The sequence below is a fragment of the Bufo gargarizans genome, chromosome 5, assembly GCF_014858855.1.
Source record: "Bufo gargarizans isolate SCDJY-AF-19 chromosome 5, ASM1485885v1, whole genome shotgun sequence".
Classification (NCBI taxonomy): Eukaryota; Metazoa; Chordata; class Amphibia; order Anura; family Bufonidae; genus Bufo; species Bufo gargarizans.
Genome location: NC_058084.1, coordinates 131,147,494 through 131,291,672, shown reverse-complemented (window position 1 = coordinate 131,291,672; position 144,179 = coordinate 131,147,494). Strand labels below are relative to the sequence as shown.

The 144,179-nt window shown below is 44.5% G+C and overlaps 1 protein-coding gene across 1 annotated transcript; it reads right to left on the bottom strand.

Annotated features, from left to right (window-relative positions):
- Positions 1-52,818: 52,818 nt before the first annotated feature.
- On the bottom strand, positions 52,819-107,786 carry KCTD1 (potassium channel tetramerization domain containing 1). The gene is given in 6 exon segments (XM_044293403.1): positions 52,819-53,241; positions 54,155-54,460; positions 55,913-56,057; positions 76,682-76,860; positions 105,945-106,616; positions 106,618-107,786. Coding segments are annotated over 6 exon segments (2,523 nt in total). The 5' UTR covers positions 107,680-107,786; the 3' UTR covers positions 52,819-53,082.
- Between the last annotated feature and the right edge of the window lie 36,393 nt (positions 107,787-144,179).

Sequence of the window (144,179 nt, the reverse complement as noted above, 5' to 3'; positions counted from 1 at the left end):
GAATTCCTAGACTTAAAAATCTCCAATAAAGACGGTAAACTACAATGCACAACCTTTGTTAAACCCACAGCATGCAATAGTTATATTTTATTTAACAGCTGTCATCTCCCTAATTGGTTAATTAACATCCCACAAGGACAATTGAGAAGAGCTAAACGTAATTGCACACAGGATGAGGAATTTAAAAAAGAAGCTAAAATTATGACTGATCAATTTTTGGATAAAAAATATCCCATAGAAATTTTAGATGCTGCTCTTAATAAAGTAAAAGAGATGGATAGGCAGAAATTTTTTGAAGAAAAAAAAGCTGTAAAAATTGAAACTACCGATTCTAGTTTACGTCTGATTTTACCTTTCAATGGAGAGTTTGGGAAGGTCCGATCGATCATCCATAAACATTGGCACCTTTTAAAAAAAGATAAAGTATTAAATACTATAATACCATCCAAACCGAAAATTGTATTTACTAAAGCGCCCAATTTAAATATCAAAATAGCCCCTACTATTCAGAAAAAGATTCCATGTATTACCACGGTCCAATCTTGGGCAAATATACAGGGATTTTTCCGTTGCGGAAGATGCAATAATTGTAAAATTACTTCGTTCCCTAAAAAAACAAATGTAGTCATATCAAATACAAACAATTATAGCCATAAAATTGATGAATTCCCCACCTGCAGCACGGAAAATGTGATATACGTAATCGAATGCCCGTGTGGGCTTCAATATGTAGGAAGGACTAAAAGGACACTCAAAAAGCGTATTGCAGAACACATTAGTAATATAAAAAAGGGATTTGAAACTCACTCATTATCATCCCATTTTAAAACAGTACACAATCAAGACCCTTCAGGATTGAAATTTACAGCCATCGATAGGGTACAAAAGGATTGGAGAGGGGGAAACCATTTAGAAAAAATGTCACGGTTGGAAACAAAACGAATTTATGAATTCAACACGTTACAACCGTTAGGATTGAACGCAGACTTTGAACTATTTGGTTTCCTATAGGGTGGATGCCATCTGTCGATGACTAACTGGACTATATTATATATTGGTCCAGTTTCTCCTCTACACTTGGCATTTACCCTACTGCTTTACCCCCACTGTTCTACCACCATTGAGAGAAAGGAAAGAACAAAACAATTCACTTTCGATATGTCTGGAACGTGTTAATGGCTTTGATGCTCTTTAAATCTATGATTACGCTTTTTTAGTATTCCTTTAATGTTTGAAAATAATCGGATGTGAACCACCCTTGTAAAACCTGTTGAAGAATTTGGGGATTCATTTTTAGAAAAACCGCATCATTAACGCATGTTCAAGACCTCTGCGATTCTGGTGCGTTTTTTGTTTTATAATATATGAATGTCCTCATGTACTACTATGTCAATGTTGAATTAGTGCCCATTTAAAGTTTTTTGATAAATCTTGAATGTTTTTTGATAAATCTTGAATGTTTTAAGTATTTTATCTTTTAAATTCGTTATAGAAGGTACCAAGTGAACTATTTCAATGAAATATTTGGAAAAATCGAAATTTTGAAGAAAACGCACCGGAACCGCACTGAAACCGCATGCGGCACCGGTGCATTTTTTCTACTGGTCGATTCCTGACTATATGGAGATTAACTGTATATAAGCATTTCTTATTCTATCGTTTGGAAGTGTGATATTTAATGACATATTTACATTTTAAGCTGGAAAGAATTATCATTTGGATCCCAATCCTGGAAAAAGTAATATTCCAGACCAGTCCTTCATACATGCTGTAACCACTATAAAAATGGGATAATAGAAGGGGGATGTTAACCACTGAGGAAGGGGTCAATACTATAAATCCCCGAAACGCGTCTGGTACAAGTTCCCCCTTAAAGGAAACAAGGCTTGTATAACTCCGGAGATTTGGACACTGCTTTGTGAAAAAGATTTTCTTCAAAACTTACTAACTGCGACATCAGAGACGCCAGAAACACGTGGACCAAACAAATCCAAGTGGCGCCAAGTTTTGAATCCAAGCAGTAACCCTTGAGACCGGGACTATATCAACCAAACGTGCCGAGTCGAGGGCTCACTGTCCAGCAAACCTCCGGGTAAGATTATACTGAATTTTAGCGATCGCTTGTTGAAACATTACAGCGGGACGCCGCTGTACGCATCAGTAGCTTCTTAACATCATTCGCAACAAGCGAACAGCTACATCATCTTGAACTTTTGTTACCTTATGCACACAACGTTGCAGATTCATTGAAGTGCAGGTGACTATTTCCTATTAGGAGAACTTTGCACTCAGTCATAGACTGAAGTATATGAAGAGACTGATATATCTGGAAACTTTGATATCCAAACAAATTACAAATATCAATTGACTTGTCATATGCATAAACTACTACCAGAGTGGAAAACAATGGATTAATTTATTCATTAATTTATTCATTTTTGGGATCAACTTATGTTGTTATTTAATACAATTTTAATAGGACTGTAATTTCACTTGCTACTTGTACTATTTTTATTGAATATCAATTTTATTGCTCATCTATTGTTATATTAACCCTACTGCAATTTTAATTATATATTATTACAATAAAGATCCCTTTACTTAAGAGAGTGCCCCACTTTTACTTTATATTTATTCCACTTTTTCAGACTGGGTGCTGTCTGTTAGTGGGAGCACCTCTGGTGGTTTCCCCCCTCATTCTAGTGCGACATTACTTTATTTTATTATAGAATGTGAAATATGCTTGACCACTGAGGAAGGAGCAAGTTTGAGCTCCGAAACATGTTTGGGTGAACAAGCATATGAAGATTCTAATTATACTGCTGGAGCGCTCCAAGAGGAATCGAATCTAAAGAACTCACAAAATTTGACCTAATATTTACAAAGCGGAACCCCGACAGCTGGATAAAGAGGTTAAGAGGCGATCCAAACACTGAAGGGGCGTAACTGGTATTAAACAGAGACGCCGCCATAACACGTGGCACGCCGACTTTCCGAATAAGCTGCGATCGGAGGATCCGAAATATAAAGGTCAGCCTGTTTTCATAGTAGAAGCGGGACGCCGCACCAGAGAACAGCCGAACTGTGAGTAAACTAAACATCTAATGTGCACAACAGAAGATTCCCTATTTCTATATTTCTATATTAAAAAGCGGGACTGCATCTGAATGTCTGTGCTGCATAAGGAAAAAGATACCTAGCGATTTATTGTAGTCAAGTGAATAGTGGAGTTCTCAAAATTGTTGCAAGTAAGAACATTGTTGCTACATTGTTGCTACACCGTATAGCTATTTAATCTCCAAACAGACAGTAGAATACACTACATGGGGATTGATACATGGAACTATTGCCACTAATCCAATTTTAGAAGATGTTTCTGCTTTTTATCTATTCATCTGTATATTATTAATTGCTGTTATTATCGCTGCTATCCTCCAACTGCTACTGATATTGTTGTTGATTATCAATTGTCATTTGACCGCCGTCATATTGCTATTGCTGCTAAAATTATTTGTATTTAAATATTTTTATGGTTTTATGTCTATATATGTTAAATATTCAATAAAATTGTCTTCCATGTACCCATAAATAGAGTGCCTGCTCATCAATATCCTATTTCTTAAATTATTTACAATTGACGAGGGTGAGTCAAATTGAGCAAGAGCACCTGCTTCCAGAAAACCAGTGGAGAGCCGCCTTTTCTGCTATACATTTGCAACCTGTGCCAAAAGAAACTGAGTCGTGGGAAATCCAACACCCACCTAGGTACAACTGCTTTGCGAAGGCACATGATCGTACATCACAAATGCCTATGGGATCAACACATGATGACGAGTAGAAGCAGCACACAAGCTCAAAGCCACCATCCTCCTCTTGGTCCAGCATCTTCAGCCACGTCAACCACTGCTGTCCTCCTTGCCCCCTCTCAACCACCCGCCACTCCGCCTCTCACCTTAAGCAGTTCCATCTCATCTGCCCACAGTCAGGTGTCTGTAAAGGGAATGTTTGAGCGTAAGAAGCCAATGTCACAGAGTCACTCCCTTGCCCGGCGTCTGACAGCTGGCTTGACGGAACTCTTAGCCCGCCAGCTTTTACCATACCAGCTGGTGGAGTCTCAGGCCTTCAAAAAATTTGTCGCTATTGGGACACCACAGTGGAAGGTACCCGGATGAATTTTTTTTTCTAATAAGGCAATCCCAAACCTCTACTCAGTGATTGAAAAGGAAGTCATGGCATCTCTGACATACAGTGTTGGGGCAAGGGTCCATCTGACCAGTGATACCTGGTCTGCAAAGCACGGTCAGGGCAGGTATATCACCTACACTGCGCATTGGGTCAACCTGCTGACGGCTGCCAAGCATGGAATGCGTGGCTCTGCAGCGGAGTTGGTGACACCGCCACGACTTGCAGGCAGGCCTACTGCCACCTCCTCTACTCCTCATACTCCATCCTCTTCCATAACCTCCTCGGCTGAGTCCTCTTCTGCTGCGGCGTCTGGCTGCACATCAACTGAATCCCCCCAGCGGCTATTCCACATCCCGGATACGACAGTGTCACGCTGTCTTGGGGTTGACTTGCCTGAAAGCAGAGAGCCACACCGGACCAGCACTCCTGTCCGCCCTGAACGCACAGGTGGATCAGTGGCTGACCCCGCACCAACTGGAGATCGGCAAGTGGTGTGTGACAATGGAAGCAATTTGTTGGCGGCATTGAATTTGGGCAAGTTGTCACATGTGCCGTGCATGGCACATGTGCTGAATCTCATCGTACAACGCTTTGTGTCTAAGTACCCAGGCTTACAGGACGTCCTCAAGCAGGCCAGGGAGGTGTGTGGCCATTTCAGGCGTTCCTACACGGCCATGGCGCACTTTTCAGACATTCAGCGCCGAAACAACATGCCAGTGAGGCGCTTGATTTGCAACAGCCCGACACGTTGGAATTCAACACTCCTAATGTTTGACCGCCTGCTCCAACAAGAAAAAGCCGTCAAAGAGTATTTGTATGACCGGGGTGCTAGGACAGCCTCTGCGGAGCTGGGAATTTTTTTGCCACGTTACTGGACGCTCATGCGCAATGCCTGTAGGCTCATGCATCCTTTTGAGGAGGTGACAAACCTAGTCAGTCGCACCGAAGGCACCATCAGCGACCTCATCCCATTTGTTTTCTTCCTGGAGCGTGCCCTGCAAAGAGTGCTGGATCAGGCTGTGGATGAGCGTGAAGAGGAAGAGGAAGAGGAAGAGTTGTGGTCACCATCACCACCAGAAACAGCCTTGTCATCATCGCTTGCCGGACCTGCGGCAACGCTGCAAGAGGAGTATGAGGAAGAGGAATCAGAGGAGGAATATGGCTTTGAGGAGGAAGAAGACCATCCACAGCAGGCATCCCAGGGTGCTCGTTGTTGTCACCTATCTGGGACCCGTGGTGTTGTATGTGGCTGGGGGGAAGAACAGACCATCAATGACATCAGTGAGGAGGAGGAACGGGAAATGAGTAGCTCGGCATCCAACCTTGTGCAAATGGGGTCTTTCATGCTGTCATGTCTGTTGAGGGACCCTCGTATAAAAAGGATGAAGGAGAACGACCTGTACTGGGTGGCCACGCTACTAGACCCCCGGTATAAGCAGAAAGTGGCAGAAATGTTACCAAACTACCGGAAGTCAAAAAGGATGCAGCAGTTCAAAACCAAACTAAAAAATATGCTTTACACAGCTTATAAGGGGGATGTCACAGCACAACGGGAATCTAACTGGGGAAGAGGTGAAAGTAATCCTCCTCCTACCATGACCACGGCGGCAAGGACAGGACGCTTTACAGATGTGTTGTTGAGGACATGCAGAGCTTTTTCAGTCCTACACATCGCAACAGCCCTTCGGGATCCAGCCTTAGAGAACGACTCGACCGACAGGTGGCAGACTACCTCGCCTTAACTGCAGAAATCGACACTCTGAGGAGCGATGAACCCCTTGACTACTGGGTGTGCAGGCTTGACCTGTGGCCTGAGCTATCCCAGTTTGCGATAGAACTTCTGGCCTGCCCTGCTTCAAGTGTCCTGTCAGAAAGGACCTTCAGTGCAGCAGGAGGCATTGTCACTGACAAAAGAAGTCGCCTCGGTCAAAAAAGTGTTGATTACCTCACCTTCATTAAGATGAATGAGGCATGGACCCCGAAGGGACTGACAGTAGGGGATACCTTTAACAAAAAAAAAGCCCGGACATGCCTTGGCCTCAAAATGGTCCCCACGCTGCTGTATTTAATGTCTGCATACCGGATGACTTTTGTGAATTCTCCGCCACTAACTAGGGTTCAAGCCGCAATGTTTTAGTCACCTTTCTGCCTTGAAAACATCAATTTTTCCGGCCGCTGCTACAGCGGCTGCAACAATAACATTATTTTTCAGGCATGTGTACCTGCCTAATTTTTCTGGCCTCTGGTGCTGCACTGTGGCTGCAAAAACAAAACAAAAAAAAAAAAGGCACATACAAGTGTCAATTCCCCTTTTGTGATCGTTACCTTGTTGTGGTGAAGGGGCTTGCGTATCACAATGAAGCGATCACCTCTATGAGTGTGTTGGCAATGTTGCCACACCCCAGATGATAAGGCCGTTGCTTCATTATGATCAGACCAAAAGCGATCGGCTGGATGCTTTTTAATAGAAAAAAATTTAAATTTGTATGGGTGGGTTTTTAATACATAAAATAAAAAAATCATAATAAAGTCTCTTAATAGCTCATTAGAAATAATGCAGACAATTTAAAAAAATCCCCATCAATTCCAAGTACAAGTTCTGAGTACAAAGCTCAGAACTAAATTATTCCAGGATGTCGTAATGGTTCGTTAATTCGACAATGGTCAATCAATTCGACACACGTCGCCGGATAGGGGACGTAACAGGGATTAAACTGATAGGAATAGTACTAGTTAAGACACCACTCATATAGGGTGTCACAGCACATTGCTCCGTGCACGCGCAGTGCCCCAACTTGGGAGTAAGAGGACCGACCAAGCTGCTTTTTCCATCTCCAGGTTCCTAAAATCAATTCAGTTTGGTGTATCAGAGTTTGGTCTGTCACTGTGAAGGCAGTCGAAGGTACCCGGCCTAATTTTTTTTTCACAAAAGGCAATCCCACCCTGATATGGGACGTAACAGGGATTAAACTGATGAGAATAGTACTACAGAAAATAGCACTCATATCGGGTGTGACAATAAAATGGCACGGCGCAGACGCAGTGACCGTAGCGTGGATTCAAACAAAGGGGAGGGAGCCAGCGTTTTTTTAACCATCTCCCCGTTCGAAAAATTAATTTAATAAATGGACCCCAGATTGGGGATGTCACGTAACAGGGATTAAACTGATGAGAATAGTACTATAGAAAATACCACTCATATCGGGTGTGACAAAAAAAAAATGGCACGGCGCAGACACAGTGACCGTGGCGTGGATTCAAACAAAGGGGAGGGAGCCAGCGTTTTTTTACCATCTCCTCGTTCGAAAAATCCATTTAATAAATGGACCCCAGATTGGGGACGTAACAGGGATTAAACTGATGAGAAGAGAGAACTATAGAAAATAGCACTCATATCAACGGGACATGGCTAGCTTGGTATCCAACCTTGTACAAATGGGGCGTTTGCGGTTGGGCAAATAGACTGTTTGCGGTTGTTTGCGGTGCATTAAAAGGGGAGTTTGGTCTGTCAATGTCTGTGAAGCGGGCGTAACCCTTACACTACCTGATCGATACAACATCATACCTGATCGTATACACACACTGGATGTTTTAAACCACGTTGTTAAAAAAAAAAATTTTGATTGTTAGGTGATTTATGCCCTTTATGGATTAAAATCCAACTCTGCGTCAACTATGTCATTTTCCATGGGAGTTTTGCCATGGATCCCCCTCCGGCATGCCACAGTCCAAGTGTTAGTCCCCTTGAAACAACTTTTCCATCACTATTGTGGCCAGAAAGAGTCCCTGTGGGTTTTAAAATTCGCCTGCCTATAGAAGTCAAAGGTGGTTCGCCCGGTTTGCCCATTCGCAAACATTTGTAGAAATTCGCGTTCGCCGTTCGCGAACGGAAAATTTTGAGTTCGCGACATCTCTACTCTTCTTGTGAACATCCTCAATAGTAGGAATTAGAGTCCCTGTGATGCGTTGGGTGGTTTTCACCACCAGCTGCGGTGCCTTGCGGTCAGCAAAAGAGCAATTCCCATACTGGACTGTAACACAATTGGTCAGAATGCTCTCTATCGCATGATAGAAGTTACCCAGTATGTCAGCAGACAGGTAGTTTTTCTTCAATGTCCTAAAAAAAAAAGAGGCGCCGATGTGCCTTCTTGACCAGGCTAGAGATGTTGGTTGACCAGGACAGATTCTCAGAGATGTAGGTCCCCAGGAACTTAAAGGGATTCTGTCACCAGGTTTCACCCCTTTAAGATAAAAATATGCTTATGTTCAGGGTGCCTTCACGATTCCTAATGTGGTCTTATAAATGTAATCTGTAGGCTCATTTTGCTAAAAAAAACGCTATTACTAACCTGTCAGTCCAAAAAATAAGGTGCCCAAGGGGATGTAAATGGATCCAAGCTGCCGGCCACACCCGCCGTTCGTGCCCAGCGCCGCCTTTCCTGACCTCAGCGCCACCTCATAATCTTCTGTGATGCCTCCCGCTCTCCCTCCCTCCTTCTGCTGTAACATCGCTGTGACGCCTCCATCCTCCTCCTGCTGTAACATCGCTGTGACGCCTCCCCCTCCTCCTGCTGTAACATCGCTGTGACGCCTCCCCCTCCTACTGCTGTAACATCGCTGTGACGCCTCCCCCCCTCCTCCTGCTGTAACATCGCTGTGACGCCTCCCCCCCTCCTCCTGCTGTAACATCGCTGTGACGCCTCCCGCTCTCCCTCCCTCCTCCTCCTGCTGTAACATCGCAATGTTACAGCAGGAGGAGGAGGGTGGAGGGAGGGAGAGCGGGAGGCGTCACAGCGATGTTACAGCAGGAGGAGGAGGAGGGAGGGAGGGAGAGCGGGAGGCGTCACAGCGATGTTACAGCAGGAGGAGGAGGGAGGGAGGGAGAGCAGGAGGCGTCACAGCGATGTTACAGCAGGAGGAGGGGGGAGGCGTCACAGCGATGTTACAGCAGGAGGAGGCGTCACAGTGATGTTACAGCAGGAGGAGGGGGGAGGCGTCACAGCGATGTTACAGCAGAAGGAGGGAGGGAGGCGTCACAGAAGATTATGAGGCGGCGCTGAGGTCGGGAAAGGCGGCGCTGGGCACGAACGGCGGCTGGTGCGGCCGGCAGCTTGGATCCATTTGCATCCCCTTGGGCACCTTACTTTTTTTGACTGACAGGTTAGTAATAGCGTTTTTTTTTTAGCAAAATGAGCCTACAGATTACATTTATAAGACCACATTAGGAATCGTGAAGGCACCCTGAACATAAGCATATTTTTATCTTAAAGGGGTGAAACCTGGTGACAGAATCCCTTTAAAGCTGGAAACCCGTTCAACAGCCATGCTATTTATGTGGGTGGGGTCATGGGTGTCTCTCTTCTCCTAACAAAAAAGCCAGTGGAGATAATATATCCAAATTCATATCACTTTATTATATAAAATATAGAGAGAAAGGGCAAGATGGAAAAAGTATACAGAGAAGCAAAGGGCATATATACCACTGGACTATCATGTATCCCCACAAGGCTGGTTAGCACTTATCGGGTACCAGGTCCGTGCTGTAACACACAACCATCCAATATGCACCAAAAAGGGTGTAAAATATAATGTACTGTATACACACCCCAATGGGGAATTACACAATATAATGCAATTACCTCAAAATAAATTCATGGATGTTAGTGCAATCCACAGCCAACGTTCATGGCAACCATTAGCAACATAAAAATATAGAGTGCCTGGTACCAAAATATCCACAGCCTATTCTACACACAGAACGCAATAATATGTCTGTATAGCCTGATCAAAAACATAGGCCTAATATAAAAGCTGTATATGGCAGTGTCTATAATGGTGTCTCAATAGACACTTAAAGGGGTTGTCCAGGTTCAGAGCTGAACCTGGACATACCTCCATTTTCACCCCGGCAGCCCCCCTGACATGAGCATCGGAGCAGTTCATGCTCCGATGCTCTCCTTTGCCCTGCGCTAAATTGCGCAGGGCAAAGGCATTTTTAGGAGTTCCGGTGACGTACCGGGGCTCTCCATGGGGCTGACAGGAAGCCCGGTGACGTCACCGGCACTGATGGGCGGTATTTAACTGTGCCCTAGCCAGTAAAACGGCTAGGGCAGAGCTAAAGCCCGTCCCTCAGAGCCGGTGACGTCACCGAACACACTGCCGGGCGGAAGTTACCGCCCGGCAGTGTGTTATTGAAAACAAAAGAGCTCGTGCCCTGCGCGATCTAGCGCAGGGCACTGGAGCGCATCGGAGCATGAGATGCTCCGATGCTAGGCTCAAGGGGGCTGCCGGGGTGAAAATAAGGGTATGTCCGGGTTCAGCTCTGAACCCGGACAACCCCTTTAAGTCCTGGGACGTACCTGAAGACATGACCAAGCCCAGATGGATGTATAGCCCTAAGCGCAAGGGTCATAGGTGTCTCTCTTCTCCATCCTGAAGCCCACAATGAGATCTTTTGTTTTGCTGGTATTCAGGAGCAGGTTATTGTCAGCGCACCACACAGCTAGATGCTTTACCTCTTCCTTATAGTCAGACTCATCGTTGTCAGTGTTGAGACCAATCACCGTGGTGTCATCTGCAAACTTGATTATGGAATTGGATCCATACCTAGGCCTGCAGTCATAGGTGAAAAGGGAATAGAGGAATGGGCTCAGCACAAAACCCTGTGGAGTGCCAGTGTTGAGTGTAATGGTGGAGGAACAATTATTTCCTGACCTAACATGCTGGGGTCTGTTGGTCAGAAAGTCTATGATCCAGTTACGGATAGGGTTGCTGATTCCAAGAGCAACAAGTTTCGTGATCAACTTGGAGGGAATGACTGTATTGAATGCTGAGCTGAAATCAACAAACAGCATTCTTGCATAAGTACTCTTGTTGTCCAGGTGTGAGAGTACACAGTGAAGCGCTGTAGATACAGCATCCTCTGTATTCCTATTACTTCGATAGACAAATTGGTGAGGATCCAATGTGGGGGGCAAGCATAACTTTAGGTGTGCGAGGACCAGTCGCTCAAAGCAGTTCATAACTATAGGCGTGAGTGCTACAGGGCGATAGTCGTTCAGGCACATTGGTGATGAGTGTTTCGGTACTGGCACAATAGAGGTGGTCTTGAAGCATGCTGGTACTACTGCCTGGGCAAGCAACAGGTTAAAGATGTAAGTGAAGACCCCTGCAAGCTGCTCAGCACATGCTTGAAGCACACGTCCAGGAATGCCATCAGGGCCAGCAGCATTGTGAGCGTTAATACTGCTCAGTGTGTTATGGACGTCTATGATGGTGAGAGTGAAAGTATGGCAGTCATCAGAGGGTAGGGTTTTGGCTAACTTTTCCTTATTGTCTTTATGAAAACTAGCGTAGAAGTCATTTAGCTCACTGAGGGAGGACACAGTCATTGCTGTCTGTGTGGAATTGCTGAGCTTATAGTCAGAGTTGGCCTGAATGCCCAGCCACATGCATCGTGGGTCAGAGTTGACAAAGTGTTCCTCCACTTTCAGCTTGTAGTTGTGCTTGGCCTTCTTGAGGCCCCTCTTCAGGTCTGCCCTGGACGTACTATAGGCCTGAACGTCACCTGATCTAAAGGCAATGTTACGTGCCTTTAGTAGAAGCCGCACTACCTTGTTCATCCATGGTCTCTTATTTGGATACATTGTGATCTGCTTTTCTGTGGTAACATTTTCAATTGTGGTGTTGATGTATTCCAGTACTGAATATGTGTAAGAGTCAATATTAGGGCTCATGCACACAAACTTATTTTCTTTCTGTTTCTGTTCCGTTTTTTGGGGCGGACCATATGTGGAACCATTCACTTCAAAAACAACAGAAGGTACTCCATGTGCATTCCGTTTCCGTATTTCCATTCTGCAAAAAAGTATTGCATTTCTTATTATTGTCCGCAAATGACAGTCCGAGGCCCCATTCAAGTCAATGGGTCCGCAAAAAATATTGAATGCACATGGAACACATCCGTATGTCATCTGTATTTCATCGATCCATACTGTAGAAATGCTATGCCCAGTCCGTATTGCTCATGTGTTTGGTGATTAATAAGTTACCGTTTCCGATCCGCAAAAAACGGATCACATACGGAAACCATACAGATATGTTTTGTGGAATAACGGAACGGAAGAGGACTTAAATCAGAGAAAAAAAAACCTCAGATAACAGATCAATAGATCTGTGAAAAACGGACCGCAAAACAACAACGGTCGTGTGCATGAGCCCTAAGTGTGAGAACCACAGGTGGCCTGAGAAGCAAACATGCTCCAGTCCGTGTCTTTAAACCTGTCCTGGTGTACAGAATCTACCGCCGCTGGCCACACCTTGCTTGACTTCACTAATGGTTTCACACGGTTGATAAGCGGCAAGTACTTGGGGTGAGAAACAAAGAAAGGTGATCAGACTGTCCCAAGTGGGGGAGGGTCATTGCCTCGTAGGCTCCAACAATGTTTGTATAGACATGGTCCAAGGTCCTATCCCCTCTAGTATGGCAGGAGACATGTTGATGAAATTTAGGTAGCACTGACCTTAAGTTGGAGTGGTTAAAGTCACCCGCTACAATAAATGCAACCTCAGGGTTTGCAGATTGTTGTTTGCTGATGACCGCATGAAGTTCATTCATAGCAAGCTTGGCATTAGCATCCGGTGGGATATATGCAGCTGTTATTATAGTGGAGGTGAACTCCCTCGGCAGATAGAACGGTCTACAGTTAACCATGAGATACTCTAGGTCAGCTGAGCAGTGTTTCCCACGCCTTGTTAACATAAATGCACAGTCGTCCGCCTCTTGTCTTACCAGAATCATCTGCTATTTTGTCCGCCAAGATAGTATGGCGTCCGACCAGCTCGACAGCACTGTCAGATATTTTACTGTGTAGCCATGTTTCCGTGAGCATCATGACATTACAATCCATAAGTATCCTGTTGTCAGTGATCCCTAGTCGTAACTCATGCAAAATGCTGGGTAAAGAAAGCCGATACAGTGTTAGCCTTAGCTTAGCGGTTAGCCCGCTGCGCTTCCCCTGCCTTTGTTTTCAGTCCCTGCGCCGTCTTTGAGCACTTTCGTTTGGCCGAGTAGCCTGCAAAGCGGCGGGTGTTCTTCTTATTTCAGGGATGAGTCGAAGGTTGCTGATAAAACAGTCGGAGTTGTGTAATCCTATATCCAAAAGCTCTTGTCGGGTGTAAGATGTAAAAGTGAAGCTGCTCTGAACGAACAGACCCGAAATGAGCAGGAATAACACTAAGGTATCACTGAATAATTATCCTACTTAAAACTTAACTTTTAGTCATTATTTGTTAAAAATAAGTCCCACAGAAATAATACGTATATTATAGATAGCTGCATAGGTCAGATACAATGGACTTAGGTACAATGAGACACAGGGTAGATGTACAATTTCAAGTACTCGGATTTGGACCAAAAGTCCCACTCACGATTTGATGATTTTTTCGTTGTATGGAGATGAATCGTATGACAACAGAATAGACGTAGTAGGAAGGTCCACAGAGATCTTGATAAAAAAGTGTTGGGATGGACAATTCTTCTGGTGCAGGACAGAAAAAGGCAGATACTGGGGAGATAATATCCCTACCAGGCTATTGAAATTCTGCCTAAAAGCGGAGAGGTCTCCCGCCTAAATGCGGGAGAATCACCTCCAGAGGAGGCGACCCCACTTATCGACGGCTGTCCCTGTTGTCCTATCCCTCAAAAAATAGCTCCCAGTGTCTGTACAGCCAGGAATAACACTAACTTGCAAAATCTAAAAAGACGCTGGGCCTCACATGGTGCACGCGCCACCATCTTATTCTTATAGTCAATGGACTTTGGCAGAATGTTCCTCTGCTGGATGATTTTAACTCTAGTGTGAAACTAACCGAAGAGAAGTCACTGACCAAACACTGACTGAGAGGGGATAGAAGGAGGGGGAGTAGACACGGCTGCAGCATTGGAGTAGCAATTCCAGACTTAAGTGTTACATTTCAAGAGACACCAAATTTAATAAACAACGTGCAACATTTGATAAATTTGGCACAAAGTACTCCAATGCAGACTCAAGCAAAATTAACTTTAAATATTAATCAATTTTTACATTTTCTTTTTTCCTTCCTGCCTTCCCAAAGCCTTAACTTTTTGTTAAATCAAATATAGTCATATGAGGGATTGTTTTTTTGCGGGACAAGTCGTACTTTCTAATGGCAGCACATTTACTATCCTCCAATGCTCTCCCTTGAATCGTACAGGGCAAGGGCTTTTTCTGGAGTTCCGGTGATGTACCGGGCTCCCCATGGGTAAGCTAGGCGAAGGCTTCCGCCTAGCAGTGAGCCCGGTGATGTCTTTGGCACTAATGGGCTGGCTTTAGCGCTGCCCTAGCCTATAAATCGGCTAGGGCAGCGCTAAAGCCCACCCATCACTGTCTGTGAAATCACCGAGAACACTGCTGGGCGGAGGCTTCTGTGTAAAATGTGAAAAATGTAAACAAAAAAGCCCTTGCCCTGTGCGATACAGCATAGGGCAAGGGAGAGTATCTGAGCATGAAATGCTCATATCGCAGGGCCTTCCTGGGTGAAAACGGGGATATGTCCAGGTTCAGCTTTGAACCCGGACAACCCCTTTAATGTGGTTTTCATAGATTTTTCCTCTTCACAATGTAGAAACCATCAAAAAGCAGACTACCTGCTGTTCAATAATCATATTACATAACCTTATGTGACCTTGAATACTAGGATCTTTTATGGTTCCTGTGAAGACCAAATGCTTTTTTATTATGGGTGCTGCCACACTATGGGAGGATTTGTATCATTCCCTAATACTTTTCTGGCCTTAAAAAGTCACAAATCTAGTACTTGCAACTTTGTGAACGTTAATTGTAACATATTTTGTCGCAAGTGGTGTTCCTATGCTACTCTCGCCACTTTCCTAAGAGTGGCGAGGAAAGGGAGTGGGAGGGATCAGCGGGCCTGGCATATCTGTCTTCAGGAATGAGGACAGGAATCAGCTCCGAGCTGCCGTAGATTTCAGTTTAAGTGCACGGCTTGCCGGAGGAGGCACCTAAGTTATGATGAGGCCTGCACCTTGCCATAAATTAGGCGCATCCTTCGGTGTAAAACACCTGTCTATGATAAATCTCCCCTTGTTTCTTTTTCTTGGCCTGTAAAAAAGCAGCATGAAATGCAGGTTTTTTCAACAAGCATTTTTGGAGGAAGCGTTTTTTAATCACACATCTCTTTTTATTGTGTTCTTTTCAAACTCTTCTTGTACAGAGAAGCTATTGGGAAAACACCTGAAAAATGTCACACCCAGAACATACTGTGATTTGAAAAAAATAATGTAAAAATAAAACTCCACACAAACAGTGTCTGCAGAGGGTTTTATATTTTATTATTCACCTGGTGGCAGCGTTTTGCACTGCAAACATCACTACATAATGGGCTGCTAAAATAAGATATAGTGTAAAACCGCCCTATCACTTGTTGCAGCTTAGGCTTCCAGTATTAATTAGTAACTTTATGTCCGTACATACAGTAAATGTGACCATCACTGCAAAAAATCTGGGCGATAGAAGGGGTTGACCAACTTCTAATCTCATTTGTCAAAATGCCATATGCAGTCATGCATGCTCCATACAAGCATACATCTGTATACTGTTCCCCAGCGGCAGTTAAGTAATCCGATGAGGAGATGGTGAAAGTGATGGAAATAATTGAGAGATTTGGATATTATTCGGGACTCAAAATAAATTGGGAAAAATCTCACTTAACCTCTTAAGGACATAGGGCGTACAGGTACGCCCTTGTGCCCTGGTACTTAAGGACACAGGGCGTACATGTACGCCCTGTGCATTTTCGATCACCGCCGCACGGCGGGCGGTGATCGGAACCCCGTGCCTGCTCAAATCATTGAGCAGGCACTTGGAGCAAATGCGCCGGGGGGTCCGGTGACCCCCCCATGTATGCGATCGCAGAAAACCGCAGGTCAATTCAGACCTGCGGTTTTCTGCGTTTCCGGGTTATTCGGGTCTTTGAAGTCCCGATAACCCGGAACAGGATGGTGATGGTGGTGTGATTTCACCCCACCAATCACCATCCAGCGATCCTGAGTGGTGATGGTGACATCACCACTCAGGATCGCTTTCTGATTGGTCTGTGGGCGGTCCGGCGGCAGATTCAAAAGAGGCAGGCGCTCCTCTCCTCCTCCTTTTGTGTTCCGGAGCCGGAGGAGAGAGGAGCTGCCTGCACGTGTCTGCCACCGCTGCCTGCACCCCGATCTGTGCCCCCCAGGACCCGATCTGTGCCCCCCAGGACCCGATCTGTGCCCCCCAGGACCCCATCAGGTACATAGGGACAGCTAGGGAAAGTTTGGTTTAGGCAGGGAAAAAAAAGGGAAAGTTAGTTTTTGAACTTTGATTGCATCACCCTAAGTTAGGGTGTCTGGGGTCCACAGCACAGCTGTGTGACCCTAGACCCCCCAGGGGTGCTGCCACTTGCCCCCCCCCCCCACCTTTTTTGGGGTGCATTTTTTTTTTTTTCGTGTACGCTGACTGTGGCCGGCACTTAGTGTCCGGCCACTGTTAGCGCATCGCACACCCCACCGCTGATCAACTTCGGACGGTTGATCAGCGGTTTTGAATTTTTTTCCCCACATTTTTTGCCCTTTTTTTTAGTTAGTTTATTTTATTTTTTTTCTGTTAGTTTTAGGGTGAGTTCGTGAACACCCGTGCCCCCACACACACGCACACAAAATAAAGAGTTACACACACGCACATATACACGCAGACACACACTCCCCTATGGCCCGCCGGACGTTCTCGGCCGAGGAGGCATACGCCCAGATTGCCTCTGACTCCGAGAGTCCCAGTGAGGATGAGGATGACCCCACATTCCTGTTGTCATCCGCATCCTCCTCATCATCTAGCGATGATGATGAGCCCCCAAGGCGGCGGAGACGCCGCCAGGCGGAGCAAGGGGACCGCCATGTTAGGGACCCTGTGGCCCACACTAGTACGAGCAGCTCTGGGGCTCGTACTGGTTTCCCGGCCCACCAGTTAAATCCACCGGAGCCCCCTGCCGGTGAACTTGTCTGGTGTAGCCCAGAGCGATACGAGCCTGTGATTCCTGATTTTGTAGGCCAATCAGGAATCCAGATTTCCACAGTGGGCTACACTGAATATGACTTTTTTTGTCATTTTTTCAGTGACCCACTGGTAAATCTGATGGTGGAGCAGACGAATCTGTACGCCCAACAGTTCGTCGCTCAACACCCGGGCTCCTTTTTGGCCAGGCCCGGTGGCTGGACGCCGGTCAGTGCAGCCGAAATGAGGACATTTTGGGGCCTCGTGCTGCATATGGGCCTGGTCAAAAAACCCAGTGTCAGGCTGTACTGGAGTGGGGACGTCCTATACCAGGCCCCACTTTACAGTACAGCCATGACACGCTCCCGGTTTGAGGCCATCAGGAAATGTCTGCATTATTCCGATAATGCAGCATGTCCCCCCCGAGGTGATCCTGCCCATGACCGTCTGTACAAGATACGGCCGGTCATCGATCACTTTGGGGCCAAATTCATGGAGGCCTATGTACCTGGAAGAGAGGTCGCGGTTGATGAGTCTCTCATTGCGTTCAAGGGGAGACTCATTTTCCGCCAGTATGTGCCCTCCAAGCGGGCGAGGTATGGCGTGAAGCTATACAAAATTTGTGAGAGTACCTCAGGGTACACTTACAAATTTCGTGTGTACGAGGGGCGAGATTCCCGGATTCAACCCCCAGAATGTCCCCCCACTCTGGGTGTTACCGGGAAACTTGTGTGGGACCTTATGTACCCACTGCTGGATAAGGGTTACCACCTTTACGTGGATAACTTTTATACCAGTATCCCCTTGTTCCAGTCCCTTGCCGCCAGATCCACGTCCGCTTGTGGGACCGTGCGGAAAAATCAACGCGGCCTCCCTGCCCACCCCCTCCAGGTACCTATCCCCAGGGGTGAGACCCGTGCCCTTACCACTGGAAACCTGTTGCTGGTCAGGTATAAGGACAAGAGGGATGTCCTTATGCTGTCCACAATTCATGGTAACGGCATCACCCCTGTCCCTGTGCGAGGTACCGCGGCAACGGTCCTCAAGCCCGATTGTATCGTCGCTTACAATCGGTATATGGGAGGAGTTGATCTCTCTGATCAAGTCCTCAAGCCATATAACGCCATGCGCAAAACCCGGGCATGGTACAAAAAAGTTGCGGTCTACTTGGTGCAGGTTGCCATGTACAACTCTTTTGTACTATCCCGAAGCGCTGGCAGCACAGGGACATTCCTCCAGTTCTATGAGGCAGTCCTCAAGGCCCTGATCTTTTCGGACCGGGAAAGAGCAGGCCGGAGTACCTCGGGAACTGTAGGTGCCCGGATCGTCCCTGGCCAACACTTTCCAGGTGTGGTCCCCCATACTGGAAAGAAGGGACGAACCCAAAAAAAGTGCAGAGTGTGTCGCAGGAGGGGGATACGGAAGGACACAACTACTCAGTGCGACACTTGCCCCGATCATCCGGGCCTCTGCATTGACGGTTGCTTCAGGGAGTATCACACTTCCATGGAGTACTAAATTTATATCCCAATTTAGCACTGACATCGGATAAAAAAAACTGGTTCTCAGACTTGAGACACCCAAAAAAAACTAAAATAATTTATTAAAAGTAGACATATTAGGTATCGCCGCGTTGGTAATAATCTCCTCTATAAAACTACCCCATGACCTAACCCCCCAGATTAACACGGTCAAGGAAAAAAAAAAAAAAAAGGTGCAAAAAAAGTTTTTTTTTGTCACCTTACATAATAAAAAGTTTAATAGCAAGCGATCAAAAAGTCATATAGCCCCCCAAAAAGTGCCAATAAAGCCGTCCACTCATCCCACAAAAAATGAGCCCCCACATGAGATAATTGGATAATTTTTTTTTTTACAAAAATGACCCTTAGACTTTAGAGATACCCCCAAAAAAATTTGAATCAAAAAAGATAATATAGTCTAAAACCAAAATAATTGTAAAAAAAGTTGACTTATCAGGTATTGCCGCGTCCGTAAGAATCTCCTCTATAAAAATACCCCATGACCCAACCCCCCAGATTAACACGGTCAAAAAAAAAAAAAAATAGGTGCAAAAAAATAATTTTTTTGTCACCTTACATAACAAAAAGTTTAATAGCAAGCGATAAAAAAGTCATATAGCCCCCAAAATAGTGCCAATAAAACCGTCCGCTCATCCCGCAAAAAATGAGTCCCCACATGAGATAATTGGATAAAAAAAAAAAAAAAAATGACCCTTAGACTTTAGAGATACCCAAAAAAAGATTTGTATCAAAAAAGATAATATAGTCAAAAACCTAAATAATTGTAAAAAAAAAGTAGACTTATTAGGTATTGCCGCGTCCGTAAAAATCTCCTCTATAAAAATATCCCATTACCTAACCCCCCAGATTAACACAGTAAAAAAAAAAAAAAAAAAAACAGTGCCAAAACCGCTATTTTTGGCACTTTTCCATTTCAATCAGTTTTTTCCGGTAATAAAACAAGGGTTAACAACCAAACAAAACTTAATATTTATTACCCTGATACTGCAGTTCACAGAAACACCACATTTGTGGTCGTAAACTGCTGTATCAGTAAAAGGGAGGCCGCAAAAGGAAAGGACCGACATGGTTTCTGGAAGGCCGATTTTGATGGCCTTTTTTATTGACACCATGTCCCTTTTGAAGCCCCCCTGATGTACCCTAGAGTAAAAACTCCCCAAAACTGACCCCATCTAAGAAACTACACCCCTCAAGGTATTCAAAACTGATTATACAAACTTCATTAACCCTTTAGGTGTTCCTCAACAGTTAATGGCAAATGGAGATGAAATTTCAGAATTTCAATTTTTGGTAACCTTGCGTCACAAAAATGTAATATAGAGCAACCAAAAATCATATTTACCCTAAAAATAGTCCCCAAAAAAATGCCACCTTATCCCGTAGTTTCCAAAATGGGGTCACTTTTAGGGAGTTTCTACTCTAGGGGTGCATCAGGGGGCTTCAAATGGGACATGGTGTAAATAAACCAGTCCATAAAAATCAGCCCTCCAAAAACCAAACGGCGCACCTTTCCCTCTACGCCCCGCTGTGTGGCCGTACAGTAGTTTACGGCCACATATTGGGTGTTTCTGTAAACGGCAGAGTCAGGGCAATAAAGATACAGTCTTGTTTGGCTGTTAACCCTTGATTTGTTAGTGGAAAAAATGGGTTAAAATGGAAAATTAGACAAAAAAATGAAATTTGCTAATTTCATCCCCATTTGCCAATAACTCTTGCGCAACACCTAAAGGGTTAACGACGTATGTAAAATCAGTTTTGAATACCTTGAGGGGTGTAGTTTCTTAGATGGGGTCACTTTTAGGGAGTTTCTACTCTAGGGGTGCATCAGGGGTCTTCAAATGGGACATGGTGTAAATAAACCAGTCCATAAAAATCAGCCCGCCAAAAACCAAACGGCGCACCTTTCCCTCTACGCCCCGCTGTGTGGCCGTACAGTAGTTTACGGCCACATATTGGGTGTTTCTGTAAACGGCAGAGTCAGGGCAATAAAGATACAGTCTTGTTTGGCTGTTAACCCTTGATTTGTTAGTGGAAAAAATGGGTTAAAATGGAAAATTAGACAAAAAAATGAAATTTGCAAATTTCATCCCAATTTGCCAATAACTCTTGCGCAACACCTAAAGGGTTAACGACGAATGTAAAATCAGTTTTGAATACCTTGAGGGGTGTAGTTTCTTAGATGGGGTCACTTTTAGGGAGTTTCTACTCTAGGGGTGCATCAGGGGTCTTCAAATGGGACATGGTGTAAATAAACCAGTCCATAAAAATCAGCCCGCCAAAAACCAAACGGCGCACCTTTCCCTCTACGCCCCGCTGTGTGGCCGTACAGTAGTTTACGGCCACATATTGGGTGTTTCTGTAAACGGCAGAGTCAGGGCAATAAAGATACAGTCTTGTTTGGCTGTTAACCCTTGATTTGTTAGTGGAAAAAATGGGTTAAAATGGAAAATTAGACAAAAAAATGAAATTTGCAAATTTCATCCCCATTTGCCAATAACTCTTGCGCAACACCTAAAGGGTTAACGACGAATGTAAAATCAGTTTTGAATACCTTGAGGGGTGTAGTTTCTTAGATGGGGTCACTTTTAGGGAGTTTCTACTCTAGGGGTGCATCAGGGGTCTTCAAATGGGACATGGTGTAAATAAACCAGTCCATAAAAATCAGCCCTCCAAAAACCAAACGGCGCACCTTTCCCTCTACGCCCCGCTGTGTGGCCGTACAGTAGTTTACGGCCACATATTGGGTGTTTCTATAAACGGCAGAGTCAGGGCAATAAAGATACAGTCTTGTTTGGCTGTTAACCCTTGATTTGTTAGTGGAAAAAATGGGTTAAAATGGAAAATTAGACAAAAAAAAGAAATTCTCAAATTTCATCCCCATTTGCCAATAACTCTTGTGCAACACCTAAAGGGTTAACGACGTATGTAAAATCAGTTTTGAATACCTTGAGGGGTGTAGTTTCTTAGATGGGGTCATTTTTGGGTGGTTTCTATTATGTAAGCCTCGCAAAGTGACTTCAGACCTGAACTGGTCCCTAAAAATGTCGTTTTTGTAAATTGCTGAAAAATTTCAAGATTTGCTTCTAAACTTCTAAGCCTTATAACATCCCCAAAAAATAAAATATCATTCCCAAAACAATTCAAACATAAAGTAGACATATGGGGAATGTAAAGTCATCACAATTTTTGGGGGTATTACTATGTATTACAGAAGTAGAGAAACTGAAACTTTGAAATTTGCTAATTTTTCCAAAAATTTGTTAAATTAGGTATTTTTTGGTGCAAAAAAAAATATTTTTTTGACTTAATTTCACCAGTGTCATGAAGTACAATATGTGACGAAAAAACAATCTCAGAACGGCCTGGATAAGTCAAAGCGTTTTAAAATTATCAGCACTTAAAGTGACACTGGTCAGATTTGCAAAAAATGGCCTGGTCCTAAGGTGTAAAAAGGCTGTGTCCTTAAGGGGTTAATGTTGTTAGGGGATGAGGTAAGGGATAGGAGTTTTGAAGTTCACCAGGTGGATAGAGATGGTAGCTTTAGGTACTTGGGAGTAAACTGCAAGAAATCTGATGGAATATGTAAGGTTGTCCATCCCCTCTAAGATGAGTTAAAAAATATATATATATATTTGGAAAAGATTACCATTGTCTGATGGGGCGAATTAATTTAATAAAGATGGTATTTTTTCCAAGGATTCTTTATGTATTGCAATGTGCTCCAGTACGGCTACCAGTTAAGGTTTTCATGATTATGAATAGATTAATGAGGGAATTTGTTTGGAAAGAGGGGAATCCAAAGATAAGGTTAGAGATTTTGCAGTTACCATGTAAAGAGAGTGCAATGGCACTTCCAAATTGGTATATATATTTTTTAGTTGAACAGTTTGGTTTTATGAGTGGGGGGAATATTTCATCTATGAGTTGGCACTTGGGTTGGAAGGATAATCAACTTAAGATGAAGGAGGTATTGGAATCGGGAATATTGGGGAGTATAAATAATGACAATTATATTTTTAAGTTAACGGATCATGTTTGCAGAGAGATTAAAAAATGATGGATATTAAAGGATACACAGACTTTACACCTATATGGAATAATATTAATTTCCCAGAAATACATAAAATGAAAGATTATGTAAATTGGGAAAATAAAGCTATTTGTTTGGTGTCTCAAGTATTTGAGGGGGATTTATTAAAAGATTTTGAAACATTTAAAAAATAATTTTTCAGATATTTACAGTTGAGAGAAGCAATTAATTAATCATCAGTAGATTCTTTTTTATTTACGATGTTTGATAAAACTGACTGATTACTTTTATTCTACAGGTTAGTAGGAACCCTGCGATACCTTATATGTATAGATTTTCTTGCGTTTTGATGGTGATAAAAAAATAAATCAGAAAGTGGGAAAAAAAATCTGTTTTATTTTTTTGTCGCCATATTTTGACCCCTATAACTTTTTTGTAATTATGATCCCGCGCTACATAGTCAGTTTTGTCAGGGGTTGTCTGAGAGATTGAAAGATGCCCTCGCTTTTCATGAGTATCCTGACACGTTGGAGAATGCTATGTCTTTAGCAGTACGGTTAGATAGACGCATTAGAGAGAGGTGTAAGGTTCCTTCCGCGCGAGGGATGCCTTCTGGGAGTGGTTTCGTCTCACTGGTTCCCCAGGGTAATATGACATGTAATTCTGGGGTAGAGGAGAAACCCATGCAGCTAGGTCAGGTGTCTTTCCGTTCTGGTAATAGGAACTTTAGGAGGTTGCATAAGCTATGTTATTACTGTGGAGAGAGTGGTCATTTTGTTTATGCTTGTCCTTTTGTTAAACCGCAAGTTGATGATAAAGAACCACACACAAAAAAAAAAAAAAAAAAAAAAAACATCCCTGGCTCTTGGTAGTGTGAATGGGGTGTCGGAGCAAGCAGGTATGCAATCTCTCTGCAATACTTGTTTTCTCCATCCAGCTATGGTGGCGCTAGACTAGATTTAATTTTGAAGTATTCATTGACTGTGGTGCTGGGGTAAACCTTATTGATTTTCTTTTTCTTCAAAATCTGGGCTTAAGTACTTGCACTTTAGAAAGATAGATTCCGCTGTTCGCAATTAATTCTTCCCCTCTTTCTCAAAGGAGTCTCACTCATATTGCTCATGGTATTCAGTTAAGGGTGGGTGATTCACATGTTGAGATAATTTCTTGTTTTGTCATGAAGGACTTGCCCGCTCCTATGAATTTTGTTCGGAGTAAATTTTGTTCGGACAATTGTCTTAGTGCATCTATCTCAGGGGTGTCTACTACGGTTCTACCTCAGTATCTCTCAGATTTTGCGGATGTCTTTTCGGAGGGTGGGGCTCAGGAGTTGCCTCCTCATCGTGAATATGATTGTCCGGTTAATCTCCTCCCAGGAATGTTTTGCGTCTGCTCCCATTCTGATGCAGCCCGATGTGTCTCAGCCATTCGTGGTGGAGGTGGATGCATCAGAGGTGGGGGTTGGAGCAGTGTTGTCCCAGGGTTTATCTTCTGGCAAATGGCGTCAGTGTGCTTCTTTTTCCAAGAAGCTCTCGGTCGCCGAGAGGAATTATGATGTAGGAGATAGGGAATTGCTGGCCATCAAATTGGCCTTTGAGGAATCACTGGTTGGAGGGGGCGTCTCATCCCGTTACGGTATATACTGATCATAAGAATTTGGCTTACCTGCTATCCGCAAAGCGTCTGAATCCTAGACAGGCTAGATGGTCACTGTTCTTTACTAGGTTCAATTTTGTGGTTACTTTTCACCCGGGGGTTAAAAACGTCAAGGCAGATGCATTGTCTCGTAGTTTTCCTGGGGGAAGTGATTCGGAGGATCCTGCTCCGATTTTGGCTGTCGGGGTGGTGGTCTCCGCTCTGTACCCCGAGTTGGAGGTGTTGGGAGCCCAGGAGGGGGCTCCTGATTCTTGTCCCCCCAGGGAGGTTGTTTTTTCCTGCTGGACTGCGATACAAGGTATTCAAGGAACATCACTATACTGTCCTGGCTGGACATCCTGGTGGCAAGTCCACCTTTGATCTAATTTCTCGGAGGTTCTGGTGGCCCGGTAAGAGTGTTGAGGATTATGTAGCAGCTTGTGAGACCTGTGCATGGTCAAAGATTGGTCACACTCAACCTTCTGGTTCACTTCTTCCTTTGTCTATTCCATCTCGTCCTTGGACGCACTTGTCTATGGATTTAATAAATGATCTGCCGAGTTCCTCCGGGAAAATTGTGATCTTGGTGGTTGTGGACCGTTTTAGTAAAATGGCTCACTTTGTATCGTTAGCTAGTCTGCCCAATGCTAAGACTCTTGCTCAGGTTTTTGTTGATAACCTCGTGAAATTACATGGTATTCCCTCGGATGTGGTTTCTGATAGAGGCACACAGTTTGCTTCCAGGTTTTGGAGGGCGTTCTGCTCTCGTCTTGGTGTTCAACTTTCGTTCTCTTCGGCTTTTTATCCGCAGTCAAATGGGCAGGCAGAGCGTACTAACCAAAATCTGGAGACCTACTTGAGGTGTTTTGTGGCTGAGAACCAGGAGGACTGGTCCTCATTGTTATCTCTAGCAGAGTTTGCTTTAAATAACCGTAGGCAGGAGTCCACGGGTAAGTTGCCATTTTTTGGTGCATACGGTATTCATCCTCAGTTTGGTACCTTTTCTGGGACTGGTTCCTCTGGGATGCCAGAGGAGGAGAGATTTTCTTCTGCCTTGTCTTCTATCTGGCCGATGATCTAAGTTAATTTGGAGAAGATGGGTGAGAGGTATAAGCGAATGGCTGACAGGAGACGTGTGACTGGTCTGGACCTGTGTGTGGGTGATCTGGTGTGGTTATCTACTAAAAATATTAAACTGAGTGTACCATCTTGGAAACTGGGTCCAAGATTTATGGGACCTTACAAAATATCTGCGGTTGTAAATCCAGTGGCGTTTCGTCTTGATCTTCCGCAGATCCGGAGGATCCATAATGTGTTCCACAGGTCTTTACTGAAGAAATATGTGGAGGTCACCCGTAGAAGGGGGGGGGGGGGGGTACTGTCATGCCCTGCTCAGGTTATGTGCGGAGGTCTGCCAGGTTAGCAGCACGTGTGTAGTTTTTTGTTTGTTTTGAGTTGAGCTGTAACCGCCTCCCTTCACGTGCACCATTTATGATCCAGTCTTAGCCCCTGTAATAAACCAGTCTTTCTGTTCTAGCCTGTCTAGACTTACACCATCTTTAGGGTACAGTCACACAGTCTGGTTTCCTGATGCAGTTTTGGAAGGCAAAATTAGAAGTGAATTGAAGTCGTATCTGCCCTTTATACTTTTACTCCTTTCGAATACATATTCAGAAATCAATGTGATACAATAATTTAGTTGAAAGAAGTAGTTCAATCAAGACAACCTATTTGCAGCAGACAGAGCAGAGAGCTGCCGCTCCGGGGCACTCAACACAACCATATTACAGTGGATATAAAAAGTCTATATAACAAGTGGTCATAAGACCAAAAGAATCCCTGTAGGGGTCTCTAACTGATATTAAAAATATATCTTTATTAATTATTAGTAAAAATAGTGAAACACAAATTCTAATAAGGGACATATGACTACATTCCTCTAAGTCCCTGCATTGAGGATATTCCTGTACCAAATACCCTGACAGGAATACAGATTAGCATACACTTCATGTAACTACCGAACAGTGGTTGCTAACTCTAGCAACAGCAGGCAGTTTACTACAGGAGACAAATACATATAAACTTTTTTAAATTTATTCCCTTATTAGAATTTGTGTTTCACTATTTTTACTAATAATTAATAAAGATATATTTTTAATATCGGTTAGAGACCCCTACAGGGATTCTTTTGGTCTTATGACCGCTTGTTATATTGATTACTACATCCCGAGGGTCCCTAAATAGGGCGTTTGGTTGTTTCATTATAAAAAGTCTACACACCCCTGTTAAAATGTCAAGTTTCTGTGATGTAAAAAAAATGACACAAAGATAAACCATTTCAGAATTTTTTCCACCTTTAACCCCTTAAGGACACATGACGTACCGGTACGGCATGTTTCCCGAGTCCTTAAGGACACATGACGTACCGGTACGTCATGGCTTTAAATAGCGATGCCGGCGCCGCGGGGGTTAATCGGAACGGGATGCCGGCTGAAATCATTCAGCCGGCATCCTGTAACAATGCCGGGGGGGGTCATTTGACCCCCCCGCATCGACGATCGCAGAAAACCGCAGGTCAATTCAGACCTGCGGTTTTCTGCGTTTCCGGTCCATTCGGGTGTCCTGTGACCCGATGAACCGGAAAAAGACTGCGATCGGTGGCGTAATTTTACACCACCAATCGCAGTCCGAGGATTTGCAGAGGCGGAGCTGGCCCTGGTGCTGAACGCCGCTGTCCAGGGTGCTGATTGGTGCAGGGGAGAGAGGCGCGAGATTCAAACTTCCTGCGCTCCTCTCTCCCCTCCTCTTCCTGTCCAGCACCCTGACCGTGCAGCATCGTCCAGCACCAGCTCCTGTGTCCCCCTAATCGGCATCCATCACCCTCCTGCACCCATCGCCACCCAGGTAGGTTAGGGTCAGTGAGGGAGAGGCACCTTTAGGCAGGGATAGAAGGGAAAAGTTAGAAAAAAAAAAAAAAAAAGCACATTTATTCCAAACTTTTTTGTTTTAGCTACCAGACCCCAGACCCCCCCCTGCCACTTGCCCCCCCCGCATCCCCCCCACCCCCACCAGCCCCTTCCCCCACCCCACGTTCCTTTTGTCATCCGCATCCTCCTCATCATCATCGGATGACGATGAGCCACCAAGGCAGCGGAGACGCCGCCAGGCGGAGCCAGGGGCCACACATGCTAGGGATCCTGTGGCCCACCCTAGTACGAGCCGCCCTGGGGTTCGTACTGGTTTCCCGGCCCACCAAATAAGTTCACCGGAGCCCCCTGCCGATGAACTTAGCTGGTGTCCCCCAGTGGACTTTGAGCCTGAGATTCCGGATTTCGCTGGCAATCCTGGAATCCAGATTCCCACAGTGGGGTTTACTGAAATAGACTTTTTTAGTTTTTTTTTCAGTAACCCACTGGTGAATCTGATGGTGGAGCAGACGAATCTGTACGCCCAACAGTTCGTCGCTCAAAACCCGGGCTCATTTTTGGCTAGACCCGGTGGCTGGACGCCGGTCAGTGCAGCCGAGATGAGGACATTTTGGGGCCTCGTGCTGCATATGGGTCTAGTGCAAAAACCCAGTGTCAGGCTGTACTGGAGTGGGGACGTCCTATACCAGACCCCACTGTACAGTACGGCCATGACACGCTCCCGGTTTGAGGCCATCCGGAAATGTCTGCATTATTCCGATAATGCAGCATGTCCCCCCCGAAGTGATCCTGCCTATGACCGGCTGTACAAGATACGGCCGGTCATCGATCACTTTGGGGCCACATTTCAGCAGGCCTACGTACCTGGAAGGGAGGTCGCGGTTGATGAGTCTCTCGTTGCGTTCAAGGGGAGACTCAGTTTCCGCCAATACATTCCCACAAAGCGGGCGAGGTATGGCGTGAAGCTATACAAAATTTGTGAGAGTACCTCAGGGTACACTTACAAATTTCGTGTGTACGAGGGGCGAGATTCCCGGATTCAACCACCAGAATGTCCCCCCACTCTGGGTGTTACCGGGAAACTCGTGTGGGACCTTATGTACCCACTGCTGGATAAGGGTTACCACTTGTACGTGGACAACTTTTATACCAGCATTCCCTTGTTCAGGTCCCTTGCCGCCAGATCCACGTTCGCTTGTGGGACCGTGCGGAAAAATCAACGCGGCCTCCCTGCCCACCCCCTCCAGGTACCTATCCCCAGGGGTGAGACCCGTGCCCTTACCAGTGGAAGCCTGTTGCTGGTCAGGTATAAGGACAAGAGGGATGTCCTTATGCTGTCCACAATCCACTGGTAACAGCACCACCCCAGTCTCTGTGCGAGGTACCACGGCAACGGTCCTCAAGCCCGATTGTATCGTCGACTACAATCGGTATATGGGAGGAGTTGATCTCTCTGATCAAGTCCTCAAGCCATATAATGCCATGCGCAAAACCCGGGCATGGTACAAAAAAGTTGCGGTCTACATGGTGCAGGTTGCCATGTACAACTCTTTTGTACTATCCCGAAGCGCTGGCAGCACAGGGACATTCCTCCAATTCTATGAGGCAGTCCTCAAAGACCTGATCTTTTCGGATCGGGAAAGAGCAGGCCGGAGTACCTCGGGAACTGGAGGCGCCCGGATCGTCCCTGGCCAACACTTTCCAGGTGTGGTCCCCCATACTGGAAAGAAGGGACGAACCCAAAAAAGATGCAGAGTGTGTCACAAGAGGGGGATACGGAAGGACACCACTACTCAGTGTGACACTTGCCCCGATCATCCGGGCCTCTGCGTTATCGATTGCTTCAGGGAGTATCACACTTCCATGGAGTACTAAATTTTTATAATCTCCAACAGTCCCCTAGAGAACATAAAACACTATGTCTCTCAGACTTTGGAGACACAGAAACAATTTTTTTTCCCCAAAAAAATATTAGTTTTAGTGCAGGCATCCTCAAACTGCGGCCCTCCAGATGTTGTAAAACTATAACTCCCAGCATGCCCAGACAACCTACAGCCATCAGCAGGGCATGGTGGGAATTGTAGTTTTACAACATCTGGAGGGCCGCAGTTTTAGGATGCCTGCTTAGTGTCTCCAAAGTCTGAGAGCCATACATATTGGGCATCGTCGCGTGCGTAAAAGTCGTCGCTATAAAAATAACATTTGACCAAACCCCTCGGATGAACGGTGTTAAAAATATAAAATAAAAACGGTGCCAAAACACCCATTTTTGGGCAAAATTTCCATTTGAATCCTTTTTTTCCAGTAATAAAGCAAGGGTTAACAGCCAAAAAAAACTCAATATTTATGGCCCTGATTCTGTAGTTTGCAGAAACACCCCATATGTGGTCGTAAATGGCTATATAGCCGCACGGCAGGGCATAGAACGAAGGGAACTCCATATGGTTTCTGGAAGGCAGATTTTGATGGACAGTTTTTTTTTTTGACACCATGTCCCATTAGAAGCCCCCCCTGATGTAGCCTAGACTAGAAACTCCAAAAAAGTGACCCCATCTAAGAAACTACACCCCTCAAGGTATTCAAAAGTTACTTTATAAACTTTGTTAACCCTTTAGGTGTTCCACAAAACTAAATAGCAAATGTAGAAAAATTTTAGAATTTTATTTTTTTGTTACCTTGCCTCAAAAAAATGTAATATAGAGCAACCAAAAATCATATTTACCCCTAAAATAGTACCAAAACAACAACCACCTTATCCCATAGTTTCCTAGATGGGGTCACTTTTATGGAGTTTCTACTCTAGGGGTGCATCAGGGGGCTTGAAAGGGTACATGGTGTAAATAAACCAGTCCAGCAAAATCTGCCTTCCAAAAACCGTATGGCGTTCCCCTTCTTCTATGTCCTGCCGTTTAGCCAAATAGTAGTTTACGACCACATTTGGGGTGTTTCTGCAAACTACAGAATCAGGGCAACCCATTTTGAGTTTTGTTTGGCTGTTAACCCATATTTTTCAGTAATAAAGTAAGGGTTAAAATGGAAAATTTTCCAAAAAATAGAAATTTCTAAATTGTTTCTCCATCTGCCATTAACTCTTGTGGAACACCTAAAGGGTTAACAAAGTTTGTAAACCCAGTTTTGAATACCTTGAGGGGTGTACTTTCTTAGAAGGAGTCAATTTTTTGAAATTTTTATTCTAGGGGTACAACAGGGGGCTTCAAATGGGACATGGTATAAACAAAACCAGTCCTGCCAAATCTGCCTTCCAAAACCCATATGGTGTTCCCCTCCTTCTATGTCCTCCCGTTCGGCCAAACAGTAGTTTACGACCACATATGGGGTGTTTTTGCAAACTACAGAATTAGGGCAACCCATTTTGAGTTTTGTTTGGCAGTTAACCCTTGTTTTACTCCTGGAAAAAATGTATTATATTGGAAAATTTTCCAAAAAATAGAAATTTCTAAATTGTTTCTCCATCTGCCAATAACTCTTGTGGAACACCTAAAGGGCTAACAAAGTTTGTAAACCCAGTTTTGAATACCTTGAGGGGTGTACTTTCTTAGATGGAGTCACTTTTTTGAAATTTCTATTCTAGGGGTGCAACAGGGGGCTTCAAATGGGACATGGTATAAACAAAACCAGTCCTGCAAAATCTGCCTTCCAAAACCCATATGGCGTTCCCCTCTTTCTACGTGCTCCCGTTTGGCCAAACAGTAGTTTACGACCACATATGGGGTGTTTTTGCAAACTACAGAATCAGGGCAACCCATATTGAGTTTTGTTTGGCTGTTAACCCTTACTTTATTGCTGGAAAAAATGGGTTAAAATGGAAAATTTTCCAAAAAATAGAAATTTCTAAATTGTTTCTCCATCTGCCATTAACTCTTGTGGAACACCTAAAGGGTTAACAAAGTTTGTAAACCCAGTTTTGAATACCTTGAGGGGTGTACTTTCTTAGATGGAGTCACTTTTTTGAAATTTTTATTCTAGGGGTACAACAGGGGGCTTCAAATGGGACATGGTATAAACAAAACCAGTCCTGCCAAATCTGCCTTCCAAAACCCATATGGTGTTCCCCTCCTTCTATGTCCTCCCGTTCGGCCAAACAGTAGTTTACGACCACATATGGGGTGTTTTTGCAAACTACAGAATCAGGGCAACCCATTTTGAGTTTTGTTTGGCAGTTAACCCTTGTTTTACTCCTGGAAAAAATTTATTATATTGGAAAATTTTCCAAAAAATAGAAATTTCTAAATTGTTTCTCCATCTGCCAATAACTCTTGTGGAACACCTAAAGGGTTAACAAAGTTTGTAAACCCAGTTTTGAATACCTTGAGGGGTGTACCTTCTTAGATGGAGTCACTTTTTTGAAATTTCTATTCTAGGGGTGCAACAGGGGGCTTCAAATGGGACATGGTATAAACAAAACCAGTCCTGCAAAATCTGCCTTCCAAAACCCATATGGCGTTCCCCTCTTTCTACGTGCTCCCGTTTGGCCAAACAGTAGTTTACGACCACATATGGGGTGTTTCTGCAAACTACAGAATCAGGGCAACCCATTTTGAGTTTTGTTTGGCAGTTAACCCTTGTTTTTTTCCTGGAAAAAATTGATTATATTGGAAAATTTTCCAAAAAATCTAAATTCTAAAAATGTATGTCCATTTGCCATGAAGTGTTGTGGAAGACCTAAAGGGTTAACAAAGTTTGTAAAAACAGTTTTGAGTACCTTGAGGGGTGTAGTTTCTAGAATGGGGTCATTTTTGGGTGGTTTCTATTATGTAAGCCTCACAAAGTGACTTCAAACCTGAACTGGTCCATAAAAAGTGGGATTTTGAAGATTTCTGAAAATTTCAAAATTTGCTTCGAAACTTCTAAGCCTTGTAACATCCCCAAAAAATAAAATATCATTCCCAAAATGCTACAAACATGAAGTAGACATATGGGGAATGTAAAGTCATCACAATTTTTGGGGGTATTACTATGTATTACAGAAGTAGAGAAACTGAAACTTTGAAATTTGCTAATTTTTCAATTTTTTTGGTAAATATGGTATTTTTTTATGCAAAAAAATAAACTTTTTGGACCCAATTTTAGCAGTGTCATGAAGTACAATATGCGACGAAAAAACAATCTCAGAACGGCCTGGGTAAGTCAAAGCGTTTTAAAGTTATCAGCACTTAAAGTGACAGTGGTCAGATTTGCAAAAAATGGCCTGGTCCTTAAGGTGAAATAGGGCTGTGTCCTTAAGGGGTTAATGTGACTTTTAAACTGTACAACTCAATTGAAAAGCAAACTGAAAAATTTTAGGTAGAGGGAAGAAAAAATATAAAAATAAAATAATATGGTTGCATAAGTGTGCACACCCTAAACTAATACTTTGTTGAAGCACCTTTTGATTTTATTACAGCACTCAGTCTTTTTGGGTATGAGTCTATCAGCATGGCACATTTTGACTTGGCAAGATTTGCCCACTCTTATTTGCAAAAACACTCCAAATCTGTCAGATTGTGAGGGCATCTCCTGTGTTCAGCCCTCTTCAGATCACCCAACAGATTTTCATTCGGATTCAGGTATGGGCTCTGGCTGGGCCATTCCAAAACTTTAATCCTCTTCTGGTGAAGCCATTCCTTTGTTGAATTGGATGTATGCTTTGGGTCGTTGTCATGTTAAAAGATAAAGTTCCTCTTCATGTTCAGCTTTCTAGAAGAAATCTGAAGGTTTTGTGCAAATATTGACTGGTATTTGGAACTGTTCATTATTCCCTCTAGCTTAACTAAGGCCCCAGTTCCAGCTGAAGAAAAACAGCCCCAAAGCATGATGCTGCCACCACCATGCTGTCTTGCCACTCTACCCCATAGCCCAGACATATGAAGAATACGGGAGAATGTTGTCACATGTACCACACAGCCAGTACTTGCCAGATATTCCTGCAGCTCCTTTAGGCTCCATTTACACGTCCGCAAAATGGATCCGCATCCGTGCCGCAATTTTGCGGAACGGGTGCAGACCCATTCATTTTCAATGGGGCCGGAATGTGCTGTCCACATCCACATTTGCGGATCCACACTTCCGCATCAGTGTTTCCGTAAAAAAATAGAACATGTCCTATTCTTGTCCGCAATTGCGGACAAAAACAGGCATATTCTATTAGTGCTGGCAATGTGCGGTCCGCAAAATACGGAATGCACATTGCTGCTTTCTGTGTTTTGCGGATCCGTGGCTCCGTGTATCCGCAAAACAGGTTGCGGACGTGTGAATGGAGCCTAAATGTTGCTGTAGGCCTCTTGGTAGCCTCCCAGACCAGTTTTCTTCTCGTCTTTTTATCAATTTTAGAGGGACGTCCAGTTCTTGGTAATCTCACTGTTGTGCCATATTTTCTCCACTTGATGATGACTGTGTTCCATGGTATATCTAATGCCTTGGAAATTATTTTGTACCCTTCTCCTGACTGATACCTTTTTACAATGAGATCCCTCTGATGCTTTGGAAGCTCTCTGTGGACCATGGCTTTGTCTGTGGGATGCGACTAAGAAAATTTCTGGAAAGACCAACTAGAGCAGCTGAACTTTATTTGGAGTTAATCAGAGGCACTTTAAATGATGGCAGGTGTATGCTGACTCCTATTTAACATGACTTTTAGGCTACATTCACAAGTCAGTATTTTTCTATATCCCGATTTTCGGTCCGTTTTTTGCGGATCCGTTGTTCCTGAAAATGTTTCCGTATGTCATTCGTATGTCATCCGTTTTTTGCGGATCCATTGACTTTGTATTGTACCAAGATCCGAATTTTGCGGAAAAGAATAGGACATGTTTTATATTTAAACGGACATGCGGAACGGAACAACGGAAACGGACAGCACACATTGTGCTGTCCGATTTTTTCCAGGACCCATTGAAAATGAATGGGTCCAGATCTGGTCCAGATCTGTTCAGCAAAAAACGGAACAGATCAGGAAAGAAAAAACGGACGTGTGAATGGACCCTAAACGTGATTGCTTAATTCTGAACACCGCTACATCCCCAGTTATGCAACCACATTATTTTTGTTTTCTTCCCTCCACCTAAAAGATTTCAGTTTGTTTTTCAATTGAGTTGTACAGTCTATAGGTCACATTAAAGGTGGAAAAAGTTCTGAAATTATTTATCTTTGTCTCTTTTTTTTACATCACAGAAACCTGACATTTTAACAGGGGTGTGTAGACTTTATATATCCACTGTATATTACATAGTCACCCATTGATATGACTGTGCCATGTGTAACAATATTTCGACACCATGGCTTACCGTGAATTTACTACTGTGTTTGTGCCTAAAATCTTTAAAAAAAAAAAAATGTACTCAAAGTAAGGGCTCATGCACACCGTGTGCTGTCTGTTCTGCAATTTGTGGTACCCAATGCATGGACACCATCCATGTGGCTGGCGTAGACGAATGCAAACCCATTCAACTTGAATGGGTCCGTGATCCGTCCGCAATAAATAGAACTATGTTCTATTTTTTCTTGCGGTGCAGAGGCATGGCCAAAAAAAGCGGAAGCAGTCCTCTGTTCCACACCGCACCTTCTGGATTGTGGACTGCTTCAAGTGAATGGGTCTGCATTTGTAATGCGGTGCGCAAACGGCCGGTGCCGTGTATTGTGGACCCGCTGTTTGTGAGCCTCTAACCGGCTAACAAAGGTTGTGTGCATGAGCCCTTAGCAAATAGCTGGTATAGAGGTAGACAAAAATGTCTGTCCTTTCACCACATTTATCATCTAGCCTGAGCAACTGTGATAAATGTGGTGCAGGCCTAGACAGCCAGTCTAAGTCCAGGCTTAGTAAATCTGGGCCAGGGTCTGTCTTCCCCAACAATATTAGCTGAAAACTGGTGGGTTCAGTAGACAGACCAGAAATGATCAGCTTATTTTCAGCAGAAATGTCTTTTGACCTTGTAACCCCTTATGGACGTATTATATATGCCCTTGTCCATAGTGTCTTTGTCTCATCATAGAGAACTATGGAGCTTAAATCTTCATTTTTTCCCCCCTACTCATAAAATGTCATACAGCACTCTTAACCCCTTCAGGACCCTGCCATTTTTCACCTTAAGGACCAGGCCATTTTTTGCAAATCTGACATGTGTCACTTTATGTGGTGGTAACGTTAGAACGCTTTTACTTATCCAAGCCATTCAGAGATTGTTTTATCATCACATATTGTACTTCATGCCAGCGGTAAATTTGAGTCAAAATTTTCATTTATAAAAAAATACCTAATATGTATACTTTTTTTACACAATAACAGCATTTTTTAAACAAAAAAATTATGTTTTAGGGCCTTCAAATTCTGAGAGCCATAGTTTATTTTATTTTTTTGGCGATTGTCTTATGTAGGGGCAAACTTTTTCCGGCATGAGAAGACCGTTTGATTGATACTATTTTAGGGTGCAACACTATTCACCTGATGAAGGGGAAGTGGTCCCCAAAACGCATAGTGAGTTTGCAATAAATACTTCTGAAGATTCATTCACATCTGGATGTTCCTTTCTTCAATTTTAGGGTGCAATTGAACTTTTTGATCACTTGGTATTACACTTTTTGTGATATAAAGTGACAAAAAAAATTCTTTTTTGACACTTTTTTTTTTTTTTTTTAACGGTGTTCATCTGAGGTGTTAGATCATGTGATATTTTTACAGAGCAGGTCGTTACGGACATGGCAATACCTAAAATGCATACTTTTTTTTAAAAGTTTTACACAATATTTTTTAAACAAAAAAATTATGTTTTAGTGTCTCCATAGTCTGAGAGCCATAGTTTATTTTTTTATTTTTGGGCGATTGTCTTAGATAGGAGCTCATTTTTTGCGAATGAGATGACGGTTAGATTGGTACTTTTTTTTGGGGGGGGGGGGGGGCATACACCTTTTTTGATCGCTTGGTATTACATCACTAAAAGTGTAAGTTTTTTTTTTTTTTGCTGGTGTTCAGGTCATGTGCTATTTTTATAGAGCCAGTTGATATTTTTTTCTCCCAGGCTGTGAGCTGTGCGCTGCGATTGGCCAGCGCTGCAGCCTAGGAGAAGGAGACGCCCACAGGACAAGGGAAGACCCGCCTACTATAACTTAAGAAGCAAAGGTACCGGAGCCTATAACGGGAGAACGGAGCGGCGCCCGGGGATAATAGTAAGTGCAGTGAGATCCCCGGGCGCCGCTCTATATGGCAGCATACTCAGTTCACATCGTTTATACAAGTGAAAGGTCCTCTTTAAGTCACGTCTGCCAGTGCCGTACATGTATGGTGCGGGTCCATATGGGGTTAAAAGGGTTATCCAGGAAAATATATTTACAGTAGTGAAGCCTACTCAGAGATCAGGTGTAATGATTTCATCTGCACCTGGTTTTGGCTCACAATAACTGATAGAAATAACTGAAGTGTTAACGCCGCCTAATAGGGACCAAGAAAAGGGCAGGATGCATACGGCCATTATCCATATTTTGTGCATCTGCGGAGCACAAAAAAGTAATCAGCCATGTGCATGAGGCCTTATATGTGAGTTAAAAGAGGTTTTGTTTTAGTCATTTAGGGGGTCATTTATCAAACTGGTGTAAAGTAGAACTGGCTTAGTTGCCCATAGCATCTAATCAGATTCCTCCCTTTTTTCACAGCTACTTTGGAAAATGAAAGGTGGAATCTGATTGGTTGCTATGCTACTTTACACCAGTTTGATAAATCTCCCCATAATTCGTATTCTATATTAAAAGAATGATTCTGGAGCATTTATTTGTGTGACTGTTGTGCCATTCCTCTATTATTCCTTCTAGAACTGCATTAATCATTTTACAACTGGGTGTTTGGGGGTGTTCCTGCACAGTCTAAAGGGCCCTTTACACTACAGATTAGTTATAATCTGCCAGTGTAAAGGTGCTGCCCATTACCAAATGAACAAGTGAAACACTCCTAAATCATTGATTGCCGGCAAACAATGAGTCTGCATGGGGATGAGAGATGGCATTAGTGATCGCTCTTCAAAAGTAAGGTATAAAGTGGAGGAGATCGCAGCATGTAAATGCAGCAGTTTCCTCCTCTGATGAGCAAGCTATTGTCAGGAAGGACATTCTTCTTCCCGACAATAGCTTGCTACATCCGGCCATGTAACAGGGCCTCAATATCCATTCAGTACTGCCAGTGTCAGACTGTGCAGGGACATGCCCCAACTGGTAAAATTTTAGAAGGAATAACAGAGGAGTGGCACCACATTTAGTTATAAGAAAACACACTCCAGAATTGTTACTAAAGTCATTACTAAAGCAGACATGTCAGGAGAGGAGACAGGCCCTCTTTAAAAGGACCCAGTCCCCGTAACTACCGTATTTTTTGCTTTATATGATGCACTTTTTTCCCCACACAAAAGGTGGGCAAAGGGAAGTGCGTCTTAAAAAGTGAATACTAATGAGCTCTTCCATTATGGGTCTGATATGAGGTCTGATGAAGATTGGGGGTCTGATATGAGATATGAACATTTAGGGTCTGATGAAGTTTAGGGTCTGATCAAGGGGCTAGGATACAGGTTGGGGGTCTGATCTGAGGTCTGATACAGTTTAGGGTCTGATTGAGGGGGCCTGATCTGAGGTCTAATAAAGATTGAAGGTTTCATTGGTCTGATGAAATATATAATTTTTCAGATTTTCCTCCTTAAACCTAGGTGCGTCTTATCATCAGGTGCATTTTAAAAAGCAAAAATATATACGTAATTACATGTTGCCGCTGCTCTCATCGTACACTTTCCATCCGTAATTGTTGCATTTAGCTCCTCATAGCGGTTTGGAAGAAATCACCTTTATAAAAAGGTACCTGACATGCTTGGGCCATGCGCGAGATTTCGAATGAGTCAGCGATGTTGTGGCCAAGCTAGAGGAATGTCAATCGGAGCTGGCTGGCCAGGCTGACGGCAGCGGCTGCACAGAGCCGCGCCAGTGACTCCAGATCACGGAGTTTGGGCATGTCAAATACATTTTATAAAGGTGACTTCTTCCCAAACGGCTATGCGGAGATAAAAACAACAATTATTGATGGGAACTGTAGGACCAGAGCAGTGGCAGCATATAATGTTACATAGCCCAGATCTGATGACAGGTTCCCTTTAAAGTCAGTGCTGCCTTTAATACGTTGAATATATGTTCTCCCTAACTACTTTCACACTAGCGTTCGTCGGTCCGCTCGTGAGCTCCGTTTGAAGGAGCTCACGAGCGGACCCGAACGCCTCCGTCCAGCCCTGATGCAGTCTGAATGGAGCGGATCCGCTCAGACTGCATCAGTCTGGCGGATCCGTTCAGACTTACAATGTAAGTCAATGGGAACGGATCCGCTTGAAGATGACACCATATGGCTCAATCTTCAAGCGGATCCGTCCCCCATTGACTTTACATTGAAAGTCTGAACGGATCCGCTCAGGCATCTTGCGCACTTAGAAAATTTTCTAAGGTTACTTTCACACTAGCGTTGTTTTAATCCGGCGTTCAATTCCGACACTGGAACTGCCCGCCGGATCCGGAAAAACGTGTGAAAACGGATTACATTTGAATCCTGATCAGGCTTTCGATCACAATGGAAAAATGCATTGGAAAAAACGGATCCGCCATTTATGGACTTTGACTTTTTTTTCACATTTTTCGGGTTTAACATGCAAAAGCCAGATCCGTTTTGACTGAACACACAGGGCCGGATCCGGCGTTAATGCAAGTCAATGGGAAAAAAACCTGATCAGGCGTTCAGTCAAAGTGTTCAGGCTTTTTGGCCGGAGGTAAAAATACTGCATGCTACGTTTTTCTGAAAAGCCTGATCAGTCAAAAAGACTGAACTGAAGACATCCTGATGCATCCTGAAGGACTGACTCTCCATTCAGAATGCATTAGGATAAAACTGATCAGTTCTTTTCCGGATTTGAGCCCCTAGGACGGAACTCAGCGCCGGAAAAGAAAAACGCTAGTGTTAGTGTGAAAGTACCCTAAGTTATTAATGCAGACGGATCCGTACTGAACGGAGCCTCCGTCTGCATTAATATGATCGGATCCGTTCAGAACGGATCCGATCAAGCACAAGTGTGAAAGTAGCCTAACAATAAATGACAGTTCCAGAATTATTTTTTTTTAAACAGATTCACAATAAAAAATAAAAAGAAAGTACAAGAAAAACCTATACAAAAAAAAAAAATGTAACCATGCTCCACCCGTTGACAGACCGGTATGGAATTTATTTACTTAATATTCCCAAATTTATAACAGTAGAACAGTATTCCTTACTGTAGAAATATGCAAATCACAAGGTTCTGGTGCCGAGGTACCTGATGGATTTTCAGACTCCTTTTAGGTGTGAAGACACCATTTTACAGTTTATATATAGGTATAAATGTACAGTAAAAGAGGAGTCACTTTGCAAATAGATTATTTATACTGAGGGCGTGGCCTGAGCATGCAGCCGTGAAGACGCACATTTCAGAGCTCCCGGATCCCAGGCCCTTCTAAACGACATTAAGGACAGCAATTGGACTGTAACTGACCCGAACAGGATGGTCAGAAGGTCGGGTCGTCGTGGGTCCACTTATATTGCCTCAGAACCCCATATCGCGAGGTTCTTCTCCGCCACGCCAGCTCCTGTTCCGGAACCCTCAAAGATGGCGCCGGTGGAGGGTGCCGAGACGCTGCAGGCTCCTTCCGCTGATCGAGTGGGTGATGGTATCGTCCAGACGGGGGTGATCCCCTCAACGCCGCTCTCCTTTTCATCGGACTGGCCAGTGATATCGGCTGCCAACTCGGGTCCCTCATACTTGCCGGGCAAGAGGTCCTATGTCCAGGCGGCCTCATGGTCTAAGATGGCGGCGGAGGGTCCGCCAGGGATGGGGGCTACCCCCACTACGGCCGCTCGGGATGGCTCTCGGGACTCTCCTACGCAGGCCTCACTGCAGCAGGCCCCGGTGCCTCTTACTGGCGGCGATCCGCTCCTGCAACCCTCAGCGTCTGACACCGGGCCTATGAACTCCGGCGCAACCCTCAAGCTTACTCCGGTGAGTGAGAAGTGTGGTGACGCTACACCTACACCAGCCGCCGACGAACTGCAGGCACAGTCTCCGCTGCCTAGTTGCCCTGTACTCCCCGAACCCTCTTCCATGCAGCTAGGGGGACGCAATTCCATACGGGACTCTCATCCTCATGCACCTAATCAGGAGGCCCAAAATGGCGCGCAGGCCACAATGAGGGATGTACAGCCTTCACAGGCTCTATCTGTGGACCTCTCCTCTACTCCTGCTATTTTCCACCCTCCAGACGCCTCAGATTTTTCTGAAGCTTCATCATCTTCCTCCTCATCTCAAGGTAGAAGGGCAAAGCGGCCCAGACTGAAGGACATTTGGTCTCTCCTCAGTATGCTCCCCACTAAGTCGGATCTGGAGGTGATTTTACAGAGGGTAGAAGCCAAACATGACCAGGCTATAGCTGAAGTCAAAACTGACCTACTGGCTGTTTCTACTAAAGTGACCTCGCAGAATCAATACTCGGCCGAGCTGGATGTCCGCCTCACTGCCGTGGAATCGTCTGTCGCCTCCCAACAGGCGTTAAACAGGCACCTACTGTTGCAGTTAGATGACCAGGAGAACAGGGGTCGACGAAATAATATCAAGATCCGCGGGATCCCTGAGGATATCAAAGCTATGGATTTACAGAATGCGGTGACCGCTATCTTCAACTCTCTCTTAGACAGACCTGAGGAGTCTGAAATTGAGCTGGACAGAGTGCACAGGGTCCAGACGTTCAGAAAATTCTGCTCCACGTGATGTCCTATGCAGAGTTCACTTCTTCAGGGAAAAGGAGGAACTTATCCAGAGAGCTTGGAGACAGGGTCCAGTCTCCTTCTACGGCGCACAGATTCAAATCTTACCGGACGTGTCCAGAAGGACCCTGTTCATGAGGCGCACTTTGAAACCTCTTCTGCAAGTCGTCACCACCTCTGGAGCCACTTACCGATGGGGTCACCCGTTTCACCTGATAATTCGTAAAAATGGTGCCACTTTTGCTCTACATTCCCCAGACCAGGCGGGTGAGCTTAGCCAGTTCCTGGACAGTCCGCCTATCGCTCTACCGGACTGGCTTGATGTTCCGGTTTTCCTGACCCCAACAACTGGCCCCCTGCCACGCCTGAATAGTGGCTCCCAAAGAATCCGACCTCAGGTCCCGCACTCTCCAGGATAGGAGATTGTTCTTCTCGACGAGTTGTTCCTCTTGATTAGGGATGGTGCCATACCCTTCTTATAAGTTCTACTGTACTTGGAACTGTTCTAGATGGGGAGCAGACACAGAGGACAGTGTGTTTATCTTTTTCTCTCACTGTCTTCCTGTGTCTCCTTCCGATTCCTTTATATTGCTGTTCTTTGCACCAGAATGTTTAACAACAAATTCTGGGCCTGGGGGAAAGGGTAGCCTCATAGTCTGCTCTGCTTAACCCCTACTAGGTCCGTGAGTCTTGGCTCGCTCATTTCTTTTTGGGCTTTCCAAGAGTCGCATAGTGGATACCACTTTCCACTGTTTTGGTTCTTGTTAATTTTGTCTGAACTGGGCTAGCCAGTTCTGATTGCTCGCCTTCTTTTTCTGGCGTATTGGTACCTGTTGATCTAGTCTGTTAGTGTGGTTTGTCTGACCTTTTGTTTCCCGTCTCGTCTTTTTCTCCCCCCCCCCCCCCGATTGTTTTCTCCCTTATTTTTTGTTTTCCACAGATCTTGGTCATGTCTGAAATCACCTTCGCATCCATCAATGCCAATGGACTGAATACGCCTGAGAAACGTTCCTCCATTCTCCGGCTCTTATGGTGTAAAAAGGTGCAGATTGCCTTCATCCAGGAGACCCATTTTCGCAAAGACTCTATGCCGAAATTTAGTTCCCCCAGATACCCAGATGCCTACCACAGCTGCTACGACTTATCCAAATCTAGGGGTGTGAGTATCCTTATTGCCAGATCTACTCCCTGGGAATTCCTAGATTCGTGCTCGGATGATACCGGAAGGTTTCTGTTTGTCAAAGGTAAATTAGGTGGCCAGGTGTATACTTTGGCTAACATATACCTTCCTAACACAAAACAACTGAGAGCCCTGACTAGAATTCTATCTAAATTAGATGATTTTGCTGAAGGCACTCTATTGGTCGGAGGAGATCTGAATGTCGCACTGGATCCACTTGTGGATGTTTCTAAAGGTTCCTCTCACTTGGCCTACTCCTATATCCGCCGTATCAGGAGCCTTCTCCATACTCATCAGTTGATAGATGTTTGGCGTACAGTCAATCCGGAAACCAGGGATTATACGTTTTACTCGGCCCCTAGAGATGTGTATTCTAGATTGGATTACTTTCTAATTAGACACTCGGCTGTCCCACTAATAGCCTCCTCCTCAATTGACCCTATCACTTTCTCTGACCACGCCATGCTGCATGTCTCCTTGAAATCTCCTCTTCCTACGGCTAGATCATGGCAGTGGCGTCTTAATGAGTCGTTATTGCAGGATCTGGTAATCTCGCAAGACATTGACCTAGCTCTTTCCCGCTATTTTGAGGAAAACCAGGTTAATGATACCTCACCTTTGACGGTGTGGGCTGCCCATAAGTGTGTGATTAGAGGGGAGTTCATTAGACATGGAGCTCGGCGTAAGAAGGAAAGGGCACTAGAAATCTCAAATCCTGAAGGAAATTTCGGATTTGGAGCAGTTGCATAAACGCTCTCATGCGCAATCGGCTCGTTCAGCTCTTATACTAGCCAGATGTAAACTCAAGGATAAGTTAGACACCCGTACAAACTTTCTTTTATCCAAGGGTAGAAGACATTTCTTCGAGTATGGTAATAAATGTGGCAGGCTACTGGCCAGATCATTGAGGGAACAGAGAGCTAGGAATTACATTCCCCGTATTACTCCTCCGAGAGGTCACGCTCTGAGTAACCCCAATTCCATAACGGAGGCTTTTGCCCACTTTTATCGAGACCTTTATAATTTACCGCAGTCTACCCAAGCTGGTTTGTCATTGGATTCAGTCATGAGTACATACCTGTCAGCTTCAGGTTTACCTAAACTACCGAGTGAGGCCCTTGAGGGTCTGAATAGCCAAATTACTACTGAGGAGATAGGTGTAGCCCTAAAGTCAATGCAACCTAGTAAGGCACCGGGTCCTGACGGGCTTCCGGCCTCATACTATAAGAGATATCTCTCCCTTCTTCAAACGCCTCTTACTAACGCCCTGAACAATGTGAGCTCTGGTACTCCCCTCCCTAGGGATATGTTACACGCTCACATTACTGTGATCCACAAGGAAGGTAAGGACCCGACCGCCTGTGCTAGTTACCGTCCCATATCTCTGCTTAATGTTGACATTAAGCTGTTTGCAAAAATTTTGGCTACACGTTTATCCCCCTTCCTATCTGATCTCATACATACTGATCAAGTTGGATTTGTCCCTTCAAGGGAGGCGAGAGACAATACCACGAAAGTGCTGAACCTGATTCATTGTGCCAAGCTACAACGCTCCCCCCTGTGTCTTTTATCTACTGACGCCGAAAAGGCGTTTGACAGGGTGGGTTGGCCTTGGTTATTTGCAGTACTTAGCCACGTGGGTATCGAGGGTCCTCTGTTATCATGGATAAGCTCTCTCTACTCCTCCCCCTCAGCGTCCACGAAAGTGAATGGAGTGCTCTCGCCTCCCTTTGAAATTAGGAATGGCACCCGTCAAGGTTGCCCTTTATCACCCTTAATTTTCATCCTGACTTTAGAGCCCCTTCTGAGATCGATAAGGAAAAACCCTGACATCTCTGGTCTGGTAGTGGGGAATCAGGAGTTTAAGATAGCAGCTTACGCTGATGATTTGTTGTTTATGATTACAAATCCCAGGATTACCCTCCCCAACCTCATAACGGAATTTCAGAAGTTCCATAACTTGTCTAATTTGAAAATTAACTTACAAAAATCCGAGGCCCTTAATGTATCCATTCCAAATTCCCTTGAGGCAGATCTGGCGGGCTCCTTACCTTTCAGGTGGACGAAAGATGCCATCAAGTACCTGGGCACGATGATCCCCAAGGATCTGAAGGAAGTGTTCTCTAGGAATTATATTCCCCTATTGAGTCGGATTAGGGTGGACCTAAAGAGATGGTCCAAAGGCCTTTATACTTGGTTTGGTAGGTGCGCTATATTCAAAATGAATGTCCTCCCACGCCTGTTATACTTATTCCAAACCCTCCCTATCCATATACCAGCTAGTTTTTTCAGTTCTGCTCACCGTGACCTCTTCAAATTTATTTGGGCGGGAAGGCATCCAAGGATGTCTAGATCCTTGCTGCATGTCCCGAAGGAAAGGGGGGGTCTGGGCATACCGGACTTAAGGAAATATTATGCTGCCTCCATGTTTCAACGTGTGTTAGACTGGTGCCGACACGTCCCCTTTAAACAATGGATCTCTATTGAGCAACTCTCTTCCCGTACCCCGTTGGCTTTACTACCGTGGGTTGACAGGAAGACCCCGACTGAAATCTCCTCACACCCTATAATAGGCCCTACTCTACTCCAATTTGGTAAATACCGACGCATTCCAACAATATCGCCTACACCATCCCCATTGTTCCCAATTTTGGGACACCCGGACTTTCCGGCAAGTATTTCGGGAGGCCCTTTTGTGCAGTGGAGACGGAGTGGGAGGTGTCGGGCGCCTTTCTTTAGGAAAACGGGACGCTGGCTTACTCACGCCGAACTGCTGGAGCAGTCCGAGCCATGTTCTTTCGGTCCTTGGAGAGCTATGCAACTGCATCACTTCCTTTCCTCTATTCCCTCTTCTCCGGATTTTGATAGAGCCCTCACTCCCTTTGAAAAAATATGCATAGGTTTAGGTGTCTATCGCCATTCTCTCGCAGAGATATACAGGGCACTGGTACTACCGGACAAAGATTTCTGCCCTTCTTACGTACACAAGTGGACTCAGGATCTACAGCTGGATATCTCCTCTGACCAATGGCTTAGAATTTTCCAATTAGCTCATAAGTCTTCCATTGCAAGTAAGTATCAAGAGGCTAGTTACAAAAGCCTGTCACGGTGGTACTATGTTCCGACACGTCTCCAAAGGATGTTTCCGACAGCGTCCCCTCTGTGCTGGCGTTGTGAATCGTCTCAGGGTTCGCTTTTACATATTTTCTGGCAATGTGACAAAATCAGGCCCTTTTGGGACTCAATTCATAGGGCTTTATCGTCCATTTTCCCTTTCAATATTCCGAATTCGCCAGTTTTTTTTTCTTACTGCTCCATTCGGATTTGCCCGTGAGCTTACTCCGACGCTCCTGTTTGCGTCATATGGTCATTGCGGCTAGGTCTTGCGTCCCGATGAAGTGGAAATCCCCTGTTCCACCTTCCATTGAAATGTGGATTCAAAAAGTGGAGGAGATCCGGAGAATGGAGGAACTAACGGCTTCCCTGAGGTGCAACAATAAGACCTTGGTTACGACTTGGACCCCTTGGTTCACCTTCCAAGATTCAGCAGAGTATAGCTCGTTGCTTACCTGAGCTGTCCTTTAAGCTTGTTTTGTCTATGCAGTCTTCCTTGCTGGATGTGTTTCCCTCCCCCCCCTCCCCGTATGTGGTGTGTCTTTTCCTTTTTGTTAGTCTGAGTACTGTTTTCGTGTCTTGATAGGAATACTTCAAGACTAGCTACTCTTGGAGTGTAGTTTTTCTTAGGTCTGCCATGTCCTTTATTATTTTGTTTGGTCGCTATCATGGTTACCGTATGCAATGTATATTCAGACTATATTGTCAGGATATGTCAGGATATCTATGTGTAAGGCTACTTTCACACTAGCGTTCATGGGTCCGTTCGTGAGCTCCGTTTGAAGGGGCTCACGAGCGGACCCAGACGCCTCCGTCCAGCCCTGATGCAGTCTGAATGGAGCGGATCCGCTCAAACTGCATCAGTCTGGCGGCGTTCAGCCTCCGCACGGACAGGCGGACAGCTGAACGCTGCTTGCAGCGTTCAGCTGTCCGCCTGGCCGTGCGGAGGCGTGCGGATCCGTTCAGACTTACAATGTAAGTCAATGGGAACGGATCCGCTTGAAGATGAGCCCATATGGCTCAATCTTCAAGCGGATCCGTCCCCCATTGACTTTACATTGAAAGTCTGAACGGATCCGCTCAGGCTACTTGCGAACTTGGAAATTTTTCTAAGTTATTAATGCAGACGGATCCGTACTGAACGGAGCCTCCATCTGCATTAATATGATCGGATCCGTTCAGAACGGATCCGATCAAGTGCAAGTGTGAAAGTAGCCTTACTTATATTAGTATGTCGGACTGGTTTCGGCTATGCCTTTTTGTGATATGTGATTTAACATGTTGCAAGCTTTATTAGGCTACTTTCACACTAGCGTTCGGGCGGCTCCGTTCTGAACGGATCCGCTCATAATAATGCAGACGGAGGCTCCGTTCAGAACGGATCCGTCTGCATTATTTTTAGCATAGAACAGCTAAGTGTGAAAATAGCCTAGTACGGATCCGTCCAGACTTTCAATGTAAAGTCAATGGGGGACGGATCCGCTTGAAGATTGAGCCACATTGTGGCATCTTCAAACGGATCCGTCCCCATTGACTTACATTGAAAGTCTGGACGGATCCGCACGGCCAGGCGGACACCCGAACGCTGCAAGCAGCGTTCAGCTGTCCGCCTGTCCGTGCGGAGGCGAGCGGAGCGGAGGCTGAACGCCGCCAGACTGATGCAGTCTGAGCGGATCCGCCTCCATTCAGACTGCATCAGGGCTGGACGGCTGCGTTCGGGTCTGCTCGTGAGCTCCTTCAAACGGAGCTCACGAGCGGACCAGCGAACGCTAGTGTGAAAGCAGCCTAATACTCTTGAAACTTTTAAATAAAGAATAAAAAAAAAAAAAGAAAGATTATTTATACTGATCCTGAGTTACAATCTGTACCATAGCCAAGAGCTGCACTCACAATTCTGCTAGCTGTCAGTGGAAAGAGTTGACAGACATTGCTTACAACTTCGCTCCCATAATGCAGTAAAACAGTTTCTCCACAATTAGATTATTACACAGTGCGTGATATACAGATGACACAGGAAGCTTAGAGCGGACGCTGACTTGCAACTAAATATTGCGAGTGTTGTGAATGCAGTACATGGTATAACTGTACAAGATAAGTTAAAGGGGTTGTCTCACTTCAGAAAATAACATTCATTATGTAGAGGAAATTAATACAAGCCACTTACTAATGTATTGTGTCCTTGGCTGTCTTGATTCATTTTTCCATCACATTATGCACTACTCGTTTCTATTGTTACGACCACCCTGCAATCCATCAGTAGTGGTCGTGCTTGCACACTATAACAAAAAGCGCCGGACGGGACCGTGGGATTGCACATAGGCTAGTGCTTTTTCCTATAGTGTGCAAGCACGACCACTTCTGCTGGATTGCAGGGTGGTCGTAACCATGGAAAGGAGCAGTGTATATTGAATGAATGAAGCCAGCAGACGAGGCAATATGGACAATAAGAATACATTATTGAGCGCCTTGTATTAACTTGCTCTACATAATAAATGCCATTTGCTAAAGTGAGACAACCCTTTAAGTCTTAACAAAGATAATCCATTTTTTGTAATGTCATGTCAATGATTTAAAGGTTTAAAAATTTAAGTTAAGCAGAGTCCAGGATCGGGATTGTGTGTGTGTGTGTGTGTGTGTGTGTAAAATAATAAAATTAGGCACTCACCTTATAAAGGTCCCGCCAATCTAGCACTCCAGCTGACGTTCCCGCCATATGGAAAGTCATGACATACCTTTCTCACTCATGTGACCACTAAGGCCACTGATTGCATAAAACTTCACAGGTGCAGTTCACAGTTTTAGAATGTATTGGCTCAGATGAGTTGAACATATTGCTTCTCGAAGTCTCGCTACACTTGGCTCCTGCTCCGTACAGTATTGTAACGAAATTTTATGCAAATCGATTTCAGATGCTTCATCAGAAGTCGATTCGCTCATCTCTATTGATGACTGAGGATAGATCATCAATATGATAATTCCACAAAACCTCTTTAATGCTTAAAATGTATATAATTGCAGTTACAACCATTTTATAACACCAGGTTAGAAACAAAGCAAAATTGGAAATATTTATTTTAACAGAAACATTTTAAAATGGGGATAAACTCATTTTTCTTTGTCTAGACCAGGCTTCAGAAATCTGTGGCACTCCAGCTGTTGTGAAACTACAATTCCCAGCATGCTCCATTTCTCTAAGAGTTCATAGAAGAGCAGAGCAAGTATACATGATGGAAGTTGTAGTTTCACAGCAGCTGGAGAGAAAGAGGTTGTCTACCCCTGGTCTAGACAATGAAGAGGTCAAGTCAGAAGGTGCAAAATCAGAAAAGGGAACCAACATGCATCTCGCAAGGCGTTTGAAAATTGTCAATTTTAAGTTGGGCGCTCCTTACAACATCTATCTTTAGTTGACCTTTACTGTAACTGACCGTACTTACAGCTCACTAGTAAACCCTTGCTGCCTGAGCCAATAAGTCACTGACTCCTCACGATCTAAAATAAAAGCATGACCATACTGACGAGCTGGTGAACAACGTTAAAGAACCAGAAATAATCCAGGAACCACCGCCAACTAAACATCTAAACCTTGGAAGGAAGGAAGGAAGGAAGGGAAGAAAAGACAATCGATATTTAATCACCATGTTTACTAAAAATTATGTATTCCAAATATGATCCCATTAAAAATTTCAAAGGCATAACTTATAACCAAACTACAAATGGCAGTAGTGTAAAAACAGAGGTCTGTAAAAGAAGGAATAGTTTGACGTTATACACAACCATAGACTAGTATACAGCAGTCAATCTGTAAAATGGGTTTATACCTTTATCTCCTAAACCCCAACCCAAGTGTCATGCCCAAGCAAACTGAATACATGAATTAGAGATATGAAAACACTGGCTAAATAACTGGACAACTGTCCCCATGTAGAGTAAGATTGTGGTCAGAGCCTGTAGCAGCATGATCAACAGCTGGTCCATTCAGTACTTCTACACACACTGGCATCATATCTGCACGATGGTCTTCAGTTGTCCCTAAAATGCTGAAACATCCTTCAATACTCTAACGCCAGTTAGTATATGCACGTTGTCATATAAAAAAAAATAGATTTTTATATAATTCTGTGTCTAGGTAATTTCAAGACTTTAGTTCTCTAGCATTTCTTCATGTGAAGCTGCAATCTCTGAGCTTAGTGGGTGTTTCCTCTCAAGCACACTGTCCCTTCTCTCAGTGCTCTAGCCAGTGCGGCATTGTCTCACCCTCCTTCTCTTGCAGACATGGCTATACTTTGATTTATGTGAGAAAATTGGCCAAAGTGGAGATATATATGAATGCCGCCTTTCTGCTAGAAAAAAAAAAACGCTGCTTGGAGCTTCTTTTTTTCCGAGCAGAAAGCGGACAATCTTGCCAGACACCCCCATGGTTCCCATTATAGTGAATGGGAAACAGGCAGGCCACAGCTGACTCCAGTTATACCTGATATGGCAATTCCAGTACTCTGCTCCTGTGCCGAAACAGAGTACCAGAATGCTGAAGTGCAGACGTAGCCTAACCTGCTCCAACCATAGATTACTCTACACTGCTCAGGATTAATGTGGTCACAGCTGCGCCAACGTGGTGCACATCCTGCAGAAGAGCTGTATACACTAAACAGTGGAAGGTTTGTAATCAATGTTTCATAAGTTACTCCATCTATTATTTCACGTATTTTAACAAAGGAAAATGGTTGTCAAGGTGCAGCTAAACTTTCATTTCTTTATTGTGTTAAGAAAAATGGAGAACAGAACTTAAAAATGTTAAAGAATTAAGCCTCCCAAAAGGAAAGTGTTATCCTTTTCCCATCTTTTGGACCCTTACCTGCAAAAACTGAGTTTGAAACACAACCATGATATATGGGTTAGTGGACTAGCTATATTCTCCTGATCTAGATGGACTGTTGTTCCAAGCAGAACTCCATACTTAAGTCTGGTAGACCACAATTGATACTTACAGGGGTTCTCCAGCACTAAAGTGATGGCCAAATGTTAGGATAGGGTGTCAATATCAGATCGGTGAGGGTCTAACTCACAGCAATCAGCTGACTGAAAAGACCACGGCAATTTAGTGAATGTTGTGTTTCTTTCATTACCAGGCACAGTTCCATATTATTAGCAACGGCCATGCTTGGTACCAAACGTATGTAGAAGTTCCAATTGGTGAGGGTGCCAGACCACCCGTGATCTTAAATTAATGACCTATCATAAGGCGAGGACATCAATTTTGTATCATGGAGAACCCAGTTAATGTCAGTTGAGCCAGTTATTTCATTGTGTGACCATTCTCTAATGTTACCATTAACCTGTTGAATATACCAGTGAAGACCTTTACTTTATTTTCAGCCTGCTAGTTCTATGATTAATGGTCCGCATGTATGCTCAGTCCTTTTTAATTGGTTTATAAAATACTGTGTATTGTCTTAGACTGCACTGTGTAGAAGGTGCCATAACGACGTTACCATTTGGTATGCTAAGTCATGCAAAGAAATGTCCTCACTGTGTGTAGGCAACAGGTATACTCCCAAATGCTGCAATGCCCATACTTATATCTAGACAAACAGAGGTTAATGTGCACACTTGTTCAAACATCCCTGTGATCAGGTAATACTTGCTTAATAACTAGTCCCCAAAAAAAAAAAAAAAAGAAAAAAAAAGGGGGGGTCTATAGCCATCGCCAACATGCAAGTAGGTAATGCACTTTGGCTATGGTGAGGGTACCAATACAGTCGATGAAATTAGTACAAGTTTTTAAACAATGTTCCTCATAATGCCAACTTAGGTAGATGGAGTGTGGTCTACAGTAACCACCTTGTACCTACGTTAAAGTAGGAAGCAATGCAGCAGAAAACCAAGCAGCGGCCACAATTACCGTAATTCTTTTTAATGATTTAAAAATTGTTAATTTATTGTTGAATGAGAACAACCAAACTGCATAGTCATTATCAGTCAACAATTAATTAGCAAGGGATACATGGTGTTCAGCTGCATCGCTGTAAGCAGGACCCTACCCTAACTAATCCGGCTCCAACTTTCAGGCCTCTTTCACACGAACGATATCGATTGGCTCAGGATGCGTTCAGTGAAACTCGCACCATTTTGCAAGCAAGTTCAGTCAGTTTTTTCCCACGCGAGTGCAATGCGTTTTCATGCATTTTTTTCATGTGCGTGATAAAAAAAACTGAAGGTTTACAGACATCTCTTAGCAACCATCAGTGAAAAACGCATTACATCCGGATTTGCTTCCGGATGCAATGCGTTTTTCACTATAGCCCCATTCACTTCTATGGGGCCAGACCTGCGTGAAAAACAACGCCCATGTACACAGACCCATTGAAATGAATGAGTCAGAATTCAGTTCGGGTGCTATGCGTTCACGTCTCGCTCGAAAACTCGCTCGTGTAAAAGGGGCCTCACTCAGGGCATTTTACCAAACAGGACTTTTTTCTTTAGAAAGAATTCTTCAAACCCATCATAAAAAGATCAGATACAGATGACGCATGTGTCCTTAGTAAACTAAAAGGACTGGGCATAAACGAGATAGAAAATGACTTAAAGGGGTTGTCCCACGAAAAATATTCTACAGTTTTGAAACCAGCAGCTGGATCTGAATACTTTTGCAATTGGATGTAATTAAAAATTTTGTACAGCCACTGATGTTATTCAATAAAATGTATCTGTATGGTGCCACTTAATTTCTTAACCGGCTCATTAAGAAGGTCGCACATGCTCAGTTTTATCTTTCAACTGCCTCCTGACCTGTGATCGAGAGAGCATGGATACGCCTCTGAGCTGTGATAGGTGGAGCATGGGCACACCCCCTTAGCTGCCACAGAAAAGACACTCCCCCTGAGCTGTCAGCTTGATATAAATCTAGCAGAACAATGAACGGGGAGATCTCTGGACCCATGTGAGGTACACGGCTGGTTCTACAGATTGTCATGTACTGTATGATGTCTGATTTTAATTTTTAACATTATTTATGGGATAACCCCTTTAATGCATTAGGCTGATTTATATCACCGTGATGTACAGTCCAGGACAGTGGTGTTACCAGGAGTGATTTCTCCAAATTAAGTTGGAAATTAAAAGCAGTGACCTGAATGGTTGCTATGAGGAAACACCTCAATTTTTCAATAATTTTATAAATAATCTCCTAACTTTTATAAATAACCCAAATTTAACTGTATTGTGGGACGCCCCCTTTCCTTCATCGCTGAAGTGGCCATTTTGTGTCGTCAGCTCCTCCCATCTTTGAAGGATTATGCTCATTGGCTAAAACGCTATAATGAACAGAATACAAACTATGGACATAAATCATTTCATGGTATATTTTCATGTGTATAGTATATGGTCTGAGGTGGGAAGAACGTGTAGTATTACAGTACCCTTATGTATTTTTAGAGTTTATTATTTGAACATCCTGCAGTTGCCGTCCTGACGTGTATTCCTGATACCGCTGTGTAACAGCTCTTAATGTCTTTTGAGGTGACAGAAATGTCTTTAAATCAGTGGCGATTATGGGAACTGGGTCCCAACTGCAACCGAAATTGTCCAGTTTTGCATAAGAAAAGTGTTTGTTCAATCTAATGGCTCCTGCTTTATTCGAATGACAGAGGGGACGCGAGATGTCCGTTTCAGTTCTCGTCTCAGAACATATTCACTAAACTGAGAAGAGTCAACTCCACCTCCGCATGATCCCACAATTTCAAAGCCACGCTGCTGCAACCTCTCCAGCACCTAGAAGAAGAAAAGGCAATGCTTTACAGAATGAAAAGCCAATGGGTGCAACACTAGGCTACATCACAACCCCCCTCCCCCGACAGCCTGTTCTGCGAGGGGTATTCAGAGGCATCAGCAGGTTGGGTTACTGCTATTGGATGCGACGTCCGGAAGCTGCAGTTTAAGAGGCGTGATGCTTTGTGACATAATCAAGTTGATGTAGTACAGTATACTGAATTTCCATTCTGCACACTCAGAACAATACAGGGATGCCCTGGCGAGTGTTGTCATACTCCCTTCCACCTGTCTCCTACTGCCTGTTACCTATCAAATATATTGTATCAAAAACAAGGGGACAGGTGGAAGGCAGTAGGACTGCAGGATCAGACTACAGAGCTTTGTTTGTTGTCTGTTACCATGGAGATGCATAAGTCTGCATAGGAGCCATGGAAACAAACACAAAACTACAAGAAATTGCGATGCATTGAAACAATAAAAATGGTGGACATAGTGCTTACGTGTATACAGTAGTGCTGAGCTAAGTTTATCCTGGGTACAGTATGCTGGGTAGGACCAGGGTTGCCAACCAGAAACCAGAATTTTTATTTTTTCTGGACAACTTATCCCAAAATCACAGATAGTCAACATTTTTTTATGGACAAATTGGAAAACCATAATAAATGATAAAGGTTTTTAATTATCTAGTCAAATACCACCAGCCTAAAATATATATAGACATAAGAAAAAAGTTGCCTATTTTTGAGGACTGTCCAGACAGCAATCCCTGGCAGAACTGGTGCAGCATGTAAGGGTATAGTTCACATTCTCTTATTCAGAGCAGTAAACAGCATGCTGGTGATCTTATCTCACAATCCGACTCACAGACCATAAAAACAGACAAAAAGATCAAATACATTTTTCATTTTTTTACCTGAACGGAGTTAAGGTGACAGTATCCATTGAGTGGAAATCTAATAACGTGTGTGGAGTCGTGGTTCCAGCCCGCATTGACCGAATTACACATTACATCCCCAATTTCCGGAAAAACCTCTTCTATTAGAGACTTGTCTCCACTCAACGTAATCCTTTCACCGAGATCTGGGGCCACTCTGACGACTAAGCACTCACAGGGTCTGGAAAAACGCCCCGCTTCCCTGTCCTGCTTCCACCTCTCCAGTTCCAGAAGCATAGGCTGAAGCTGGAAGTACTTGGCCTCCTCATACAGCAGAGTGTAATCCTGGAGATGATCAATAAAAGCAAAAAATAAATAAAAATATTAGAATGCTCTGTCAAAAACAGACACCGGTCACAGGACATTATTACACAATATCGGCGTGGTGTTAAAGAATAGGTTTCCTCTCTAACCAGTGAGTCATCCCGACAACCACTAGATGGAAGGAGTGGAGACCCCTCGGCTTTAATCTAATTATTTCATGAATGACGGGACATTACAGTCATTTGATCTAAGGCTGGGTTCTATAAATGACTCCTAATGACCTAAAGAACAAAGTGGCACCATGCCAGTCGTTGGCTTGGTTGGCCTATTATAGTCAAGTCTCTCCCGGACACGGAGCAGTAACATGACTGATAATGCTCCGCGCCTCTCTGTGACCTTTTTACTACAAAATCACGGTGACAACTTTATCTCACTGTGATTTTGTAGTAAAAATATTACAGAAAGGCAAAGAGCATTATCAATTATGTTAATGCTCCGTGTCTTTGTTGTCCGGAACGGGGCTTGGCTCTCTTTCACACAGCAGATTACTGGTACGGCATCCGCTCGTGTGAAAGAGCCCTAAAACGAAGTCAAGTAAAAATTGTTTACTGGCACTGGTCTAAAACCTTACTGGTACGTAAAATTATTACACTAGATTAAACCTAACATTTAAAAAGGGTTGTACAGGATTAATAAAGCATGGTTGATTTCTTCCAAAAGCAGCGCCGCACCTGTCCATGGGTGGCGTCTGGTACTGCAGAGGACTTGACTTGCATTCCACATGAAATAACGATGGAGCACGTTTCCTCATTATGTTGTGTTGTCTTATCCCAGATACTTATGAATAAATTGACCACTGGGCCGTACCATTCCCTCCCCTATACAGTCTGAAACCGCCAGCAGTGACTGAAAAGCAGGGAATAGCCCCAAGTTGTTAATGTATTCATAAATTACTAGCAGGGATAACAGAGGAACAGCACAAAGCGGAGTCCTAAGAAAAGATGCTCCATTTACAATACCTTACTAAAATAGACATGTCCGGAGAGATGATTGGTGAAAAAAGGGATTGTATTACTCCACTATTAGATACTCCACTAACCCTACAAACATGTGCACCATGGACGGCCCAGCCCTGCCATCACCAGGAGGCAGAGTTATCATATATTTGGATAGCTAGTATTCTAGATATCTAGTGTCACCTGCACTCTCCCGATCCCCCCATATACATGCAGGCTTGGCCGAGCTTGCATGTGTTGTGAACGGGAGAAATCTGCCAGATAACTCATCTCCCTGAAAACCAAATAACCGGGCATGTTCAAACACAACTACTCGATCCTCATCTCCTATACTCTTTAGATGGTTGGCCGATCCCACTGAATTCAGCCAACAGGCATCTACTGTGTATGGCCAGCTTAACACCCTTCTGATATGAAACCATAGATTTATACGGAGATGGAAAAGACGTCTACTCACTTTGAAATCATCAGAGATGAGAAGCTTCGATGTGCGCAAGAAGTTCAATATATAACGAAACATTTGGCCATCTCTGTCAATGAAGTAATGCTGCTTTAAACTGTCCAAGACGATGGGCTCCGTTCCATCAAACAGCCTTCCGATTCTGCAGGAGGACAATTCATTACATGTAGATTGGATAGTACAGGCAAAACACATAGTGACAACTGTAACATGGAGGAGAAGCAGGTCATATCACTGTTCACACTGAGCAGAGGCACTAGATAGCGGGGTGTAGGAGCCTATGACTGGGAATAAGGGAATTAAACTGGTGCGACGGGGTCATCTTTCTGCATTACATATTGTAAGTCACACCATTGCCTCTGACTTGCTTGAAGTTATGTATCAGAGTGTGCCACCGATGCTGAAGAAGAAGTATTCAGTGAAACACCTGCTCCCAATTCTGATCGTACTATAGTCAGTAAAAACACCCTGTATCCGCACAGTCTGACCACTGGGTGGCACTGTTCAGGCACTGTCAAAGCATTGCATTGTTCTAGATTTACAGTTCCGTAAAGTTCTGTATGGACAGAGGATCAAGAAACAGAATATGTGGGGTGATCAATATAATGAACCGGACCTTTCAGAAAGAGCTAGGGTAACACTGAATGGCTATTATTAATTAAGATTAATCACTGACAATTCCACGCCTCTAACAAACAATACAAACCTAAAAATGGAAATAAACCATTAAAACCATAATTCAGTCACTTATGTGCCAGGTACAATGTGCCATGTGGCCACGATTACGGTGCTTCTTCTATGTGATTCCCCATTATTCTTAAAGGGGTTCTCCAGGACTTACTAATTGACTACTTATCCTTAGGACAGGTCATCAATATCAGATTGGCAGGTGTCAGGTGAATGGGAGCAACACTGCAGTAACCGATAATGGCTACTACACAGAAACGAATGTGAAGAAGAAATATAGTTGCCCTCACTGTTTGCGTCAGGATCATGCAGAATGTAGACTGACAGTCTTGCTGAAATCTTGAGGAGCACCATGGGGTTAAACCTACCGCTGATCTGTTCTATCTTCACCTGGTGGCAAAGGGGCAGGGCTTCATCTTTTTGCACACATGGCGAAGCAAGAAGGCTCCTGCTCCAGTCACTTGTCCCACAGCCAGACACAGGAAAGTGAGGAGGAGGGAGACATGGCACAGTTATATATATATATATATATATATATATATATATATATATATATATATATGTGTGTATTTTTATATATTTCTCACTTTTAATTGGAATATAAGAAAATAGGAAGTGCTGGGATGTATATATCATTTTTACATTTTCTATGTTTAGTGTATACTGTTTGTCTATATGTATCATATGACGTCACTTCCAGTCTCCGTGACCATACAGTATAGTCCGCTAACAGATCAGGCCTTAGTGTTGACAGATACTGGGGAAGAACAGGTCAGGGAGGCTCCATCCATGAAGCCAGAAGCAGTTGTGGAACAGTCTTGGTCTAAGTTGTGGGATAAGTGTGCTTTAATTTGCGAATGGAAAGCAAGGAGAAAATGATGATATAATACACAGTTTGTTAGACTGCTAAAGGAATTAAAACTTTAAGAAGTTTCTTTGACCATGGTGTAAAAAGTGCATCTATACTACGCAGTGTGACCAAAATTACTGTGGACAGTTTCCTAATCGCTGCTAAATGTGAAGAATGAAGCTAGGGCTATATAGATGGCACACCCTGAGGATCTTTACCACACAGAAGTGTCATACTTCAGTTTGTGTGGTTTTAGATCACAGCATCTTAAAAGATTACCTCCCCTAAAAAGGTACAAATCTGAACAACCATCAGATCAACAATATCTTGGTACAAGTTAGAGAAGGAAAAGGCATCATTGGACCGGCCGCTAGACCCAGGAACTTCCAGGGCATGTCCATCTTCAATGTGGTACCTAGGTGTCTAATTAAAAAATACTGCCATCTCTTTGAATCCTGAAGAGTATGCAGTAGCAGCAGCTTGGAGGCACTGCCGGGGGGTACTCTTTCTCGTTATTTTTCCCAGATACCAACTGTAGAATTGTCTAGCTTACAATAGTCATCATGTACATTAACTGGTCTCCATAATAGATATAGTACCCACCCAGAGGTCCCCCCAAGGATTTATAATCAAAATCGTTTTTATTGATTTTCAACAAATGTATTAACAAAATACATTTTTTGCATACAACAACAAATAGCTCGTCAGTCGATACATTAGAGTCTTTCCAACATAATGAGATTGTCGCCACAATAATATGAAAGCATCCTAAGCATAAATTAACATAAAAATCCCTGAAATCTATTTAAAGGAGCACCCTGAAAGATCTAGTTGCAGATGAAAGGCTGACTTGGCTATCTCCTACTACATAAGCATGTTTAAATATCTGGAAGACAGCCCCGCCGATCAGCTGTGTGAAGATAATGCATTGCTGGTATGAGTGATGTGTTCTCCTCACAGTTTACCTGCTCGCCATGCAGCAGCAAGCAGGTGTAATTATAGCTCTGCTGTCCCTGTTCACTTGAATGGGACATCATCATCTTATTCACCAGATGATAGGTCATTAGGAAAGCAAAAGCAGATAACCCCTTTAAGAGTAAGGATTAGGCAAACAGGTTTCACCCCCCCCTCATCTTAAATGTTGGCGCCCCACAAGGCTGTGTCCCGAGTCCATTGCTCTACTCATCATGTGGCCATCTCCAGTTCCTCTACAATTATTAAGATTGCTGATGACACTGTTGTGGCAGGTCTGATCTCCGATAACAACGAGACGGACTACATGGAGGAGATCAATCATCTCCGTCTGAATGTCCGCCAAACAAAGGAGGTGGATTTCACCAAGAAGCGGAAGAGGATCTATCACCCCGTCAGGATTAATGGGGATATAGTGGACCGTGTGGTCAGTTTTAAATACCTGTACATATTACACAAGAATTATCTTGGGATATCAAGGTTCATCATCATCTTTATCATCTCAGATGCCTTAGGGATTTCAGGCTACTCCTCAGGATACTAAAGTACTTTTACTAACTTCTACACAGGTGTCATGGAGAGTATCCTGACAAGGAACATTACAGCCTGGTTCGGTAGTAGCAAGAAACAGGACAGCACTTCATAGGGTGGTTCGCTTGGCCGAGCGAATAATCCGCACTGACCTTCCTGATTTGCGCTCATTTATAATGAGAGGTGGTTGACCATGGCCATGAAGGTAGTGAAAGACCACAAACACCCAAATAACGGTCTGTTTTGTCTCCTGTGGTCTGGGAAACATTACCGCATTTTGAAAGCTAACACAGATAGAATGAGTTAGAGTTTCTTCATGGAGGCCATTCGAATGCTGAATCAGAACATCATAGAGGGACAGATAAATAAATGAATGTGCGTCTTGTAACAATCACGATACATTGTTATTGTAGTATCAATGTTTTAATGTTATGCTACCTTTTTTAAAAAAAAATTGTAATGGAATGTCGTTTAAGCATTTCACCGCACGGTATACTATATATTGAGCTGTGTGTGACAAACTTCAAAGTTTAGCTCATCTATATAGCATATAGATCAGTGTGTTAAGTGTTAATAAATTCAGCACCTATGGTATATCTACAAGGATTTGTACATATAAGCAATTTTGAGGAAACATTATTAGATGCAGGAGCGTTCTATTTGTCGAAAGCCTAACATTTACACTTATTTATTCATTGATATTATGTGACGTATCATGCACATTATAGCGGTTGTATCAGATGCTGCTTGTGAAAGCCAACCTCGACACCCTGATCACCAGCAGTGGTCTGCGGAGCTTCACTGTGGGCCAGGCTATTGCCGCCATACTAATATCGGTTATACTGGCATGTGGTATACAATATCTTAATGCATTTCTTTTATATCCCTGTGGCCTCCAGATGAACTAAGAAAATGCACTGGGACAGTAGCTTAGAGATTCTGGAGGGTGCAATAGGGATATGCTCCTGAACTGATAGCCCTCTTGTAGTGTATATTCCAATAGGGCCTCCAAGGCCAGTGTAAGGCAGAGTCAGTCTTTACCTCCCATTCTAATTTGGTGTTCCTCCCTATTGCCTGTATTAGGCTACTTTTCACACTAGCGTTTTTGCTGGATCCGGCAGGGTTCAGAAAAAACGCTTCCGTTACTGATAATACAACCACCTGCACCCGCTATGAACGGATCCGGTTGTATTAACTTTAACATAGCCAAGACGGATCCATCATGAACTCCACTGCAAAACGGATCAGTTTTCTATTGTGTCAGAAAACTGATCCGTTCCCATTGAGGCTACTTTCACACTTGCGCTTGATCGGATCCGTTCTGAACGGATCCGATCATATTAATGCAGACGGAGGCTCCGTTCAGTATGGATCCGTCTGCATTAATAACTTAGAAAAATTTCTAAGTGCGAGAGTAGCCTGAGCGGATCCGTTCAGACTTTCAATGTAAAGTCAATGGGGGACGGATCCGCTTGAAGATTGAGCCATATGGTGTCATCTTCAAGCGGATCCGTTCCCATTGACTTACATTGTGAGTCTGGACGGATCCGCACGCCTCCACACGGCCAGGCGGACACCCGAACGCCGCAAGCAGCGTTCAGCTGTCCGCCTGGCCGTGTGGAGGCGAGCGGAGCGGAGGCTGAACGCCGCCAGACTGATGCAGTCTGAGCGGATCCGCATCCATTCAGACTGCATCAGGGCTGGACGGAAGCGTTCTGCTCCGCTCGTGAGCTCCTTCAAACGGAGCTCACGAGCGGACAGCAGAACGCTAGTGTGAAAGTAGCCTAACTTGCATTGTGGGCCAGGACGGAAAGCAAACCGCAGTATGCTGCGTTCCGGTATGAGCATTTTGGAGCATTCCGTTCTGTTCAGTTACCTTTTGCCCCCATTGACAATGAATGGAGACGAAAACGGAAGCGTTGTTTTCCGGTATTGAGACCCTATGACGGATCTCAATACCGGAAAACTAAAACGCTAGTGGGAAAGTAGCCTAATATGAAGCACTTCAGTCACCTGTAGCAATTACAAGTCCACACCAGGAGCTCTGCTTAACCCAGCACTGACAGTCTTTCCCTCATTGTGCCAATATTGTATGCGAGTGAGCAATAGCCGTCACAAAACCTTTTGTTTCTTTACTTCATTCCAATATAAAATGGTACATCACAGACATCGCTCACACCTCCTCCCTCCACGCGACGTTTCGGGAGGACACGCCCCCTTACTCATGCGTTCCTCCCTATTGCACCACTCAGTACAGAATAATACATGTTGGTGAGAAGTGTGTTAAACGGCATGTCGTGTAAGATTTCATTAGTGAAGGTTATAAAGCTAAATCTCCCAAACCTCTCCCTGTTTCCCAGTGATATCCACTCCCTAAAAACCAGTCTGTTCCAGTCAAAACTTAATCTCCAGTAATCTACATTTATGATTAATATTAGATTTTTGGTGACTTACATAAGAAAGCAGTTGACATATGAATGAGGTCCTATACCGGACAATCCAGAATTCCACAAATCCCTATACTAAGAGTAGACATTATGGAGGGGCAAAGGCCATTTACACAGCAAATGATAACTGAGCAAAGCAAAAAAATATCAATACACTGCTGGGAAAAAAAAAGAAAAAAGGTCCCCTGTACTCTCATATCTCCTGTGAGGCACCTTCAGTGCACGGGGAATGCACCATCGCCCTATTCTTTGACAGGCAACGTAATATAAAAACATGCAGATGGGCAAACCCTGCTTTATATTCATTCAGAAAAGTAACCAAGGTGTGGAAATGAAACAAGCGGTCTAGTATAAAGTAGATTATTTGTATCAGACACAGCTCAACGCACGTCTTCCTTCTCAGAAACTCCTGGATTTAAGGGGTTGTCCGGGTTCAGAGCTGAACCCTGACATACCCCCATTTTCACCCAGGCAGCCCCCCTGTCAAGAGCATCGGGGCAGTTCATTTGAAGTCAGCTCTTTGTCGAATGCCCTTCTCTTTCTTCCTGTTCCGCTATATCTACATTATGCAGTTGAATAAGAAGAAAGAGGAGAACCTCCAGTCACGAAATCAGTGGAAGAGCCTGCAGCCAGTCCAGCGGTCATGTGATCCCAGCAGGAGTAACGGAAGGGCAAGTACTGCTCAGTGTGTCTTCTCTACAGGTTAGCTGAAAGAGGTACAGGCCAAGAGAACTGAAATTACATTATTTTCGATGAACAATTGGTTGTGCCTAAAATTCTTTAAATGTGGACGCCTTGAAATGTATAGGTTTGCTTTGAGAAAATAACTTTGACTTTTGGGGCCAAATAGGCAGATTTATGGAAATATCTAAATGAAAAAGAAAACTGCTTTGTTGTCCATAGCAACCAAGCACAGCGCAGCTTTCATTTTTCAAAAGCAGAATATGAGAGGAAAGCTGCGCTGTGATTGGTTGCTGTCGGCTGCATAGGCAATTTCATAAATCTCTCATTTTACATTAAAGAACTTAATTTTGACACCACAACAGTTCCAGATAGTTAGGTGCCAGTAACAAGCTGTAGGCACGCCTGGAGGAGATCTGGCCATATAAGTTTCGGGCCACCCCGACAACACGTCTATATATTCTAATATATACAGCTTGGTCAAAGCAGGACCCTGAGAGCGTTCTACCGCGGTATTACCACCGAAGTTAACAACCCCTAACAAATCAAGGGCCATTATCTGCACTGGAGTGTACCATGGGTGGTGTGTCCTGTGGATCTGTGCCCTATTTTCTACACCCAGTTTAATAGGATTGTATACTGCCCATGCATTATTTTCCACACTTGTGATTCATAGGCTTTTTGACTGCTGAGAATGAAATAATCTCTAGAAGTGTACACATTGTTTGCTGTAGGATTACGAAAGCTTGGGTAATTATATGTGTGAACACGTGACCTCACCTCACAAGCACTCGGCTCTGCTGCTGCCTGCGAAGAATGCAGGAGTCACATAAGGACACCCTGTGCGCTGACTGCTGCTGCACTCCGGCTTACAGGCACCCACAAGTGACTTGACAATTTGTTTTCAGCTTGAAGGGCACAATGCGCCTCTCGGAAAAAAAGCGCACACCAACTGTCTGACATTATAGGTGTGCTTAGCATGTATTATGAGTTATATTCAGCCATGGCAGATTAGTGCAAAAGGATATACTAAAAAGGACGCAATGCTTAAAGGGGGAGATAATACACACAGAAACATGTATCCAGCCCTGCGTTTCGTTTCTAATGTATGATTATAAAACCAAATATAGTTGTAAGAGAACCTGTCGCCACCCCTGAATGTCTATTTTAGCAGCTTTTCCCATAACTCTGCGTCGTGCTGTTCCTCTGTGGTTCCTCTTAGAAATGTATGAATAAGTTGATGACTAAGTGTTAACAGTATGGGGTGTTTTCCTAAACACTCACACATTGTCCTGACAGTGCCAGTTTGTGTAGGGACGTGCCCGCCTGGCAAGTAGAATGGTAACACTCAATTATTCATACGTTTCTAGATGCAAGAAGAGAGGAACAGCACAACACAGCGTTATGAGAAAAGGTGCTCCAGAATTCAGGAGGTGTCAGCACATTAGACATAACAATGGCACTAGAAGTCACAAAACCCCTAAAACCAAGGAGATCAGATAGTGATGACTAGAAATAACTGTTCTAGTAAAATAATATCACAGTATCTTGAAGACCACCAGTATGTTATTGTACTGGTTGTTTGTATGGTGGCTTCAAGTAAGATAACGGACACAGCTTTCAAGGCCAAAGTCCTGTACTTGGTCAGACATATGGACGAGACAATTTGGTAAAATCTCAGCAGTTCTGGATATGAGAAAAATGTGGATAAGCAATGTAATCACGACGAGGCTACGCATAGAAACATACGTCATCATACACTATGGGAGGACAAAGAGGATAAGGTGCTACAAATGATAAATCAGCAGTCCACCAAAGGACTACAATCATGTCTAACCAACTGGAGTGCCGTCCTCAAACTGTACAAAGAAAGCCAATAGGATAGGTACTGGCTGAGAGTCCAAGAAGATTATGGAGACATTGAAGAAACAACCCAAAAGATGGAGAAAAGAAATAGCAGTCAGCCTAGTCTCGGATTTTGCTCCTATTACAAGAGAACGTATGAGGTATGTAGGGCAGGTGTAGGAGAGTGGACTATATAGTAGAGTTCATTTATAACATAACTAATCTCACCGGTTAGAGCCATGCTATACACGAGGGGACAAGAAAGCAAACAAAACATGTTCTGAAGGAAATGTTTATAGGTTCTTGTACGAAATTCCCAAAGTAAAGTGTACCAGAGTAAAAAAAAAAAAAAAAGCGGCTGTGCTTCTCTGTACAAGCATAACTGTGAAGGAACAATTCTTTTTTGGACTTCCCTAATGTTTCTTACAGCCATATCATTCCGTTTCATTTGCACAGCTAGATTGATTTCTCTCACAAGCAGGGGGCATATCCCTTCTGTGAAATCTGCCAGCAGTGTACTGCTGTGACATCCTTTTATCAGGTTCAGAAGCTCAGTCCCCGTTTCCTATGTGCCATCTTCTGTGTCTCCGTTACTGGGGACGGATTTTGACTGTGGACTGCAAATTCGGTGGAAGTGAGACCCCTAGTTGCCATGATTTTACAGCTTTTTTCAGGTAGATGCAGGCAGATCTTTTAAATAAGGTGATTTAGAAATTTGCTAGTTGCGCCATGCTCTATTAAATTAATTGAAACTGAGAAAGTACAGTAACAAAGTCTTTAACGGGGTTGTCCAGGTTGTCCGATAGCCTGCATCCCTGCCAATCAGCTTCTTCAAAGTACCGTAGTTCTAGCGCCAGAACTCCACATCTCATTCTACTTTCCAGTGGATGGAGCTTATAAAATGGTAGCTCTGCGGTTACCAGCTCCGTCTGCTACACAATGGATGTAGCTTTATAGTTCTGGCACCGGAGCTGCTCTTAAAAAGCGAGGGTGCTGGGTGTTGGACCCTGTCGAGCTAATCCTGGAATACCCCTGTAAAGAGCAATGTTCACATATGTCCAGTGATCTGGCGTAGTTTCCATCTGGTGGATTTTTTATTTCGGTCTGGGTAGTGGACATGTCTGGCACGCCCCATTTGGAGCACTGGAATGAGAGGTGCAATGCATCCAGCGAGGTTCCGGCTCAATGGACATATGGGAATCAGGGAATGCCCATTATACAACCGCATCACTGTGAAATAAACCACTGAAATATCTGCTCATAATTCTTTGAATCTCAAAAAATACAGGCATGTGCAGCACATTTATAATTCACTTACCAGAAATGACAGAATATTCCCTCCACATAGCTCGCTGGCACAGAAGAGCTTACAATCAAATATCCCTACACCAGATGCAAGTGATCAGGGGCCTTCGACATGGAAAATCTAATTTACCTGTTCCCACAATGTGGCTCGATTGTTAAAGGAAACTAACAAGAACATGAAAAGAATATACAAATTCCATGCAGATGGCGTCCACAAAGCAGCTGTATTAGCCCCCCCCACCACCTAGCCTCGCCCCGTATACCTTACTGTATGTGGCGCTACGCAGCGTCCATCAGCTACAGCAATCACATCAAGCATGCTCATTATAAAAAGACCCTAAAATGTCATTTTCAGGGCAGTGCACATCCGTTTATCTGTGCAGTACGGGCTGGAGCTAGAATCTCAGCTGCCATCCGCACGCTCATGCCTCACGGCCATCTTAAGACTGTCAAGCAACTTCACTCTAAAACAAGGAGTTCTTTAAGGGCATGAATAACTGTATAGAGCACAGCAAGTCCCTCTTTCCGAGGGGGTGATACTCTTAGGGTCACTCTCCTCGAGGTAGAAGTTTGGCGACTACAGGACAAATCTCCAATTCCCATCTGCAAAGATGCTGCCTTCCCTGAAGACGCCTGACACGGCCAGTCTGGGGGCGAGACATGGGACTTGACTCTCTGGTCGGCCGCAAGGCAGTGCAGTGGAGCTGACATTTACTCTGACAGTCTGGAACTGAAGGTGCAGGTCTCTAAATAGACAGTCAGACTCTGTTAATACAAGCCGCATTAAAGCCTTAACCGATATCGCTCCTGACAAGCGGCTTACAATTAGCCCGGCACAGCTGGGCTCTACAGGGAGATGATGTGACAAGAAGCTAACAATCTATTTGCTTCGCATGTCCCATGATGGTGCTCACCTGTCCTATCATTATGGGGCAGACACTGTAAGGTCACCTGTCATCTACACGATTATCTGAGTAGCATCCAGTGTTTTTAGGAGTGATCATATAAGCCTAGCCGCCCATTAACTTTTCATTTAAAAATATATACAGCTGTCTGACGGCTTGTTCATTCACTGCGCGCTAAAACTGTCACATTATCTTTATTGTACAGGTCAGTATGATTACAGAGATAGCAAATTTATATAATGTTTTGGTTTTACTACTTAAAAAAAAAAAAAAACTTTGGGAAAAATATAATAATTGGCAGGCAAAACGGATCCGGTATTTATTTATTTTTAAAATTTTTAAAGGTCTCCATCAGTGCCGCAATTTGAATGCCGGATCAGGTACTAATACATTCCTATGGAAAAAATTGCCGGATCGGCATTCAGGCAAGTGTTCCTTTTTTTCTTGGCCGGAGATAAAACCGCTGCATGCTGCAGTATTAGCTCCGTCCTGAAAAGTCAAAAAGACTGAAGTGAAGACATCCTGAACGGATTACTCTCCATTCAGAATGCATTAGGATAAAACTGATGAGTTCTTTTCCGGTATAGAGCCCCTAGGACGGAACTGTAAGCCGGAAAAGAAAAACGCTAGTGTGAAAGTACCCTTATGGAGAAGGGAGCGATATAGATTTTTACTAGTTTAGTTTTTGTTATATATTATTATTATTTTTTTTTTACTATTATTTTTAGTTTCCCTAGGGTTCTTGAACAAACAACTGTTGGATCACTTATAATCATACAATGCAATACTTTGCATTGCAATCTATGACGATTGTGACTTCTTCCTATTAAGCCCTGCCACTGGCAGGTGTCAGCTGAATAGAACAGCCAGCTCCTTACACCTGTCCCCCATTATGACATAAATGTACATCAAATGTTGAGTCACATATTTAATAAATCAGAAGTAAAATATAAAAAACTATTTATAGAAAAAAAATAACTTTTCCGAGGCATATTTTTCTGCAAGTGGAAAGAGAATCTCAAAGCAAAGGTATCACAGATAAGCAGGCCAATGCTGTCATTTTCTCTGCTTTGAGTCTCAACCTCTTGTAGATTAACTGTGCACCTTCAACACTATACCTCATCCGTCTCATCACTGAGGGGCCCTCACTACCCATCACTTTTCATGATGGAAAGGTGTAAGGCTCTGTAGGACACAGACACTTTAAAGCATCATTTTTTATATTTGCATTGACTGTTTCTGTTGCTCTGAGACAGGAAAGGTTTCCATTTGTTATCTAAGCCGTAGGGCCTTGATGTCCACCCTTGGCGCTTCAAAGAGAGAAGAAGAAAAAAAATCAATGAGCTATCAGCAGTCGGGATGTAGTCTGCAGATTCAGGTTACCATAGGATTTTTTTCTTATTTTAACTACAGCTGAACAAATACAAAGAATGGATGAAATGTCAACTACACAATTGTCATTAAAAGGGACACTTCCGTCCAAAAATGTTCTGTCATCTGAACAACCTATATGTGAATATGCTATGCAACTTTATTTTTTTTTTTTTAAATGGGTGGGTGGTTTTCTGCATATTATTTTTAAGTCACTCCATGCATGGTAAGTAGTCCTCGTCCTTCTCCGCCTGAACTTTAGCATGGCAGAAAGCCTCACTGTCAGACCATCAGTGAGGGGTGGTGACTCAATTACGGTACCACACCTCTCCTATGCTATCCCGGTAGTGTGACTTTTTTTGTAAATAAGCCCGAAAAGCAAAAGAACTCATAGTCTGACTTTTTAAAGCCAGAATTCTTGAGTACAGGACATGATAACTTCCCCCATGGAGTTTAAAAAGAATAACTTTCTAATAGAAGTGTCCCTTTAAATACATATCTGCATACCAGTTATAGATCTGATCAGCATGCCCAACTTTCGTCCTTTCTCAAAGCCAGGATCAGTTTGGAAAAATCGTCCACAGTCCTCGCCCTGGACTGTTAACATAGAGATGTAAATATAGTATAAGGGCTCATATACAAATCACATGGAGTCCGTACTAATGCATTAAATACTAGGTACTGTAGAATACCTTTGTACATAAGTCAAATGGAGCATGTCACCTTTTTTATTCGCAGTGTCAGAAAAAGTGTAAAATCTGAAACTGAGCCATAATATGGTTCCCTTTCTGCTATTGAGATCCGTCATAGATTCTCAATAGTGGGGAAAACCGCTTACGTTTTGTCCCCATTAATTGTCAATGGGGACAAAACTGAACGGAATGCACCAAAATGCATTCTGTTCAGTTTGTTGCGCTCCCATCGCGGACAGAATAACGCTGCAAGCGATGTGGTGAGGAGCAAGATGGATCCGGACTGACACACAATGTAAGTCAATGGGGACAGACCAGTTTTCTCTGACACAATATAAAACGGATCCGTCCCCTATTGACTTTCAATGGAGTTCATGATGCATCCGTCTTGGCTATGTTAAAAATAATACAACCGGATCTGTTCATAACGGGTGCAAGTGGGTTGTATTATCAGAACGGAAGCGTTTTTGTTCAATAAGATCCATCTGTATAGCGCCACCTGCTGTTTGCGGTTTTTCTAATTTCTCTGTCCTGCTCACTGAGACGCAAGCACATGCTTAGTTCCATCCTTCAACTGGCACCAGCTGCAGTGGAAAGGACAAACCCCCCCAAGAAAGGACATGCCCCCGAGCTGCCAGCTTGAAATAAATCTAGCAGAGTAAAAGGAGAAATGAATGGGGAGATCTATGGATCCACAGGAGGTACAGGGCTAGTTCTAAGTTTGTCAGAAAGAGACTGTCACATCCTATATGACTGGATTTAAATTTTTTACATTAATCATGGGTTAGCTTTTTCAGTCAGACCACCGCTGCGAACACAGAGCAGCTCCACTGTAGTGACACAATAAGTGCAATGCTCGTCTGGGGGCACCTTTGTCTAGATCAGGCATGCTCAACCTGTGGCCCTCCAGCTGAAAACTACAACTCCCAGTATGCCCAAACAGCTTACAGCTATCAGCCTACAGCAGGGCATGGTGGGAGTTTTACAACATCTGGAGGGCCTCAGATCTAACATTCCTGGTCTAGACCTATTGAGAGATCAAGACAGTTATCAGAATTCTACACTTACTACTATCACTAAGATTACCCTTCAGAAAACATCTTCCCCTCACAGCGGCAGTAAACAGACAATGGGTGCCATGTCTATATAGGAGTTTTATCTCTCTGTGCTAATTGCTACAGAAGGACAGCATTTTGCATTCAACTTTCAATGACACAGTACGGCTGAAATGGGGGGGAAAAAAAGGCCATAAATTATGAAGTCAGTTTTCTATGAATACTGGGTTTAAAAAATACTCCTTTCTGACAAAATATCCCTTTAAGTCTCTGATCTGTTGGATTTAATTCTTCTGTCCACTTACATATAGTAGTTATCACTATATTTTGTATTTTCTTTTTGTTGGATAAGTAAAAAAACATAGAAAATTAAAATTAATTATATATATATATCAAAACTATGAATTAACACATGTGGAATTATATACATAACAAAAAAAGTGTGAAACAACTGAAAATATGTCATATTCTAGGTTCTTCAAAGTAGCCACCTTTTGCTTTGATTACTGCTTTGCACACTCTTGGCATTCTCTTGATGAGCTTCAAGAGGTAGTCACCTGAAATGGTTTTCACTTCACAGGTGTGCCCTGTCAGGTTTAATAAGTGGGATTTCTTGCCTTATAAATGTGGTTGGGACCATCAGTTGCGTTGTGGAGAAGTCAGGTGGATACACAGCTGATAGTCCTACTGAATAGACTGTTAGAATTTGTATTATGGCAAGAAAAAAGCAGCTAAGTAAAGAAAAACTAGTGGCCATCATTACTTTAAGAAATGAAGGTCAGTTAGTCCGAAAATTGGGAAAACTTTGAAAGTGTCCCCAAGTGCAGTCACAAAAACCATCAAGCGCTACAAAGAAAATGGCTCACATGCGGACCGCCCCAGGAAAGGAAGACCAAGAGTCACCTCTGCTGCGGAGGATAAGTTCATCCGAGTCACCAGTCTCAGAAATCGCAGGTTAACAGCAGCTCAGATTAGAGACCAGGTAAATGCCACACAGAGTTCTAGCAGCAGACACATCTCTAGAACAACTGTTAAGAGGAGACTGTGTGAATCAGGCCTTCATGGTAAAATATCTGCTAGGAAACCCACTGCTAAGGACAGGCGACAAGCAGAAGAGACTTGTTTGGGCTAAAGAACACAAGGAATGGACATTAGACCAGTGGAAATCTGTGCTTTGGTCTGATGAGTCCAAATTTGAGATCTTTAGTTCCAACCACCGTGTCTTTGTGCGACGCAGAAAAGGTGAACGGATGGACTCTACATGCCTGGTTCCCACCGTGAAGCATGGAGGAGGAGGTGTGATGGTGTGGGGGGTGCTTTGCTGGTGACACTGTTGGGGATTTATTCAAAATTGAAGGCATACTGAACCAGCATGGCTACCACAGCATCTTGCAGCGGCATGCTATTCCATCCGGTTTGCGTTTAGTTGGACCATCATTTATTTTTCAACAGGACAATGACCCCAAACACACCTCTAGGCTGTGTAAGGGCTATTTGACCATGAAGGAGAGTGATTGGGTGCTGCGCCAGATGACCTGGCCTCCACAGTCACCGGACCTGAACCCAACCAAGATGGTTTGGGGTGAGCTGGACCGCAGAGTGAAGGCAAAAGGGCCAACAAGTGCTAAGCATCTCTGGGAACTCCTTCAAGACTGTTGGAAGACCATTTCAGGTGACTACCTCTTGAAGCTCATCAAGAGAATGCCAAGAGTGTGCAAAGCAGTAATCAAAGCAAAAGGTGGCTACTTTGAAGAACCTAGAATATGACATATTTTCAGTTGTTTCACACTTTTTTGTTATGTATATAATTCCACGTGTTAATTCATAGTTTTGATGCCTTCAGTGTGAATCTACAATTTTCATATCTGTACTGTAATTATATATATATATATATACATAGCCAGCCAGGTCCATAAATATTAGGACATCAACACTATTCTAACATTTTTGGCTCTATACACCACCACAATGGATTTGAGAGGAAACAAATAAGATGTGCTTTGACTGTTAGCTTTAATTTGAGGGTATTTACATCCAAATCAGGTGAACAGTGTAGGAATTACAATAGTGTACATATGTGCCTCCCACTTGTTAAGGAACCAAAAGTAATGGGACAGAATAATAATCATAAAATCAAACTTTCCCTTTTTAATACCTAGTTGCAAATCCTTTGCAGTCAATTACAGCATGAAATCTGGAATGAATAGACATCACCAGACGCTGGGTTTCATCCCTGGTGATGCTCTGCCAGGCCTCTACTGCAACTGTCTTCAGTTCCTGCTTGTTCTTGGGGCATTTTCCCTTCAAGTTTTGTCTTCAGCAAGTGAAATGCATGCTCAATCAGATTCAGGTCAGGTGATAGACTTGGCCATTGCATAACATTCCACTTCTTTCCCTTTAAAAAACTCTTTGGTTGCTTTTGCAGTATGCTTTGGGTTATTGTCCATCTGCACTGTGAAGTGCCGTCCAATGAGTTCTGAAGCATTTGGCTGATTAGGAGCAGATAACATTGCCCGAAACACTTCAGAATTCATCCTGCTGCTTCTGTCAGCAGTCACATCATCAATAAATACAACAGAACCAGTTCTATTGGCAGCCATACATGCCCACGCCATGACATTACTACCACCATGCTTCACTGATGAGGTGGTATGCTTAGGATCATGAGCAGTTCCTTTCTTTCTCCATACTCTTCTCTTCCCATCACTCTGGTACAAGTTGATCTTGATCTCATCTGTCCATAGGATGTTCCAGAACTGTGAAGGCTTTTTTTAGATGTCTTTTGGCAAACTCGAATCCGGCCTTCCTGTTTTTGAGGCTCCCCAGTGGTTTACATCTTGTGGTGAACCCTCTGTATTCACTCTGGTGAAGTCTTCTCTTGATTGTTGACTTTGAAACACAAACACCTACTCTTCCTGGAGTGTGTTCTTGATCTGGCCAACTGTTGTGAAGGGCGTTTTCTTCACCAGGGAAAGAATGCTTCGGTCATCCACCACAGTTGTTTTCCATGTTGCTGAGCTCACCGGTGCGTTCCTTCTTTTTAAGAATGTTCCAAACAGTTGTTTTGGCCAAGCCTAATGTTTTTGCCATCTCTCTGATGGGTTTGTTTTGTTTTTTTCAGCCTAATGATGGCTTGCTTCAGTGATAGTGACAGCTCTTTGGATCTCATCTTGAGAGTTGGCAGCAACAGATTCCAAATGCAAATAGCACACTTGAAATTAAATCTGGACCTTTTATCTGCTCATTGTAATTGGGATAATGAGGGAAAAAACACACACACCTGGCCATGGAACAGCTAAGAAGACAATTGTCCCATTACTTTTGGTCCTTAACAAGTGGGAGGCACATATGCAAACTGTTGTAATTCCTACACCGTTCACATGATTTGGATGTAAATACCCTCAAATAAAGATAACAGTCTGCAGTTAAAACACATCTTGTTTGTTTCATTTCAAATCCATTGTGGTGGTGTATAGAGCCAAAAATGTTAGAATTGTGTTGATGTTCCAATATTTATGGACCTGGCTGTATATAACTAATATAGCTAGGGGCAAAGGAGGATGATGGAGTGCACGGACACACCTATTGCCAGTGGCTCATGTTCTGTCTTATCCAGCACGAGAAGCTATATTAAGCTCCAGTCTTCTTCTAGGTCCTGTGCTGATCTAACGACATTAAAACAGGTCTACAGAATGATAGCAAACCTCCTAACAATACAGTGCAATTATCACGTTGCACTCGGCAAACAAAAGACTTTTACTCTTCACCTGGTCTCCTCGAGTCTTCTGTAACTAATAGCAAGAAGCTGCTCAAGATGATTTGATGCCGCTCCAGGGGATTGCCAACAATAGACCTGGTTTTAAAGAGCTTACATTTCTTACATTGTGAAAATGGCCTTCAATGAAAGAGCTTTTTGCATATAAAAAGTGTTCCTAATATTTCTAAACCCTCTTGAATATGTATGCACGCCTCTACAACTAATGCTTCAGAGAGAGAGAAAAATAAAAAAAATAAAAAAAAGCAACCACAAGGTACGAGTGCGGATAAGCTTTCTGCAAAGAGCACAGAAAATATTACAATTTACCCATGAGCAGAATAGGTCTACATAGAGCATTTTTACAAATCATCATAAGATCTAGCAAAATAGCTTAAAGACAGAATAGAGCGAAACCAAGTTTAGATCATGCCAGCGATTTGCTGCTGAACAATAGGATTCGAACCCGATGCTACTTCTTAATAATGCTGCTTGGAGTTCCGGGAAAGCTTGTTGCAAGAAACTCTGGGAATGCATCCGAGAAGCTGCCTCGGAGCTGAGTACACACCCTGAATATTGCCCAGGGTGGAGAGCGGTTGACATGATCCGAGTACAGCTCATTGTGCAATCTCACAGAGGTGCCAGAGTGATTTACCACCTGCCCTATAAAAGAAGGATGGCATAATAAGATCAGATTTCAGAAAGTGCCAGGAGATACTGGCTTCATACCAAGACCATGCCTACCAATCTATAGCGAGGTGCACCACTGTAACAGGGTGAAAAACCAGAAAACCCTAAGTTCAGACAGCAGAATTGTAAGGGCAGCTTCGCATCACGCTTCGTTTTCCGTTCTTCCGCTCCGTCAGAAGAACAGGAAAAAAAAATGATCCTTTATTGTGAGCATCCGTTGTTTTTTCTGTTCTGATGGAGCAGAAGAACGGAAAACTAACCGGTGATGTGAACCTAGCCTAAGGCTGTGTTCACATCACGATTTTATCCCATGTTTAACATATACACATGACATATGAATTAAAGGGCTCAGACAATGATGGCATATGCCATCAATGCCAGATAGGGCACGGGTCCCACCAGAACGGTCCCCCCAAAGTGAAGGAGAGAGCATCACGCATGTATGGCCACCTCTCCATTCACTGCTATGGGACTGCTGGAAATAGCCCAGCCACCTATCTGACATTGATGGCTTTATCCCACCAATGTCTGACATGGGTATACCCCTTTAAATGGATGCCTCGGGCATATGCAGTGACATCCATCATAGGTGCCCAGTGTTAAAAAAATAAATAAAATAAAATAAAAATCCATTTTATTAAATTTATTGTATATGTTTTACTACTGCCAGTATACTATGATTTCACACATAACATGTGACAAATACATGATGTGAACACAGCCTAAAATGTACACAATTAAGATCAAACCAATGTTAATGGTGCAATCACATGACCGTGTATATTGTGCAAAATGCAGATCCCAAAAAAATAGGGAAGACATCTGTGTTTGCGGGAAGGTGGACAACACACGGTGTGCTGTCTGATTATTTTTTTTCTTTGCCAACCCATAGGAATGAACGGGTCTGCATTTGATCCGCAAAAAATGTCTAAAAAGGGGCCTAAAAAGGTATAAATAGCTCAAATAGCTGATTCATAAGGCCGGGTCCAGACGCAGAGGATTTGCTGTACTTCGCTGTGTGGATTCCACACCACAAATCCACAGTGATTTACAGTACAATATACTGAAGGGCATACGCCACTAAAATGTAACAGCATTCATTACTAACTAGACAGCAGCACTTCTTTATTTTCCAGGTAAGGCGATGTACCTTTTTTTGCCATGCGTCTGGGCTATGCAGTGCTCAGTACTTTAGGGAATAACCGTTCTATCCAGAATACGGAGGAATAGCGCCCGATGTGCCCCGTCTGGTTATAGCACACCACCCTCACTGTACCACTGCACCCGTCCTAATAAGGGTGACCTCAGATGCACACCGGACCCTTTCCCCATCCTGTCCAACATACCCTTAATGCATATACTAGTACTCCTTCGCGTTTCCTTGGTCTTTCACCAGATCAGGGAGCTGGATTCAGGCTGAATAGTATACCGCTAGTGGCTTATTCAGTCTGAATGCATGGGGCTCTGAACAGCTTCCTGAAGGTCCATGGAAATGCATAGACTGAGCACTAGTACATGAATTAAAGGGGGTTTTCTGAGATTTTCTGTATAGGTCTTCAGTATCTATCGCCGATTAGCTGTTTTAGAAGGCACTGACGCTCGCAGTGACGCAGCGGCCTTCTCCAGCTTTCCCTAGGCCGAGTGATGACGTGTTCATCGGTCACATGGCATGGACGCAGCTCAGCCCCATAGAAGAGAATATGCAATGTACGGCGCTGTGCTTGGTGAGCAGGGAGAAGGCTGCGGTGCTCACAGGAGTGCTCGTGCCTTCTCAAACAGCTGAGAAGGAGGAAGGAGGCACGGCAAGCTTGACTTGAAGGCTGCTGCCCTCTTGACTTCAAGCTGCCTCATTTACATATGCAGAGCCAGGAGAACAAACCCGATGTTCTGCAAACTTGGCCATTTGAGGACAGAACAAAATACAGCATTGGAGACCAGATGATTTGCTGGTGGTTGGGGGGAGACATGGAGAGGTCAGGTTTCCTATATTGGACACCTAAGGCTGAGCTCTCAGTCAGGAACTACTGAGCAAGAACTGAAACTTACAGTACAATACCGAACATCTGGATAGGGTTTTCAGATGCAGAAATGCCGCAGATTTTCTCCATGGATTGCAGCCTTTGGTGTACATGTGGTTTTTGACGTGATCTGCTTCAAATGTGCAGCGGAAATTTCTGCAGCTGATCAGATACACCCTTAAAGGGGATGTCTCACGTCAGCGAAAGGCATTTATCATGTAGACAATGTTACTACAAGGCACTTACTACTGTATAGCGATTGTCTATATTGCCTCCTTTGCTGGCTTGATTCATTTTTCCATAACATTATACACTGCTCATTTCCATGGTTTCGACCACCCTGCAATCCAGCAGAGGTGGACGTGCTCGCACACTATACGAAAAACTGCCAGCTTTTCTGGTGGTGGGACTGCGGGAGCACTCATAGGCCATCTCTTTTTCCTATAGCATGCAAGCACGGCCACCACTGCTGAATTGGTGGTGGTCGTAACCCCTGGAGGATCGAAGCTAGGGACAAAACAACCTGTCTCTGCCATCATCTGAAGCAATACAGAAGGAAGCTTTCTCTCTACCATCGAGTCTAATACACTCTTCATACGCTGCAGTCACAATCAAAGCTGTGCCTTAGTGAAGTAGACTCTAAATAGCAGCCCTACAGCCAGAAATACTATGGAGGTCTCACCCCAATGGGACACACTGCTAAATAACTTAAGACCACAACTGCAGTTCCAGCTCCGTTACCAACAGGCCATATGCTACATGTGGCTTCCTGATTCAGCTGGATCCATATGTTTTCATTTTTCTGATGAAAACATTCACTGAACTGGCTAGAAATCTGGGGGTTTTTTTTGCTTGCATTTCCAGCTCTCTTTTTTACAGTAATACATATATTACCTAAATGCTGGAAACCTTTGCAGTATTAACTATAGACAACCCACTTCTCAATAAGATCAGCAGACTTACCTGGACTCTGGGTACTTGGTTAGAGTCGCCAAACTGCTTGTGTACATGTGGCCGCCAACGTCAATGTGAACTGGCGCATTGGACTTGGTGAGCTGTGCAGGAGTGGGGATGCCTTGATTGTTCAGAGGTGAGGCAGGTGATCTGGTGATCATGGGTCTTGACATGTTGGGTCGAGTGTCCTAAGAGAACAAGATGAGGATGGGATGAGTAACATGAAATACGGAAGTGAACACTTAAAGTGATCCTCCGCTTCAAGAAAACAAATTCACTTCAACAGCGGAACAAACAGAACACTTACATGGTGCCCTCCTTATCGTTTTAGTTGCTAGTCTCCTCTTCTGCCATCCAAGATGACCACACCGCTTCTCAGACATAATGTGCATTGGTAGTCCAAAGACACTTCCTGTATGTCCAGCTCTGCTCTTGGATTGGCCAGAACTGTGAGCAATGCTGGCCAATCCAAGGACAGTAAGGAATGTCTTGGACTACAAAAGGCACAGGCACCCTGAGAAGAAGTGCAGCCATCTGGGATGTAAGAAGAGGGGCCAGAAATCCGCCAGATCTGTAGCTAGGAGGTCACTGTGTAAGAGCTCTGTTCATTCCCCAGTTAGTGATTTTTTTTTCTTGAACCCGAGGGTTGCTTTAACAGATTGACACCAATTTCTTTACTAGGCCTCAATCCCCTCACGTTTTTCATCTAAGTTTAGTGCATACGTGTCAAACCTTCTGACATACATGCCAAACCTCTCCATAGCCCTCCTTTGAAGGACAAAAAAAAAAGCCCTCCACTGAAGGCCAAGAGTGTAATTTCAGCCTCTGTGTGACCTGTATACCTTGATACATCACACACAAAAAAAGCAGGGCTAATACAGCGTGTACGGTAAAAAACTAAAGTGTCATGTCATCTAGTCATGACAAAAAAATAATAATCAGAAACCTAGTTACAACCTAAAACATGTCAACATTTTCTCTGACAGTTTTCACATTATTAGAACTTCTAACGCACATTCAATGTAAGAGTTCAGCATAAAACAGGAATAAAGTCACTTACAACCCATACACCAAGAGGCCAGAGACGGGAATGTTCCAGAATGTGTATGTGGTTAGAACCAGAAATCATAAAACTAATAATAGGTCAATAGCGAAACTGATGAATGCTTAAAGGAACACACCGAGAAATGAATGCCGACAGTAAACAATAATCTGGGCCTCGCAGGCTGTCGGTTTGCAGGATATCTTGTAGAAATCCTGTTCCGGTTTCAGCTGGTGAAGACCAAAGGGCACAGCTGGACTACAGGGGCATGGCCAAGAGTGGGTTCATATCACTTTGTATGCCTCAGTTTGACATATTTGAAAAAAAAAAAAAAAAAAAAAAAGGGATATAAAAACGCAGCACACCTTGTTCTTGTATCCTGCACAATACAGTAAAAAAAGTATACTTTTTTTTACAATGGAACTCTATGGTAAACGGATGCCACTGTATGGCATCAGTCTGAGGCATCAGTTTAAGGTATATATGTTGTTTGTATGCGTTAAGCGGATGGGAAAACCGTTATGTGAACCCAGCCTTAAAGGGGTTGTCTCATCATGGACAATGGGGGCATATCGATAGGATATGCCCCCATTGTCTTATAGGTACGGGTCACATCGCTGGGACCTGCGCCTATATCGAGAATGGAGCCCCGCAATGGGATAGCTGGAGGACTCCGGTCCGGCCACCACCAAGCCGGCTCCCCATAGACATGAATGGGAGCGTACCGCGCATGCGCGGCCCCTGCTCCCATGCATTTAGCCGACCCCATAGAAAATGAATGGAGGGCGATTGCGCATGCGCAGTGAGCCCTCCTTCACTTGCGGGGCTCATTTCTCAATATAGGTGCGGGTCCCAGCGGTGGGACCCGCACCTATAAGACAATAGTGGCATATCCTAGCGATATACCCCCATTGTCCATGATGAGACAACCCCTTTAACAGAAGACAGTGTAAAGGGGGAGGCTTCTGATGCAGCCAGTTGTTTTACAGTCAGAAACCGGATTCTGAAGAGGAGGGACAATATTGAGATTAGTTTTGTTTTCCACACTCATTTTTTTTTACGATGTGGACAGATTGCAGACCCATTTAAGTTGAATGGGACTGCATCCGTCAGCACGGGCCAAACAGACAGTGCCCATGCATTGGGGATCACAATTTACGGCCCCCAATGCACGGCAGTTTGTGTGCATGAGCCCTTAGTGTGTATACAGAGATAGCTGTTAGTCACTGATAGCTGTACACAGTAGGTGTTATCAGTGATTGATAGCATTCTCTGTATAAGGGTCCATTCACACGTCCGTTTTTTCTTTCCTGATCTGTTCCGTTTTTTCAGGAACAGATCAGGACCAGATCAGGACCCATTCATTTTCAATGGGTCCTGGAAAAAATCGGACAGCACAATGTGTGCTGTCCGTTTCCGTTGTTCCGTTCCGCATGTCCGTTTAAATATAAAACATGTCCTATTCTTGTCCTGAAAAATCGGATCCTGGTACAATACAAAGTCAATGGATCCGCAAAAAACGGATGACATTCGGATGTCATCCGTTTTTTGCGGATTCCGTTCCTGGAAACACATAACAAATTTTTTTTTTTTTTTTTTTTCTTCAATTTTTTTTCAAAGAAATCCAAACAACTTTATTTGATTATTGAAATGTATACATGTTTCCGTTTTTTGCGGATCCGCAAAAAACGGATGACATACGGAAACATTTTCAGGAACAACGGATCCGCAAAAAACGGACCGTTTTTCAGGATGAAAAAAAACAGGACGTGTGAATGGACCCTTAGTTTGTATACAGAGATAGCTGTCAGTCACTGATAACACCGCCCCCATGAACAATGAAGTCAGAAAAAGCTGAGAATTAAATGAATAAATAAAATTTTACTGAACATTTTCCCATAAAACTATATCTACAATCTGCTCTGCTCCTCCTGCTCTATAACATGCTGCCTGGAGATTGCATTGCATTTTATGGTGGCAGGTAATCTTGAGCGAACAGAGCTTCGGATCATCAATCTGAAGTCGATTAGTTCAAAAACTTTGATTTTAATGCAGTCTCCGTCCAGTATTAAAATGTATGGGCCCAATATGGAGCCAAACTTGGCTTGACCCGAAGTAGCGCGAGAGATTTCGGTGAATTAATTCAGTATTCCTATTTGCGTCTTTAAGACCCTTTTAAAACAGGAATTCAAAGTCGGGTCTGGTATCGAGGTTTCCAACAGGTAGCTTTTGACCAAATCGACTTTGGATCGATGATCCGATTCTCGGTTCGCTCAAGACTAGCGACAGCTCCTCCTTAAGGATGCGTTGGACCCTGAACCGTGAATGCATGTTTTGTAACACTTGTGATATGTACAGAGTTTATCCAAACAACAACAGGGCACAAAGCAACCTCTTGGAGATCCATCTTTGAGCTAATTGGCCTCTTGAGAGATGGGGACAAGGGCATATCGCTCTCAATTACATCTGATCCTGGAGTGCAAGCGGATAATGCAATGCTAGGCAAACAACAGGCGTTAATTGATGTAATGAGAGGGTCTTAGAAATGCTCCCCACTCTGTGCAGGGAACTGATAAGAAATAAATCCTGCCGTAAAAGGCAGAATCCGCCCCTGCAGGAATCCATCATTTCAAGACGGGAGGGCCACAATTGCTGCACAGCATGATTTGCAGTGTTTCAGACTTGGCACAAACCATCAGGCGACAGCTCAATAGGGCTTACTTACAAATTATCCATGCTCACCGGCAGCCACTGCTATATTCATGTAAACTGGAGTTTACCTTATAGACTCACATTTACTAAATTTTCCCTTGGCTGGAACTAAATCTTATCAAGTAGCAGGTAAACAACCAATAAATTAGAGGGCCCGAGAGGAAAGCAGCATGCTGAATTATTACACGCACTATGTGAAAAACAGCTATCCCTATCCGGTCAATTTAATGTCTTTCACAGCACTAAATCCCTCCTAGCTTCCTCCAGTCACTGCTACAGGTAAGTTCTAAGACACATTCGCCTCTGTAAAGCGTACATCTACTGCCATAATACACAAAGAGGAAGAAATTGTACAATAAAAAAAAAAAAAATCATAAATATTAAATTTATTATTTAAAATAAATTAATAATAAAACCCCCCGCCTATTATATTGTTAGCAAAATCTTACCCCAAACCCAGTTACCTTAAAGGGGTTGTCCAGCTGGGTAGGCATTTTATTTATTTTTTTAAAGGGGCTTGAATAGCTTAAAAAGGTAAAAAAAAAACTCACCTTACCGATTCTCCCCGGTCTCTATTTCCCAGTAAATCAAATGTGACTTTTTTTTAAAAGTAATTCTATAACTTTTTAAAAAATATTTGGCTGGATAACCCTTTTGACTAGGGCATGTAATTTTTGAAAAAAACATTATACAATTGTGGAAGCAACGCATTTTAAATATAGGAATTTTATTCTACCTTTTTTGACAGCAAAAAATGATATTTTCCATACAACAAAAGACCAATATTGCTAAGGAAAAAAGCAACTGCTGTTCAATCAAAATGATTTAAAAAAAAAAAAAAAAAAAAAAGTATTGAAGTTTTTCCAGATAGCCGGAGGTCCGACTCTTAGCACCCTCTCAAGCAACTGTTTGCTGGAAGGCGGCACCACTGTCCGCCGATGATCATAAAATATGTCAAACATCCAAGTTGTACAAGTTGTTACGGTTATCAAATATACGTCAGATTACTCTATGTTTGCGGCTGTAGATCTACGGTCATGCATATTTGTCTTACTAAAAAGCAACAACGGGACCCAAGTTCTATCACCAGGCGCTTTGCCTATGTCCTTCTATGCCACAATTGACTTTGACTGCCACATACAAGGGGTTAACAGCAGCAGATGATGGATCAGTTATGATCTGATCTGCACTGAAATCTTATCAGAGCAAAGAAAACAGAAAGAAGTAACTAAAGTGTGAACAGAGCCTTAAAGTCTCTTTACACGGGCCGAGAAACTGGCAGATAATGGTTAATGAGCGCACACAGGAAACTTTGTTAGAGATTATCTGGCGGCGTAAAGGTGTCGCTGATTACCTGATGAGCGAGCAAAATGTTCGTTCATCGGATAATACATCATTTGTGCGGACACAAAAGTCGTTGTTTGCCGGTAGCAGATCTTGCTGTGTAAACAAGCTCTGCTGCCGGCAAACAACTAGTCAGTATGAGGACGAGCGATGGCATTAGGGATCACTGCTCCCCATACTGTGCAGGAGATAGCAGCGGTCTCCTCCACTGATGAGCAGACGCTTATCGCTCCGTACTCCAAATCTTCATCAAACGGCTAACATGACACGCGTTTTCGTCATGGGATGTTAGGAGGTTAATTAGCAGAACTCTTAGGTAACTGGGACATCATTGGGTGGAGCGTCTCAATATATATATTTATTTCACTTACCAGGAGAGAACTGGGCGTCAGGATTACGTTATGCAACCACTTTATGCAAATGACATGCAGTGATGAAGACGTACTAGTAAATACACCACCCTTCGGGTGGCATCAAGGTCTACTCCCTTCCTGTGCTCTCCATTCATAGACATTATTGTATACTTTCCACACTTTAGCAGTATACCGATGTACACCGGTTCCACAGAGGCCAAAAAGGACACTCTTTAGGGCTCTTTCACGCGATCAGATCTCATGAGTGGAATCCACTGCGTGAAAGAGAGACAAGCCCCGTCCCGGACAGCAGAGACACGGAGCGGTAATATGACTGATAATGCTCTTTGCCTCTCTGTGATCTTTTTACTACAAAATCACGGTGACAACTTTATCTCACTGTGATTTTGTAGTAAAAAGATCACAGAGAGGCACAGAGTATTATCAGTCATGTTACCGCTCCGTGTCTCTGCTGTCCGGAACGGGGCTTGGCTCTCTTTCGCGCAGCATGATTACCGGCACGGGATCCACTCGTGTGAAAGAGCCCTTAGACTTCTATTAGGCAAATGGAGCCCTATACATATGCTGAAGTGTGCTAGGTGGACATCTCAACTGTGACGTGAGCATAACCTAACAAACATGGGAGACAAGGTACAGACTAAAGTCTAAGCGGAGGGCCGATAACCACTACCTGCTTTCAGACGTATTTCCAACATTATTGGTACTTCTGGAAAAGTAAGCAATCAATAAATGATTACAGTTGGGCATTTTCTCAGCACATAAATCCTCTATAACTTCCATAAAGTTATCGAAAACCGCCTCGGGCCCCAAGTCCTGAAATCAATGCAGTCCATTAGATATCTGCTCTTCACTTGCTCACAGCTCAATTGCCTAGCAAAGAATTATCATCAAAGATTCATTTTCTATTTTGGGGGTTTATCGCACATCAGGTCCGTTTTTGTATTATTTCTAATTCACCGGGCAATGGATCTTGTTAGGAAAGAAATTGGATGCAGATTTCAGGTCTTTACCTAGTAAATGCATGGCATCTTTTTAAAGATTTTTCCCATAAACCATGTTCACCACTTACCCGCAGGATAGGTGTTCAAAGGGTGTTCCGAGTCTTTTCTACCGAGGACCTATCCTCTGGATAGGTCCTCAGTATCTGATCGGTGGGGACCACTATCAATCAGCTGTTTGAAAATATACCGGCGCTCTTAGAAGTGCCACGACCTTCTTGTTTACCAAGCACAGTGCCATCCATCTAATAGCGGGTGTGTCTGGTATTGCAACTGACACGTGACTGATAAACATGACCTCTCATGGCCTATGGAAAGCTGAGAGAAGGCCCTGGTGCTACTGTGCTCGCCGAGGCCTTCTCCAATTGATTGCCGGAGGTACCAGGTGTCAGATCCCCACTAATCAGGTGCTGATGACCTATCCAGAGGAGTAAAGTCTCAGAAAACCCTTTTAAAATATTAGACTGCTGGGGGTCTGACTGCTGGGATGCCCATGATCACAATAAACAGGGGCCCATGATTCGCTGTGTGAATGGAAAGCACACTTGAGCACCCATCCATTCACTTCTATAGGACTGATGGAGATACCCAGCTCAGGACGAAGTTGAAGGATGAAACTGAGCATGTGCGGCCATCTCAGTGAGCAGGACAAAGAAATAAGGAAAAAAAAAAAAAACACAGCAGGTGGAGCTATACAGATCCATTTTACTGAATAACTCAATGGATATGCAACAATTTTAATTACATGCAATTACAAAAGTATTCAGATCCAGGTGCTGGTTAGAAAACTGTAGAATATTTTTCATGGGACAACTGCAGCGTCACACTACGTGTGTGTGGGCACTGCTTAAAAGCACTTTTTATATTATTAAGAGCACTAGGTTGTCATGTATAACTTTGCATTTGTGTATCTGCAAAATCCCTGTTAAAGAGGACCTTTCACCGATTATGACAATGTGAACTAAGAATACAGACATGGAGAGCGGCGCCCGGGGATCTCACTGCACTTACTATTATCCCTGGGCGCCGCTCTGTTCTCCCGCTATGCCCTCCGGTATCTTCGCTCACTAAGTTATAGTAGGCGGAGATTTCAGTCACTAAGTTATGGTAGGCGGAGTCTGCCCTTGTTCTGCTGTAGCGCTGGCCAATCGCATTGCAGAGCTCACAGCCTTGGAAAAAATAACCTCCCAGGCTGTGAGCTCTGCGCTGCGATTGGCCAGCGCTGCAGCAGAACAAGAGCAGACTCCGCCTACCATAACTTTGTGACCGAAGATACCGGAGGGCATAGCAGGAGAACGGAGCGGCGCCCAGGGATAATAGTAAGTGCAGTGAGATCCCCGGGCGCCGCTCTATATGTCTGTATAGTTAGTTCACATTGTTATAATCTGTGAAAGGTCCTCTTTAACAGGCCTATTAGGTGCAATTTATACATCCCACCACTAGATTGGGATAACGTTCAGGTCATATATAATATATTTACCTAGGTCAGGCCTAGTGGGGGAGATGAGATGATGATCAGGATAGCTAGGAAAATGTAGTTCAGAAGAGAGAAGATCTGGGGTAGTCAGATCAAATTAGTGGGAGAAAAGATAGAGTGAAGACTTCGCAACACAGATTAGTGAGTGGAGCCAACTTTGCTAGTAGGGGATACTCAGATGTGAGGCGCAGAAGAGCGTTTTCCTTCTGTAGCTGGACTGAAGACTTGCATCCTTGACCAGTAGGAGAAGAGGTTGCCTCCTTGGAAAAGAAACAAGCTTTCCTAAGGAATCATCGGTGATAAGAGCCATATTTGAGGGCCACAGGCACCTTTGCATGGTGGAGGTTTTATAGCTTCAGGCAGCCACACCAAACTTCTAGGAGACTGTTGAGTTTTCTAAAATATTCAGCTTCTAGGGAAAGACAAGGAATAGGATCCAGCACATCTAAAGGAACCAGGTACACCTAACCCACTGATCCAAAACTAAGAAACCTAAACAGCCTAAAATAGTGGATTTGCAGAATTGACTCTGTACCATCTAGAGACTGCATATTTGTACTGCTGCAACCTAAGACACCTGAAGTAAAAGTTGTGAGTTGCATCTTACCACTGTCTACCTCATTATTACTACCTATGGTTGTACCACCATTAACGGTACTGGCGTCACAACAAAAACCATCAAGGGACTCAGCCGCAACAAGAACCCTAAGGGCACCTGAACCACCATCTTGGCTGATGCTTCCCTACACAGAGCGTGCCCCGGAGGATTTCGTGCTGTCCACCTTAACACTGCTAACCGTGAGTAAACTGATTAACTGTGCGTTATATCATTTGGCCCCTCATCGGTCCACTGTGCACCTCACGTGTTTCCCCTGCGACTGGCTGGCTGCATAACCATCAGAAACGTTATATTTTTATAGTTTGATGTCCAATAGGGGATTCAAGACAGGGCAACAGCAAAATCTGTCAGCCCCTGTTATATGTTCCCCTAATGTGGACATATATGTAATTCAGAGCACAGGTATTCTACAACTAATCTGGAAAGCATCGCATAATGCCGATGCTTTTATATATAGTGTGGTATGGAGGGAAGATCAGCCCAATTGCTATTAAAGAAATGGTTTAACCCATACTGTTCATCTTGAAGATCCATCTCGACTCTGCTTTTAGGATACTGTTATCCCAGCCTCCACCTAGCTGGTTCTGAGGTATATGCTGAATTCCTATGAATCTGATGGTCAATGGACTGCCATTGTGCACCTGATTAATATGTTTAGCTATAGACGGGTCTTTTTTGTTCATAATGTCATTCTCGTGGTCCCTTATCTCCCATCCAAATTCTCTTTTTGTTTTGCCTATGTAAGCAAGGGGACAATCGCATTTCGCCAGGTAGACTATCCCACCGGTTTGGCAATCGATGAAATCATGAATATCATATTCAATATTAGTGTGCGCAGACCTGAATGTTTTGGCAACTTATACTTGATAACAAGCAACACAGTTCCTGCATCTGAACATATTACTTGGACGTCGTGATAGCCTGTCTGTTTTTAGGGATATGGACAATAGATTTCATTAAGGTCTGGATCTTCACATAGAATGCCCCAGTGTTTATTAATGATCTTTCTAACTTGGGCATAATTGAACATTCCAATGATTCGCACAGGTTGCTTAGGTAGGGTATCTGATTTGGGGGGTTTGTAGTAACTCTTTTGGAATGACAGACAGATTGAAAAGCTGTCCTTAAAATGCCATCAGGATACCCCCCACTCTTGGAACCTTAAGCGTAGATCATTGGCCTGTTGCGTGAAGGTGTGCATGTTAGAGCAGTTTCTCTGTAATCTAAAAAGGTACTGACCTTTTAGTATGCCTTTTTTTAGTAGGTATGGGTGGGCACTCTCCCACCTAAGAAGACTGTTAGTGGCAGTTGCTTTACGATATACTTAGTAGAGATGGTACTGTTAATTCTCCTTTTAATCAAAATGTTCAAAAATTGAATATTTTTTAAGTTGCAAGTTGAAGTAAATCTAAGTCCTAGGTCATTATTGTTAATGACATCCACAAAACTGGAGAAGGATTCTTTTTTGCCCTTCCATAGTATAAAAACATTGTCATGGAACCTCAGCCACAGGCTAATGTGATCATGCCAGTGGCTGAGGCTCTCTGACCAGACACAATTCACCTCCCACCAGCCCAGGAGCAAATTTGCGCAAGATGGTGCACAAGGGCCACCCATCGCGGTGCCCCTGAGCTGGCGGTAATAGCGACCATTGAATAGAAATACATTTCTGGTCAGACTGAATTCGAATAGGTCCAGCACAAATTGATTGTGTGCCGTCAGTGCTACATCGCTGGTGGCCAAAAAGCTCTCCACTGCTCTAAGTCAAAGGTGGTGATGGATAGAGCTGAAAAGTGCCTCTACATCTATTGATGCCAGAAGTGTTTCATTATCCATAGAGATTCCATCAAGTCTCAGGAGTAAGTCTGCTGTATCACGTATAATGGATGGTAAAGCTTCCACAAAAGGTCTAATTATTCCATCTACATAAATGCCCACAATATGTCCTAGGCTACCTACCCCTGAGACTATAGGTCGTCCCTTTCATGGGGTAAGGCCCTTACGAATTTTTGGTAGGGAGTAAAATGTGGCAGTTGGTAAAAGAAATTCAAATTCATGCTGATTAATGAGTTTGTCTCACTCCCCTCTTGAGGATCTCCTAACATTCAGTGAAAAAGATTGGACCTGGATGCTTCTCCAGTTTACAGTAAAAGTCTGTATCACTGAGAATATCCAGACACATTTTTTTATATGTGGAACAATCTAGAACTAGCACATTGCCCCCTTTATTGGAGGGTTTGATAACAAGACTTGTTCTAACTTCCTCAGAGATACATGTTCTTCTTTACTGAGGTTATTCAACCCCCAACATTGGGCATTAGGGTACTTTCACACTTGCGGCAGAGGATTCCGGCAGGCAGTTCTGTTGCCGGAACTGCCTGCTGTATCCTCAAAACGTATGCAAACTGATGGCATTTGTCATACGGATCAGGATCCTGATCCGTATGACAAATGCATTGAAATGCCGGATCAGTCTCTCCGGTGTCATCCGGAAAAACGGATCTGCCATTCCCCCCCCCCCCCCATTTTTTGCGATCTGAGCATGCGCAGACAGCAATGCCGGATCCGTTTTGGACGCATGCTGCGGTATTATCTCCTGAAAAGTCAAACAGACTGAACTGAAGACATTCTGAACGGATTGCTCTCCATTAAGAATGCATTAGGATAAAACTGATCAGTTCTTTTCTGGTATTGAGCCTTTAGGACGGAACTCCATGCCGAATCCGGTTTTATTGGCGTCCAAAATTCTGGAACACTTAACGGCATTTTTTCCCATTGACATGCATTAATGCCGGATCCGGCCCCGAGTGCACATGCTCAGACCGAAAAAAATTAATGCCGGATCCGTTTTTTTCAGATGACACCGGAGAGACTGATCCGGCAATTCAATGCATTTGTCATACGGCTCAGGATCCTGATCTGTCTGACAAATGCCACCAGTTTGCACACGTTTTGACGGATCCAGATCCGTGGCCGGAACTGCCTGCCAGAATCTTCTGCCGCAAGTGTGAAAGTAGCCTAACTGAGTAAACCAGTTGTATTTTCTCTTGAAGATGTTTCGGTAATCATTCAAGTCCAGTTGCAATGCAGCACCCGGTCTCTTAGTTAAGCAAGAGAAAAGTGCTGCATATCTTATATATTTTTATAAAACATATTTAAATGATATAACGAGTGGATAAAAACCTCACGAGGATAACAAATGCCTTCTATACATCTGTGTCCAGTAATAGCCTTATACAGTATATATCTACAGCATTCTCCGCTTCTGACCACACAGCAACATTGCCTTGGGAGATCGGAAACCCTTATTAAGCAAAAACCTTGACCGTGAGCCAACAGTCTCCATGACAGGCCACTTCTGACTTGTACCTATCATTTGCATGGGACTTCCTATGAAAAATGACAAATAGAAAGAACAAAACTCATTCAATTGCTGAACTAAAACAACTGCAAACACAAAAAGCAGAGATACGCTCCAACAAAATAAAAGTGAACGTAAATTTAATGGTAAAAAAAAAATTAAAAATAAAAAATATTCCGCCGTTTTTTTTAACTATCCCAAAGAAAAGTTAAGAAAAGCTAAATCAACAAGTTATATTTCAGCAAAAAATAAAATAAACCCTGATACAGCTACATAAAAATAAAAAAAAAATTATAATAGTAGCAGCCAGGAAAAAAAAGAAACAAAAAGAAAGAATTCTATTAAGGCTACATGTACACAACCGTATGCGTTTTGCGGTCAGCAAATTGCGGATCTGCAATAAAAACGGATGACGTTCCATATGGCATCAGTTTTTTTTTGGGGTTCCATTGTAATAATGCCTATCCTTGTCCGTAAACTAGAAAAAAAAAAAATAGTACACGCACTATTTTTTTGGGTGGGAAAACGAAACGGACATACTGAGGTTTTTTTGCGGACCCATTGAAATGAATGGATCCACATCCTAAATCGCAAAAAAAATGTAACGGACACGGAAACAAACAACAGCCATGTGCATGTAGCCCAAAACTGATAATCGTCCTTAAAATGGAAAATCATTTTTTGATCCTTAACGGGCGTGCGCTGCACTCCCAGTGTAATTCTGTAGCGCGCACTCTCGGGATCACATGCTGTACGCTGGGTACTGCAGTGTGCTCACTTTTAACCCTAAAGCAAAGGGCTAGGATCACGTGATCCTGGAAGTGCCCGCTATGGAATTATACCGGAAGTGCAGGGTTTGCCGGGTATGTATAAAAAAATAAAATGATGGTCATGCTGTTCTTGCCACTGTGAGCCCAATAAGCTGGGAAAAAAAAAAAAAATATATAAAAATAACCAGATAACCCCTTCAAGTTGAAAAAAAATATATATACTTTTTGCAAAATTGTCTATAACATATTGCTTTTATTCAAGTCTTTTTACTGTTTCATTGTGCGCCTTTTTTTTTTCCTGGAAATTTTCCCCAAGCTTACTTTCAAATTTGGGGTGGCGACTTCTTTTTAAAGATGTATCTATGGCATACCAGTGGCAGGGTGTATTGAGAGGCTGGATATCCTGCCACTATTTCACACTCCACATCTCCAGTGTGATAGTACTACCTTTAACTACAAGTGGACTCTGCTCCAATTATTTTCAGAAAGCAGGTACATGATTCAATCATGTATTTCACACATTTCATACTAAGCTTGTGGCACTACACTTGTCGGTGAAGTCTGAAAATAAAGTGTTTTTGCGTAATAAGGGTGTCGTGCGACAAAAAGGGTACAGTTACACTGCAGCAACATTTGTTGGGCAACATTTTATGTAATGATAGTCAATGGAGTCGCATGACAGCATGCTCCAACTGCAACGCGACAGTTGCACAAAAATTCAGCTTGGATGGACTTTCGCGCGACTGTCACGTCATAGTGAAACCATTAACTATCATTACAAAAAATGTTGCGCAATGGACACGTCATGTAGCCGAGCCCTAAATGAACCCTCACATTTCCAATTATATTATGAGGCACACCAAAGGCTATATTTCTATACCTTGATAACTAAAGCACCACTACCCTCCTCCCTAAAGTCTAAGCATAATGTTATTTACTCTCCTCTGTAATCAGCCATTTCAGGTTTGGGAGAGGCCGGCTGTAGTGTTTTACAATGTGCCAAGAATGAACCCTTGGCAGTGCATCTGAATCCTTATGTGCAGTCTTCGTCTTGAAAGTTCCGCCATTTGCGCTTAAAGGGGAAGATTTATCAAAGATCTATGCTTTACGCCAGTCTTTGATAGCCTATAATTTATGACAAGGAGCATCCTCCGGCAGTCTGTGCTCCAGAATGAAATCTACCACAGCTTGGAGCTGCCATAGATTTCGGTCTTCATTTGTGCCTGAAAACAGGCGTAAGTGAACATAAATGCGTTGGGCTCACAGGCCCCGCAGCTTTTCCGGTAAGTGGCGAGGGTAGTGTAAAAACGCCACTAGTGAAAAAGTTTGTTTGTGACTTTTTAACACCACAAAATAGGCACAAGGAGATAATAAATCTCCCTAAAAGTTTCTGTTTGTCGTCCAAGAAGGAGCTACATTCTCTTAGACAAACTGTATTAAAGAGGTTCTCTGGTCTTACAAAACTGATTAAGCCAGCACTATCAGTCTTGGCAGGGGTTCTCTGAGGAAAAAAATAAAAATAAAGGAATACCGAAAATATATATAAATGCCTTTATATAATTAATTATAATGGTTTGTTCTGTCTAGAGGGCAATCAGTGGAGAAATTAAAATGGCCACTGTCAAATTCCTCGGACTCACAACCTGGAATTGAGGACCGGGAAAGGGTGTCATAAGAACACACCTCAGCTTGGGAGTTTGAGGTGAGATCAGTTCCGAGGCAGACAGACACAGATGGGCCCTTATCTCGTCCTGTGAAGTGAGCTTGGTTCTGAGGTGGTCTGACACAGATAGGCCCTTATCTTGGCTTGTGAGGCGAGCTTGGTTGCGAGGAGGACAGACACAGATGGGACCTTATCTTGTCCTGTGAGGTGAGCTCGGTTCCGAGGCTACCAGACACAGATGAGCCCTTATCTCGTCCTGTGAGGTGAGCTCGGTTCCGAGGCTACCAGACACAGATGAGCCCTTATCTCGTCCTGTGAGGTGAGCTCGGTTCTGAGGAGGACAGACACAGATGGGCTCTTATCTCGTCCTGTGAGGTGAGCTCGGTTCCGAGGAGGACAGACACAGATGGGCCCTCATCTCGTCCTGTGAGGTGAGCTTGGTTCCGAGGCTACCAGACACAGATGAGCCCTTATCTCGTCCTGTGAGGTGAGCTTGGTTCCGAGGTGGTCTGACAAAGATGGGCCCTTATCTCGTCCTGTGAGGCGAGCTCGGTTCTGAGATGGACAGACACGGATGACCCCTTATCTCGGCTTGTGAGGTGAGCTTGGTTCCGAGGCTACCAGACACAGATGAACCCTTATTTCAGCTGTGATCGGTAGATAATATCGTGCTTCGTACAGCTGATGCAGGCAGAGAAGGGAGCAGGGCTTACATAGGGCTCCTGAACTGTGCCCCGCATTTTGACACATTACATCCTGCTGGGTCATTAGGGAGGATTCTATGTGAAGGAATCTGACAGCGGCCATTTAATTTCCCCATTGATTGCCCCCTAGACAAAAAGAGCCACTATAGATAATTAGAGGCATTTAAGAGTTTATAAATACGTTTTTTTTCAGTATTTTCATTAAAAATACCTGCATATTTCACTACAATATTTTTATTTTTAGTATATTAGAAAAAAATTGTGTAACCACATTCAGAACAGGTTTTAATAAAGCTATTATGAACATTTAGATACACTTTAAATGCCGTATATATGCAAGTACGAGGGGGGAGAGCGATTGTTAATACACCCATTTATCCCTGTACAGTTTACATTTGTTGGAAGTACATCCTCTATTTACATGGGGTGATGTCCTGCCGACAAACAATGCCACATAAAAGATGCGATCACCAGGCAATCATTGGCATGTTTAGACGGGCCAATGTTCAGGAACAAGAGCTGCTCATTTTGAATCATTGGCTTGTGTAAAAGAACCCTTAGGCTTTATTCCCATGGGTGAAGGCTGTGCGGCATCAAAAAATGGCTGGCAGACAACATCCCCATCTTCAATGGGCAGCTGCTATATCATTAAAAAAATGTCAAAAAGAATGTTCATCATGGGAAGCGTGTAGGGCCAGCTTAAAAGACCATGTAAGGAGAAGCTGAATATGTCAAATCTTCATGTGCAGATCCTGCGGCAACCTCCTTCCTTACTACCAACTGAGTTTCACAATAGCGCTTAGTATATGGCATGCTGTTTCGGCAAATACGCTGATAATCGGGAGGAAGAAAACCGCTGCAGCACACACTTTAGAAAGCTGTCAGCAATTCTACTGCTCTCCAAATCGCTAGTCAGACCAGTCATGGACTACTGTGTGGAGTTTTGGGCACCAGTGAACAACAAAATGTAGTAGAGTAGCTTCGAAGATGGTGATCAAAGTAATAAATAGAATTGATGGACTACAACACCCAGAAATAGTTTCAAAATTAGGGCTATTTAGTTTAGAAAAATATGGCTTTTTCACACCAACATAGATGAGGGTTCTTTACTATAAGAGCAGTGAGATTATGGGACCCTGTCAGAGGATGTTGTGATGGAGAACACCAAAAAAAAATTTCAAAATGAGCCTGGATGCATTTCTTGAAAGTAATAATACTACTACAAGTAATAATTACTAGATTTTCTGCAATCAGAACTATTTTTTCCCTAAAATGAGGAAAATTCGTCAAGGTTTCTTTGCAGGATAACAGGATCCAACAGCCTGATCCTTCTGTCCCCTAACATATGCTACTGGCATAAAGTAGGGACACCCCATACATATTAGAAGGTTCGCCAGGTTCAGATGAAATCAAAGGGTTTGTCAGATATCAATGCATATGGCCACCGTTCTAGCCCCGAGCACTGGTGCACATATGCAGCACATTTGTTTTGTCCTCTTCTTAGCAATATGGAGGGGGTTAGGAGGAAGTCATAAAGGATCCACATGTTTCAGGTAGCATCTGCACGGTTATATTTTACTGCCATAAGGAACTGAAAAGGGGTGGTCTCACTTCAGCAAACGGCATTTATCATGTAGACCAAGTTAATACAAGGCACTTACTAATGTATTGTGATTGTCCATATTGGCACCTTTGCAGGCTGATTCATTTTTCCATATTATACACTGCTCGTTCTCAGGGGTTAAGACCACCCAGTAATCCAGCAGTGGTGGTCATGCTTGCACACTATAGGAAAAAGGGCTGGCCTCTCTGGTGGCCCGGGACTGTGAGAGTGTGCCTAAGCACACATGTGCAGCAGGGCCACCTCGTATCTGACCTGAAACGGTGGTTGTAACCCCTGGAAACTTTCAGCGTATAACGTGATGGAAAAATAAATCAAGCCAGCAAAGGAGGCAACATGGACAATTACAATACATTAGTAATTGCCTTGTAGGAGCGTATTCAAATGAGCTCTTAGCAAGCTCTCCCTTTAAGCCAGATGCAAGGTATCCTACAAGTCAATGTTTACCCTATTAAACAGGCCTTTAGTCATGACTTGGATAATAATTAAGCTAGCACCTCATCTGCAGACAGCTGTTTCAAGGTGACTGCCCCTCATCAGTGCATAGCAGAGAGTTAGCTGGGTGAGAGGCCTAGGTCAGGATTCGGGGGATGCTATATCTCCTTATGGAGAGTGCCTAATTGCCGTGAGGAGTCTTATACACCAGGCAACACTCCTCTGGCTCCTTCTGTCTTGTATGAACTCTGTCTACATGAGACAAACCTTTAAACCTGCAAATGAAATAGTTTTGTTCAGTTTCTATCACATGAAGAGCAGGCATGGGGAGTTTCGGCAGCTACGCTAAGAGTTAAGCACATTACCACGAGTCATGCAGACACCAAATCTCTACAAGACGTTCAGTCCACACTCAGAAAACATTGGCCAATGATTTGCTAGTTTCTTCGGGCTGAAGAAGTGCCTGAGGGAAGGAATTTGACGTCAGAAGAAAAAGAATAACAACAACCTCAGTCATTGACCTCTCATGTCAAATGAGGTGAACACTAAACCTCAGTGAAGTCACGTGTCCTGTGCTGGGCCAATCTGCGCCTGGGCTGAAAGCACATCCACGCCTGGCAGAGAAAGAAGACACCCACTCATCTTGCCTGGGATCTCTTCGAAGTTACAGTGCAGAAATCACTGCGAAAGCACAGCACCGTCCTACCTCGACGGGTTAAACATGTTCATGAACTCTATACATATTTATCCCATTACTGAAATAAATCAGGAGGTGGACCAGCCCTGGGTGTGCAGGATCGTAGTGAGGTTGCAGCATTCATTGTTCGCTGGCAGGATTGCTGGCGGCTCGCCAACAACATTAACAACCCTATAACCAGTCGTTAGCTTATTACACAGGAAAAATCAGGACTGAGCATGTTGCCCATTATTCTCAAAGCCCTGCCGCTGCATAGACAACCCATCGAACCTGTCCTCAGGATTCCCAAGCAGGTCGTGTCTGAGGATAAGTGTGCGGAAGCAGTGAGGAGTCATCTGAGGACATGGCCTATTAGATTCTCATTAAGGGATTAAACTGGTTTATCTGTATAGGGAACAACCTGTGGCTGTGGAACCATACGTGCTGGATGGAGGGCGGCTAGGCAGAAGGACGCCTCCTGGAAACAACGACAAGATGTATAGGAATAGTTCTCAAGTGGAAATTGACCTGTGCTGGAGATTTTTAAATCCCAAAAAGGTCTATTCTTGTTGCGGTCTGGTCACACACCTATTGCAGATTTTTTAATTCGATGGGGGGGGGGGGGGGGGGGGAGCAAAATCACCAATAAAATTTATAATTGTGGATTTTGCTGCAAATTTCCTGCAGACCCACAGCAAGAGTTTGCTTGCACTTATGACCGCACCGAGCAGTCTCCATTCAACCCGCTCCTTCACGATACGCGCCCGCTGTGACACACGGGCAGCCCCAGACTGCTCAGCATCATTCTGCAACATTACCAACCACCACAGTAAGTTCTCGGTGGTTTAGCCAGCACTTGCCTGCGGTCTCCCGCTATACTTCCCCAAGTGACCCCCCCCCCCCCCACCATGGAAAATGAGCAGGAAGATCCGCAAGTGAATATTTCCACTGTTTCTTATGGCGCATTCACATGCCTGGATCCGTGAAACGCAGATAACGGTGATGTGCGTTCTGCATTTTGCGGATCAGCACATCCCAGCACCAGATTTATCACACTTTATACCAGCTATCAGTTGGCTTTCTTTGAGACAGATGTCTACGCCAGAATTGTGGCACAATTTTGGCAAAAAAATTGTGCCCTTCCCTGTGAAGCCCCCTTTCTGCTGAGCCCCACCCCTTGCCAAGTACGTCAGAAAAAAGTGTAGAAACCTTAAATTCATCAAATTGCACTAATTTGCTCCACTTTTTAGTCAGATATATTAGTAAATTAGGCCACTTTGCGCCGTTATTTCTATAGTCCTGACCATCTCTGGTCACCTTATCCAAGCAGTACAGGCTTTGGGCGGCCTCGTTCTAGAGACGTGTGCATCCTGAGGACATGCCATAAATGACCGAGGTGGTAATACGGCTTTAAAGGGAACCTGTCACCTGGATTTTGTGTATAGAGCTGAGGACATGGGTTGCTAGATGGCTGCTAGCACATCCGCAATACCCAGTCCCCATAGCTCTGTGTGCTTTTTATTGTTTAAAAAACGATTTGATACATATGCAAATTAACCTGAGATGAGTCCTGTCCCTGACTCATCTCACGTACAGGACTCCTCTCAGGTTAATTTGCATATGTATCAAACAGTTTTTTTGACACAATAAAAAGCACACAGAGCTATGGGGACTGGGTATTGCGGATGTGCTAGCGGCCATCTAGCAACCCATGTCCTCAGCTCTATACCCAAAATCCCAGTGACAGGTTCCCTTTAACTTTAGTTCTTGTCTAGACAAACAGGTATGCATATACAATCATGTAAAGGGGGTCATTTATCAATCGGAAATACGCCTAAATTAGGCATACTTCAGGTGCAGATTGCAGCAGTTACTTGCGCCGCAATCTGCGTCTTCTCCCCGCTCATGCCAGGTCTAAAATTGTGGGCGTGGAAAAAGGTAGGAAGCCGTCTTACATTTAGAAGTGGCTTATGGAGAGGGCAGCTTCTCCTTATAACTTCGGCTGAATCATCACCAGTAATGGGGTTTATAAGACCGGCGTCTAAAATGCTGCTCTTAATAAATGCGCCCCAAAAACTCTACCTAGCAATGGCCAAGAGTTTATAAACATACCTTCAACAAACTTTTCATAAATCAATAGTACAAGCAATTATAAGAAATCTTGTAATATATATCTTACAATGCCTCTTTCTCCACTTATCAGCCACTTCTCCTCCCTCCTGAACTGATCATTCACCCTCAATCCACTGCTAAAATCCATCTTGAGAGATGACTGAAGACAGACTATCCGCTCACTGAGGGATCAGGTTACATATGGAGAAAGAAAGAGAAGGAAGCAGTTGCAGAGTAAATACTGAGACACAGAAAACCATCAGCAGCACCTTTGTGTATCTTATCTCACACCAGTGCTGGATTCACAGTCACATGCTTCTGGGTATGCGTGCTACAGAGAGGGGGCAGGATCTCCTCTTTCCATTGTGTGCAGTGTATTGGAAACCTCATAGCAGCTAGTCTACAATACTTAAAACTGACCATTAGAGATGGAGCTTGTGGACAGGAAAACTGGTGATAAATGTACACTACTAATATAGTCAGATATAGTGGTTTTTCTCATGGAAACACATTATTCTGAAAAGTCACCTAAAATGACAGGTTGCTTTTTTAAACCTCCAGACAAAATGAAGGACATTTACTAAGCAAAATGCATTAGAATTCTGGCTAATACTGCGCCAAAACCTTGGTTCACCTGCGAGGCACCACGTGGATTCTGTGTTTTAGACACTTTTTTGACCGTTTCAAAAACAGCTTAGAAAGGGAGGTGCAGCTAAGAGAACTCCTCTATTATTAACGGCGTGCGTCATTACTCTGAGCGAGTGTATTATTATAAGTATAAAGTAAGCCGGACAAGAGGAGGCAACCATGCGTTTCTATTTATGTCTCCCCGCCTTCCAAGAGCCACATTTTTTTAGTTTTTCATTCACATAGCCATTTGACAGCTTATGTTTTGCGTGACAAGTTGTATTTTTCATGGCACCATTTAATTTACCGTATTGGAAAGCAGGAAACATTTTAGTTAGGTGATATTGAAAAAAACAAAAAAAGTTTTACAATTCAGCCAAGGTTTTTTTTGGGTTGTGTTATTGCAGCGTTCACTATGTGCCAACAATGAAATGATGACCTTATTCTGCGGGTCAGTACAATTACAGTGGTAAGCTGTTTTTATAGGTACAACTTTAGAGTATATATGACTTTTCGATCACTTTTTATTAAAAAATTGCAAGTCAAGTATTTTTATACTTTTATTTCCATTGTGGCATTAACTATGCCCTTTTAAAATTATAACAGTTTGGATGTTTTTGGATGAGGTGATACCGATGTTTATTGTTATATGTAAAATTGGGAAAGGAAGTGATCTGAATTTTAAATATTTTTGTGTTTTAAATATATATATATTTTTTTTACTATAGGGGAGTTAAACAAGCAATCTTCTGATCGCTTTTACCATAGACTGCAATAGAATACTATTGCAGTCTATGGGATTTTTACTGGCTGCCTGTTAGGGCTTGTTCACACGACCGTGTGAAGCCCGTGCCCTTGCTGTGGACCGCAAACTGCGGTCCGCAATGCACGGGCACCGTACGTGAGGCAGCCGCATGGGGTTTGCAGACCCATTCACTTGAATAGGCCCGCGATACGTCCGTTTCGCAAAAAGATAGAACTTGCTCTATCTTTTTGCGGTGCCGAGGCACGGAACGGAACCCCAGAAACCACTCTGCAGTGCTTCCGTAGTGTTCTGTTCCATATCTCTGGATTTGCACACCTATTGAAGTGAATGGGTCCGCATCCGTGATGCGGACTGCACACAATACGATGCCCGTGTATTGCAGATCCGCAAATGGGGTCCGCAATACGGCAACGGGCAGCACACGTGTGAATGAGTCCTTAGGGCATGTTCACACGACCATATGGCTGTGGCCTCATGCACACAACTGTATGTATTTTGCAGGCCGCAAAAAACGGATCCGCAAAAAAATACGGATGACGTCCGTGTGCATTCCGTATTTTGCGGAACGGAACAGCTGGCCCCTAATAGAACAGTACTATCCTTGTCCGTAATGAGGAACAATATTAGGACATGTTCTTTTTTTTGCGGAACGGACATACGGAAACGGAATGCACGCAGACTCATTAAAATAAATGGAAAAAAAACTGAACGGACATGGAAAGAAAATACGTTTGTGTGCATGTGGCCTTTTTCAGTCTTGTGCAGTCCGTTTTTTGTTTCAGTAGTGTTTCCGGTTCTATTCCGTTTTTCTGTATAACATATACAGTAATTACACAGATAAAATTTTCAATAGATGGTTCCGCAAAAGCGGAACAGATACGGAAGACATCAGGACTACATTCCGTATGTGTTCCGTTTTTTTTTGCGGACCTATTGACTTGAATGGAGCCACGGAACGTGATTTGAGGGCAATAATAATAGGACATGTTCTATTTTTGAACGGAACGGAAAAACGGAAATGGAATGCATACAGAGTACCTTCCGTTTTTTTTAACGGAACCATTGAAATGAATGGTCCAGTATACGGAATGCAAAAAATGTTCGTGTGAATGAGCCCTTAGGCTGAGCTTCAAGCATAGCTTTAGGGTCCATTCACACACCCGTAGTGTATTGCGGATCTGCAATACACCCGGCCGGCACCCCCATAGAAATGCCTATTCTTGTCCTATTGTCTGCAATTGCGGACATGTTCTATTTTTTTCCCGGAGCTGCGCACACTCCTCCTCCATCCATTCCTGCCCCATAAAGAATGAATGGGTCCGCACCTGTTCTGCAGAATTGCGGAATGGGTGCGGACACATTCACGGACGTGTGAACGGACCCTTAGGCCTCATGCAAACGAATGAGTGCTGGCAGCTCCGTGCACGGACACCATCTGTGTGGTTGCTGCAGATGGATGCAAACCCAATCAACTTGAATAGGACAGTGATTCGTCCGCACCGCAAAAATATAGAACATTTTGAAGTGAATGGGTCTGCATCCGTGATACAGTGTTCACAAAGCGGTTTCACCACGGGGGCGCCAATCGGTGGACAGAGGGATCCCCCTTCCTCTAACTGCTCAGATTCAGTGGTCGCTAAATGATCGATCCTGGTCATTGTGGCCAGTTGTCTGCTGTATAAGGCCTCTTTCATACGGTCAGTATTTTGCATCAGTATTTGATCAGAAGTTGAAAGCCAAAAGCAGGAGTGGGTCCAAAACACAGATAGGATGCAAATATTTCCATTAGGGCTCATGCACACGACCATGTGCCCCCCCCGTGGCCGTATTGCAGCCCGCAATACACGGGCCCCGGCCGTGTGAATTCCGCATCACAGACTCATTCATTTGAATGGGTCTGCAATCACGGAGATGCGGAACGTAGGCACGAATCAGAACCCTGCGGAAGCACTACAGAGTGCTTCCGTGGTGTTTATGGCCGTGCCTCCGCACCGCAGAAAAGTAGCGCATTCACTCCTTTTTTGCGGTGTGGACCGTTGGATGCGGATCGCGGACCCCATTGAAGTGATTGGGTCCGCGATCCGCATGCGGCTGCCCCACGGTCTGAGCACAGAGCCCTTACACTGTATCTCTGTTTTGGACCCACTCCTGTTTTTGGCTTACAAATACTGACCAAATACCGACGGTGTGAAAGGCGCCTTACACAGCCAGAACCCACCGCTCCACACATACCCTTGGCCTTGACGTCACCACTACATGTGCCTCAGCGGCAACCCTGTTGCGGTTTTGGTCTCAACTAGTATTAATAAGCCTGCCCAATTGTAAAGGAGTTGACACCAGCCTCCTAAGACAAAAGGTGAACTCGTCACTTTCCTGCGTCTGCAACTTGTATATTCATTAACTTATCTAATGCCGAATATCTGCTACAAACAGGTAAAACGGAAACCACATTCGCTCTACATCCCGCTTACAATTTAAAAAAAATAGCTGTACCGCCACTTAATGATTAAACTCTGTAAATCTCAAACCAGTAGAAGGTGAGAAGCAGCCCTTCACCTACATAGAGCAAAACATGCTATGGAGGTGGCGGATAGTCTCTTCCCCTAGAAGCACAAGATACTACAGCCCCCTTGCAATGAATGGGAAAGTCCCGCAATTAAAGATGTCGGGCTATGATGCTCGGATAAATCCCCCCGCAACAACGTCTTTCTGACATGCAAAAGATATTAGGGTTCAGTCCTGTTAGTCCTCAAAAGCCTTGCCTCGCCTGGAACATTGGTGGCATATCGCAATGACATGCCACCAATGTCAGAGAGGTAAGGGTCCCAGAAGTTCGTGCTGTGCATGCATGGCCATCCTCTATTCATTTCTATGGAAGCGCCGAAAATAGCTGAATGGTGCACTTGATTATTTTCGGACATCCCGTAGAAATTAGTATAGGGCACTCCGCGCAAGCCTGGCCACCGCTCCATTCACTTCTGTGGAACGGCCGGAAATTGTGGAGTCGATGCTCAGCTATTTTTGGTCTCCAATTCTCTGACTGTGGGTCAGTGGAAAAACAAGGACGTGTGAATATACACTGTAAAATCATTGGATACGTGCGCTGTCCATGGAGCGCACAGACAGTGAACAACCATGATTCGACATTGTGTGAATAAGCCCCTAATGATAAGACTTTTCAATCCCATGCCATTGCAGCGCTGTCTCTCCAGTGCTCCCAGAAGTCTTTGTTTCTGGTCACCGACTTCTTCACGTGACTGCTGCAGCCAATGGCTGGCCTCAGCAGTCATGTGCGGTAGACACCTCCGTCATCACTGCAGCCCTGGAAACTAAGACAGCGAGCACTGGGGCGACGGCACTGGAAAGAAACAGGATCAAAGAGGTATTACTTTTTTTTTTTTTTTTTTATAATTTCCAGCCTTTAACCCAATTTCTGGTGCCTTACAAAAACCATTTAAGGTATTCAAAATAGTGATTTTTGTGTGAGAAATAAGCAGTTTAATCCAGTACCTAAATTTTCAAAATCTCACATACATGATGCGGAAATGTTATGCACTCAAATTAACCTGCAGGGCGGATTTTGAAATCTGCACTACGTCAATTGGTTGTTAGTTTTTTTTTCAGAAGTGTCCGGACGAGAAAGGCTACAAACTAGATGAGCAAAGCGAACTTCGGATGTTACATCCAAAGTCGCTTCGCTCAAAACTTCGGATTAAGGGTCCATTCACACGTCCGTTGTTTCTTTCCTGATCTGTTCCGTTTTTTGCGGAACAGATCAGGACCAGTTCTGGACCCATTCATTTTCAATGGGTCCTGGAAAAAAATAAAATAAAAAATAAATAAAAAAAATCGGACAACACAATGTGTGCTGTCTGTTTTCGTTGTTCCGTTCCGCATGTCCGATTAAATATAAAACTTGTCCTATTCTTTTCCGCAAAAATCGGATCCTGGTACAATACAAAGTCAATGGTTCCGCAAAAAACAGATGACATTCGTATGTCATCCATTTTATGCAGAATCTGTTCCTGGAAATTAAATCCTGCCCACAGAAATCACTTATTCACTTTTTTTTCCCCGCAAAAAACGGATGACATACGGAAACATTTTCAGGAACAACGGATCCACAAAAAACGGACCGAAATTCGGGATATAGAAAAATACTGACGTGTGAATGTAGCCTAATACTGTACGGAGATCCGTCTTCATGCAGTATTAGACTGTAAGTGGAAAACCACTTCAAAACCGAACTTGGCTTCTGTTCCGACTGGTATCTCGGAACCGAAGCAGAGTTGGTTTGAAGTTTTAAAGTGGTTTTCCACGACTGCGCGAATAACTAACTTTCACGCATCGGAGCCCATACATTCTAATACTGTACGGAGACGGATCTCCGTACAGCATTAATCCGAAATTTTAAACGAGGTGACTTTGGATGTAACAGCTGAAGCTCACTCCTCTCAACTCTACTAGAAACTGGAGGGAATTTAATCATGAGAGGAATATTTGAAGTCTTTTTGCTTGGGTCGGTCTTTATGCCACATGTTGTTTGATAAATCTGTCTCATCCTTAGGGCTCATGCCCACGACCGTTGCCCCGCAAATCTGGAGATGCGGTGCAGAACGAAACTGAAGCACTACGAAGTGCTTCCGTGGGGTTCCATTCCACAAAAAAGTAGTACATGCACTACTTTTTTTGTGGTGCGGACTGTCGGATGCGGATTGCGGACCCCATTCAAGTGAATGGGTCTGCGATCCGCATGCGGCTGCCCCACAGTCGTGCCGGTGGATTGCGGACCGCAGCACGGGCACTGATCGCTTATGCTTGTGTGGGCATGAGCCCTTATACCTTGTCTACAAAAGCTTCCCCAGTTTTCCTACTCCACCCTCCTCCTGGAGTGATAAATCTGGATTGAAACTCATTAACATAGCTAGCCACACCCACATGTCAAAACTGCAGCGAGTGGTGTAAAAACTGCAAAAAGTCAAAGATTTTTGCGCAAGTGTGGCAAAAAAAGTCACAAAAGCTCAACTGTGTGACTTTTTGAAGCCAGAATTCTGGAGTGAGGCCATGATAAATCAGGGCCATTCACTCTGCTGGTAATGTGGGTTTGTCACGCCAAAATATACGATGGTAAATCCGAAGTATTTCAGTCATGTGCTGGCCTTTCTGGTGACTGGGACCATGGGAGTACGCATAGGTACACACGCGCAGCAGCCACCTGGTGTTCGTAACGCCTGGATATGAGCCGTGTATAATGTGAATCCAGCCAGCAACGGAGGCAATATGGAGATTCACAATGCATTAGTAAGAGCCTTGTATTCACTTTGTCTACATGATAAATGCCATTTGCTGAAGTGAGACAACCCCTTTAAGCCATATTTAAAAAGAACTGGAGGAGCTTCTGTGAAGACTAGCCTACTGGGGATAGGTGACCAAGCAAAATACATTCGAGCACCTAGATCAGTGATGGGCAAACTGCAGCTCTCCAGATGTTGTAAAACTACAAATCCCATCATGCCCTGCTGTAGGCTGATAGCTGTAAGTAGACTGGGCATACTGGGAGTTGTAGTTTTACAACAGCTAGAGAGCCGCAGTTTGCCCATCCCTGATTAGAGAATCCTTTCCCAGCCCAAGGGTCACTCATAGAGCACCACCTAAGGCTGGCATCTTGTCACAGGACATTAGGCTAACCACCTTGCACCTCAAGTCAAGTTGGGTTTTTTCAGATAAATATGTAAAATTAGCTCTCTTTCCAAAAAAGAAAAGAAAGCTGAGCATCTAATGCCACTGGATGTAAGGTAGCCATCCTGTAAGTCAATGTTCAACCTTTTAAAAACAGGCCTTGAGACATCATTTAGGTTTATAGTGAAGCCAGCATCTCATCTGCACACAGCCATTTTGAGGCAGACCAGAAAGAACTGGCTTAACTGGGGTACTATTTCTCGGTATGGAGAGTGTCTAGTGGGTGTAAGGGTGTCTTAAAGCCAGGCAATGCTCTTCTGGGAAAACTGTATGCAAAATAGCTCTCTTTCAAAAAAGAAAAGTAAGGCTACTTTCACATCTCCAGTTTGAATTCTCTGGATCTGGCGCTGCCGGATGCGGACAGAATGTTCACCGGCCCCATCGGGAATAATGGGGATGGTCCAGCAGAGAATCGCTGCATGTATCCAGCCGATCCTCCGCTTGTCTGCCAGAGAGACCATGCCGGAGTTTCACACCTGAAGTCATCTGGTGGCATTAGAGGCTCAGCTTCCTTTTCTTTTTGCCCAGAGCACTGCCTGACCTATAAGACTCCTGGTACCACAGGGTGCTCTCCATAAGGAGACATAGCACCCACCCAATGCCCGCAAAGATAAAATGCAGCAAAATAAAGGGATATAACTCCTGTACTAACTGTATATTTTGCTGGCTGATTTATCAGACACGTCTACCATATGTATATAAGGAACGGATCAGTCTTTGTAAATTCCCCCCCCCCCCCCCCCCCCCGAGTATTCTGTAACTGTTCACACTACAGCCATTACAGAACCATGATCCCATTGAGTCCTGATGGATACCACCGACTATAGGGTCTGTCAGGTTTCCTGAAATGTAGCCGTAGGGTTGGGCGATATCAAAAATATTCTCATGATAGCAATATTAGGAAATTTATCGCGATAACGATATATATGGTGATAAATACCCATTAAAAAAAAAAAACAAAAAAAAAAAAAAAAACACATTCAAAACATGTAACCAGAGTATACCGTAATGTCTCCTTGCGGCCCCCAGACATTCTACAGTAATGTCTCCTTGCGGCCCCCATACAGTAATGTCCCCCAAGGAGACATCATACTGTATGGGGGCCACAAGGAGACATTACTGTATACAGTATAACAGCTTCATGAGGACACCACTTAGCACTGAACGTCACAGACACATGGTGAATGGGCATTTACCTCCGTACAAGCCGTGCCCAGTGTATGGGCAGTTATAGAAGCTATTACCTCAGGTTGGTTGGCGCTCTATGCTCTGGTACCATCTAGCCACCATGTGTAGATCACTGTATACAGTAGTAGGTTTACAGCTAGTTCCTTCACTTCAGCTGTGTGGTATGTGAGAATGTGTGGGCAGCTAAGGATCCCACAGTATAGGCGGTATTATGTGGGCACAGTGTGCGGACAGCTACAATGCAGCAGTTTGTAGGCAACCATAGCTCCAACAGTATAGACAGCTGGCACTTTGAGGGCACAGATGCTCCCTTAGTATAGCAGGTACTATGTGGCGCAGAGTGTAGACTGCTATAGCTGGTACTACGGAACAGCTAAGGTTCCCACAGTAGAAGCGTTATTATGTTGGCACAGTTTGAGGACAGCTACAGTTCCCCGAGTGTAGACGGTAATATTAGGGCAGTGTCTAGGCAGTCATAGCTCCAACAGTAAAGGCGGTATTACGTGGGCAATGTGGCACGGGATCTCAAAACCTGGAAAAAAAAAAAAAAAAAAGCTTCCGAACAAACCAGATCAGACATTAAAATTACTGTAAGTCAATGAGTGCAGGATTTTTTTGAGTTACCGACAGAAACGGACCTGGCACCATTGACTTACATGCCAGATCTGAACAAACCAGAATGGAATGCATCCTGATCTGGTTTGTACGGTTTTGTCCCCCTTGACAATGATTGGGTACAAAACAGAAGCGTTTTGCCTCGGGTTTGAGATCCATTGCCGGATGTTAAAACCCAGAATGCAAAACGCCTATGTGAAAGAAGCCTTAGTATACTGAAGCTGGTACTGTGTGGGGAACAGTGTAGCTGGCACCATAACAGGCAGAGCGTTGGGCAGCTACAGTTCCATCAGAAATTACTACCGGCATAGTTCCCCCAGTGTAGCTGGTACTACGTGGGCACAATAGGTGGGCAGCTATACATCCCTCAGTATAGCCGTCACTATGTGTGCCCCTGCTAACATGCCACTACAGAAGCAGTCGAATTACCTGTACAGGGGACAGCACGGCTGGGGAGGTGACCGCAGGGGAGGCTGCCAGCACCATGTGACCATTGGTCTCCAGACAGGGGGGCTGAGGGTCATTCTTGACGGACACTAGCAAAACACAGTCTGAGGGCTCGGTGGGCCGCACACATAGTCTCTTGGGGGAGGGTGGGCTACACGTTTCTCCGGGCGGGTTGGCCTCGTGTAGCGGCCTCTTGGTAGGCAAATCGGGCTTGAGGTCGGGCACACCACCAGGACTGGGTAGGATATAAGAGTTGCTGGAGGCTTGTGATGACCTGTGCCTTGTACCATTTACATTGTCCATGAAGTAGGGGGGCCCCAGTTTGGTGCCAATGCCGGCTATGCTGTTGAGCGTAGCCACGGACACAGCGCCAATGCAGTGGTTGGTGTAGGTCTTGGACAGCTTGGCGGCCTTGGACAGCATCTGCATACGAGTGCCCAACAAGTTCTTGCCAATGGCCTTGTTCTCGTACCAGGTGACGTCGGCCTCGCTGCAGTGGTCCCGGGGCCGCTGGAAGAACGCTTTGCACAGTGGGTTGCGCTTGGCCAGGTACTTGACAAAGCTGGCATAGGGGCAGAACTCGGTGCCAGTCTCGTACATACGGGGAAGGTTCTCCTCATCGCCATCTGAGGTGGCGGTTCCACCAGGGCGCTCCGCGCTTCTTACCCCATGACGAAGAGCGGGACTTGTGATAGGGCCCCAACGCCTTGAAGTAGACGAATCGCCTGCCATCTTCGTCCATGGCCAGGCCGAAGGAGTCTTCCTCCAGCTCCCGCTGGTTCTCCCTGCCCCGGGTGCAGAAGTACATGCAGGTCTCAAACCAGACCTTGTTGAGGAGCCCGAAAGGCGTGGAGGCGCTGAAGACGCAGGAGGTGTAGAGCTTGCGCAGGTCAGCCCGGGTGATGGCCTGCTTCTGCACCACGGGGCCGGCCCCCTGCTCCTCCAGCTTGCGGATGACGGCGGCCAGGGTCAGGTTGGCGCTCCGCAGCTCGGGGTCCTTGGTGAGGTCCAGGGTGCGGCAGTAAGGCGGCTCGTTCAGGTAGCGGTTCAGGGACGAGCGGATGCTGATGAGGGAAGACTTGCTGTACAGCTGGCCGCTCTTGGAGCGCGCCTCGGCGTAGAAGGAGCGCAGCACCCGGCACAGCGCCTCCTTGTCCATGCTCTCGAAGTCCGGGCTCTGCGCCTTCTCGCTCAGGTACTCCCGGAAGATGCGCACCGCGTAGCGGGTGGCCAGGCGGGTGTTCTCGCTCAGCCGGGCTCGCTCGGGGCGCTCGGAGGAGGGGGAGCCCGCACAGCCGGCTCCGTCCACGCCGCCCCCCGCAGCCCCGAGCTGCAGCAGCAGAGGCTCCACATCCTCCACCACTATGCCGGGGCGCAGGCCGGGCGGCAGCATGGGGCGCTGAGCAGAGGGGTGCGGGACTATGCCGGCCGGGCGGCTGTAGGGGCTCTCCAGCAGCGCCCCGTCCTCCCACTCCAGCTGGATTTCATCCTCGTCCTCCAGCTCCTCATCCTCCAGCAGCAGCAGCTCGTCGTCATCCTCCTCCTCATCTTCATCATCCCCGGTGATCTGGACCTCCTGGATCTCATCTTCTTCTTCATCCTCCTCTTCTTCCTCCTCCTCGCCCGCGCTGCCCGGCTGTAAGCGGTGCTGAGCCGCCCGGGGGTCGCTGTCTGCGGTGGCCGGGTTGCAGTCGCCGCTGCCAGGCATCCTCGCCATATTGCCTCTTTATTCCCCGCTGCCTGCTGTGTATACGAGGCTGTGCCGCCTCTCTCTGCCAGTCCCTGGGCCCGGGCGCATGCGCTATATTGGACCGCGGCTGCCTGGGTGTAATGACCTTCACAGACCGGGGGGAGGGGACGGGGACGGGGGCGGGCGGCGGTGGAGGCAGCCTGTGCCCGGGGGAGGAGGGCTGCGCCGGCCCCGCGCTCTGTTGTTATTATTATTACCGCACACGTGTAGGGACGCGGTGTGTGTGCGGTGCCACACGTGTGCCCTGCTATACGCTGCACAACATAGAGTGGCCCCAACCCTCTCAGGAGCCGGGCCACAGACCTGACAATAGCCTGCGCTCTGGTGAGGATTCCTGACATGGTGGCCGTGCAGGGGCCTGAGGGGGAAAGAAAATAATGCCACCTGGTATACTGCGTGTGTATAATTAATGCTAAGCAGTATATATGTGTGTGTATATATATATGTTCATGCTGCGCACTATAGACATGTCCATTAATGCTACGCAGTATATATGTGTGTGTGTGTGTATATATATATATATATATATATATATAATGTTCATGCTGCGCACTATAGACATGTCCATTAATGCTACACAGTATATATGTGTGTGTGTGTGTGTGTGTGTATATATATATATATAATGTTCATGCTGCGCACTATAGACATGTCCATTAATGCTACACAGTATATATATATATATGTGTGTGTGTGTGTGTATATATATATATATATAATGTTCATGCTGCGCACTATAGACATGTCCATTAATGCTACACAGTATATATATATATATATGTGTGTGTGTGTGTGTGTGTGTGTGTATATATATATATATATAATGTTCATGCTGCGCACTATAGACATGTCCATTAATGCTACACAGTATATATGTGTGTGTGTGTGTGTGTATATATATATATATATATATATATATATATATATATATAATGTTCATGCTGCGCACTATAGACATGTCCATTAATGCTACACAGTATATATGTGTGTGTGTGTGTGTGTGTGTATATATATATATATAATGTTCATGCTGCGCACTATAGACATGTCCATTAATGCTACACAGTATATATATATATATGTGTGTGTGTGTGTGTGTATATATATATATAATGTTCATGCTGCGCACTATAGACATGTCCATTAATGCTACACAGTATATATATGTGTGTGTGTGTGTGTGTGTATATATATATATATATATATATATATATATATAATGTTTATGCTGCGCACTATAGACATGTCCATTAATGCTACACAGTATATATATGTGTGTGTGTGTGTATATGTATATATATATATATATATATATATATATAATGTTTATGCTGCGCACTATAGACATGTCCATTAATGCTACGCAGTAGGGCTGCACGATATGGGAATTTTGTGCGATTGCGATTAGGGCCCTAAAAATTGCGATAACGGTATGCGATGCGATATTTTAAGGGAATTGTGCTAGAGGTCTATTTGCTTGGATTTTCAAGGCAAAAGCACAAATTACCGATAATGCAGAAATGTAGTTATGCTTAACTCAAGATAAAACATCTTTTACTAAATTAAATAACATATTTGCATTACTGCAAAAGTACAAAATACAAAACTTGCCATTTTCTTAATAGCACTGCACAGAACAGATAAATAAAATAGAATAAATAAAAGAACATTTGTTCATTAAAATAACGACTTGCCTCCAGCCCCTCCTCCCTCCCCGCACTGTAACTGATGTATCGCCGGCCACGCTGTGCAGCATAGCAGCCGGCGATACATCCGTGTCAACCACGTAAAAAGTCAACCATCGCTTTATAAGGCGCACTGCCATTTTCCTCCCACTTTTGGGGGGGAAAAAAGTTTGTCTTAAAAAGCGAAAAATATGGTAATATAATTGCAGCATTTTTGGGTCGGCCAATTGGCGATTGCAATATGGCGATTAATTGCGATTGCTTTGGCGATATATTGTGCAGGCCTACTACACAGTATATATGTGTGTGTATATAGATATATATAATGTTTATGCTGCGCACTATAGACATGTCCATTAATGCTACACAGTATGTGTATATATAATATGTGTGTTCTTTAATGCTGCGCAGTATAGATGGGTTTCTTCATGCTGTAGGGTATATGCATGTACGGGTGCACCTAGCCTTTCTGCTGCCTGGGGCGAAAACTATAATGGGGACATGCTTTACTTTGATCCATGATGTGGACCAAGCATGTCCATTGAAGTCTATGGGTCTGTGAAAACAACTGATACACATCTGTGTTGTGTCCAGGTTGTGTTTTTTACGGATGACTAATAGGAGATTCTTTGGAAATTAATTTTCAGCTGAGCAACGTCAGTAAATTACGGATGACACACGGATGGTAAAAACGGACACACCAACCAACCACGACTACTTCATGGACATCTTCACGGATGAAACACGTACGCTTTTTTTCACGGACGTGACACGGAGAGGTGAACGAGGCCTTATAGTGTATGGGCCCGTGAAAACCACGAATGCCACCTGCATCCATGTTTCATGGATCATTAGGAAGAGACGCTTTGAACATTATTTTTCATCTGTTCAGTAAAAAACGGACACACGGACCCAACGCGGATCCTTCACGGACAGCTTTACGGTTGCATCACTAACCACCTCCTCACAGATTTGAGCACGGACACGGACGTGTGAATGAGGCTTAAAGGGTTTATTTTCTTTTTTTTTATTTATATTGATGACCTATCCTCAGGATAAGTCATCAATATCAGATCAGCGGGGGGCCGCCCCTGGAACCTGAACAGGAAGCAGCCGTTCCATAGAAGAGAATGGGACAGCGGAGTTGAAGTTGTATTGCGGTCCGCAATACACGGGCACTGACTGTGGGGCAGCCGCATGCGGATTGCGGACCCATTCACTTGAATGGGGTCCGCGATTCGCACCACAAAAAAGTAGTGCATGCACTTTTTGCGGTGTGGAGGCACAGCCAGAAACACTTCGTAGTGCTCCGATCTGTGCTTCCGCACCACATCTCCGGATTTACAGACCTATTCAAGTGAAAGTGTCCGCATCAGTGATGCGGGGTGCACACGGTCAGTGCCGTGTATTGCAGAACAGCCGTATGCGGTCCGCAGCATGGAACCCTTACCTTCGTGGGCATTAGCCCTTATACTAATGGAATGACTCCTACTGCCATACTGCCACAATCCCCATCAGCCAAACAGAGACTCCAGCCAGGACCCTGCACTCAGCAGCGTAATCAGGTGATGTGGGACAGATAGCGCAGGTCCTCGGCTGCAGACAGTTGTCAGGACCTTTGATGTGAAGGGGAGCAGGACACTGTCTCGTGGAATTTACTGCATGTATATACACAGCAGATAACAGGCAGCAGAGCCCCCAGATCTGTGACTTCGCTGGTGCTCATGTATCTAATCTCCTAATCAGACACATGCGCATGACTATACACAGCACTCCAGGAGAGGCCCTTTATAGTGTGACAGAACTACAAAGCCCAGCATGGCTCTACAGAAAGGTAGCTTTATTATGAGGAGGTTCTTCAAAGGGTTGTGTCATGAAACATATTCTACAATTCTCCAACCAGCACCTGGATCTGAATACTTTTGTAATTGCATGTAATTAAAAATTTCCATAGCCACTGAGCTATTCAATAAAATGTATCTGTACAGCGCCACCTGCTGTTTGTTCTTTTCCTTATTTTTGGTCCATCTCACTGAGCTGATCCAACATGCTCAGTTTGAATTTTCACCTGCAACCAGCCATACATTCAGTTACATGGAGAGAGCTGCAGCAGAAAGGACACGTCCCCTGAGCTGCCAGGCTGAAGAGAATCTAGCAGAGCAATGGGAGAAGTGAATGTGGAGCTCTCTGGATCCATGTGAGGTACAGGGCTGGTTCTAGGTGCGTTAGAAACAGATTGTCATGTACTATATGTTGTCTGATTTAAATTATTTACATCAATCATGGCATAAACCCTTTAATACCAACGAGTAGGGGTTTTCTGAGACTTTATAACTGATGACCTATCAAAAAATACCAGCCAAGTTAAGCCACACCCCAAAGGGTGTGCAATTGTAGGCGTGGCTTAACACAGGGTGTTAAGTCGCTAGTAATGCCCCTATTAGTGCCCGCCCAATAATAGTAGTGCCACCCAGTAATAGTAATGCCCCTATTAGTCACCTCTGTAATAGTAATGCCCCAATTAGTGCCCCCCCTCAGTAATAGTAAAGCCCCCATTAGTGCCCCCCCTCAGTAATAGTAATGCCCCCCTCTCAGTAATAGTAATGCTCCCATTAGTGCCCCCCTCAGTAATAGTAATGCTCCCATTAGTGCCCCCCCTCAGTAATAGTAATGCCCCCATTAGTGCCCCCTCTCAGTAATAGTAATGCCCCCATTAGTGCCTCCTCTCAGTAATAGTAATGCTCCCATTAGTCCCCCCCCTCAGTAATAGTAATGCTCCCATTAGTGCCCCCCCTCAGTAATAGTAATGCTCCCATTAGTGCCCCCTCTCAGTAATAGTAATGCTCCCATTAGTGCCCCCCCTCAGTAATAGTAATGCTCCCATTAGTGCCCCCTCTCAGTAATAGTAATGCTCCCATTAGTGCCCCCTCTCAGTAATAGTAATGCTCCCATTAGTGCCCCCTCTCAGTAATAGTAATGCTCCCATTAGTGCCCCCCCTCAGTAATAGCAATGTCCCCATTAGTGCCCCCCCCTTAGTAATAGTAATGCCCCCATTAGTGCCCCCTCTCAGTAATAGTAATGGCCCCCTCAGTAATGCCCCCCTCTCAGTAATAGTAATGCCCCCATTAGTGCCCCCCCTCTCAGTAATAGTAGTGCCCCCCTCTCAGTAATAGTAATGCCCCCATTAGTGCCCCCCCTCTCAGTAATAGTAATGCCCCCATTAGTGCCCCCCTCTCAGTAATAGTAATGCCCCCATTAGTGCCCCCCCTCTCAGTAATAGTAATGCCCCCATTAGTGCCCCCCTCTCAGTAATAGTAATGCCCCCATTAGTGCCCCCTCTCAGTAATAGTAATGCCCCCATTAGTGCCCCCCTCTCAGTAATAGTAATGCCCCCATTAGTGCCCCCCTCTCAGTAATAGTAATGCCCCCATTAGTGCCCCCCCTCTCGGTAATAGTAATGCCCCCATTAGTGCCCCCCCTCTCGGTAATAGTAATGCCCCATTAGTGCCCCCCCTCTCAGTAATAGTAATGCCCCCATTATTGCCCCCCTCTCAGTAATAGTAATGCCCCCATTATTGCCCCTTCTCACCTCCTCCATTTGATGGCGTCGCTGTGAACACTTGCTGTTCACTGGAAGCTCAGGACAGGACCTGCTCTCCCGCGTGATGACGTCTTACAGGTCCTGTCCTGCACATCCAGTCAGCAGAGAGTGTTCACAGCGGTGCGATCAAATGGAGAGGAGTTATTTTTTTTTCTCTCCCTAAGGCCTCTTGCACATGACCGTGTGTCCCCCGTGGCCGTATTGCAGCCCGCATACGGCGGGTCCACAATACACGGGCACTGGCCATGTGCATTCCGCGAATCCAGAAATTGAACGGAACGGAAGCACTACAGAGTGCTTCTGTGGGGTTCCGTTCCGCAAAATGATAGAACTTGTTCTACGTTTTTGCGGAATGGACGGATTGCGGACCCCATTCAAGTGAATGGGTCTGCGATCTGCATGCGGCTTCCCCACAGTCACAGTGTGGACCGCAAGCACAGGCACGGAGCCCTTACGTTAGTGGGCAAGAGGCCTAACCCAAAAGAGGAACTCAGGATGCACAGTAGGGTAGGTCCCTCACAGACAGGACCTTCAGAGTATGAATTTGCTGGGGTGGGGTAAGGATACAGGTACTGTTAAGAATATAGAATAACTTCACTGCACAGGGCTGCATGCATCGATCAGAGAAATAGGTATCAAATTTCAATATTTTCTCTCGTTTGGAGAGCATCAAGACTACAACTCCCAGCATGCACACTTTGTCAGCTGTTCTTGTAACTCCCACAGAAGTGAAAGGTGGATTCTGGGAGTTGTAGTTTTGCCCTTAATGCATTCTGAATGAAAGAGGATCCGCTCAGAATGCATCAGTTTGGCTCTGTTCCGTCTCCGTTCCGCTCTTTAGGCGGACACCAAAACGCTGCTTGCAAACGGATCCATCCTGACACACAATGTAAGTCAATGGGGACGGATCCATTTTCACTGACACAATAGAAAACTGACTTTCAATGGTGTTCAAGACAGATCAGCTTTGGCTATGTTAAAGATAATACAAACGGATCCGTTCTGAACGAATGCATGCGGTTGTATTATCTGTGCAGATCCATAATGGATCCGTTCTGAACGAATGCATGCGGTTGTATTATCGGTGCAGATCCATGACGGATCCGCACCAAAACGCGAGTGTGAAAGTAGCCTTAGGGGCCAAGTTCCTGGAAGGATTGCTGTCCTGCGCTCTGATCGCTGCAGCTCACGGAGCCCAATACCAGAGCAGAGAGCAAAGCTGACCATGTCTGGAGCCATTTTTTTTTCTTGCTCTCCAGCCATTTCACTGCATGTGGCCTCAATCACCAGAGGGAACATGATGGTGACTGCCAGCAACATACAGTGAAGATACACTGGAGGATTAAAACTGCGCACCTTACCAGACATGCTCACTGCCGTCACACCACCTCAGGGCTGCTGCACATTCATAACAGTATTTGCCTAAAAAAAAATTGTGAATAAGGCCAGGTTCACATCACAGTTTAGTTTTCTGCATAAATGAGCATAACGGATGCCTAAAAATACAGGATTTTTTTTTCTTCTGACGGAACAGAAAAATGGAAAACTACTGCCTCAGCAGCACAGTATCACACATGACTAGCCTGGATACATCGGATAAATAAAATATCATGGGCTTAGATACACAGTCCTCAATAAGGCCTCATGCACACAACCGTATGTATTTTGTGGCCCGCAAAAAAATACGGATGACATCTGTGTGCATTCCGTATTTTGCGGAACGGAACAGCTGGCCCTTCATAGAACAGATCTATTTTTTGCGGAACGGAATTCACATGGAGTAACTTCTGGTTTTTTTTTTGCGGACCCATTGAAGTGAATGGTTCTGCAAAAAAACGGAACGGACACGGAAAGAAAATACGTTCGTGTGCATGAGGCCTAACACAGTATATAATAGATAAATAACACTGCAGTCATTTACAAATACGGAGTTTTACACCTGTCTTTGCCCCCCCCCCCCCCCCCCCCTTGCGCTGGTGGACAAAGCGACTAATTTCTGGCAAGGCTCAGAAAGTCCAAGTGCCTGGCGTAAAATCTACTCCAGTCCAGGGTTGCCAACCAAAATTTTTATTTTTTTCTGGACAATTTGTCCAAAAATCAAAGACCGCCAATATTTTTTATGGACAAACTGGAAAACTATAAAGAACTATAAAGATGATACAGGTCTGTAGGCCAGGTACCGATACTGAACCAGCATTTAGGGCTCATGCACACGGCTGTTGTGTTGCCTGGCCGTTCTGTGCATTGGAGACCGCAAGAAAGCTGACTTACTTTTAGCCAACCTCCCTGGTGTAATGAGGGTGTCACCATTGCTCTTATTGCACACAAGCTCTACTCCAGGCATGTCCAAACTGCGGCCCTCCAGCTGTTGCAAAACTACAACTCCCAGCATGGCCTAATAGCTGTAAGCTATCCAGGCATGCTGGGAGTTGTAGTTTTGCAACAGCTGGAGGGCCGCAGTTTGGACATGCCTGCTCTACTCCTTTCTGTGGCCAGAACCTCCCTGGTTGCTTTGCCACTGCCTGGCCCAGTCAATTAAAGCAGCCTGGGAGGGGCTGTCCACAGAATAGAGGAGACCTTGGGTGCAATAAGGGCAACAGTGATGCCCTCATTGCACCAAAGTGCTAATTTGCATATTAAGAAAACGTACGACTCGAGAACGAAGCCTCAGATCAACAAAACAAAAACAGAGTTGTAAATCAGGTGAACTACAGTTGGGCGTCTATGTAAGCAGTTAAATAGGAAGGTTGCTGGGGACAGATTCCCTTTAATAAAATCTGTAAAAAAATAAATAAAAATCTGAAAAAATACTATATAAACAACAAGTGGCCAAAAAGAGCAAAACATATCCCCCCCAAATTCTTTAACTATATAAATCCTCAAAACGTGGTATAAGCCGGGAGGTCCCTTAAACAATGCCAACTGAGAGATGGTCACTGAGGATCATTAAAGCACAGAGCTACTGAATGGGGTTTTGTTTTAGCTCTGTATATACAAAAGAAGAGAATTGAGCTGATGTGGGTGGTGCCAGGGCTGTTAGTACATCATGTGATATACTTAAAGAGGACCTTTCACCTGGAAAAACATTGTGAACTAAGTATACAGACATATAGAGTGGCACCCAGGGATCTCACTGCACTTACTATTATCCCTGGGCGCAGCTCCGTTCTCCCGTTATGTCCTCCGGTATGTTCGGGGACTTAGTTATAGTAGGAGGAGTCTGCCCTTGTTCTGCTGGGCGTCTCCTCCTCCTAGGCTGTAGCGCTGGCCAATCGCAGCGCAGAGCTCACAGCCTGGGAGTTTTTTTTCTCCCAGGCTGTGAGCTCCGCGCTGCGATTGGCCAGCGCTACAGCCTAGGAGGAGGAGACGCCCAGCAGAATAAGGGCAGACTCCGCCTACTATAACCAAGTCCCCTAAGTCTCCGCCTACTATAACCAAGTGGGCGAAGATACTGGAGGACATCGCGGCTGAACGGAGCGGCGCCCAGGGATAATAGTAAGTGCAGTGAGATCCCTGGGCGCCGCTGTATATGTAATGATACTTAGTTCGCAATGTTTTTCCAGGTGAAAGGTCCTCTTTAACTGGCTGGATGTAGATATGGTCCAAGGTAAGATAAATGAAGTAAATGTGCACAAGGCTTCAGGTCCAGAGGGATTACACTCAAGGATTATTTTAAAAAAAAAAACTCAGTTCAGTCATTGCTGTGCCCCTGTTCTAGTGACTGGTACATTGCCAAGTGACTGGAACAAGGCAAATGGGGTGCCCATATTCAAAAAGGGATCTAGGTCCTCCACAGGTAACTAAAGTGATAACCAGCATGGGTTTACCAAGGACAGAAGTTGTCAGACTAACCTGATTTGTTTGTATTAGGAGGTGGGTAGAGGGGCAGCTGTGGATATTGTGTTTTTGGACTTTGCAAAGGCATTTGATACTGTCCCTCATAAATGTTTAATAGGTAAAATAAGGTCTATAGTATTAGAAAGTATCATTTCGAATTGGAATTAAGGAGCATGTCGAGAGAGTTGTGGTTAACGATTCCTATTCTGAATAGTCCCGGGTTATAAGTAGTGTACCCCAAGATTCAGTGCTGGCCCCTTATTATTTAACTTATTTATTAATGATATAGGGGACGGGATTAATATTACCAGTTCTATTTTTGCAGATGACACCAAGTACTGTGCAGTCTATGGAAGATGTCCATAAACTACAAGTTGACTTTGTTTGGACATCCACTTGGCAAGTGAGGTTCAAATGTAAAGTTATTCATCTGGGTAGTAATAATTTATGTGCATCATACAGTATGTCCTAGGGCGAGTAACATTGGGAGGGTCATTTCTAGAGAAAGATCTGAATGTACTTGTAAATCATTGATTAAATAACATCATGGAATGTCAATCAGCTGCTTCTAAGGCTACCAGGAAATTGTTATGTATTAAACGAGGCATGGACTCGCGGGGCAGGGATGAAATATTACCACTTTACAAAGCTTTAGTGCAGACTCATCTGGAATATGCAGTTCAGTTCCATAGAAAGGATGTTCTGGAGCTGGAAAAAGTACAAAGGAGAGCAACTAAACTTATAAAGGGCATGGAGGGTTTTGAGGGTCATGAAGAAAGATTAAAAGAGATCAATTTAGTCTTGAGAAAAGAAAGGTGTCGGGGGGGTATGATTAACTTTTACAAATATATAAATGGCCTATCCAAATAATATGGTGAAAAACTGTTTTGTGTAAAATCCCCACAAAAGGACAAGGAGAAGAAGTTCAGCCTACAGAGGCGTCAAGGCTTCTTTGCTGTAAGAACTGGGAATCTGTGGTGGAATAGTCACTCCAGGACGTGGTCACAGCAGGATCAGTTATGGATTTTAAAAAGGCTTAGATTCATTCTTAGAATGTAAATGTGTAGATGTCTGGTTTCCCTTTCCTTAATTCCCATCCCCAACTGTCCCATGGTTGAACTTCATGAACATATCTTTTTTCAGTCGTACTATGTAACTATGACCTATCGTTCGTATAGGCATCAGTATCAGATCAGGGGGGGGGGGGGGGGTCTAACTTCAGGATCACCTCCGTTTCAGGGCTGCAAGAGCTGCGGCCTCTTTCTAGGCTTGTGATGCCACATCCATTGGTCATATGGCCCTTCTGCTGATCAGTCCCATTCAAGTGAATGGGATAAAGCTGCAATACTAAGCACAGCCACTACACAATGTATGGCGCTGTGCCTGGTATACAACATATCAAGAGAAAGACCCCCACTGATCTTGCATCAGTGACCTATTCTAAGGATACAAGACAATATTTAAGCCCCCAGAAAACAGGTTAGCTCCTTCATTTAAAACAGTATAAAACAATTGTTAGATTGTGGTATGTAATGCTTGTGCCATCTATCAAACAAATTACAGTATTTGGTCTGCACCGTCACAATAACACTCAATCATCAGCGCACATTTAGGGTATATGCACACTGTGTGCACCATGCATGGTTTTCCTACGTAATACAGCACCAGATAAGCGTACATTTACACGGTGTGGTAATCTTCTGCTCAGAAATTGAGCAGCGGTGCGTAGTTTGAAATCTGTTTGCGGATTTTCAGGTCAGATTTCACCCTTTACAGTACAAGGGGTAAGATCTGTAGCAAATATGGGTCAAAATTCGCACGTAACATATGGATTTTGGTTTCGGAAACCTATCAAAATCCACACAAAAGCATAAAACTACACTGCCATTTGTATCTTTCCCTAGGCTATAGGCAAATATTTAAAAAAGGACAGTCTAAGACAGTGATGGCTAACCTTGGCACTCCAGCTGTGGTGAAACTACGACTCCCAGCATGCTCCATTTATTTCTACAGAGATCTGAGAGCAGCCAAGCAAGGGGGGCATCTTGGGAGTTGTAGTTTTACCACAGCTGGAGTGCCAAGGTTAGCCATCACTGGTCTAAGAACTATTGCTTGTCAGAAGAAATTAAAACATTCATTTGAGCCGACTGAACCGCATTGTGTGAAAAGAAGTCAGCGCATTTAGAATTTTCACTGCTTGTCCCATCCACTTGCCCAGTACTGTAATCCATGCAAACTGTATCTTTGTCGTGTGGATTAACCCTCAGGCCCCTTTCACACGGGCGAGTTTTGAGCGCGAGTGCAATGCGTGAGGTGAACGCATTGCACCCGCACTGAATCCGGCATCGTCTTCTTTCAGGACCTGCAAAAGGACCTTTGATGATGTAATCGCGCTCACCATGTGGTCCTTCTATCTTCATTCAGCAGGACCTGCGCTGACGTCACCACGCTCACCACATGGTGAGCGCGATTACGTCATCAAAAGGTCCTTTTGCAGGTCCTGAAAGAAGAAGAGCCTACTCACCTACTCCCGCGGGTTTCCCGCAATGCACCCTGAACACATTCGGCCCTCACCCGCGACGCCTGTGTGAAAGAGGCCTTAGGAGGCAATATGGATTGTGTCAGGATCTGTTCAGGAAAAAACTGATGGTTTTGCACACACGTTCAATCAGTTCTGTCTGCGATTGCGTTCAGTGTGTGCGGTTTTTCAGCGTGGGTGCCATCAGTTTTGATGCGTTTTTCAAGCGTGTGATGAAAAACTGAAGGCTGCGTGAAATACCCACAATTATGAAAAACGACGCTCATGTCCACATACCCATGGAAATGAATGGGTCAATATTCCTTCTGGGTGCTATGCGTTCACTACACGCATTGCATCTGGATGGAAAACTCACACGTGTGAAAGAGCCCTTACATGGGAAGCTGCACCTCTGGTTGGAGTGTATGGGAGATCACTACATATGAAGTCACCCTAAGCAAAAAGAGCACTTAAATGAGTGTTGTGTGAGCAGATAGTTATGGCTTAGAGCTTTTACACGGACGGAGGCAGCTGCTGTCCGATTATCGGGAACGAAGCAGACGCTTCTGATCACTGTCCGATCATGAGGGGAGATGAGCGCTGCATTTACATGTAGAAACCACCTCCGCTGTATGGGGAGAAGCGATCGATACAGAGATCACTTGTCCCCATAGAACATCAGTGTTCCAGCGCAGTAGATAATCGTTTATACACCACAATCGCAAAAGCTGGAGCCTTTTTCACTGGCAGATTATCGGGAACGAACGCTTATACAAACGCTCTACCCTGATAATCTAGATCCGTGTAAAAGGACCCTCAGGGCTCATTCAGAAGGCAATTTTGCGGATTAGATGCGGACCCATTCACTTTTATGGGGCCCTTTTCTTCTGTTCCACGGCTCCGCAAAAGAAATAAAACATGTCTTATTCTTGTCAGTGAATATCAGGACGTGGACCATTTGAAGTCTATGGGTCCGCAAAAATGCGGAAAGCAATCAGTTTTTTGCAGACATACTGAACTGTGCACCAAAAAAAATGATCTGCCTTTTTGCCAAAAACATACGGCCGTTTGAATGAGCACTTAGTCTAGGGCTACACTGACATTTAGTCGCTCTAATTTTAGAGTTTGGTTGCATACTTCTAAGCCCTTCCCCTGGGAACACCCTGTCCCTACCGGGGAACACCTGCTTATGGGTGGGGTTTATATTAGCCACGCCCATTTTCAGCAGGGGACAGCCCGAATTTGCGGAGACAGTCTCTGAAAATCAGGGGGCGGTCCCGCTAAATTCGGGACAGTTGGCAGCTATGGTCTAAAGCAGGGGTGCACAACGTTTCCTGGTTGGGGGCCACATTGCCAGACTGAAGCAATGACGAGGGCCGCAATTAAAATTTAAAGGTGTATTAACAACTGAAATATTGTACTTATGGCATATTGAACACACATTATATACCATTAATGTCTAATTATACCTCCAGGACTCCCATCTAATGGGAGAAATACATGAAAAATGCATGTGAGCAGCCATAAGACATAGGCATACATGTCTGTTACCAGATGGTTGGGGGCCGCACAGAATGGTATCAAGGGCCGCATGTGGCCCCCGGGCCGCAGGTTGTGCACCCCTGGTCTAAAGGAATGCATTAGGTTGTATGCAATGTTGTGTACCGCAGCTGTCACTGAAGAGTTAAAATCAGTGGGTACAGCTATAAAAAGTGGCAGTGTAGCCCAGGCCTTATAGAAGCCTTTCATTCTGGCGTGAACAGAGCTTAGTTTCTCTCTGCCACCAGACATCTCCAGGGGGCCTTCACCTGCAGCAGATTTTGCTGAAAACATTTCTGTGACTAAAAATGTAATATGGGGCTTGCATAAATCCATGTGCTTATGCAGATAAATGTAACTTAGTCGCAGAAACTTTCTGTAAAAAAATAAAATAAATCTGCTGCTTGTGAAGGAACCCTATGGCCATGAGCGCACGCAGCAGATTTTATCGACTGTGGAGGGGGCTGATATAATGAACAACATCTAAGGATGTGATATCTACGACAGCAACTTTAAAAAGTTTAAAGGGGTTGTCTGCTTTTTTTTAAAATATTGATGACCTGAGGATAGGTCATCAATATCCGATCAGTGGGGGCCAGACACCCGGCACCCCTGCCCTTCAGCTGTTTGAAGAGAAGGTGGCGCTCCTCTTTATTGTTTACCTGCTCGCGGTGAGCAGGTGTAATTACAACTAAGCCGTCTCATTCGCTTCGATGGAAAGGCTCCCTCCAATACATTCCTTAGGATAGGTCATCAAAATTAAAAAAGCGGACATCCCCTGTGGTTAAAAATCTCAGAAAATCCCTTCAAAAGCCTAAAAATAAAGAATCATTTAAGGTGAGTTTCAGATGAGCGAGATCACCAAGAGGAACGTCCTGTGTGGGAGAATAGGACCTCATAGCATTATAATGATTTATAATGCTGTGTGTCCCTCTCTATTAGGGTGAATAGGACTTCACACTGTCCCTGCTGCCCAATGCTTTGTGCACACAGCAGCGGGGAGCTTACCATGGCAGCCAGGGCTTCAGTAGCATGGTAACCGATCGGAACTGCCACTAATGAAGAGGAGGGGAGGGGACCCTGTGGCCACTGCCACCAATGACTATAATACTGGGGGGTTGTGGGCGGGGGTGCCTGTAGCCACTGCGTCACCAATGATTCTAATACTGGGGGGGGGTTGGGCGCAATGCACCACCAATGGTTATAATTTAGAATACTGCGGGGGGGGGGGGGGAATGCGCCAACAATGAATATAATTAACACATTAATTCAACTGAGGGGTTAATTGCCGCGGTTTGGTGGATCACCCTGCTCTGTTATTGAGGCCTCCTACACTTGAATTAATGTATTAATTATATTAATTGGTGTCGCAGTGGCCACAGTCCCTCCCCTCCTCCACAGTACCATCTCATTGGTGGCAGCAGCGTCACAGTGGGGAGGGAGGGACTGTCTTTTCCACTGTGCTGCTGAGTATAACATGGTGCGCGCTGAGAGCGGCGCGTGCCATGCTCTCTAACAAATACTAGGCTGCACAGCAGAACAGCCTAGTATCGTTGAATAGTAAGACCCTGTATCGGATCCATCCAGGTCTAAAAGTATCGATTGGGTACCGCTAATAACTCTACCTCTAATAACAGACGTCATTTTCACACTAAGGATTTGGTCAGAATTTAGGAGTAGATCCCATTAACATGCTCACAAAAAAAATAAAAAATCTGTCATATTATGTACTGCTGCAGATTCTGCACAGAAAGGTCCAGTTCACACCCCCAAAAATTTTTTAGCGCATTTCCACCTCAAAATCAGCTCCAAAAATGCCATTGAAAACTCAGTTGTGTGAACATACCCAAAGGAATTTTCCAGGCTGCTGATAATGATGACCTATCCTCAGGATAGGTCATTGATATCCATTCAGTTAGGGTCTGACACCCCACACCCCCACCGATCAGCTCTTCCCTGGCGTTCAATCAAACTAGCTCTTGAATGGAACAGGAAACACAGCTCCATTCAAAGTGTAGTGGCCGTGCCGAGTTACTGCATCTCAGCTCCCACTGAAGTGAACGGTTCCGTTCCGACACGGCACTGCACTTTGAAAGGAGCTGTGCCTTCTGTTGCATGCAGTGCTAATTCTAGTTTCTAGTGCCGGGGGCTGCGGGGAACAGCTGATTAGTAGGGGGTGCAGGTTTTCTGGACCCCATTGATCTGATATTGATGACTTATCCATCTATATCAACAGCCTGAAAAACTCCTTTAAGGGCTCATGCACGCCAATGTATTTTCTTTCTGTGTCCATTCCATTTTTTGCGGACCGTATGCAGAATTTATTTCAATGGGTCCGCAAAAAAAAAAAAAACGGAAGGTACTCCCTTGTGCATTCCGTTTCTGTATGTCCGTTCCGCAAAATACATATGGTCGTGTGCATGAGCCTTAACTCTATTGAATTACAATGGTGCCAACCTGATCTTGGATCCAATGGCCAATCTGCAGCAGAAAGTTTCAGCTCTGGCTTGATGCTGCAGATCTACAAAATTCACAGCACATTTACCTAAGGCTACTTTCACACTGGCGTTTTGAATTCCGTTTGCGAGATCCGTTTCAGGGATCTCACAAACGGTTCAAAACGGATCAGTTCAGCCCCAATGCATTCTGAATGGAAAAGGATCCGTTTAGAATGCATCAGTTTGGCTCTGTTCCGCCTCCATTCCGCTCTGGATGCGATTATTTATAAAGAATAATGCAAACGGATACAAGCGTTTGCATTATAGGTGCGGATCCGTCTGTGCAGATACCTTTTGAACATGGCTCTAATGCTGATTGTTTGCACAGATAAGTGGTGGGAACCTTTGCACATACAAGTATAAAGCCACTCCACTTTTTTCTACATTTACAAAATGTTGTAAAAAAATGGCTGGAGGCAAAACCGGCAATAAAATGTTCACAGTAAGGCCGCATGCACACGGCCGTTGTGCGGCCGTTCCGTGCATTGGGGACCGCAATTGTAACATCCGTGCAGCGGGCCAGACCTATTCAACTTGAATGGGTCCGTGGTCTGTCCGCACCGCAAAAAATAAATAAAAAATGACAAGTCATTTATTTGCGGTGTGGAACAGAAAGAAACACCACGGAAGACCTCCGTAGTGCTTCCGGTGTTCCGTATCTCTGGAATTGCGGACCCATTCAAGTGAATGGGTCCGCAACCGTGATGCGTGGTGCACACAGCCGCCCAACGGCTGTGTGCATGAGGCCTAAACATGATTTTCAGTCTTTTCCATGTGATTTGTTGGTGGTGATTAGTGTGTTCAGTACATTATGTACTTTTAGGTTTGGTTTGCTTTGTGGTCATTGTACATACCAGTATGAGAAATATTGGTGCAAATGATACTTGTGTTTCATTTTGTGAAACGTGTCATTTCAGTTCATTTTTAATCTTGTGTAAGGCCCCTTTCACACGGGCGAGTATTCCGCGCAGGTGCAATGCGCGAGTTGAAAGCATTGCATCCGCACTGAATACTGACCCATTTATTTCTATGGGGCTGTGCACACGAGCAGTGATTTTCACGCATCACTTGTGCGTTGTGTTAAAATTGCAGCATGCTCCTCTTTGTGCGTTTTTCACGTAACGCAGGCCCCATAGAAATGAATGGGGTTGCGTGAAAATCACAAGCATCCGCAGGCAAGTGCGGATGCGGTGCGATTTTCACGCACGGTTGCTAGGTGACGATCGGGATGGGGACCCGATCATTATTATTTCCCCTTATAACATGGTTATAAGGGAAAATAATAGCATTCTGAATACAGAATGCATAGTACAATAGCGCTAGAGGGGTTAAAAAAAATAAAAAATAATTTAACTCACCTTAATCCACTTGATCGCGCAGCCCGGCATCTCTTCTGTCTTCTCCTTTGCTGTGTGCAGGAAAAGGACCTGTGGTGATGTCACTCCGGTCATCACATGGTCTGTCGCATGATCTTTTACCATGGTGATGGATCATGTGATGACCGGAGTGACGTCACCACAGGTCCTTTTCCTGCACACAGCAAAGAAGAAGACAGAAGAGATGCCGGCTGCGCGAGCAAGTGGATTAAAGTGAGTTAAATGTTTTATTTTATTTTTTTAACCCCTCCAGCACTATTATACTATGCATTCTGTATTCAGAATGCTATTATTTTCCCTTATAACCATGTTATAAGGGAAAATAATACAATCTACAGAACACCGATCCCAAGCCCGAACTTCTGTGAAGAGCTGCTCACGGGGATGGTCTTAAAAGGGTTTTCCAGGACTTTTTCTGATCCGTGGGGACCCCCGCTGATAAGCTGTTTTGAGAAGGCAGCGGCCTTCTTGCAGCCCCGTACATTGTATAGCAGCTTTGCTTGGTGTCGCAGCTCAGCCCTATTCACTTAAATAGGGCTGAGCTGCTCCTAGGCCACATGATCAATGACCGTGTCATCACCTGGTCTAGGCAAAGAAGAGAGATTGCCGCGGCGCTCACAGGAATGCAGCTGCCTTCGCAAACAGCTGATTGGCAGGGGTCCCAGGTGTCAGACCCTCACCAATCAGATTCGGATCAGTAAAAAATCTCGGAAAAACCTGTTTAAGTTGAAAAAAGCAGAGTTATCAATGGATAAATTACAAGTTTTACTAAATCTTTTCACTGGACTTTAAGATGCACCTAGGATTTTGAGGAGGAAAAAAAAAAAAAAAGTTTTCAAATCAGACCTCAGATCAGACCCCCAATCCTCATCATACCCCCAGATCAGACCTCAGATTAAACCCCCCCCAAGCTCCATCACACCTCAGATCAGACCCCCAAGCTCCAGATCAGCCCCCATTAGACCCCCTCAAGTTCCATCAGCTTCAGATCAGACCCCCATCAGATGTTAAAAAATAAATAAAATGACCTTGCTCGCTCAAGATGGTGCGGCCACTCACTCACCGCCCCTGCTCTTCTTGTAGCCCACACTGCACTGTGACTTGACAGCACAGCATCTGGTCATAGTGTGTGCCTACGTGTACTACGTCCTGATGATATATGCAGTCAGAAGTCATATTACAATGCAGAGCGGGGCCAGGAATAAGACCAGGGAGGGTGAGCAGAGCCAGCGTAGTGCTTCCCTCACCTTTCCCCATGCCTCCCGCATGCTGATAACCGCTTCCATAATGGAAGCTGTCATCAGCATTCGGACTGTAAGACTGCCATTTTTCCCTCGTCTTATAGTCTGAAAAATATAGATTATATCAATCTGCTCAGCTCCTCCTGCTCTATAACATACTGCCTGCAGACTGCATTGCATTTTGTGGTGACAGGTCCTCTTTAGGCTAGGTTCACATCTGCATTACAGTATGCCGGTAGGTCTGGCAAAGGAGCAGACCAGAATTACTGGAAACGACATTGCCAGACACCGCCGGATCTCTATTCACTATAATGCACTATGCATGCAACGGTATTTTTCCATCAGAATGCCAGAAACATGACATCCCCTTATAGTGAATCCGGTGGGCTCTGGCAATGTCCGGCTGTGCCAGATATGGCAATTCTGGTAGACGGCTCCTCTGCTGGAACAGACTATCAGAAAACCGTAACACAGATGTGGAAGTAGCGTTACTGCTCCTATAATTTATGCAGATAACCTTGTACGTCTTGTCAGATGTAGAGATAAATTATAAAATTCTGACATGCAGCCACAAGGGCATTATTAAAAGAATCAAGCTCCCAAACACCCTCTAGTGGTGTCTGCAGCTAGAATTGTATCATTTCTCTCTAAATGAAGGGGATTTGGAACTGTATTAGATTTACTTATATTTTATATCATAGGTGAACATTCACTTTAAATAGGATCTGTTACCAAAAAATGCAGTGCAATCTGCATGCAAAATATTATAGAGCAGGAGGAGCTGAGCAGATGGAGATTGTAATTTATACATTTAAATGTCTGCCTTTTCGGATTTCATTGTTCACGGCGGGTTATTAGTGATTGATGCATTCACTGTGTAAATGTGTATACAGAGATAGCTGTCAGTCACTGATAGCTGTACACGGGGGAGGCGTTATCAGTGATTGATTAGCATTCTCTGTGTAAGTGTGTATACAGAGATAGCTGTCAGTCACTGATAGCTGTACACGGGGGAGGCGGTGATTGATAGCATTCTCTGTGTAAGTGTGTATACAGAGATAGCTGTCACTCACTGATAGCTGTACACGGGGGAGGCGTTATCAGTGATTGATAGCATTCTCTGTGTAAGTGTGTATACACTGACAAGCAAAAAGATAATAATGTTTTGAACTTTTGACTTTCAAGCTTCATATCTCACCTTCCACTACAGCTTTGAACATGAGACTACCATCATTTTATAGACAATCATCTTGGCTATCTGATCCATAAATTAGACTTGCAACTTTTTAGCATATGATTTATTTCTCTGCTACATTTCTAACAAGCTGATAACTGAAGGGGGGGGGGGGGTTATTTTCTGCTGCAGCTAAGGGGGCGTGTCAATGCTCGCTATCATAGCTCAGAAAGCAGTTGATGGATGAAACTGAGCATGTGCGGCCATCTCAATGGGCAGGACCGGGAAATAAGAAAAAGAACAAACAGGTGGTGCTACACAGATACATTTTACTGAAAAACTATGGCTATGCTATATTTTTAATTACATGCAATTAGAGTTGTTGCGATACCAATTTTTTGATTCGGTTTCGATACCATGAAAAAGTATTGCGATACTCGATACCATTCGATACCACGCGAAAAAAATAAACAAAAAAAGCCACGTGCATTCCTCATTTTTAAAAATGGCGAATCGCGCAGTTTTTATTTTATTTTTTCTGTTCCGGCATTCACCACCTAGATTTTTTTTTATATATTTTAATAGTTTGGACTTTTCTGACGTGGCGATGTAATATGTTTATTATTTAAATATTTTATATGTGAAATTGGGAAAAGGGGGTGATTTATACTTCATATTTTAGTGTTTTTTGTTTGTTTTTTTTACACTTTTTATTTAATGACTATTTTCCCCTTAGGGGCTAGAACCTGGGATCTTTCATCCCTTTTCCTATTCAGCCTGATAGATCTCTATTAGGGTGAATAGGACTCCACACTGTCCCTGCTGCTCTGTGCACACAGCATCAGGGATGTTACCATGGCAACCAGGGCTTCTGTAGCGTCCTGGCTGCCATGGTAACCGATCGGAGCCCCAGGCTTACACAGCTGGGGCTCCGATCAGAAGCTGCCACTGCACCACCAATGAGGGGGGGGGGGGGGGAAGAGGTCCCTGTGGCCACTGCCACCAATGATTTTAATACTGGGGGGTTGAGAGGGGCCGGCACACTGTGCCACCAATGATCTTAATGGGATGGGTGGGTTGAGGGGGGGGGGGGGGCAATGATAACTACCTCTTTATACAGGAGGCGGGTACTGGCAGATCAGCGGCAGTTAACTGCCGCTGATCGCAGCTCCCTGTCAGGGGCAGGGTGCCGGCAATGCGATTCTGCTGCCGGCACCCGCCTCCTGTATGTGTTAAAGACTGACTACTGTATATGAGTCCAGACTTTCACTATCAGGCCACACAGAGCGGCGCCCAGCAATGTCCCAGCACTCACCATTAGTCCTGGGCGCCGCTCCGTTCGCCTGCAGTGCTCCATTACTGTCTCCTGTCCTGCTCCACATGCTGCTGATTACTATCGGAGCGATGGGAGGAGACATCAGATTCACTAGTGGGCGTTCCTTCTCCCTGGCTGTAGCGCTGTCCAATCGCAGCGCAGGGAGAAGGAACGCCTACTAGTGAAGCTGATGTCTCCTCCCATCGCTCCGATAGTAATCAGCAGCATGTGGAGCAGGAGAGGAGACAGTAATGGGGCACTGCAGGCGAACGGAGCGGCGCCCAGGACTAATGGTGAGTGCTGGGGCATCGCTGGGCGCAGCTCTGTGTTGAAATAATCCTATCATTGGTGGCGCAGTGCGCCCGCCCCTCCTCCGCCCCTCTCTTCTCATTGCCGGCGCTGCCCCTCCTCCGCCCCTCGCTTCTCATTGCCGGCGCTGCCCCTCCTCCGCCCCTCGCTTCTCATTGCCGGCGCTGCCCCTCCTCCGCCCCTCGCTTCTCATTGCCGGCGCTGCCCCTCCTCCGCCCCTCTCTTCTCATTGCCGGCGCCGCCCCTCCTCCGCCCCTCGCTTCTCATTGCCGGCGCTGCCCCTCCTCCGCCCCTCTCATTGCCGGCGCTGCCCCTCCTCCGCCCCTCGCTTCTCATTGCCGGCGCTGCCCCTCCTCCGCCCCTCGCTTCTCATTGCCGGCGCTGCCCCTCCTCCGCCCCTCGCTTCTCATTGCCGGCGCTGCCCCTCCTCCGCCCCTCGCTTCTCATTGGTGGCAGCGGCAGCAGCAGCACAGGGGGAGGGAGGACAGCTTCCTTCTCCCCGTGCTGCTGAGAGAGAACATGAGCGCGCCGATAGCAGCGCGCTCATGTTCAGAGATACTAGACTGCGCAGAAGCGCAGCCCAGTATCGAAAAAACGGAAATCCCGGTATCGTATCGATACCGGGACAAAAGTATCGATTGGGTATCGAAATTTCGATACCCGCAACAACCCTACATGCAATTACAAAAGAATTCAGATCCAGGTGCTGGTCAACCGCTTTAACCCTTAGGATACCTGAGTTTTTTTAGTTTTCATTTTTCTTCCCCATCTTCCTTGAGCAATAACTTTTTTATACTTCCGTTCACATAGCTGTATGAGGGCTTATTTTTTGTGGGACAAATTGTACTTTAATTATGGCATACAATGTAGCGGGGAGCAGTAAAAAAAATTCCAAATGGGTTGGAATTGGAAAAGAAAATGCAATTCCTCCCTGGTATTATAGTTTTTTTTCCCACAGTGTTACGTTTGCGGCAAAACTGACCCATGCCATTCATTATCTGGGTCAGTATGATTATAACAATACCACATATGTATAGTTTTTTTTTGTAAAAAATAAATTTTACGTTTGAAAAAAAAAAAATAAAAGTTTCTTTTTACATCACCATATCCTGACCTTTTTTATAGTTACATCTACTGAGCTGTGTGGGGGCTCATTTTTTGCAGGACAATCTGCTGTTTTTATTGATACCATTTTTAGAGTGTGTGAGACTTTTTGATCATATTTTATTTTTTTGTGTAAGAGAAGCAATGAAAAAAAAAAAAAAGGCATATTTTTATATTTTAATAGTACGGGCATTTTTTCGGTCGCAGTGATACCCATGATGTTTTTATTTATTTTAGGTATTTATTTTTATTATATGGAAAGGGGGTGATTTTTTATTTTTTTTTACTTTTTTGTAATGATTTTGAAGCTTGTATTTGAGTGTAAAAAATCCTTTTTTTTTTATTTTGAATAATCATGGATTTCTAAAATGCATTTATTACTGACTATTGCTCATTTATGTTGGCCTGCCACCTGGTGTCCAAAATAAGAATTGCAGCTTTAATGCCCTCCGCCTCTTCAGCGAGGCTGAGCGCATTGAAACCAATTACCGGCCTAAAGGGTTTAATTACCGCAATCGGTAGTATTGCGGGTCGCGGTACTTAGCCACGGGTCTCTGCTGTTTGAAACAGCAGAGACCTGCCGGCCATGTTTGCCTATCGCTCCAGAACCATACGTGTACAGAGCTGGATGCAAAAGGGTTAAAGTGTAACTGTCTTTTTATTTTAAAAAAATATGTATAGACATTTTGGGGAAGATTTATCAAACTGGTGTAAAGTAGAACTGGCTTAGTTGCCCATAGCAACAATCAAATTCCACCTTTCATTTTTCACAGCTCCTTTGGAAAATTAAAGGTGGAATCTGATTGCTATAGATGACTAAGCCAGTTCTACTTTACACCAGTTTGATAAATCTCCACCTTTTTTGCAATATACTTTATTATCAAAATATGTAAAGTCTCCTTTTAGTTACACTCTGAGAGGTGCTAAGGAGAATCCGTCTTCTGGCAGCAGCGCACAACGTTTCTGGTTAGCATTGTGGAGATAGGGAGAGGAAAGGAAGAGGAAAACTTTGGTGTCCGTCTGACGAAACTGAGCCAAACGGATCCGTCCTGACACACAATGTAAGTCAATGAGGACAGATCCGATTTCACTGACAATATGGCACAATAGAAAACGGATCCGTCCTCCATTGACTTTCAATGGTGTTCAAGACGGATCAGTTTTGGCTATGTTAAAGATAATACAAACGGATCCGTTCTGAACGGATGCATGCGGTTGTATTATCTGAACAGATGCGTTTGTGCAGATCCATGGCGGATCCGCACCAAACGAGAGTGTAAAAGTAGCCTAAACTGTCTTCTAGGGAAGGATTTGCAATAATTTTTAGGCATCATGCACACGACCGTTGTGTGCATCTGTGGCCGTTGTGCCGTTTTTTTTCGCGGACCCATTGACTTTCAATGGGTCCATGGAAAAATCGGAAAATGCACCGTTTTGCAGCCGCATCCGTGTTTCCTGTCCGTCAAAAAAATAGGACCTGTCCTATTTTTTTGACGGACAACGGTTCACGAACCTATTCAAGTCAATGTGTCCGTGAAAAAACACGAATGCACACAAGATTGGCATCCGTCCGTGATCCGTGGCCGTAGGTTACTTTCATACAGACGGATCCGAAGATCCGTCTGCATAAAAGCTTTTTCAGAGCTGACAGTATATTCTAACACAGAGGCATTCCCATAGTGATGGGGACGCTTCTAGTTAGAATATACTATGAACTGTGTACATGACTGCCCCCTTCTGCCTGGCAGCATCCGATCTCTTACAGGGGGCTGTGATCAGCACAATTAACCCCTCAGGTGCCGCACCTGAAGGGGTTAATTGTGCGCATTATAGCCCCCTGTAAGAGATCCGGGGCTGCCAGGCAGCAGGGGGCAGACCCCCCTCCCTCCCCAGTTTCAATTTCATTGGTGGCTAGTGTGCGGCCCCCCCCCCTCTATTGTATTTATAACATTGGTGGCCAGTGTGCGGGCCCCCTCCCTCTATTGTATTTATAACATTGGTGGCCAGTGTGCGGCCCCCCCGACCTCCCTCTATTGTATTTATAACATTGGTGGCCAGTGTGCGGCCCCCCCGACCTCCCTCTATTGTATTTGTAACATTGGTGGCCAGTGTGCGGCCTCCCCTCTCCCCCCCCCCCCCGATCATTGGTGGCAGCGGAGTTCCGATCGGAGTCCCAGTTTAATCGCTGGGGCTCCGATCGGTAACCATGGCAACCAGGACGCTACTGCAGTCCTGGTTGCCATGGTTACTTAGCAATATTAGAAGCATCATACTTACCTGCTGGCTGCTGCGCTGTCTGTGACGGGCCGGGAGCTCCTCCTACTGGTAAGTGACAGGTCTGTGCGGCGCATTGCTTAATGATCTGTCACTTACCAGTAGGAGGAGCTCCCGGCCGGTCACAGACAGCGCAGCAGCCAGCAGGTAAGTATGATGCTTCTAATATTGCTAAGTAACCATGGCAACCAGGACTGCAGTAGCGTCCTGGTTGCCATGGTTTCCGATCGGAGCCCCAGCGATTAAACTGGGACTCCGATCGGAACTCCGCTGCCACCAATGATCGGGGGGGGGGGGGCGGAAGAGGGGAGGCCGCACACTGTGCCACCAATGATATAAATACAATAGAGGGAGGGAGGGGCGCACACTGGCCACCAATAATATAAATACAATAGAGGGAGGGAGGGGGGCCGCACACTGGCCACCAATGTTATAAATACAACAGAGGTTGGGAGGGGGGGCCGCACACTGACCACCAATGATATTCAAACTGGGGAGGGAGGGGGGTCTGCACCCTGCTGCCTGGCAGCCCCTGATCTCTTAAAGGGGGATATGATACGCACAATTAACCCCTTCAGGTGCGGCACCTGAGGGGTTAATTGTGCTGATCACAGCCCCCTGTAAGAGATCGGGTGCTGCCAGGCAGCAGGGGGCAGTCATGTACACAGTTTGTAGTATATTCTAACTAGAAGCGTCCCCATCACCATGGGAACGCCTCTGTGTTAGAATATACTGTCGGATCTGAGTTTCACGATGTAACTCAAATCCGATGGTATATTCTAACATAGATGCGTTCCCATGGTGATGGGGACGCTTCAAGTTAAAATATACCATCGGATTAGAGAAAACTCCGATCCGATGGTATAAAAGGGACTCCTGACTTTACATTGAAAGTCAATGGGGACGGATCCGTTTGCAATTGCACCATATTGTGTCAACGTCAAACGGATCCGTCCCCATTGACTTGCATTGTAATTCAGGACGGATCCGTTTGGCTCCGCACGGCCAGGCGGACACCAAAACGACTTTTTTCATGGTGGATCCTCCAAAAAGCAAGTTAGACCCACGGACGAAAAAAACGGATCACGGACCAACGGAACCCCGTTTTGCGGACCGTGAAAAAATACTGTCGTGTGCATGAGGCCTTAGTAAAATACATTACATATGCATATACAGAGGCAGCAGCTGAGCAGCCTGCCTCTGCATCATACAATTATCAGCAATTTTTAACGTTCAGTAGAATACTGAAGACGGATTCTCCTTAGTAACCCTCAGTTAGAGTCTTACTAGCAAAATATATGTAATTTTTTATTAGCAAAGTATATTCTAAAAATACTTACACTCGCTGTTCCTATACATTAAAGGGGGTTCTCCATGCTACAAATACTGATAATCTAGCCTCAGAATAGGTCATCAATATCAAATTGCTGGGGGAACAACACCCAGCACCACCTCTGATCAGCTGAGCTGCAGTACCCCAGAATGACCACTACACAGTGTATGGCGCTGTCTGCCTCCAGCTCTGTACACCATATATTTTCCAGCCCCCCCAGTAGCCTGAAAGACGATTGGTACAGGTGCTGGGTGTCGGACCGCCACCGGTGTGATAGTAATGACCCATCGGGAGGATAGGTCATCAGTATCTGTAGCCCAGAGAACTCCATTAAAAAAAACAAATGACAATAACACTTTAACGATTCCCTTTGAAGGCAGATGTCAGAATTGTCAGGCTGTCCCTATACAAACATTCACGCACAGTGTTTTCCATTTCTTTGATTACATGCAATATTTTAGATAGATAGTGTTTTCCAGTTTGCTTTATAGAACTGTATGGTTCCAAAGACAACATCCCCAATGGCTGATAAATGGACAGTCTAGTAATTGCACTTGTTCTGATGGTAATTGTTATTGTATGTGTAAACTTTATTCTCCCTGTGGGTCAGTGCCACCGCATGGACTGTAATATATCCTAGCTTTGCTTCAGGGTATTCCAACTCATGAAACACGGCTTGCAAATACAAGAGTCCTATACCGCTTTAGTTCTACAGAACAGAAACTTCAAGTATCGAGAACCACTAAAGACAAAATAGACGCGTCGTATCGAACAATAACTTCTGAGGAGACTTTCTACGCCGGGTCCCAAAATAACGAAAAATACACCATGGATCTAATTAGTGACCACATCACAACATGCAGCTTCAGGTTTCTCCAATTACAGAACACAAAACCTGATGGTATAACTTTCCGGTTTTCAGTTTCATGCCATTCTAAAACCCAAAAGTGGCAGCAGAAGTGGTCAGTCTAGTTAGTCACCGTTTTCAAAAGCTGGAAACACCATCGTTTGGTTAAAAGTTATCTTTCTTGATTCTCCAGAAGCATGCATGTTTATTTCATTACAGGGTGGGAGATGATCCTCAGACAGCAGGACGTCTTGAGACAGCTGTGTGGCCCCAATACACATATCCCAGAAATCAAGATATGTTAATTTTTCATTAATATGCATGGATTGCTATAACTTCAACAATTTAATGAATTTTATTAGTTATGAATTCAATTTAATCTTAATTACTGAAGTGAAAAATAGGATTTTGTTTCAACTTTTCAGCCACAAATGCAACCGGCTGAAGGACCCGGTCCAGAGAGTTGTGGCCAATAATTCCTATTGGTCCCCAGTTATACGAGGGGACCCAGCATTAGGGTACAGCAATTATTTAACTTACGTATTTATTAATGATAGAGGACAGGGTTAATAGCACTGTTTCTATTTTTGCAGACACCAAGCTATGTAGTCCCATGCGGTCTACAGAAGGTGTTCATAAACGACGAGCTGATTTGGACATTCGGGGTCAGATTTATCAAAACTGGTGTAAAGCAGAACTGGCTTAAAGTCGCCCATAGCAACCAATCAGATTCCACCTTTCATTTTTCACTAAACGTTAGTAAAATGAAAGGTAGAATCTAATTGGTTTCTATTGTGTTTGACAAAATCAGATTCAATGAGGATAAAAGTATACTGTAGTTACATAATTTACATGCATCATATGCCTTAACCCCTTAGGGACACAGCCTTATTTCACCTTAAGGACCAGGCCATTTTTTGCAAATCTGACCACTGTCACTTTAAGTGCTGATAACTTTAAAACGCTTTGACTTATCCAGGTCGTTCTGAGATTGTTTTTTCGTCACATATTGTACTTTATGACAGTGGTATTTTTGCATAAAAAAATACCTAATTTACCAAAAATGTGGAAAAATTTGAAAATTTCAAAGTTTCAGTTTCTCTACTTCTGTAACACATAGTAATACCCCCAAAATTGTGATTACTTTACATTCCCCATATGTCTACTTCATGTTTGAATTACTTTGGGAATGATATTTATTTTTGGAGGATGTTACGAAGCTTAGAAGTTTAGAAGCAAATCTTGAAATTTTTCTGAAAATTTACAAAAACCCAATTTTTAGGTCTGAAGTCACTTTGCGAGGCTTACATAATAGAAACCAAGCAAAAATGACAGAATCTAAGAAACTACACCCCTCAAGGTATTCAAAACTGATTTTACATATGTTGTTAACCCTTTAGGTGTTGCACAAGAGTTATTGGCAAATGGGGATGAAATTTGAGAATTTCATTTTTTTGCCTAATTTTCCATTTTAACCCATTTTTTCCACTAACAAAGCAAGGGTTAACAGCCAAACAAGACTGTATCTTTATTGCCCTGACTCTGCCGTTTACAGAAACACCCATTATGTGGCCGTAAACTACTGTACGGCCACACAGCGGGGCATAGAGGGAAAGGTGCGCCGTTTGGTTTTTGGAAGGCAGATTTTGCTGGACTGGTTTATTTACACCATGTCCCATTTGAAGTCCCCCGGATGCACCCCTAGAGTAGAAACTCCCTAAAAGTGACCCCATCTAAGAAACTACACCCTCAAGGTATTCAAAACTGATTTTACATACGTCGTTAACCCTTTAGGTGTTGCACAAGAGTTATTGGCAGATGGGGATGAAATTTGAGAATTTCATTTTTTTGCCTAATTTTCCATTTTAACCAATTTTTTCCACTAACAAAGCAAGGGTTAACAGCCAAACAAGACTATATCTTTATTGCCCTGACTCTGCCAGTTTACAGAAACACACAATATGTGGCCGTACACTACTGTACGGCCACACAGCGGGGCGTAGTGAAAGTGAAATGTGCGTAGAGTGAAAGGTGCGCCGTTTGGTTTTTGGAGGGCTGATTTTTATGGACCGGTTTATTTACACCGTGTCCTGTTTCAACCCCCCTGGAGTAGAAACTCCCTGAAAGTGACCCCATTTTGGAAACTACGGGATAAGGTGGCATTTTTTTTGGGACTATTTTTAGGGTACATATGATTTTTGGTTGCTCTATATTACATTTTTGTGAGGCAAGGTTACCAAAAATTGAAATTCTGAAATTTCATCTCCATTTGCCATTAACTGTTGAGGAACACCTAAAGGGTTAAAAAAGTTTGTATAATCAGTTTCAATTACCTTGAGGGGTGTAGTTTCTTAGATGGGGTCACTTTTAGGGAGTTTTTACTCTAGGGGGGCTGCAAAAGGGACATGCCTGACACTGGGTTTCTTGACTAGGCCCATATGCAGCACAAGGCCCCAAAATGTCCTAATTTCGGCTGCACTGACCGGCGTCCAGCCACCGGGCCTGGCCAAAAAGGAGCCCGGGTGTTGAGCAATGAACTGTTGGGCATACAGGTTTGTCTGCTCCACCATCAGATTTACCAGTGGGTCACTGAGAAAATAACAAAAAAAGTCATATTCAGTGTAGCCCACTGTGGAAATCTGGATTCCTGATTGGCCTACAAAATCAGGAATCACGGGCTCGTATCGCTCTGGGCTACACCAGACTAGTTCACCGGCAGGGTGCTCCGGTGGATTTAACTGGTGGGCCGGGAAACCAGTACGAGCCCCAGAGCTGCTCGTACTAGGCTGGGCCACATGGTCCCTAACATGGCGGTCCCCTTGCTCCGCCTGGCGGAGTCTCTGCCGCTTTGGGGGCTCATCATCATCACTAGAATGACAACAGGAATGTGGGGTCATCCTCGTCCTCACTGGGACTCTCGGAGTCGGAGGCAAGCTGGGCATATGCCTCCTCGACCGAGAACGTCCGGCGGGCCATAGGGGAGTGTGTTTGCGTGTGTATGTGCGTGTGTGTAAATCTTTATTTGGTGTGCGTGTATGTGGGGGCACGGGTGTTCACGATCTCACCCTAAAACTAACAGAAAAAAAAAAATTATAACTAAAAAAAAGGCAAAAAATGTAAAAAATAAATAAATATTCAAAACCGCTGATCAACCGTCCGAAGTTGATCAGCGGTGGGGTGTGCGATGCGCTAACAGTGGCCGGACGCTAAGAGTGCCGGCCACAGTCAGCGTACACAAAAAAAATAATTCCTGCACCCCAAAAAAGTTGGGGGGGGGGGGGGGCAAGCGGCAGCACCCATGGGGGGTCTAGGGTCACACAGCTGTGCTGTGGACCCCAGACACCCTAACTTAGGGTGATGCAATAAAAGTTTTACAAACTAACTTTCCCTTTATTTTCCCTGCCTAACCCAAACTTTCCCTATGCTTTCCCTATGTATCTGAAGTTCAGATGGGGGGTGCTGGCACCGATGGACGACACGTGCAGGCAGCTCCTCTCTCCTCCGGCTCCGGAACACAAAAAGGAGTAGGGGAGGAGCACCTGCATCTTTTAAATCTCCCGCCGGCCCGCCCACAGAACATTCAGAGGCGATCCTGAGAGGTGATGTCACCATCACCACTCAGGATCGCAGGATGGTGATTGGTGGGCTAAAAATCACACCACCATCACCATCCTGTTCCGGGTTATCGGGTCTTCAGAGACCCGAATAACTCAGAAATGCAGAAAACTGCAGGTCTGAATTGACCTGCGGTTTTCTGCGATCGCATACATGGGGTGGTCACAGGACCCCCCGGCGCCTGCTCAATGATTTGAGTAGGCACGGGGTTCCAATCACCGCCCCCAGCGCGGCGGTGATCAAAAATACACAGGGCGTACAGGTACGCCCTGTGTCCTTAAGTACCAGGACACAAGGGCGTACCTGTACGCCCTATGTCCTGAAGTGGTTAAAGGGGTTGTCCGGGATTGGGGCCATTGGTTTAATTGTTTAACAAGGACATAAATATCTCCTACATGACTGTCCTACCTTTCCCATACTTTTCTGATGCCCCATACTCATTACGCAATTTCTCAGACGGAAGTGAGTCTTTTCTCACATTCAGTGACGTACCGGGTCCCTTCTGCAGAGTGAAGCTTCTTCCGCTTTGCAGGGAGCCCGGTGACGTCACCATTAGCCGCAGGCATTATGCAAAGCGTTAGGAGGGGCGGGACCTTGGCGGCAACAGATTGTGCTAAGCCATGCCCCTCTGGTCCGATGATGTCACCGGGCAGGGCGTGTTGTTCACAATGAAGGAGGCAAGGAAACTATGCTAATTAGCAAAGTAAATGCCTCCAATGCAGGCAAATGGGGCGGCAGGCTGGAGATAGAAGCAATACTCGGACCTAATCACGTTTCAAAGGACTGAGGCAGGAGGAGTTTAGGGGCGTTACTAAGGGGGGGGAATATGTGCGGCAGGAGGTGGAATATGATTCAAGGGGGCAGATGCATGGAGGACGTGGCGATTTGCAGCAGGAGGCGATGTAACAATGAGGGTGGGAGGGGAGTCATGGCGGAGAGGAGAGTAGTCTAAAAGAATGTGATGCCGCGCTGGGACCCACAGTGCAGAGTGGCAGGAAGTTAGACAAAAATAAACAGAGATGTAAACCGTGCGTAGGGGACCGTCGGAGCCGTGTAGAAATGGCGAAAATACCTTAAAACATATGGGGGGGACCTAGAATCACCTGTTAACAGTGAGTACACTTCAAAAAAAAAAAAAAAAACTTTGATCCCAGACAACCCCTTGGGGGGGAGCATGCTGGGAGTTGTAGTTTCACAACAGCTGGAGTGCCGAAGGTTGCTGAACCCTGATCTAGGGACAAGATCAGCAGTTTTTTCTCAATGGCTGTGATGCGGTCCGCTGTGAATGGTCAGCTCACAGCCAGGGACAAGGAGACGCTTCCTGAGAAACACAGCCGTTTCCTCCTCCCTGTACCAATGCTATTGATTAACATACAGGGCGTCAAAACTGAACGGGGGTGGGGGGGCAACAAAGCAGTGAATCAGCTCAAAAAAACTGCGCAATGACATCTCCAAATCCTGGCCTACAACGTGAGGTATTGATTTTAGAAAGTACAAACTGATGAAAGCTCTTCTATAAATAAAATTAATGCTTCTGAAAATGGGTAAAAAAAAAAAAAAAGTTATTCCGGTTATAAGAAGGCATCCAACCTCTCACACCTTCTGCCAGTAAGGTTTTAACTAAACCAGCATGTGAAATGCTAGTCTTTAGTAGGTGACCCCCCCCCCCAGTGTCTTACTACTTGTGTTTTCTTCATAGCGTTTTCCCCTATAGAGAAGGTGTTGTCAAAAAGTCTGGAAAAGTGACAAAAACTCCAGGAGGCTGCGTTTAAAAAATAAATAAATACAAAAATTCAACCAATTAACAAGATCGCCAGCAGCACTAAAACCTTTGTCTGTCCTGTGTCTTATTTCCCAGAGACCTTCAGCAAAAATGCAACAAAAAAAGCAAAAGTGCAGAAAAATGCCAGAATATAAATGTGTGCGAGAAAGCACCCTAAGGCCTCATGCACACGACAGTTTTTTTTCACGGTCCGCAAAAACGGGGTCCGTGGGTCCGTGATCCGTGACCGTTTTTTCGTCCGTGGGTCTTCCTTGATTTTTGGAGGATCCACGGACATGAAAAAAAAGTCGTTTTGGTGTCCGCCTGGCCGTGCGGAGCCAAACGGATCCGTCCTGAATTACAATGCAAGTCAATGGGGACGGATCCGTTTGATGTTGACACAATATGGTGCCATTTCAAACGGATCCGTCCCCATTGACTTTCAATGTAAAGTCTGGAGTTCTTTTATACCATCGGATTGGAGTTTTCTCCAATCCGATGGTATATTTTAACTTGAAGCGTCCCCATCACCATGGGAACGCCTCTATGTTAGAATATACTGTCGGATATGAGCTACTTCGTGAACCTCAGATCCGACAGTATATTCTAACACAGAGGCGTTCCCATGGTGATGGGGACGCTTCAGGTTAGAATACACTACAAACTTTGTACAAGACTGCCCCCTGCTGCCTGGCAGCACCCGATCTCTTACTGGGGGATATGATAGCACAATTAACCCCTTTAGGTGCGGCACCTAAAGGGGTTAATTGTACTATCATATTCCCCTGTAAGAGATCAGGGCTGCCAGGCAGCAGGGGGCAGCCCCCCCCCCTCCCCAGTTTGAATATCGTTGGTGGCACAGTGTGCCCCCACCATCGCCCCCCCTCCCTCCCTCTATTGTATTAAATCGTTGGTGGCACAGTGTGCCAACCACCATCGGCCCCCCTCCCTCCCTCTATTGTATTAAATCGTTGGTGGCACAGTGTGCCAACCACCATCGGCCCCCCTCCCTCTATTGTATTAAATCGTTGGTGGCACAGTGTGCCAACCACCATCGCCCCCCCCCCCTCCCTCTATAGCAGTAACATTGGTGGCAGTGTGCGGTCTCAACAGTAGAAGATTCATACTTACCTGCTTGCTGCTGCGATGTCTGTGTCCGGCCGGGAGCTCCTCCTACTGGTAAGTGAAAGGTCTGTGCGGCGCATTGCTAAAGAACTGTCACTTACCAGTAGGAGGAGCTCCCGGCCGTTCACAGACATCGCAGCAGCAAGCAGGTAAGTATGAATCTTCTACTGTTGAGACCGCACACTGCCACCAATGTTACTGCTATAGAGGGAGGGGGGGGGGGGGCGATGGTGGTTGGCACACTGTGCCACCAACGATTTAATACAATAGAGGGAGGGAGGGGGGCCGATGGTGGTTGGCACACTGTGCCACCAACGATTTAATACAATAGAGGGAGGGAGGGAGGGGGGGGGGGCGATGGTGGAGGCACACTGTGCCACCAACGATATTCAAACTGGGGAGGGGGGGGGGGGTCTGCCCCCTGCTGCCTGGCAGCCCTGATCTCTTACAGGGGAATATGATAGTACAATTAACCCCTTTAGGTGCCGCACCTGAAGGGGTTAATTGTGCTATCATATCCCCCTGTAAGAGATCGGGTGCTGCCAGGCAGCAGGGGGCAGTCTTGTACAAAGTTTGCAGTGTATTCTAACTAGAAGCGTCCCCATCACCATGGGAATGCTTCTGTGTTAGAATATACTGTCGGAAATGAGTTTTCACGAAGTGAAAACTTAGATCAGAAAAAGCTTTTATGCAGACGGATCTTCGGATCCGTCTGTATGAAAGCAACCTACGGCCACGGATGCCAATCTTGTGTGCATCCGTGTTCTTTCACGGACCCATTGACTTGAATGGGTCCGTGAACCGTTGTCCGTCAAAAAAATAGGACAGGTCATATTTTTTTGACGGACAGGATACACGGATCACGGCCTCGGCTGCAAAACGGTGCATTTTCCGATTTTTCCACGGACCCATTGAAAGTCAATGGGTCCGCGAAAAGAAACGGAAAACGGCACAACGGCCACGGATGCACACAACGGTCGTGTGCATGAGGCCTAACAGTAATGCCCTAGCCACAGGATCATTTGTTAGAAGTGGAGTACCACTACCACAGTACATTTGCCAGCTTTGAGCAGTTGGAATTCAACATGCCCAGGCATTTTCTTATTGGAAATGTAATGCTAGTTTCACACTAGCGCTAAAATGATCCGGCAGGCTGTTCCGGTAGAGGCTTGCAGCGGTATTTGTCCGGCTGAATCTCGGCACTAATGCTGGAAATAGGCAGGATTCCCGTTGGGTCCCTTTATACTCAATAGGGCCTGGTGGTGCTCCGGCTGTACCGGATGCAAGGAACTCTGTTCCTCTGTCAGAACAGCCTACACCACAGCCAGATGTTTCTGCCCTCGCATCAGCCAAACATGCACACTACATGGGTGGAGAGGTTGGAAGAGATAGCCATCGGCTTATCAGCCAGACTCAGTCATTTCCCATAGACTTCAATGGAAATGCCTAGAGGATTCTCCAGTCCTCCCTTTCCCATTTTGTCTCAGGTTTAGAAGAGCAACAAGGTCACGGGACCTCCATTTTCCTAATACATGGTACTCTCAGTAGTGGACTAGATCAGTGATCATAAAATTATAGGACACTCCCAATATTCCTTTAAATGTGCTGCTGTCATAGGATGCTACACTGAACCCAATTACAGGAAAGGTAAAACCAGCAATTGCCTAAGGCCCCTTTCACACGGGCAAGTATTCCGCGCGGGTGCAATGCGTGAGTTGAACGCATTGCACCCGCACTGAATCAGGACCCATTCATTTCTATTGGGCTGTTCACATGAGCGGTGATTTTCACGCATCACTTGTGCGTTGCGTGAAAATCGCAGCAAGCTCTATTTTGTGCGTTTTTCACGCAACGCAGGCCCCATAGAAGTGAATGGGGCTGCATGAAAAATCGCAAGCATCCGCAAGCAAGTGCGGAAGCGGAGCAATTTTCACGCACGGTTGCTAGGTGACGATCGGGATGGGGACCCGATCTTTATTATTTTCCCTTCTAACATGGTTATAAGGGAAAATAATAGCATTCTGAATACAGAATGCATAGTACAATAGCGCTGGAGGGGTTAAATTTAAAAAATAAAAAAATTTAACTCACCTTAATTCACTTGCTCGCACAGCTCGGCTTCTTTTCTGTCTTCTTTGCTGTGTAAAGAAAAAGGACCTGTGGTGACGTCACTCCGGTCATCACATGATCCATCACCATGGTAAAAGATCATGTGATGACCGGAGTGACGTCACCGCAGGTCCTTTTCCTGTACACAGCAAAGAAGAGAAGCCGGGCTGCGTGAGCAAGTGGATTAGGAGAGTTACATTTTTTTTTTTTAACCCCTTCAGCGCTATTGTACTATGCACTCTGTATTCAGAATGCTATTATTTTCCCTTATAACCATGTTATAAGGGAAAATAATACAATCTACAGAACATCGATTCCAAGCGCGTGCAAAACGCATTAAAATGTTTTGCACTCGCGCAGAAAAATCGTGCATGTTCCCGCAACGCACCTTTTCCCGCAACGCTCGTGTGAAAGAAGCCTAAGTGTCTCCACCATTTAGGGAGCCTCCATCAGCTCTATAAACTGTCCAAGGGTCAGTACTCCTTCCTGTATCCTGTCCAAAAAACAAAACCTTTCACTGTGTCTTGGACTCTAGAAGTCTCATCAAAACTGCAGATACGCCATTTATTGAATGTGTTAGGACCTAGTCAATTTGTTGTAGTCAAAGTTCATTTCTATAAATAATTCATGAACCTGGATCGTGAGAAATGGACCATAATGTCATAAATAATACAATTTAAATATCTATATTAATCACAGCTTAAAACAGTATAGAAAGGGCTAAGTACTGCACTTCTTAATAGCTGTGGCACATCTGATGCCATCAGACCAATAAAACACAGGTATAATAAATGTTCCCTTATGTCTCCAAAGATATAAACAATAGAACAATAGTCATTTATTATAGATCTACACTGGTTTTCTGGCCTAGAAAAAAAAAAAAAAATATATATATATATATATATATATATATATATATATATATATATCACAAAATCAAGACTTTAAATTTTTCCAGTACCTTTGCCACTTAAAAAAAAAAAAAAAAAAAAACCAACAAGGGCAGGATGCAGATGGGACCTCCACAGCTCCACATGTCCAATAGATACCTGGTGCACATTTCACTAGAAATCTACTCCAGTTCCTGGCTGGAGTACTTTTCAGTTCTGGCCCGTGGAGAGCAGAAGATGTAACAGGAACATTTTTTTTTGAAATACTTTAATAGTTGACATTTTTGGATGCAGCGATGCCGATATGTTTTTCC